Source organism: Lonchura striata, chromosome Z (assembly GCF_046129695.1).
Source record: "Lonchura striata isolate bLonStr1 chromosome Z, bLonStr1.mat, whole genome shotgun sequence".
Classification (NCBI taxonomy): Eukaryota; Metazoa; Chordata; class Aves; order Passeriformes; family Estrildidae; genus Lonchura; species Lonchura striata.
This window is the reverse complement of record NC_134642.1, coordinates 70,532,465-70,676,643: the sequence shown is the minus strand read 5'-3', so window position 1 is coordinate 70,676,643 and position 144,179 is coordinate 70,532,465. Positions and strand designations below refer to the sequence as shown.

General features: G+C 36.3%; 2 protein-coding genes across 2 annotated transcripts; one reads left to right on the top strand and one right to left on the bottom strand.

Moving 5' to 3' along the window:
• Nucleotides 1-28,256: 28,256 nt before the first annotated feature.
• Nucleotides 28,257-83,778, top strand: TMC1 (transmembrane channel like 1). The gene is made up of 20 exons (XM_077790012.1): nucleotides 28,257-28,349; nucleotides 36,533-36,595; nucleotides 36,727-37,096; nucleotides 42,641-42,781; nucleotides 55,067-55,157; nucleotides 56,316-56,397; nucleotides 59,459-59,565; nucleotides 62,382-62,480; nucleotides 65,942-66,084; nucleotides 68,528-68,672; nucleotides 70,216-70,410; nucleotides 72,276-72,455; nucleotides 72,682-72,834; nucleotides 74,029-74,157; nucleotides 77,089-77,156; nucleotides 78,079-78,318; nucleotides 80,692-80,817; nucleotides 82,361-82,439; nucleotides 82,535-82,670; nucleotides 83,510-83,778. The coding sequence occupies exons 1-20, from the start codon at nucleotides 28,316-28,318 to the stop codon at nucleotides 83,776-83,778; spliced, it is 2,850 nt and encodes a 949-aa protein (XP_077646138.1). The 5' UTR covers nucleotides 28,257-28,315.
• Nucleotides 83,779-104,082: 20,304 nt separating this feature from the next.
• Nucleotides 104,083-135,126, bottom strand: ALDH1A1 (aldehyde dehydrogenase 1 family member A1). Its single transcript, XM_021541520.2, has 13 exons — nucleotides 134,956-135,126; nucleotides 127,676-127,780; nucleotides 123,685-123,825; nucleotides 120,510-120,639; nucleotides 119,373-119,434; nucleotides 117,233-117,361; nucleotides 114,612-114,725; nucleotides 112,903-113,005; nucleotides 112,033-112,217; nucleotides 110,368-110,532; nucleotides 108,436-108,593; nucleotides 106,839-106,913; nucleotides 104,083-104,679 (listed from the first exon to the last, which is right to left on the bottom strand). The coding sequence occupies exons 1-13, from the start codon at nucleotides 135,043-135,045 to the stop codon at nucleotides 104,607-104,609; spliced, it is 1,530 nt and encodes a 509-aa protein (XP_021397195.1). The 5' UTR covers nucleotides 135,046-135,126; the 3' UTR covers nucleotides 104,083-104,606.
• Between the last annotated feature and the right edge of the window lie 9,053 nt (nucleotides 135,127-144,179).

Here is a 144,179-nt window from a genome sequence, read left to right as displayed (position 1 = left end):
AGTTATCTGGGAAGGATCCTACTAAGCCTTTGCTGGAATTCCAGGTGCATAAATTGCTTTTGTGTAAGAACTGTTCTCACAGTTTTCTAAATCCTAACCTGTTTTAAAGACTGTGGTAATCCAGATAATTAAGGAAAGGCACACTTTTTCTGTTGTTCACATCCAAAAATCAAAAAGCAATTATATTGAGAGTGTTTACTATCCCATTTACTGTAACTGCTGCTTTATCATTTGTTCCAAAATATGAGCAGATGAATTTCTTTCAATTTTTCCCTTGTAGTTGACAAGAACTAATCAGCCAAAATTTTCAGTTCTTGCTTTAAGTAAACACTGATAAAATCAAGTGAAGTTTCAGCTGCTTTCTCCATAACATAGTGAAACCCAGTATTCACAAAACAGGAACTATAACAAAGTTTCACATCTAACCTAGTTTGAATCTTAGATGCTGATAGCAGTGTTATGTCACCTTTTTGAAAAAAAGGTATCTTGCTTGATATTAATTAGGTAACATTCTATATTTGAAAGTTATGCCCCAGATATTTTAAAGTCTGTTTGATATTTTTGATATTCCTCTGATTTGAAAATTGAGTGATATGAAAGTAGTTGTTTTTGTAGTATTTTCCTTGTCAGGGAAAAAAAAATTCCTGCATCTTTGTGTGTTTCAATTGGCATTTAAAATATAATCTTTATTTAATACTTATTCCATTAAATTGCACATGTTTAACAACAACAGAAGTACATATTCTGCCATGTAATGTGCTAAATTAACACTAGTACACATGCTGCTTCAGGCCTGAATGGTACTTGATAAAGAATAAATTGTTCAGGGAGTTATTTCTCTTCTATTCTCAAACATTTATTTCAAACAAACAAACAAACATGCAACTCCCAAAAAGTCAAACCCAAATCCAAAATAGAACATCCCTCCCCCCTAAACTCATGAAAAAAATCCTAAAACAAATCTCCATTCCCAAATCAAAAACCAAACAAAAGAAAAGTTAATCAGTGACAGTGACAAGGATAAGATGTACACTGCCTGAACTCAATGTCCTCATCATTTAGAGTCCTTATCCAGCACAATCTTGCTCCATTATGACATGTTTGTGCATGGAAGGATGAAGTTTGTCTCATACAAACAGTTTCCAAATTCCATCAAATTTGAGTATGAACAGGTTGGAGTTGAAAAGAGAGTAATCTTTTGCTGAGCACTTGAGACAAAATTCACCAGTATATGTGTGAGGAGTGGGTGAACCCAGGTAGACAGGGATTTCCACTCTATCCCTTCAGTCTTTACCAATTACAGTTAAAATGTGTGAACAGCTCAGGAGGAAAAAAAAAAAAAAAAAGAAGAAGAAGAAAAAAAGGGTTATAAGTCACATGATGGGTTGATGGGATGCACTGGGGGAGCGCTCCAGAGCTGCTGGGTGCTAGGAGTCCTGCTTCACCTGCTGAGCACGTGGGGTCATTTCAGCCCAGCAGACACAAGCTGCTGAGCTGGCAGGAGCAGGGCACACAAGCAGGAAAACGACTCATGTTCTTGTCAGGAGCAGATTTCTAGGAAATTGCTCAGCTGGTAAGGAACACTTGCTGGATTTCTTATGAAGGCTGACAAGGTTTTAGAGGAATGTTAGGGTGCTGGGGCCTGCTGGGGGAAAGTGGAGAGAAACTGAAAGAGAACAGATTTACATTAGATATTAGGAAGAAATTCTTTTTTGTGAGGGTGGTGAGGGACCGGCACAGGCTGCCCAGAGAAGATGTAGATGCCTCATCTCTAGAAATGTTCAAGGCCAGGCTGAATGAGGCTTTGAGGAATCTGGACAAGCAGAAGGTGTCCCTGACCATGGCAGGAGAGTTGGAATAAGATTATCTTTAATGTCCCTTCCAATTAAAACCATTCTATGATTCTGTTGACTCTGATTTACTCAGACACATAAAAAGGCTGATCTTTTCTTTTTTAGAAGATAATTCCTGTAGAAAATGACTCACCAAGTGTGTGAATGAGGAGTTAGGATGTAACTGACTGTTATTAGCCTGGGCTGTTCATAGAAAGGATAATTCAAGTCATGGAATACAACAAAGCTTTTTGTTCAAAGTGTACTGAGGAGCCACAACACTTTCCTAAACCAAAATCAAAGTTCTTCAGTTAAGTGATGTCTGGCAGGTTGTTTCAAGTAAAGAAGCAGAGTTAGTAGCTGTTTCTTGGATCTTATTTGTAAATAAATCTGTATAAAATGAAAAAGGAAAGATTAGGGTATGTCCCTATAGAACTACTAAAGTTTCTTAGAAATTCTTCTGTTTGGATACCCTACATTTAGAAATGAAGTATTAAAGTAAACCATCTGCACTTGATACCAAGTGCAGGTAGTTGCGATACTAAGATGTTTACTTGACTGACTTGCTGCAAATGTAATTTCTCTGTTATGTGTTTCCTCTGAATTTTTGCGGGTTAAGACTGGTTAAGACTCAAGTAACCATAGAAATAATAGGCTGTAGAAATTTCAGGAATTAACATGGGATGATATTTCCTAAGCAAAAAATTAAGACATTTTTCTTACAGCAGTGGCGATGACGTACAGTGAAAGTGACATGCTAGGTACTCTCCAAACACACAGTGGAATGTGTGCAATGGAATAACATCTAGGAGGAAGACGAAGTAAAAGATAAAAGGGAAGTAGAACAATAAAAGCTAATTACTATTGAAACAGACAATATTCTCCACAAGAAAAAAACGATGAACAAAAATTGCTAAAGACACCCATAGTTTTTTTGGTGTCAGGGATTAAAAACAAAGTTTAAAGTGGAAATAGTAATGCCCTGTAGAGAAATTCATGTGTTCTGGTTGGAGAACAGCTATTAAGAAAGATATATAAATGCCTTTGTGCAAAACTGCCAGTCACAGAGGAATGAATGATTGCTTAGCAGAGTGTCATGAGAGATGATGAATGTAGAGTGACACACTGACAAAACTGTGAAAATGGAAAAATAAATGCAAACCCAAACAATCCAGTAATTTCAAGGAGAAACTGAGCCAAGAACATCAAGACACATTGGAAAGGTAAATAGCAAATAAAATATAGCAAATAGAGCCTACATGTTCATTTCTTCTGTGCCATGACACATTTTCATTTTGCAGTCCTATCCCACTAGTGCAGTAATAGTGAGAACACTAGTGCAAGTAATACACCACTAAAATTGCTACCAAACTCCTCCTTGTTATCAGAAGCAAAACACCTTTAGATATGTACACAGGCATGAGAAGGAGCATGTTGTACCCTGGGAGGATCTGGAGAGGTCTTGCACTTACAAAAGGCAGGAGGTTGTGAAGCCAGATAAACAAATCACTGACCACATCACTGTTTCTATTCTAGGTGAGTCATCTGTACCTTCCTCACTTTTACAAGTGCTTCTGTGCAGCCCTTGTCTATAGAGGAAAGATGTTCATAACAAACAACCAGGGACAAGGATCTTAATTTGTTCCAAAGGCTGTTAAAAGTACTTTCTGAAAGTCTCCAGCCTACTTTTTCCTCCTTCCATTTTGCATCCTTTCCTACTGCTCTTTGAAAAAAGTCTTGGTTATTTGGAATGACTTGGAGTCTGGATGGAATAGGAGCCACTTCAGTGTTCAGCGGCCTTGATCCTATTCCTTGGGGCCTATATAGCTGCAGGAGCAAAGTTTATTCCTGACATAGCCACTTTATTCTGCATGTGTTGGCATGACTTTCAGGGTAAGTGGGTGCTGGTCAGTGTAGTCAGAATCAGCAGCAGTACCAGGAGGTACAGCAGCACCATTTGGAGAAGTCTGTGTGAGGAAGTATTTTGTGCAGCCTGAAGGAACTATCACAGAAGACCTGGCAGAGTAGTAATCTCTTTCTACATGAAAGGAAATGAAAAAATGTCATAAAAGCAACTTGAAAAGAGAACAGAAGGTAAGGGTTGCATGTACTTGAACATAACACAGCAAAGCTCAAAGTTTCAAACAAATGTAACAGCAAGGTTATATCTGTAACCAGGGAACAAATTTTTTGGTGATGAAGAGGGTGTGGGTATATGAGAGGCTTTTGTTTTTCAGACATAACCAGAATAAAGGCAACAGTCTGCCTTCCCCCAAGAGCTCAAGACAATAGCTCAGAATACAGAAAATGTCAAAAGACTAACCACTATGGGAGAGCAGCAGAGGTGTGGAAGTGGAGATCATGTCAAAGGGTGAGAAGTGCTAACTGAAAAATATACTGGAAGCTCTTCTGTGCCTCAGTGAGAGTAGGAGAGGAAGTAGGGCCCACTGAGGAAACATTGCAGGGATTTCACTGCATCTTGCCATGGTGGCTTACTTCTACTTAATTCAAAAGGGCTGTAGAAAGGGATTCCTGGGATAACTGACTACATCTATAACTAGTTTCATGGTTTTTTTTTAATCAAAGATTCTTCTGGAAGTATTACTATGTTACAAATATCTGTTGAAAGGAATGCTTTTTAAAAAATAAAACCAATAAAGTTGGTGGTAGGAGAGGAGAAAATGAGGCAAGAAAAAAAGGCTAGCTATAATTAATTATGTTGCTGAGATTCTTAAACTTAATGTGAAAATATTTAGTGAAATTTTTGTGTACCCCATTATATTTCTAAGCTGTATATCCTGATGGCCAACTCTATTGCTTTCTGGACAAGAAAGGACTGCCAAATCAGCCATTTATTTACTCTGGTTATTAGAGTATGCATCTTTTAAGCTGTAAAGAACAACAGTGTATCACAATTTCTTTCAAGGGTAAATGAAGTTTGGTTGCAGTCTCCTCAAGGCAGGAATTTTATGGCCTGTGCAGTGCTTGCCCAAAGAAGCCTTGGTAGAGCAGCATTTACTTGTGATGCTATCAAAATGCTTGTAAACTAATACTAATATATTTTTAGTTTATTGAACCTTTTTTTCTTTAAAGAATTAAGTGTCTGAGGTACCTTAAAAACATACCCTGCCCTGGGAAGGACTTTTTCTTTTCTGTGGTGAATTTGGTGTTCAGGGTTTACAGATTTAAGGATCACAAATATTTTGTCTCCCCCAAAATAATGAAAACCAATAACTGAAAATGCTTTCCAGGTAATGAAAAACAATAACTGCTCACTCTGCCTCCTTATACTTTTATATTGTTGTATTCTATTGTAATGCTCTAACCACATTTGCTTGACAAATCTGTGACTCTCTGGAGGTGCCTGCTGTATCATGTACTATTAATTTCAAGATTCTCGTTTAGGGTCTTGTCTAGTCTATTAGGATCTGAAACAATGTGGGTTTATATTACTGGGGAGTATCTGTCTTTCTACTAGTGCTTTTTCTTGGCATTTGTGGCAGATAGTGTACTTTGGTCAGCAACTGCTGGGGTCTATTACCCCCAAAGCTCTGAATCATCCAGAAGGATGTTGCCTACTTCTGGACATTTCTCTCTCAGGTGAAGAGCCAGTTTTGCTGTCATCAGCCAATAAAAGGTTGCTCTAGTTGAAGGAATCTCACGATCTGTGAATCATCCATATGAGGAAAAGTCAGGTAGATCAACTCAAACTGGCTGGCTGGATAAACCAATTTTGAATGAACAGGAGAGTGCTCCTGTAATCCATTTTGCAGCGTTTGTAGGTGGCAGAGAATGGTAACATAGCTTGGGTTTTTTGTTTTCCCTGAGCAATCTGTGTGTCAGGAATATCAAACAAAACTCTCCTGTAAATATATTATCCCCATATGATATGAGTTTTCTGCTGTTTCCTGACAGTTTATTCATATTTAATTGCATTTTCCATATTCAGCCAAGATGAGAATGAAATCTAAGTTAGAATGCTCAAGTATACTGCAATGGATTTGGTTGCCAAAACAATGCTTAGATAAATTAAATACAGGGTAATAATCTTGAAATCTTAGAAAGATGATGGAAAGAGAAATGTAAGAGATAAAGTTCACATAGACTCAAACATGTTTTTATCAAGCAACCACTTACTGAAGGACTCTTACACTCAAGGCTGGATTTTCTTAGTGTCTATACGAGTTTAGAAACAGTAGAAAAAATAGGTGCTCTTTGCATACAGCAAGGCCCTTTATATTACCATTGCTCTTTTAGTCAGTGCTAATAAGCAGATGCATTACCCAATAGTCCTGGTAATTAGTCTATCATCAGAAGGAGCTGGTGTTGCAAGGATGAGTAAAGATGAGGAAGATAAAGATAACTCATTTAGGACAGGAAGGGCGATGTACTTGATAACTATCATCACTGCACTTCCACTCTACAGGGAGAAAAACAGGTACAAAATACAGGACATTTTTAACTGCTGCAGAAGATTTTACTGGATGCCTAAGAATAGAAAAACCAATTCATTTACATTGTTACATTTTCTAGGTTACTAGATAGAGAAGCACCCATTTTCTCTTCAACTTCACCTGTGATGTTAGGTTTAATTTCTGATCAATAGACAGAGACAGTAATTGAGATCAAACCTGCAAATTGTAGTGCCAGTTTGTGTAGGTGTTTTCTACTAATTGATTTATTGTTTTCCTACTGTGATCGTCATTGTTGCTTTTCTTTAGCAGTTCTCTTTTCTGTAGAGTAAATAAATAAATAATTGATCACTTGAAGTTTATTTTTCCCTCCCTGTCCTATGTGTGATATTTAGAAGAAGTTTAAATGTCTCAAAAGCTTACCACTGTTTTTTCAACTTAAAAAAACCCATCCAGCTGATTTTTTCTCCCCAGAGAGTAATACTGTTGAAGATCTTGAGGCTATTCAGTTTTGCCACTTGAGGAAACGTGTAGAAGACATGTAGAACATTTTTCAGCTTGTTGACTGGAGCTGATTATAACTGGGGTTTTTTTGAAGTGTGTAATTACATTACATTTCAAGTTTTGTTCTGCTTTTTTTATACCACCTGTTATGGACTCCTAGTAAACAACAGAAATATATTATGTAGTTCTTTAGCCAATTGATCATGGCTGCATTTGCATAGCATACAAATTCATAACTGGTCTTCGGAAAAGAGGAAAAAAAATTGATGAACAGTACTTTTCATAAAGAAACTTTGACTTAACAAGCATTTCTTTCAGCAGTGGTGCTGTTGTTAAAGGCTGTTACTCCTTGCCTTTATTCTCAGCCTATGCTTGAATAGCTTTAACTCCACCCTTCTTTGTCACAGATGAAATGAATTTCCAAGCCAAATTTAGTTACATACCCTCTCAGTTGTACAGTGGCTGAGATTACAGAGCCCCTCTGCGACAAAAGCTAGAAAAAAGACAGAAAAAATATTTCAGAACTAAATTATCATAATTATCTTTATTATTATTAATTATCTTAATTATTTTTTTATAAAATCACTAATAGAAGAGCTGAAACAAGGATGCCCTGGAGGCTGGGTCCAGGCTGGATATCATGTTACATAGCTATTCTCATTATGTTAATGAAGACAATTAATGGTAAACCTTAACATTCTGTAAGTGAAGAATAAAGTCATATTAATTTTCACCACTTTTCTGTGCAGGCATTTCAGTAAGTGCTATCCACCACTTCCTTCAGGCTGCAGATCAGACATGGTATTTCTGTTAGCTAAGAAAAAAGCTTGTGGTACACAACTGTTGAAATTCAGTATGCAAAGTTATGAGACAGATTTCAGCCTGGATTGAAGTGGTCACTTCTGTCCCTAGCCTGACTACATTTTGGGCAGGATTCACAACGTGGAACACTGGTGAAGGAGTGGTGGTAACCACCAGTGTTTTTGTGGACAAACACAAGTGAACCTGCTTTGGAGAGGTTTTTGATAGCTAATATCCAGCTGATAATTAATATTTAGAAGGTGCAATTTTCTATTGTAATAATTCACTTGCTCTTGTAATTTTCTTTCTGTGGTCTGTTTGGACAGTGTTTATCAAATAATCGTGTTTATTTTTCAAATGGATTTACTTGATCTCTCAGTAGATGAATGTCTTTGATGAAAATAAGATCAACAAGAAATAGGAAGTCTGGTGTTTCCAAACACAGAAATGAGATAATATTTTGTAAGACAGAAGCTTGTAAACATCCAAAAACACAAGGAATACTAGCAGTTTGAATCACAGTCTGTCTCCTCATCCAGAAAAAAACTGTGAAATGATTGCTACTCACAAAAATGTAGCAGCTCTAAAACCTGTCCTGTACTTGAAAACCAATTTTTCAAGTGAGGTGATCATGTTCTTGAGAGAAAAACTTTTTAAAGGTACTGTTATCAGAAGCTGTAGATAGAAGAATGCATTTCAGATGGCTCTTGACAATAGAAGGTAGGAAATGTGATGAGCTTCCTAATTCACAAGAATAACTTGTGGTTTTATTTGTTCTCTGCTGACTTAAAAGTACAGCTATGTGTTCCCTTATTCAGCATTGACATTCTCTAAATAATGGTTATACTCTTCTCTTTTTCCCTCTGAGTAAGTTTCATTTTTTAAATGCAGGTAAGTTATCTGTATAGTTTTAGGTCCCATTCAATGTGACTGCTTTGTCAGTGGTACTATGATAGAGAAAAGATGAGCTGCTTTGATATTAAATAGACATATTGTCAGGGTGTGAAAGGCTTCCTCCCCTGTGATGTGCTTTTGTGAACTGGAATTGTCATCCAGTACAGCTCAGGTAGGGTCACCACTGAGCACTGCTGCTCTTCCCTACCAGTGTCCTAGTGAGTCCATTGCTGCGACTTCAGTGAAATCCAATCTGGAGAAATTTGTCATGTTGTTTTTATGAACACTCTACACACTAGAGGTTTAGTTGAGATGTAGCTATATCAAGTTTTAAAACAGACTTGTGATCTGGGGATAATTTCTCCTGCATTAACTCAGACTTGGCAAAAACAAGGAAATGAAGATGCACTTTGGTTTGTGATATCTGAGTCAGTGCATAGAGCAATTATACATATTGGTCGTATTTCAACAATATGACACAAAAAAAGAAAGACAATTAAAAAAATTGCTAATAAAATGAATAATTTCCTTTAGAAGGTTGGGTGAATGAAAGGAGAGCAGAACCATAACTCTGTTGACCAGTGGAATTGTTTACTTATTTGAAGCTGCAAACAAGTATGGCTTGATAATTTCTGTATTCTCTTGCTTTTATTAATAGGACAGGAAGACATTGTGAAATGAAACTCTTTATATATTTTTCCGAGTCTCAGAAATGTCAATTACTTTTGTAAATTTTAGGTCTTCCTACCCAGCTGATGAGGGACAATGGAGAATGATGTGAAGGATAAGATTGATTCTGGACTATACACGTATCTAGGGCAAGTATCTGTGTGATCCTCATGCCTGTGCCTAGAGCACCATGTGGCATTTTACTGTCTTTTTCAATTTACATCCTTCCCTTCACAATAGTATCTCAACAATATAATAAAGGTTTCAGCTTCACCCTCCTTGTAATTTTTCTTTATCTTATTAGTCTAGTCTGTAGGTGGAGATTTCTTACAGATCACACCACAGCGTAAAATCTGAGCACTTAGTGTTCTGCCAAAGAGGTAAGGGCTTTGTCTTAGAGAAATCAGACACTATTTTAAGAACATTATTAGAAGGCTTGCTTCAGGCATATTTTTAACAGAAGTTTTCTGTGTCATAACATTTGGCACATTACAAACTACTATCCCTCATTTATTTTAGCAGAGAGTGTCTAAATCAGATAGCTGAAGATCTAGTGAATAAAATCAAATGCATATGGGCTCTTCAGGCTTCCTAAAAGTAATTTACTAAATGCTATAAGGTCTGCAAATTAAAATTGTTAGTATTAGAGACATATTGAACAGGACACAAGAAGAAAAAGGAGCATCATATGACCACAAATGTATTAGCCATATTCAGCATGAATGCTTAAAAAAGAGGGAATCTGGGCTTTACACAGAGAAGAATTTTCAAGCTCAGGTATACTGAGAACAAGAACTACTGCCTTAACCCTGGTTGTCTCTGCTGTCCTGTCCTGCAGGACCAAATTTAGTGGAATGAGTAAGAAATTACTGTGTGCACAGAGTCCTCAGCTCCTGAAAAAAAGAATTAGTTTTGCTTAGCTCAGCTACATGAACTTTTCAACTAAACTAAATCACACCAAGACTAGTGACTTCATCAGAGCCCTTTTCTTGTCCATATCATATAATAAAACATCTTCACTTTTCCTCTTCTTTTAGCTACTAATGAATAACTTGCTTTGGAGATAGCCCTGCCTTAATAATTCAGCTTTACTTTAAACTCAATCCCAATACAAAGCAGGGAAACATGACTGGTGCCTCTGCTTTGTCCTGTCCAATACTCCCAGGGAGCCTGCAGCCAGACATGGTCTAGAGAGGGAAGGAAGAATGGCAGCAATGACCACACTTTTCGCCATGCTAACACTGAGATCAGCTTTAGCAATTTAGAGCATGAGAAGACATATTTTGTTAACAAAGATATAATAGGTAATTACAGAGTGCATAGAAAGCAGATATTTTCCATATTCCCCCCACTAGGTTTATTTAATATGCAGACTAATTGAGAGCATCTTCTGATATCAGCTCCAGGGATATGTATTTCCTTTATTTAAAAATAGGTCAGTAGGAAACCTGACACGTCCTCAGCTACCTGACTGCTTTGTTTGCAAGTCCAGAATATCCTCTGGAAATGAGAAATAAAAAAGTGCTAGAATATCATCTGGAAATGAGAAATAAAAACATCCAAAGGGCCTAGAAGACCTTTTTGTGCTAAACTCATTCACTGCTCTTTTTTTTATTTTCCCAAGAAAGTTCACAGGATTTTCAGCCACAGTGTTATAAGCATCTGAATAATTTCTTGCATAGTCCAGAGCAGATAGGGGAAGTAGTTTGCTGGAGAGGATGGTTTCTTACGGATGGGGAAGATCCTGCAAGATGTGGCTCTGATGGCAGCTTCACATGTGATGAAGCAGATACTGCTATTGCATCTGAGTTGCAAAAATCATTGGAAAGCAGCTCGTTCTTCTCTTCCTGTTTTTGTTCACTTCATTTAGGTGCACCATTGAGAAGCCCTGTAATAACATGAATGAGTAATTTCTTATGTTGCTTAATATTTGTTTTGAAATTCTGACACAGATTTGAGCATCTGACTTCTCCTTCTATGATGACTTAGTTTTAAAATCAATTGTGGAACTGTTGAACATTTGATTTAAGGAGTAACAACAGGTGCCAGATCTGATCAAGCAGAGACATGCTTCTGAGCATCTGAGAGCAGAGCTAGTCTCTGGAATAGATCAAGGATTTTTTGTGTATGGTGCAGTGGTTCTCAGTCTGGAGTCTCAAAAATATTTTTGTGGTCCTGAGGCATACACAGAGACAGCATCTATGCATGCAAACAGAGAGAACTTCTTTTTGTACCTGGACACCAAGTCTCAGTCAGGGAGACCACCCAAGGTGAAGAGATGGGAACAAGAGGAAGAGAAAACTTCAGAGGCTCTGTCAAGCAGGATTTTTTCCAGAGTGCAATATATCAGGCAGGGACATCTGTTTGCTGTCTCTTCCAAAATGAATGTTGGGAGGAATCAACAATGTGGAGCCTCTGGTTCATCAGGCTGATAGGGGTCAAGGTGTGAAAGGGCACCTAAATCATGCATGGGTTGATAAATAAATTAATGAAAAAGAATTCTCTGAAGGATTGTCTAATGCACAATGACTGTGTCAGGTTTGAGAGGCCTGTGAACTGGAAAAGGTGAGAGGCTGTGAGGACTGCTCTAGATGGAAGAGTCGGAGATGCCTGTCTTCCACAGCTGGGTGTGCTGATGTGGCCATCGAGTTCATAGCCACAGGAGGGACCTTCAGTCCAGTCCAGGAGAGCTGTTCTTATTTATATTTATGCAAAAGTACAAAACCTATTTTGAAATAGCAAACCATAAGAAAAATGGAGTATTACTTTGAATAATGTCCTAGGAATAGTTTTGAAAATAGCAAAAATGACAGGGGATTTAAATTTTCCCAATGCTTTTAAAAAATACTATTTTCTGCTCACTCATCTAAAATATTTCTAACATGTTCATGCATGGTCTGGGTATTGACATTGATGGGAACAGCAGGGGTTTTCCATCTCAGATAGGTGACTTCCCCCTTTGTCATGGGAAATATTTTAACTCAAAATTCCCGTATGGACTCTTACCATTAAGTGATACATTGTGTTTTAGGAATTCTGTGAGGTAGAGGGAAATTACAAAATGTAGGTGGAATGGTTTTCAGAAGTGACCTCAGTCTTGCAAGAAGCCTTCCCTACAGATGTTTTAGTACTTGTGACTCATGTAGGAGTGTGATACTAATTGTTAGCGTCAATGTTTTCATGAGAGCCCAGTAATATGTGGCTCCATGTTTGGGTTGTCAGATGAGAATGTCATTGGAAACTTCCTCTAATTCAGTCCCACTAGCTTCAGTGGGTGTTAAGATCAGCTCTACTTAAACATGTGAGTCTCACTGGCTGTTTTACATTTTAATAAATATTTTCTTTTGAGCTCTCTGTTCTGTTCTGAAGACAAACAAAGGTGTCTAAAGAACTTTATTTTCCCTCACAGATGCCTCTGCTATGGAAACTATCTGTAGAATGTCCCCATAGCCTCAGCTCACCAAGAATTGATTGAGGTGAGGCTTCTCTCAGGGCACGGACAGTCCAGCACAATGTTTTCTTGGCTCACGAGGCAATGAGTAACTTAGATACACTTGGCACCCTCTGCCAGAGTGGCACAGCTCTCACATGACAGATCAGTGTGGTTAAAAACAGGAAGGTCAGCTTCCATTTTTAAACGATGGGGTGCTGTATAAACACTAGGATATGTGAACTTGTCATCTCTAGCAGTGATCAGTGCAGTTAAATGGTGTAAACAGCATAATGTCAGGAGCTGATAATTAATCTGAAACACATTTAACCATGGTTGTTCTCTTTACATTGACTCACAATAAACCAGCACATCTAAAGAGCGCCATGATACAAAATGCATAAATTTTTTGTTGTGATGAAACAAAACCTAAGTGCTGGACTGTTTGCTGTCTAAATCATGAGAAACCAGGGACAGAGCACAAACCATAACTCCTGGTTATGGTTTTATTCTGGTGCTTTCTGCCAATTAAGAAGGCAGCAGTTTCTTGAGTATACCCTCTATGGAAACAACCCAGGGTTGATCTCTGGCAATCTTGCACTACCAGTGTGCCCTGTGCTAGTTTGTTTGACCTGCTGACGGTAATGATTTAATTACTCTGACAGGCACAGAATCCAGGTTTCAAATTGTGTGTTTATATGAATAAGTTATTTTTTAAATGATCAATGTAAAACCAACAGAGTACAGAAACTATCATCAACTGCTGTACACGCTGATAAGGCTGCTGTTGAGGGAGGATTATATACACATACTGTATTTAACTATTATCATAAAAAAAAAAGGAATTCTGTATTATTTTTTTCTCATCTGCATTATATAATTATGCCAGTGAAATTTTGACTTTAAAAATTAACCCCAAAAAGTAGCATATTAGTACCAAAAAATACAATAATAAAATCTATTCTAGTTTAATCTCATCACAAGTCAATATTTTTGGTTGAAAATATGTGATGTGTCTAAAAACATTTCATTTTTTTAAAACTAAACTATAAAAGAAGAAAAAGGAGTGAAAATTAGCAGGAGTAAATCTCTTATAAGAGACTAAGCTGCTAATGAATTAATTCAGAAATATATATTAGGTTCATCATAAAGTCTAACCGAGAAAAATGTTAAAATAAGGAAAAAATGGCCATGAAAGAGCTGAGATTTTCTCACTACTGAATTACATAACTTGTATAGGTTCACAACTGTATTTCAAGGGGTTTAGATTCTTGTCCAAAACCAGAATAATGACATGATGAATTGCAACATGGTTCTGTCATGTGTGTGGGGATTTCCACAAACCTCCAGTGTTTGATTTGAATACTCTTTGAAGAAAATGGTTGGGGTGCTCTCTAGTCACTGGCCTTGACATGGTCTGTTTCTGATGGAGGTTTTGCCTCTGGCTTTACTGAGAAGCAAACACCTCATGCTTTTGCCATTTGGTAAGAAGAAACATGATTAGTCACTTAAGCATCTAATGGTCAATTTTGTTCATGGATGAGACTGCTGAAATGCTTCACTTGAGCATGTGCTTCAATGTTCACCTGGCCTAGGGTCTCCACTAGTCATCTGGACAACCTCTACAGCAGTCTGCTGGCTCTGGTCAAGAGTGACTCTTTGTAGTCCTTGAGAAGCTTGATATACTTTCATTTTATGGTCACAGAATCTGATAAAAAAATATTACATTACTGTATGCTTCAGTTAATTCTTAGAAAAACACTATGAAATGACAATAGAAGATGCAGAATAGAAATAAAAGAAGAAACAAATTAATTGCAAAATTTTGTTACTCACCAGTACAAGAAGACTGGAAACTTGCTGGATGAGGAATATGACTACAGTTTGAATACAGAACCTAGCTTGTACAGATGTAGTGTCCTGTCACAATATCTCAAGGTATTGATTTTCACATTTTACTAGAGTATGTTCTTTAGAGTGCAGAAAATTGGCATCAGGTCTGACACAACCCCAGAAATGACCACTCCACTTCCTATTCTTTTATAAAATATACACACATATTTCTCCCTTAGTCTATGGACCACCTCTGAAAAACATACATAAAATGTCTACCAAATATCTGTTGAATTATATTAGTTCATGACTGTGGGCTCTATCTTTTATAGTGTTCCTCAGGACAGGAGAGGTGGTGTATTTCATGGATTTACTAAGCACCAACTCTACGTGAGTTTGGGTCACTGCTGCACTGCAAATGCTTCTTGTAAGGCTTCTCCTCCATTGGTTCATGAAGTTTCTCTTTTCATAAGTTCTGAAACATGCAACTCAATTAATTACAATAATTTAAAGCTATATCCATTACATTCTCCACCCCTGTTCCTTTTAGACTGAGTTATCTGTTTTAATCCTGGAACAAACCCCTCCCCTTGTTTTCATCTTGGCTAACAATGAGGGGTTCCTTCCAGCGTCCACCAGTAGCACAGTCTACATCCTTGTCCTCTATGGGATGCAGGAGGATCTCTTCTCCATCATGGTCTCATTTACATCACTGTCCTTTCAACTCTTCACATGGAGCTCCATCCTGTCCAGTGTCCCAGCACAGAAAGCAGCAGCACCACACTGGCCACTGGCCAGTGCAGAAGTTTCACCATGGTCATAACCAAAGTGTTTCCAAGCAGAACATAAGAAGGTGATGAGCAGTACTGCAGCAGCAAAAGCAAAAGGTGGCCACTGACAAGTGCTAGACTCTAATATTCAGTCAGGAAATAGAGCCCCATGGCAAGAACAGGAGCCTGCTCATTTCTAGCTGAATAGCACCACCTGGATGTAAGTTCCATCTACTACATCCCAATCAAATCTGCCATTGTCTCAAGCCCCTCAAGCCCCACATGGGGAATCAAAAAGGATTGTGATTGGTTGACCTTGGTTGGATGCCATGCACCCACCAAGCTGCTCTATTGTTCCCCTCCCCAGATAGACAAGGTAGAGAAAATAAGAAAATTTGTCATAGGCCAAGATAAGGCAGTTGACTGAAGCAAAGTGAAAGTTCGTGCATGCACAAGAAAGAGGAAAAAGAAAAAAGGTTTATTATCTACTTCCCATCAGCAAGCAATGCTCAGCCACTTCCCAGGAAGCAGGGCTTCAGCATATGCAGCAGTTACTCCAGAAATAATGAATGCCTTCCTTCCCGTTTCCTTTGCTCTTATAGCTGAGATTATGTCATTTGGTATGGAACATCCCTTTGGTTAAATTTTGATCAGGCAGATTACTTGTGTGTTCTCCAAGCACCTTGCTCACTCCCTTGATGGGGAGAGAATGTTGGAGAGGGAGCACTCTTGCTGTGCCAGCCCTGCTCAGCAGCAGCCAAAATGCTGCTGTGTTATCAACCACCTTCCAACCAAGGCTTGGTTGGAACATATGCCCTGCCTAGCCATTCAAACCTGATATATGGTGGCTTAGACATCTCATCTGCCAGTTTCCTGGGATCTGTGGATGCATGTCATTGGGTACCACAGACTAGTGCACCTTCCTTAGATGTCTTGAACCTGATCTTCTACAGCTCTTCATTCTCCCAGTCCCTGCTTTTTCCTTCTGCAGCTCAGGTGGTGTGGCTAGTGTACTTGACAGTGAAGATTGAGGCAGAGCTTTGTTGGGTGCCTCTGTCTTCTTCATATCCCAGGTAATCAGGTCTCCAATTTCCTTCCTAAGTGGGTCCACCATTTTCTTTACTCTTCCTTTTACCACCAGGATACTTGTAGGAATTTTTCTTGTTGGTCTTGATGTCCCTGTCAAGGTTTAATTCTATCATGGCTGTAGATTTCCCAACCCTTATTTTTCCCAGGTTGTCTATCCTGGTTTCTATCCTCTGTAGGTTTCCTTTTTGTGTTTGAATTTTTCCAGGAGCTTCTTGCTCATATACACAGGCTTCCTGGAATTTTTGCCAGACTTCCATTTTGTAAGGATACATCACTCCTAAAGTCCAGGGCAGTGAGATTGCTTCTCGTCATCCTCACTGCTGCAAGGATCTTGCCATTGAGCTTCACCTTGCCATTGAGCTTCACCTTGCTTGTCAGCCTCTCCTTGTTGCTGAGAACAAAGTTCAGCACAACTCCTCTGCTTGTTGGCCTTTCTCTCTCTTGGAGAAGGCTGAAGTCATCAGTGTATGCTGGGAGCCTCCTGGGCTGCCTGTGCCCTGCTGTGCTTTCCCTACAACAGATGTCAGGGTGTTTGGAGTCCCCCATGAGGACCAGGACTTGACATTCAGAAGAATGTGAGGCTGCTCCTGTCTGTCTATGGAGGGCCTCATCCACCTGGTCTCGCTGGTCAGGCAGTCTGTAGCAGACCCACACTATGTCACCTGTCCCTGCCCTCCCTTTAATCCTGATCCATAAGATCTCAGTTGGACCCTCATCCATCCCTAAACAGAGTTTCATGTACTCCACTAGGTCACTAACATGAAAAGAGGCACCCCCTCCTCGTGTCTACTGCCTGTCCTTCCTACTCAGCCTGTGTCCATCCATTCCAACACTGGAATGAATCATAGGAGTAATCTCACTACATCTCTGTGATTTCAGTAAGATCACAGTCCTGCAGACACAAGCATATCTCTAATTCTTCTTGTTCGTTCCCCATGTTGTGTGCATTTGCATGGAGGCACTTAGGTATGACTCCCTATGAGGCTGATTTACTAACTGCAGTGGTTGGAATTCTTTTGAACTGTTTCAGCTCTCCTGCTGACCTGTGATTCCTCTGTACACTGTGCGTATCTGTTGCTGATCCTGACAAAAGACTGGTAGGAATGGGATAGATTGAGGTTCCCCTCTTCTGGCAACTTTAGTTTAAAGCAACACCACTCCACACCACTGCTCTGTTTCTCTGACTTAAATTGATAACTTGTGTTTAAATGAAGACAATGAAAAATATTCTTTACAATTAGAACAAGACAAAAATTTAAAGAGGATTTAAGCCTTCACCAGGGCCTCATTATTAAAATAAAAAAATGAAAAGGACAAGGCATGATATATTGTATTAAAGAATTTGAAAGAAACACTATACTTGACAAAAAACGTCATTCCCTCCCCAATTTTTTTAATTGATCCACTACACAAAACAAAAAAATCAAGAAATACTTGAACTTCATGAGCATTTTAATGTCAGTTTCTACATTAAAAGTATCAGAGCTCATTGGAAATGTGTAGTGAAGCCAGTGCTATCTCTCCACCTTTGGCTAGGTATGTGGCCACGCACAATAGACTGAATCTGAAGTGAATTGCTTCTGCCTATTTAACTACTTCAGTATAGCCCAACCAGTGCTGCTCCACAGGAGAAAAAAGTAATGGCCAGCATAATTTTGGACCTATCAATGCTGGTAAAAGAACACTTCTTAAGGAAACACTGCAAAATGTTGAATCCTATCAGAAGACAAGAAGGGTCTGTGGATTCACAGCACAAATATCCTCTTGCCATTTTTTTTGAAACACTTTCCTCTGTTAAGTTCTAGATTACTCTAGTTCCCGTGAACATCTTGACTAACTGATTTCTGTAGCTTGTCCAGCTAAGTGAAGAAACTTCTGTGGTTCAGTGTAGAGGCCAGAGGGTCCATGAGCACCCTGGGGACTGTGGAGACTTCCTGGAACTCTTATGCTGACTGCTAGGGAGATGCCTCTTTCCTGCATGTGTGTTTGCAACATAACTAAGAGATTCAGATTCTCCTTTGCAAACGGTAAGCAGAACATAGCATCCCGCAGGCTAGTAAAACAGCAGGTGTTAAAATGCCTTGTCAACCCCAAGGAAGTGTTAGATATACTGGAGTGCCATCTACTGGCTCTTTTTCTCTCTAATAGGTAGATAAAAGTACCAGCTTTGTGTATGTGTGTTACTTCATCCGGGACTACAATGTAGGTTGCATCCCAAGGAAGATCCTTCACTTCTCCCTCTGCATCCAGGACCCAGACCCCCAGAGACCTTCACCCAGTTCCTAGACCTTCAAAGTCTTCATGATGGTATTCAGGCCAATCCTATTCATACCTCAGCATCCTAGTTCTTCCCTTGTAGTCGTTCTTCACACTCCTTACCATTTCTGCTGCATTCAAAGGTATTTTGGGAGAGAAGCTCAAGTGCCTTCACTGAAACATTCAAACACTGTACACATAAGTAACAGCCAAACAGTTAATCATAGAATCACAGAAATGTGGAATATTTCAGATCAGAAGATAGCCATAAGTATCATTGAAGTGCATCTCCCTGCTCCTCTCAGAACTAACCATACAACTAGAGCATTATCCATAATCTTCATGACCTCTGATAGACTTGGTGCTGTGACTACTTCCCAGGAGAGCATGTTTCAGTGACTGACAATGCTTTCAGTGAAGAATCTTTCCCTAAAAACCAATCTGAACTTCCTTTTAAGCAGATTTATTCCTCTAAAGTAGCTCTGGTTCCCAGAGAGAGGAAGTCAGCATCTCCCCTTTCACTGCTACACTTCAATGGGCTCCCTCCAAGTCTTAATTTCTCCAATACGCACAAGCCAAGTGACCCCAATGCTCCTCTTAAGTTCTGCTCTTGAGTCCTTTTACCCTCAGCTTGGTCATCTTCCTCTGAATATTCTCCAGAGTTTGATGTTCATATATTGAGGTGCCCAGAATTGACACAAGATTCAAGGTGAGGCCACCCCAGTGTAGAGTGGGACAATCACATCCCTTGACCAGCCAGTGATTCTGTGCTTGATAACTTCCTGGGAATGGCTGGTCCTTTTGGCTGCCACAGGACACTGCTGACTCACATTCAATTTGCCACCAATCCAAATTGCCAAGGCTCTTTTTGTTGGGCTGCTTCCCTGACTCTTATCCCCTAGTTTGTACATACACCCAGGAATTTTCTGTCTTAGATGCAGAATCTAGCACTTGCTCTTTTTACATTTCATATGGTTTATGATTGTTCAGCTCTCTAGCCCATCCAGATCTCTCTCTTAAACTCTCTACCCGCAGAGGAGTTAACAGTTACTCCCAGTTTAATATGGTAGGCAAAATCATTAAATGAATTTCCATTTGATTCCTGTGTCCAGATATTTAAGAGCACTGTCCCTAAATGACAACCTGTTCTAACCCCAATTAATAAAATCCTTTGAGCCCAACCCATCAGACAATTGCTCATCCAAAGCATCATTGACTTGTCCAGTTGTGTGCTGGCCAATTTATCAGTAAGGATAACTGTGAGAGATTACTAATATTAAAAAACACACACATTTCCTGGCTTCCTTTAGTCAACTACTAAGGAAGTAAAAGGAAATTAATGTAGTTAAGCAGCACATTCCCTTTGTTAACCTGTGCTGGCTGTGACCAATGATTTTGTTGCTTCTCAAGTGTTTTTCAGTAGCTCAAAGATTAATCTTCTCCATAAATTCAGCAGGCACTGCGAGACTGACAGGCCTGTAATTTCTGGCCTTCCTTCTTTCCCTTCTTGAAAACTTGGGCAAGGCTAGTTTCCAGTCCACCAAGACATCTCCAGACTCCCAAGACATTGAAAATAATGGAGAGAAATCATGTGATGATATCAGCCAGCTCTCTCAGTACCCTGGAATGTACCCCCTTGGAGTGATTTATGTGAGGAAGCAAGTTTTGAACAAGTGTGGAATTGATAGAGAGTGTATTTTGCCCCCAGTCATGGCCTTCCAACGCTGGACTCTGGGGCCACCTGGGCCCACCACTGGTGCTGAAGACAAGAGCTGAAAAAGGCTTTAATCTTTCTGTTTTATCTGCATCACTATTTATGACCAAACTTGTCAAGCAATGAACCAGTGTTATGTCTGATCGGCCTTTGGCTTTTCAAATACTTGTAAAACCCTTTTTTTTGTCCTTCACAGTGCTAAGAACCTGAACTCCAATTGGTCTTTGCATGCAGGAGAAACAAAATTTCTCTGTACAACAGGGAACAAGCATTCCTATAGTTGCCCTGTGTTGCCTGTCCCTGTTTCCAATGTCTGTGCACCTTAATTTTCTGCCTAAATTCTGGAAGCAAATCACTGCTTAGCCAAGGTGGTGTTCTGCCCTGATAGCTTGACTTCTGACACTTGGAAATTGCCTGCTTCTGTGAAATTGTTGCTCATAAGAGTTGACAGAAAAGCAACCAACCTTCATGGACCCAAGTAAATTCAAAAGCAGATCATTAGAAGACCTTACTAAGTAGCTCCTGCACCCTGAAATCTGCTCTTCCTGTGTTCTCTTTGTTTTCTTTCCCTTTCGTTCTTACATAAAGGGTCTCCACAGTGTTACCTTCAGCTGCAAGAGCCATATATTCCAGACCATCCATAAAATGCTATCCTTTCACCTTACCTGCCCTTCCTATGCATCCTGAAGGGAGCTGTAACCCTCCAGCAAGGCGCCCCAGTTGCAGGATTCATCTCACCAGGTTTTGCTTTTGCTAATGACGTCCTTTTTCTAGGACTGCCCCAAAAGCCAGTCCTACCTTCTCCTGCATTTTCCTTATATATATTTATAGACTTAAAGAAAAATCTTCAAATGCAATAGTAAGGATGGGACTGATCATTAGAGGAAAACTACACTTTATTTAAAAAGAGGGGACAGCTGAATAGCAAGGTCAGTATATGTGAAAATATTTATTTACACATGTCCACCAGTCTCTGTAGATACGTCTGTCTTCTCTGTTGGTATATGTTGTTCCTGTAGTGATGAATTCACAAAATTATTTGCAGGTGTTTAAGTTTTACAGCCACATTTAGGTTTTTGATTCATGTGCCTTTGGAATATATGGAGATAGAATTAAGTTTCTACTTTTTTTCTCCTGGACAGAAGAAGAGATGGAATAAAGCATATAGATCTTTCTTTCTTCTGTAGTTTTTCTACACTTTGTGGAGTGATACAATTTGTGCATGTAAGCATCGATTTATTATTAGAAACACCAGCTAAAATGTAAGGTTTGCATGTCATACCAAAAGTGAACTCTTTCCAGAACATTTTTCTCCTATATTTATCTGCTGTCTGGGTGTCACTTTGAAGTTATTTCCATACAATCAAACAAAAGAGTGCATTGTTTATATCACTGACAGATTGACCAAGAATGGTATTTTATCTCTACCATCCAAACAGTTGATTAATTTAGATGTAACAGGTCATTGGAAGAACAGACATAACTGACATGATGCAAGATTAATGCAGTTTAATTTCATGCTCTCTCTTTTGCTTCTTTTAGGCAAAACATCTGTTGAGTGGACCACTCATTACTGCTCTCCTAAGTAAGGAGACCATGATTTTCCTTTGATGTTTGATGCTGGTTTTGCTGTAAGGGGAGCCCATGCATTAAGGTCCAGCTGGTTTGCATGTGTTGCCATCTGCTCATAGCTGAAACTGCAGAGCCACAGGAAAGGTCATAGAAAGACAGAATCACAGAATAAATTCAGCTGGAAGAAGTCCATCCAGATAATTTAGTCCAACTCCTGCACAGGACATCATAAGAATCACGTTGTGGGCCTAATATAATTTCCCAAACACTCCTTGAAGGCTTGGTGCTGTGACCACTTACCTGGGGAGCTTGTTTCAGTGCTCAGCAGCCCTCTGAGGAAAAATATTTTTCCTGACATCCAACCTAAACTTCCCCTTGACACAGTTCCATGTTGTTTTGAGTCCTCTCACAGGTCACAAGAGTGCAGAAATCAGTGCCTGCGCTTCTGCTTCCCCTCGTGAGGATGCTGAAGAACACTATGAGGTCTCCCTTCAGTCTCTTCTGCCCCAGACAAGAGACTGAGGGACCTCAGCCACTCCTTACATGGTTTCCCTTCCAGACCCTTCACCATTCTCACTGCCCTCCTTTGGATACTCTCCAGCTGCTCAATGTCTGTTTTATGCTGTGGTGCCCAAAACTGCCCTCAGCACTTGAGGTGAGGCCACCCCAGGCTGGACATGCTGTGCCTGATGCCCCCAGGACACGCTTGGCCCTCCTGGCTGCCAGAGCACTGCTGGTTCATGTCAGTGACCAGGACTCCAGGTCCCCTTCTGCAGCACTGGTCTCCAGCCTCTCACTCCCCAGTCTCTGTGTACAGCCAGCATTGCCTTTCCCAGGTGCAGAATCCAGCATTTGTTAAACTTCACATTGTTGGTGATTGCTCAGCTCTCTTATTTGTCAAGGTCTTTCTGCCCTTGAAGGAGTTGACAGTCCTTCTAATTAAGTGCCATCTGCAAATATTCCTTTCAGTCCTGCATCCAAGTTGTTAATGAAGATCTTGAAGAGCATAGGGCCAAGGATGGAGCCCTGCAGGTCCCCACTAGTGTCCCCACCAATGTTGCCCTGCTACTCCAGTGCCTTTCCATTGGAGTTTTTTCCTAGCAAACTGTAATCTAACAAACTGTAATCTAACAAACTGTCTGACTCTCTGTTGTATATATATGTATGTATGTATTTATATATGTATGTATAGCTGAAGAGTGATGGAAATAAAAAACTAATAATTTTATCCACTTCTGCATAAATGAGGACCATTAAGTCAATTAATATAATTTGACAGACATGAACATGTGTGTGTGTAAAACTTCAATTAATGAGTAAGTGTTGCATCACATGATGAAAACAAGTGTGTGCTAACAGAATTGTAAAATTTTTTCTGAGAATTTGGCTGAGGCCAGGACTGTGAAACATGGCATGTTAGCCACAGAATATGGATACTGAAACCTCTGAGACATTAAGAAACTTGAGGAAGAAAAGAAAGTTCTTTCCATGGCTTATACTTAGCTGTCTCACCTCCTCTTGGGGACAATTAGAAGGCTGAGCCAGGGCTTGGAGTACCAGGAGCACCATAGATTTAAAATGTTGATTGAAGCATTTTGCCCCTGTAGTGATGGAGATCTTTGTTCTCAGGAATATGAGGTGGTGTTTTTTCCCCAAGAATCTTGTGCTGCTAAATTATCACACAAAGTTTTTTTGTTAAGACACAAAAAGACAAGGGTATTCTGAAAAAAGTCTTGCAAAGTTGCCTTTGCCTTCTAGCAAATTCCAAAGCTTATGTGAAGAAATCTCACTAGCATATCATAATGGCGTAGTTTTCTGTAAGATTTTTAGAATATTAGCTGATGATCTGAATTTTGTCCAAATCATAGTAACTTTTAGACAGGTTTTAGTGAATTTACATTTATTGGTGTGTATTACATTTAATGGTGTTTTTTTTTCTCAAATGATCTTTTATTTTACAAATAATTCTTTCAAGAATACTTAACTTTATAGCTTTGATTTTTAGAAGAATGTAATTTTATGGTTTTAAGCATATATTTCAACCCTCAGTTTGTGTATCCCAGATTTGAGCACGGCTGTATTTTTCCAGTAATAGAAATAAATCGGGAGTTCCGCCACGTGTTGCAGCCACAACTAAGTAGTAAATGCAATTATTTGAGCAGTGCATCCATTTGTCAGCATGGCAGGTGCTACAAGCACTCACACAATCAGTCTCTGCTCTATTGTGTGCTGGTGGATATTAATAAAGGAAGCAAGTCTATTAATGACTATTCATTCAGCCATTAATTTTGGCTAGAGGAAAGACAAGAATATGATTCTGAGTAGAATTATTTAATTCTAAGTAATATTATCATTAGAGGATATATATATATATATATAGATTCACTCACCAAGACCACTAAATCATACCACCCAAATATCTTCATTCATATCAATCGATTAGAATTTTTTAAAATTGCTTCTTTGTGAGGCTTTTGATATTTTTTCTTTCAAGCCAATTCTTTTGTCTACCATGAGAATCTAATGAAGATTACATCCTACTGTACTTTTAGTTTAAATCCTCGTTTTTTAGAAAAACTTGAAATACAATATTTCAGAAATGTCAGAGAAATTACAAGTGGCTTTAGAAATAGTAATTATCAGTGTGTTGGCATTCCCTGTAGTTTTTTCTAACTTAGTTGTTAGATTTCCTTTCCACAAGGGGCGCAGAGATCTCTACACAAATAAAGCTCTTTCTACAAGTACATTTAAGCTGTAACTCTTTTCTCAGTCAATACCAGAGAGACATCAGAACAATGTTCCTTGTGTTTCTGTTTATGGCATTCCTTAATCAATGCTCAGCAGCTGAACTCCTTGACTTGGGAATTAATAGTTGAAAAGAATGCAAGTCAGATTTTGGAAGTTTATGGCATGAAATTAATCAATCTGATTTGTCTTCTGATGGTGCCTTTCCCCCTTACCAGGGTCCCCCCAGTGCCAGTGTCACCTCCCTGCTCTGATAGCACTGCAGCAGGCTGGTGCCCCTAGGGGAAGTTTTGACCCCCATCCCACCTCAGCCACTTCCTGCTGCAGTCTCCTGCTGCTCCCAGACTGATTGGCAAAATCATCCACTCAGCGGAGAAAAGATGTTGGATAATGAGGGTAGTAGGAACAGACTTACCAGTTACTGCTGTTCAGACTCATCTGAGTCATTTGAATGCAGACTTAGGGAAAGATTGATATTAACTAATACATTAGGATGAAAAAGTCTTTTCTGCCAGCATGGCGACAGTGTCATGCCTTTAGACAGTTTTTGAATCTACTTCCAGAACTCCCTGATTTTATAATACCCTTAGACAGGCAGAATACACACTTCGCATGCCTCTAAACAAAATGTCATTTTAAAATCTCATCCTGAAAAAAGTGATCTTCAGCAAAGTCTGTAAAAAAATAATCAACTGCCCTATATTTTGCATTAAGTTTAGAAACAGAGGAAATATTCACCTTGAAACAAGTAAAAATCAACATTCACTGCATTTCATGGTTGTAGAAAGGGTTTTCAGCAGCTATGTAGAAGTGTGAAGAAGGAAATTACAGTGGTTCTTTGTGCATAGATGTGGCACTGTAACGTAAAGGCTGTTTACAAGCAAAACTGACTCATGCAGATTTACTGAGGCATAAGTGTTTATACAAAACATGGTTAAGTCTTCATTATTTGGCATCATTGCTCTTTTCCCTGGCTGGATTTATCTGTTTGGCAGATGGCTATCACTTCAGCAGTGTGCAGAAAGATATGCAGACCAGTACTTTCCAGTTCTTCTTCATTATGGGTCTTCAGCAAAGATAGAGATAATCGTGTATTGCCATCCTCAGCTTTTTCCTACTATGCATGCTTCAGCTCTTGGAATATATAGCGTCTCTGATAAAGAGATGGAGATTTGAAAAATGTGACATGATTGCCAGCAATGGAAACTTTCACAGTGTTCAACAAACTCCATCAGGACTAAGGCCAGTTCTCTAAACCTGTCTGCACTGGGACAATTTGAATATATTTTTATTTATTAATAGAATTCTGTATTCTTCTGATTTCATTGCTATTGTATAGAGCTAAATTAAAGTGGTTTGGGGTTGCTTGCTTGGGTTTTAGTTTGTTTATTTGGTTTGGTTAGGTTTGGTTTGGTTTGGTTTGGTTTGGTTTGGTTGGGTTTGATTTACTTTGGTTTGGTTTGGTTTTTTGTCTTACAAGCCTTGTGTGCTGTAAAGAGAAACCTAGTGTAAATGAAAATGGTTTGCTCTTAATCTCTGATTAGTATTCAAACTCCCAGGGTAAAAGGAAATCTAGCACGTATCTCCTTGCTATGTTAGTTCTAGTGACAAGTCTCTCTTCAAAGGTTTGCAGCCTCTTCCTGTCTCCTGTCTCCTGACCCTGGCTGCCCTTTCCCACATCATGTCAAAATGTGACTGCTTCTTCTTGTGCTAATACAATTGTTTGTGGACTGTGCTGTGGATGGGGTCACTGAGCTAAGCTGACTTAAGAAACTGATTATTTGCTTTGATTAGTGATCCAGTCTGCACCACAGCCCCACAGTGACACACTGATGAGAGCAGCAAGTAGAGGAACTTAAAGTAACATTTAACTCTACAGACACAAATATAAACTACAAACTAGACTGGTAATGCTAACAAGTTGTACTGTTATACTGTACATAAAAGTACTTAATGAAATCTGGTTTCTGACTGAGTCAGGGGACCTTAAGAAACAAGCAAAATATACACAATTCATGTACATCATAGCTAATATTCACCCTCAGACAACATCAGACTGCATGTTTAAATCTTTTATTGATGTATATTTTTAAATACTGCTTTTTCATCTCTGATTTTTCTGTTTTGTGGTTTTTTTAGGGTAAGATTAATAAGTCAGCATTAATTTTTTCCCCTTTTCTTTTCATATATCCACTAAAATATTTTTCAATGCAGCTAATAGATGTAAGTGAGGTATTTAATTTTAAATTCTGAAGAAGACTTATAGGAGGAGAGCTCTGGTCCCATTTTGACTGCAGCTACAAAATACTGTGTTAGAATTTTTTTGACTACTTCTTTTTGCAAGTACTTGCAAATCCATGCTCATCATTCTTCCCAAGATATTCTTCTTTCTATTATTAAAGAAGTATAGAAATCTACCAACTGAATTTTTAGAATATGATTATTACTTCTGAATACTGGAAACATAGTCTAACTAGGGATATTCAGAGATGATTTGAATTCCTGTTTTGTATTAGAAGTCTTTCCCAAGTATATAAAAACACAGGATCTAGGATATTATGAAATGACTAATATAAGAATGCAACAAAAGGGAAAAAAACTAGTTCAGAAAAAAAGTTTTATAGCACAAGGAATCTTACAATTGTAAAGGCAGGCTTCATCTCATGGGGAATATTTCAAACACATGATGTTAAAACTCTAAGAGAAATAGCAATGTTTCAAAACAAAACAAAAAGCCCATGCAGCTCCATGCTAAAGGAAAATGAAAAGGTAAGGTAGTCAGCCTCACTGGATTAACTTCCAAATAAACTTCCTTCAGATATCTGAATGACAGCTCCAAAGAAAAAAAAATGGCTTTCATGGTCCTGTGTGTAAGAGGATCCAGACACCACTCAGGAGCATCTGAGAAGGAGGCTGTTCTGCAGATGCTTACACTCTTTTTCAGCTGGGTCAAACTGAAAGAATTTCAGATAAAGAATTATGATGGAATTATCTAGTTAAATACAAATACTTAATGCAAGAATTGTATTTTGTGTTGTTTTATTTGTAACATATTCTTTTGGATTTTTACTTCCAAACCTGACTTGTCTTGTAAACTATATTTTGGCTTTCTTTCACTGTTAATTTAGATCAAAGGCCAATCTGCATAAAAGTGGTACACTCAGGATGTAATATCTAGATATAAAGGCAAAAGCAAGAGTCCTAACAGAACTGCGAGGACTGCAAATGCAAACCACCAGATAAGTCAGAATCTATCTGATTTTGCTAAGATTTTTTAAATCAGTGTTAGGCTGTTCTATTAAAGATATGCAATTTAACTATGTCTTTGGTAAAATCTGACTTTTGTGACAGAAAAATAATCTATGTAATTTTTTCCACGTGCAGAACAGTATATCTGAATACAGCATGAGAGCATATTCATGTGGACACTGTGCAGCCTCTTTCCTCAAGGCACACCTCCTCCTTAAGGCACTTCAGCACTTAAACATTAGTGTTTGTCACAGGTAAATTCATTGCAGAAAAGTTTCTTCAGCAATAAGAATAAAGAAGGTGAATAACTTATTTGATTGTTTTTATCCTAGCATGTCAAACCTAAATAGTAAACTAAACATTCATGAAAGATTTATCACTTACGAAATTAGTATCTTCTTATATTTCAGTGACTGAAACTTCACCAGCGACACCCGTTCAATGGCAAGCAGGATGATATTGTGGTATGCTTCATCTTGAGCCACTCAGACTTCAGACACTCTCCTGCATATCCAGCACCTGCAGCAGCCCTGTGAAATATCACGATGACTAAACAGGAAAAATCAACAGAAGGAAATGGTAATTACAAATATAACTATGTAACTTCGGCACATATTAATTTTCTGCATGTAGCTCAGCAGTGTGAAAATTCTGTTTTCTTCTACTTCTTTTTTAATGTAAATTCCTGGTAGTCACAATATGTTTTGTTTGGAAGATGTTGTAGCATGGTAGTGTGGCTTTCCACTGATTAGTAAATCAAAAGATTGTGACAACAGCCCTGTTACTTGTCTTACACTTTTATGTTGTTTGTATGAAAGACTAAGAAAACAGCATTATTTTGTGTCTTCTGTAAGGTGCACAAAAAATGCCTCTTTTTCTTACTGCTTTCAATATTTATTATGAAATGTCGAATATTCTTCATAGTAAGATTAACAGTATTTCTATACTAACACTATACTGTTCTGGATCTAAGAAATGCTTTTTGTAGGATAATAATGCCTAATGGCTTATTCTGGCAATGTGCAAAGGAAGTCTAATATGGGAACTGCTCTCAGTTCTCATGAGCAGTGCTACTCTTTCTAAAGCAAAGATCTCCATTGTATCCAACAAGCATGATGCTTCTTGTCTTCAGCATGGGAGGAAATTGCCAGGGACCTTATTTTTTAGGTCTTGCTAAGTACCAGGGCTAACACTAATAACAGAGCTTCCTAGAGTTTTAATCCATAACTGTAACACTCGATATTATTAAAATATGTTCAACTTCAATAAAAGCATCAGAAGGGGCTGCTGAGCATTTTGACAGAATAAAAAAACCAGTTCATTTTAAAAGTCCATCTTATATGCTTTCCTTTTGTTGTCTGAGCGCCTCTTATTTTGCTCCACCTCAATTTTTTTTCTACAACATCCTTTACTGACCAATTTAATTTTCAAGCAGTATAGGCTAATGGAAGGAATTTTAACACAAGAGAATCACAGAAATTAATGTAGCATAGGAAAAATACTTAATAGCTACAAAAGAATTTTTATCTCCATAAGAAACATTATAAGCATGACCATGGAACATACTCATTTTTATAAGCATTTATAATGAACAAATTCTATTACTAAAAAGGTTCTAAGTTTGCCATAAATATCAGCCTTTTACTCAAAAATACCTGACTGAATTGACTTGTATTGTGATTCAGTGACTTTATCATTCATTTGAATTACGGATATCATTCCCATGGCAAGCCAATACTGCACGCTTTTTACGTGGAGAAGAAAATATTTGTGTTGCTGAATCATGATCACTCTTTGACACCTCTTTTTTTTTCCAATGAAAATTTATCTTGTATATATAATTTACAGTAAAACCTAACAATCTTAATGACAACTATGTGTGTATTTGGTGATGAGATCATATGAGTAAGCTTAGGACTACATTATTATTTCAGAAATTATGAAAAGCTGAACCTCCATTACAAGTAACTATGAGGCATTTCCAGAAATGTAGTAGTTGTCAATCCACTTTTAATTTAAAAAGTCCAGGGGCTGGAGTTATATAGCACAGAGTTCAGGAATATTGATCCAATCTATTTCCAGTTTCTTTACAGGAGGTTTTGTATCATCACTGCTGACAGTCCAGAGGAATATTCTTGTAACAGTTTCAAGTAATGCATTTTTGCTTTTTGATATCTTTATCTCTAGTGAAAGCAGAGATTTGGTGATTTGGTGGTTCTTTTTGTTTCACAGCATGGCCACTGTCAAGTATAAGATAGTAGGAGAGATATGGTTCATTATGATGAGTTCATGAATGTGAATTCATTGTTCTTGGCATCTTATACAGGAAAAGACAACCTAGGTCAAAAATCTTCAGAGTGTATTTTTAAAAGGGAGTAGCTGGAAAGTGCCTATTACTCTCTAAACGTAGTAAAAAGAATATGTGGGGACCTGGTCAGCTCTAGTTATCAACCTTAAAAGACCTTTCTTCTCATGATATAGTAAAAAATACAATTTACTTCATATCCAATAAGAACCCTTCATTTTTAACTTGAATATAAACTCTTTTCTCCATATTATCACATCTTCTTCCCATTTTAACAGCATTATTAGTGGATGACAATGAGCTAAATAAATCCCATTTCAGAACTGGAAAAGGCTAGGTTAGTATGGTTTAGTGCAGTCTCAGACTTCTCAAGGTGCACTGAACACTTACTACTCTGATCCTAATTCTTGCAGTAAAGCCTGCAACAAAAATGGAAAATTGCTCACTGCTACCCCATTGAGTGATGAAGACCAAGTGTAAGTGTTGTGCCCTGTTGTTTTATTATAGTAACCAATGTGCCCTTCAAGCTGGTCAGCTCTCTAGCCTTGGATAAGGTAGGAGAATGCAGCTGTATCCACAGGGATGGAGTAAGGTACAGAGGCCTGGAAACTTTCACCCATTTCCCTGAAGGGGGTAAAATAACAGAGGATCTTCCCATTGAACTGTCTTCCCCCTTGACCTTTTGTAAGCCTTGTAACACTAATATCAGATTTTAGAACTCTTCCACTGAAATAATTCAATAAACAACTTATTTATCCCTGAGGGGAGGATTAGCCTAGAAGTCCTGACCCTCAGACTGAGAGATATCTATCAAGCCTTGCCATGTATAAGTACAGCTCAGAAGGAAACTGCAAAGAAAGAGGAGAGAGCAATCAGATGATGTATCCCATGCTAGCCACAGTATCAACATGATCTATGTGAGCTCAGTCTCTGACCTTTCAGAGAAAGGTAGATAAAGTAGAAAACCAGTATTTTTTTCTTACCAATGGACAAAAAATTAGCTATTTATGGATGTGAATTTAATGAATTTAATTTGCTCCCTGTGGTCTCCAGCTGTACTTTTCAAATATTGATTTCAAACACTTCAAATATTAAATGGGCAAATTTTCTTTACTGCAGAGAGGGAAAACCCACTGCCCCAGAGACAGCTTCTGGAAACAATTCAGGCATATAGGTCTGCAGGCCACAGAATTGTACATTAAGACTAGTAAGTCTTCCAAGACCCTGGTGTCCTTATGACACTGAAGCATAAATATTCTATCTACTTGGGTATTTATGATATTGACAATTTAGATGGAAAAAATAAGCAATATATTATCTTATTTTTCAGTTTGTGTGTAACTGAATAATAATAATTATTATTTTACTTTATCAATTCATAGCTACTGCTGGTCAGGATACATTTTTTGAGTTGTGTGATTTTTAAGTTTGTTCATTAAAAATAAAATTTGTGATGCTTACTGGGAAAAACAGAGGAAAACTAAAGCATGGTCTGAAATACTGAGTGTTATGGTTGCTCTATACATTTTTATTTGAAGTTTCTCAAATAATTTTTACTTGAGGTTTCTGTGTTTCCAGCTCTCTTCTTTTGTGCCCAAGGTGAACCAAAGTGTTCTTCCCAAAGTCTGGAAAGAGAATAAGAGCATGGGGTCTCTAGCGTTAAGGTCACAAATCTTGCATGTTGAAGCCTTCACTAATTCACTTTTCCAATAGACTTTCTGTGATATCTTGATATATTATTTCTGGTGTATTTCACAGGTGTTACTTCCAGTTATATTTATTGTTATGGGAGTGTTGTGAGATACTTTCATATATCCATGATTAGAAAGAATAATATGAAAATGTATGTAAATATATAGAACTGTACATTATATAACACTATCCTTTTTTGACTAGTACTTTCCAGGCATTTATTGTCTAATACAATCTTGCGTTTCTGACATTTCCTCTTGTTGAACGCTTAGTTTATTATCTACCTAGGCTGATGTCTTTCCAGCACTTAAAGAACATGGTCTAGTGCAGAGGAAAACACAGTAGTTGCTTACAAGACTCTGTTGGCAGATGATCCATTTCACACTGGCTTGACAATTAATTAAGTAGACATTTATTTTCATAACACATACAAAAAATCAGACATAAATTTGATATGCAGGTTACTTTGCATCCCACTGAATATTTTTTAGTATCAAAATGCAGAATTGCTTAGCAGTGGTCAGCTTTACACAGTAGTAGTGGGAGCACAGATATACAAGAATGAGCCATGTTCTATGAGTTAGTTTCAAGAATTATTATCCCTCTCATGGTGGAAGGTCCATAAAAATATGTCAGTGTAGAATCAGTTTAAAAAAATCCAAAGCAGGAAATCTGGGTAATAGCTTCTGATACAATGTGTAAAAACAACTTGGGAAATCAAATTCAGGGTAAAATTATTCTTATCATCTGCTAAACAGGCACCTGATAGAACAAAGACTATGTTGTTATGCTTTTTTTTTTTCCTGCACTTAGTTTCCTCAGAAGCCAACATGTCAGTATTTGGAGCCCTCTCCCTGAGCTGTCTGATATACTGCCTTGTGTCTGTGACTTGCAGGTTGGTCTGAGCCCATATTCAGGACACCTTCTTTAAGTCTTGTAGTCCTATTTATGGCTATAGTCTAAATAAGACTTCGGGTAAAATGATAGCTTACTTAAATTACACTATCACTGCCCTTAATCTAGAAAGATGAGAAAGTTTCCCTTAAACTACTTGGAAAAAAAATGAGAACATGATTAGATTTCCTAGACTAAAATGAGTTATAGACTATATCTTTGAATATACTTAATGATACATATGCATTTGCATATGTATGCATATACTGTCATTAGGACAAGATGATGTATCCTGGAAGGTGTAGCAATTGAGCTTTTGCTCTGGGTCAGACTAACTCAAGTTAGCTGAGTCAGAGGCTGCTATTAGCCCTATGAATATTAACACTGTGAAGATAAGGGATTCTATCAACCCTTTTCTGGAAAAATTGGTAATTCTAGAGAATGCTTTTGTGATGCGTTGTTGTTTTTACAGGAGGATTCACTGAACATTTGATAAGTGGGATCATATGATCTGTTTAAAAATTCCCAAGACTAGTACATGAATTTCTCCTATAGTGAGGATTTTTTTTTCCTGCAATGAATACTACAATTTAGCAAACCAAAGCACAAAAAATACATTTTGGGTCTCTGTAGGATGCCAGTACAATGCCTGAGAAAGGAACTCTACTGTTTGTCTATGTTGCAGTTTACAGCAGAACATTTAAATTAAGTTCTAAACTGCATTTATATATAGTGTCATCACAAAGTGTTATCTGTGTTTGAACATTGTTGAAATGCTTCTCTGGCAATTTGTTGAGACAGGCTTTTGCACAAGCACCTGAATTGCTGCATTATGAGCTGCCTAGCCTGTTCCTTTCCTCTTTGAAAAGTATAATAGAGTTTATGACCTTAAATAGTTTGATGATGATGATGATGATGATGATGATGATGATAATAATAATAATAATAATAATAATAATAATAATAATGGTAATGATAATGTTCAGTTTTCTCTTACTCAAATACCCATCCAGCTGTTAACACTGACCTTTCAATAATAAGAGAAAAAAAATCAGACACAAAAAGTTATTAATACAGCTTGTCTGAAATACAAGTTGCCAGGGGTAGCTGCAATGTGGAATTTACATATAATGTGTAGTTTACATATATGTAATTTATAGTTCTCAGGGGTGACAAAACTCTTCCATTCCCTCTCCTCAGGGATTTTTTTCTCTTCTAAACAGCACCAACTGCTATCACCACTGTCACAATCAATAACTTTTAGTTCTACCTTGAGCTTCAGCGAAATGCTCTCTGTGTGCACCTATGACCTGGAAGAGGTCTCTTATTCTGTAGATATACCAGAGTGAGAAGGGTACACCTCTGACAGTCTTCATATTAGCACACTTTATCTCCATATGAAGTTCAGTTTGTAGATACAATTTTAAATCTTTGCAGACATAAATTTTGAAGATGCACTAGTGCTTGCTGGAGATGTCTATAATACCTATTTCTAGCTGATAGCTCCGTGTAATCACTGGACATGCTTTCTAGGTTTGTTCTATGGCAATATATATTTCTGTTTGATTTTAGGCTTTTCCCTTACTTTTTAAAAAAATGTTCTTTATCACTCATGTTCCTGATAATTCAGATGAAAAACCCCATTAATATAACTTAATATTCAGATACAGTCAGTCACCCATAGCAGTGTTTTCAATGTTGTTTTTGAGCAGTCTGAAATTTGTAAATTACCTTAGATTTTTATCTGAAATTTTCAGCGTAGTGAATATACTTTTCTTATGCTACAAGAATTAAACAGATTCCAGCAGCTATCTTCTACCTTGTATAAGTCTCTGTGTTTCACAATCCCTTGTCACTGTCATTGTTGTGTCAATATATTGTCAACTCAGTCTTGGTAGACTTCACTGATGCATGTTTCAGTATATATGATAAACTTCTATTTGTTAGCTTGTTGTATGGGCTCATAAGGCTGCACTAAGGCCAATCTCTAACCAATAAAGTGCTTTTCTGGGAATTTCTGTTTGGCCATGGGAGAACAACCACAGCATTTGGTTTGATAAGAGGCCGTGCCCTACTGCTGCATGTGAAGTATCTTTTTAGAGGTGTTTGTCTGCACCTTTGCAATCTTTCAATAGCAGCACAATGCTCTTTATCAAAGGAGATCCTGTTACTGTCAGCACCAGAAGGCATGCGTCCAGGCTGAACAAAGGAGCATTTATTGTCACATTCCGATGATGATATCGAATGACAATAATTCCACATAATCTTAAAAATTATGGTGCAGACACTGTAGAAGTGATAGAAAGTTTTAATTACAATTAGATGTTTTGTGTAGGGAAGTTAGACTCAGTTTTAATATGCCAGTTAAATTCTGGTTAATAACACTTTGGTTGTTACTGCACATAGTGAAAAAAGACCCTGGATTCCTTCTTGTTTGCAGCCTGACATGCTCTTCATTTTACTCCTTTTCTTTGATGCTAGGCAAAGTCAAGAAGTTAGCCACAGCAGTCCCTAAATAAATAAATTTGTGAATAAATTTTCAATGAATTGGTAGTGGCTTAGTAAAATTTATAAAAGAATCTGGGCAACCAGGGAATGTGTGAAGAAAGAATATAAAAAAAAAGATCAGAAATGCTAGAGATGATTGAAAAAGGAAGATACCTGCAGTTTCTTACCTGAAAAATGCAACTATAAGGATCAGCAACTATCAGCTATCCAGAGGGGAAACTGGAATATATAGGTTATATAGGAGTGGAAAGACTACTAGCTACTTCTGCTATTTCATGGTAATCTCTGTTAGTCTTCTTATTAATTTCCTAATACCATCTATTTCTATAAATACCACCATAGTGTGTAAAGTGTTTAGCCACACATGGAAGCTCAAAAATATCTTGAAAGGGCCCATTAGAACTTGGCTGCTCAGGTATTGTTTCTGAAGAAACTTTCCTAGGGAATATCAGTAGCAGTTTCAGAAGCAGTTTCAGATTACTTACAAGTTAAGTGATATGTTAATACCAATATATTCAAAGAACAAATTAATTAGATATTAATTAGATATTATAATGGATATAATACATATGAGAGTATTTTTATAATTTATTTTATTCTCTATAAATCCATGATGGCTGTTTCAAAGTACCAGGCAAATGTAGTGCATAATTTTCTGCTTATTGATAGGTAACACAGACATTGTCTCTCATTGAGCTTATTGAGAATGAAAAACTAAGCAAGTGGTTTCTAGGGAGAAATACTACAATCTTCTAAAAATAGAAGCCTTCAATGTTAAAAATATCTCATGTGGTAGAGTGGTAGACTAGAACTTGTGGTAGAACATACAACTGACCTGGATCAAGTTTTGTCCCTGTGCTTAGAGATTTGGTTGTTGGAACTGCGAGTAGGTCTGCTCTTTCTTCTGGAACTGCACTCTTCAGCTGTGCTGCAGGTCTGGAGCTTCATGCCCTACAGTCAAATCAGAAAATTATTCTTTTAGTATTTTTTTTTAATCTCAGCAAGTTATTTATCTCTCATGTTTAAGAAAATCTCAACGAATTGCCTGAGAAGCATTTTCATCCTTGTTCTCCAAATTTTAGGGATCTTTTAGCATCCTCCTTTCCTGTATATTACTTCCACAAGAAAGAGCTCTTCCAGTTTCCCTTGAAGCACATTTATTTGAATGCTGAAGGAAAGTGTAACTGTTTTTTCTGTCTTCATCTTAACTCTTGAAAACTGTTGGCCATGTTCCAAAAGGCTGCATTCATAAAATGTTGTAAAGAGGTACAGAGCAGTAATTGCCAAGAATTTCTTGAAATCCCTGAATTGTAATGATTGATCCACCCTTCACATCCACTGGCTTTTTTTTTTAACTTGACAGATGGCAGTGATGATAATGAAGAAGGCAGTGCAGTTGAGAATGAAGAAACTGCCAAAGGAACAGGTCAGTAAAGTGGATTACTTTGAAGCCAGACACAGATGCTTTCTGGTTATTGGTAAGAATGAAGGAGGAAAAATCTCCTTCTAAGATATGTCCTCTTCTCATGTGTTTTTATGTTTTTTAATCAATCACAGATAAAGGGAGGAAGAGAGCAACACCAAGAACCAGAAGAGCACATGCCAGAGGGAGAGACAAGCATGGTGATGAGGAGGATGAGGATGATGAAGATGGGACAAGGAGAGCTGGACATCGCAGGCACAGAAACCGTAGACGAGGACGAGCAGCTGGAAATGAGGCCAGTGATTCTGATATGGAGCCTGCAAAAGCCAGGAAGAATCAAGCAAATCAAAAATCCAAGGAAGATGATGAAGAAGATGAAGACGAGAAAGGGGGTAAAAGTGGGAAAGGTAAAAATGAGAAGAAAGGGGACAAAAAGTCTGACAAAAAAGGGAAAAAAGAGAAGGCCAACAAGAAGAAAAAAGACAAAAAGAAATCAGGATCAGGGTAATTGTTTGTTTGTTTGTTTTTCTTATAATAAAACCATAGTTATCTTATACAAAACCTGTTTTCACTTATAACTGTGAAATACCATGAGTCAGTATGACTCCCTTACTTGTGACAGTCGAATTAAAGCTGGACAGACATTCTTTGTCCTGCAATGAAGAAATGGTAGCTGAGTGAAATGAAAACTTTCCAGAAAATAATATAGAATTATATTTCAAGTTTATGAGCTGTTTTCTAGAGAAAGGGAGTGAAAATGACAGAGAAGAGAAAGTGGTAGAGGGAGGTGATAACATGTGAGATCTGTCTTGCTTTTTAATTTGTACAAAACAAAAATTCCCCAAACTCCAAGCAGATAACCTTCCAAGAAAGCCAAGTTTTATTTCCAGTATAGAATTAAAATTTTGATGCTTCTCAGAAGATTACATTCTTGTTTCCCAGCCAGTTTTAGCCAGCTTTTTAAGATCAGTTATAAAATTTCAAGAACCCAGAACCAAAATGTGAAATGGAATTTTACAATCTGTCTCCCACTCACTTCCTCTGAAATGTCACTTTTCAAAGTATGTAATGCAACCTGGAATCTTTATAAGACTCCAGTGACAGGGAGGCCTTCAGAAAAACATTTCTATTTCTCTGCCATTTTAGCATTCCCTTGCTCCTTGTCCCTTCTTGTGCTTTTGAAAGGAAGCAAACCCTGGGAGATGTGTATAAAGGAGCAAATGGAGCTATCTCAGTGGAGAGGGAAAGAAACTCCCATTCCTAATTTCAGCACTTGTTACAGCTGTTTTTGTTCCCAGGGTACTAGAGAACGCAGTAGGAGTAAAAGGAAAGGAAAAAAATTCAATAAGATATGTTGTTGTATTAATGTCTGTGATTCCATTTCTACACCTTTCTCCTTCATTTCCCTTCCCAATGAGAATGAGAGGCCTAAAATCTTTCTTTCTGCTGGCTTTTCATGGTGGTGGCAATTATACTCCTATGTGCAGTTTCCTGTACTCACAGAGCAACAGCCCTGACTGTGTGAAACTATATTCCTTTGCTTTTTTTTTTGTCTTAATGGTAAACATTTACTAAGTGTTAATTAGAAAAGGCCACTTAAAATAGAAAATTGAACAAGGACACAATGTTTTTAATTGTTTTTCAAAGTTCTTAATATTCAAATACATAATTTTGGGCTAAATGACTTGGAATTGCTGCCTGTACAAGACATTGATCTTAAAGTAGTAAGCCTAACAACATTTGATGACACTTTCAAAGATAACTCAAGAGTATTATATTTTTAGACTCACAGGAGTTTCTGAAAAGATTGTAGAATAATAATATTTTATAATATTTTCAAAAGAAAAAACAAAATTATGTAAGAATGAAGGATAGCAGGCTGTTGATCAGTTTGGCTGTGATTGAGATAAAGGTTTTGCAAAGCTTCAGAATGGAAAACAGGGTTGGCAGTATAGAAATACAGCCACTCTAGCAAGTCCGGGAGGACCCATCACAACAAATTCTCTCCACTGTTTAAACATAGACCTTGCCAATACAGTTTTTTAATTGCTGAGGTATTTTGGCATGAAATAGCAGGAAAAGAGTGAAATCAGAAGTTGAGAAAGAAAACACAAGGAAAATTTCCCTAAGTGAAAAGTGGAACTATTTGACAAAGAGATAATGTTGTATTTACCACTGTCATGGTGGCTAAACTCTAGCAACATGACCCATTTTGGTGAGATTACAGTACAAGCCAGTAGAATCTGCTGCATTTGCCCTCTTCCCCCTCTGTATTTTTCATTTATATCAGGAAAACCTCTTCATAAACTACTTATTCTACATAAAGGACATAAGGGAATCCTAGAACTCTGCATTGATTTTCTGGTTTAGTTGTTTTTTTTGGTTAGTTTGTGGCAGTGAGTTTTGCAGGGTAATGCCATGGTGAAAGGAATTCTTTCTTGGTGAGTTTTAAATCTTCTGTTCTTAGACTTTAATGGTTGTTGATTAGGCTCATTGTTGCCTGTTATTGAGGGTGTGAGGAGGGCCTGCTCTACACTGTTCATAATCATCAGTTCCAAAATATCAATGATGAATGCTCTTTTAATCTCCTTGTGGGGGTTGGAGGTGTTCATGGGTTAAAAACTGGTTTAGTTCTTTACTGCCTTGTTTCATTTTTTCTGACTGATTTTAGAAACTCTTTGCAGTCACATGAGAAAAAAAATAGGAATGGGATCATATTCTTCCTACTGCATAGCTCTATCTGTGGGTAAATAAACTGATTTTTATTAAGTCAGTTTATACTTTTGATCGAGAGTATAAAACTTCTGTGAAGCCTGGAGGCACATGACAGATTAAGACACTGCTTCTTTTTTCTAAGAATAGTGTTAACTGATAAACAATGCTATGTGGATAATGTGTATAAATAGAATTTACACAAAAAAAACTAGAAAGAAATATTTAAAATTTAGTCTAATTTATAAATTATCATGCTATACTCTCAAAGTCATACCAGTCTTATCCTGTAATATCCCAGCTCAAAGAAGACATTTTAATCTTAATTTTTAATGCTATTCATAGAAATCACGAAAAAAGTAGATTACATCCATAAAGAGAAGATGAAATTAAAACAAAATAGAGACGTATAATAAGGCTGTAAAACCAATGACAGATTAATAGAAGGAAGAAATTCATTGTGTGTGTAACTTGAAGAAGCATTTGATTTCAAGAGCTCTACTGATTTAGATGTGTGTTGAATTTGAGCCAAGGAGGATGGAGTCTTTATGTCAAGATATTTATTGACACTTAATGCTTTATGTTGCCCTGCTGGTCACAATGAACCCTTCTGTCCTTCAAATGTGTGAATGAAAACCTTTTATGAAAGGCTAAGACTTCTGGTTGCAGAAGACATAATTTTGATATCCTGACTTAAATAAAATGATGTTCCACCAATGCAGATGTATAAAAGATCTGCTGTTACTCCACTAAGTTTGTCTGCATATGCAAACATGCTAGAAAATACTGATTTCTTAAAGCAACTCTGAAATTTGGATTTTTTATTATTTTCTGGTTCCAAAGGAAAGTGAAGAATGGAAGATGAGACATGTTTGTAAAGACAAACAAAACAATAGCTTGCAAAGGGCACAAAGCCCATATTAGCCTGACCTTGACCTCTTGTGTTCAGCTAAGCTTCCTCTTCTCAGTAAGCTCACTGCACAAAGTCCTCATATTTCCCACCCTCTCACTGCAGCATTGTAAACCAGCAAATTCCAGCTTTGCATAACTCAGCAATCTTCAGTCAGAGGAAATGTTTAATATCAGGCACATCACTTTGCTTTGCAAAATGCAAAACAGCTGATTGCAATGGATTCTGAGCTCCCTCAAATCACACTTTTAATTCTTCTATTCTTCATGAAGACATGACACTCTTTGCATTCTCCCTCAAAATTTTATGCTCAAATCACTTAATTAACCTTTATCCATTTCATGCCATCCTCAACTTGTTCTTCACAATACTGGCATAACAACAAATAGATGTGGGTCTCAGTAGCAGTTTTTGTTTCTGTAGCTTCACGTTTTCTGTTACACTGGTTTTTGTCATGTGAAGCCCAACATGGTAAGACTGATGGGTAAAACTTTCTAAGATGACAGTCTATTCAGTATGGGCCACAATGATGCTCAGAGGGTTGGAGCATCTCTCCTACAGGACAGGCAGAGAAGAATTGGAACTGTTCAGCCCAGAGAAGAGAAGGATCTAGGGACATCTCTCTGTGGCCTTCCAGTGCCTTAAGGCTGATTATGAAAGGGAGGGAGAAGGACTTGTAATATGGCCAGACAGTGACAGAACAAGGGGCAAAGGTTTTAAACTGAAAGAGAACAAGTTTATATTAGATGTTAGGAAGAAATTATTTTCTGAGAGTGTGGTGTACAACTGGATCAAGTTGCTCAGAGAAGCTGTTGATGCCCCACAGCTGTGGAGGGTTCAAGGCCAGGCTAGATGGGATCCTGAGCAACCTGATCTCATGATACTGGCATACTTGCAGAGTGGGTTGGAGAGAGATGATTTTTGAGGTGTCTTCCAGCCCAAACCATTCTGTGATTCTATGGCTCTATGAAAATAAACAGCATTTTAACCTTTAAAGCAGGGTGACCCACAGCTCTGGAAGCTTCTTTCTTTGCTTTGTTAACTTCTGTGTGTCTGAAAGTTTTCAGCTCATCCCCTAAACTTTTGCTATAATTAAGCAAAATTTATCAAGATTATAGGCAGATTATCAATAAGAAATTAGTATTTTTTCTGTGTTTCAAAGAGTATTTTGCTTTTATTTTATTTGTTTTGAATCCTAGAAATATTCTTGCTGGGCAACTCTTGCATCATTTATACCATTTAGATATCTAAAAAGATCTGTGTTATCTAACTGTGTTTTGGAAGAAAAAAAGTTTTATAATTTTTAAATTATTCAGGAGCTAGAACTTATACATTAGCTGACAAATAATTCAGCTCTCAGATAAGATCTTGGATATCAAACTCTCAGAAAGGTGAAGTATGAGCAAAAGAGTATGAAAATTGCTTGCTTGATAAAGTCGGAATAAATTTTTCTCAAATCAAGCCATCAAGAAAACCATTAAAAAAACCCAAACGAATCTGCAATACAGTTTTAAACATTCATAAGAAAAACAAACAAGCAAGCAAATCAACAAAAGAAACGAAAGCACAACAAGGACAGGTAGAAATGCATCAAACTGCTATCACCAAGAGGTCCCTTAGTGGTAGTTGTCACTGTCAGCTTTTTAGGGCAGAAAGTAAGAGTCTATTGATTTCCACTTTATCATCTTCCTGGCATAAAAAGAAAAAATGTCTGTTGCTAATGAATTACTACATGCCATTATATGAGATGCAAGATTGCTCATAGAAAAGGGTATCTATGCAGAGTTTAGAAAAGTGAATACTGTTTAAATCAGCAATTCTTTGCAAAGATATTGTAAACTGATCTATAGATAATAAAGTCAGATCACAGACGCAACATACTTGGAGATGCCATTACAATTGCACCTCCTTTCCTTGAGCACTTCTTGCAATGTGGCTTTGAATTTTTTCCCATATATGAAATGTTATTTCCTTGGTTAGTGCACGGGCTGTCATTTGGTGTTTAAATTTGTTTTAGCTGAGGTTGTGGTGTCTCTTCTCTCTACTCAGTGACACACTGAGGTGAAGGAGTTTTCCTTTATGGCTGCAGTTATGGCATCCTAACTTGACCATAGTGAGTTTGGGTAGGAGGCTGATTACAGCTGGAGAAAAAATATATGACTGTCAGATTTTACCCCAAGAGTGCTGCTCACTGTCCCTGTGATGTTGAAAGTTTAGTGCTGGTTCATCTGCAGTTCTACACTTTTGTGAAGGCTTGCCTTTCATACTAAAATTAATAACAAGTCTAAATGAAGTGTGTACTCCCTTCTGTGCAAGTGTGAAGGCATTAATCTAGTCTCAAATTTATCAGAAATTAAAACAAAGTACGTTTTTCTATGAAAACTTCTGTCTTATCTGATGTTTTTTGTTCCTGCGTTTGTTTGAAGCTCTGATTCTGAATCTGAGGAGGAGCCAATTACAGAGGAAGAGTTGGCCAAGCTGAAAGAAGAGGTAGAAGAAAAAAAGAAACTGATTGCCACACTACGAAACAAGCCATGGAAGATGAAAAAGAAGTTGTCCGTCCTGAAGTATGGTTTGATTTCCATAATGAATATCTGCTGTTTTGCTTTGCACTGTTTTTCTAAATTTTCACTTTAGTTCTGCACCTAGTCACAAAATTAACTTCAGACCACCTCTAATCTCTCTTGCCGAGGAGGTATGTTGACAGTAAATGGAGGTAAACGGTGCTGCAGATCACGGCTTTCTTGTCCCAGTACAGCTGAAATCAAATATGGAAATCTAATATCTTATTGTTTTCAGAATTTCCATTACAACCCAGTGCAAAATCTTTTCCTTTTCTTCACTTAGGCTGATGTTCATGAATTCTTCCATTTGTGAGATAATATCTCATTAATATCTCTAAGAAAAATGATGGAATTGCAGGATTACCTCAAGATTGCTAGAGAGAAAGGCGGGTATTTTTCTCCCTAGTCTGACTTATAGAAAAGAAAAAAAATTACCTTATAAAGAAACAATCTCTTTGGAAGCAGAACTTATACTTTGATGCAGTTTCATTTATGCCACATAGAAAACTGTATTTTGCCCTAGCACACCTATCACTATATTTACTTGGAAGCCAAAAATTAAATATTTATTTACATTTAAAATTCCACCAAGCACAGGAACTGAGTAAATTGAGAGAACGTGATTCTTTTGACAAAACTGCTATGCTCCCCTGTTTTAGATAACTAATTTGCTGCAGCAATACCAAGACACCAATAAAACATATCTAGCAGAGAAAGGATGGTTTGTCCTGCAGAGAGTTTTTAATATGAACAGAAAACACAGACATGAAATATGGTGTGGAAAGTCTATAGATTTGTTCTTTTAGAAGGAAAAGTAATTTTGGAAAGAGGTAGTGAAAAGACTCAAAATAGGTAAAAGGGAACAGTATCTAGGAGACGTAGAGTAGAAGAATTGTGAAGGTAAGAGAACTTTTGCTAAATATAAAAGAGCAAATTAGGTTTTGGATAGCCTACAGCTGAAGGATCCCCATGTACATAAACTTACCATTTGTTTGTAGTCTTCCTAAGGAAAAAGTTTCTATTTTTACAGCCATTCTTCTATGTCATAATTCCTAGCAATTCCAAGGAAACTTCATGGCTTGGTATGTACCTTAGACTATTTTCCACTATTGCTTTTCCATGTGGGCAGTGATGATGCTGCAACCTGTAGCTCAAGGATGAGCTCAAGAGACACTCTGGGCCTTGGGATATCTGGTAAGGAAACTTGGCACCAAAGTTATTTTTTCTGCTATACATGGGCAGTGATATTGGAGGAAACAAAGGCACCCTGTCTATTAGTACAGTAATTCACAGAAAGAGTCCTCCTAGAAATTCTACTATGGCTCTTGGAAGATGGGGAGGTGATTTGAGACAATAAGCACCTCTTCACCAGGGAAAGAACAGCCTGGACAAACCTTCTGTGATGAAGTTACTACATTAGTGGACAGAGGAAGGGACTTCCTTTAGCTGGACTTCTCTAAGGTTTTTGACATGGTACCCCACAAAATCCTCTCCCCATACTGAAAATATATGGATTAAATGGGTGGACTGTAAGTTGCTAAGAAATTGTCTGAATGGTCACATCTAGGAAGCTGATGGTCAATGTCTGCTTGGACAGCCCTTTGGAGGACTTGGGAGTGCTGGTGGGTGGAAAGTCAAAGTAAAACCTACAATGTGGATTTGCAGCCCAGCAATCCAAATCCAAAGCAGCGTGGCCAGTAGGGTGAGGGAAGGGATTTGCTTCTCTAAACCACTCTAGTGAGACCCCACCTGGAATATCCAGATCTGGGGTCCTCAGTACAGGAAAGGCATGAACCTGCTTGGCCAGGTCCACAGGAGTGCCACAGAAATGGTCAGGAGACTGGAACAGCTTTCCCATGGTTACAGGCTATGAGAATTGGGCTGTTCAGCCTGGAGAAGAGAAGGCCGTGGAGACACCTACAGCAGCCTTTCCACACTTAAATGGGGTTTAAGTGCAATAAAACCTTAAAGAAAAATGGCAATGAAAACAAAAAGATTAGAATCAGACTATGTATAGGGAAGATATTCTCTATAGTGAGGGTAGAGAAACACTGGATGAAACTGTCCAGAGAAGTTGTGGATGCCGCATTCTGGAAATGTCCAAGGACAAGCTGGATGGATTTCTGCTCAACCTGGCCTAGTATGAGGTGTCCCTGCTCATTGCAGAGGGTCTGGAAATAAGTAGTGATCTGTAAGGTTCTTTACAGCCTAAGCCATTAAATGTTTTTCTGATCCCAGGACATACCATTATAGACTGCATTTTCTAGAGCTCTGCTTTTGTAATTGTTTCTTCAGCCTAAGTTCTACTGAGTTGCAAGACAAGACCAAGAGTTTTTATGCTACTTTAAGTAAAAATTTTGTCATATAAATGGGCACTCTATTATGATTACAGTTACAAAAGTATCAGTATATTTTAAGGCGTCTATGTTCTGTATTTTAGCAAGTTATTTAATATTTATAACAGAATCATTACTTTAATAGATTGGCATTATTAGCATTGTTGGAACATATGAAAAATGAACATACTTACATACACATGCTCTCTGTAAGTGCCTTAAACTTTTAAATCAATAATGTGACTTCTGGATAACTTTGTGTTAGTATTTCTGGCTCTTGAAACTCTTGGTGAACTATTGTTAGTAGCAAGTATTTCCTCCTATCATCTTCTTCTCTCCCTGTGAAGGATTTAGAATATCATGGGATGTGTGGGGAAAAAAACCAAGCTATCTTCTTACAGGTAGAAGAGCAAATTGCCCTGTTCTTTGTCTTCCAGCTTTCACAATTGAAACATACTTTATTGGAGGTTTCTTCTCAGCATTGTGATAAATGTTACATAATTACATAAGCCAGCTCTCACTTCCATGTTTGTTCTGTATTAGCATCTTTATTTCCAAGAATGGAAAAAAAAAGTGCTATCCAGTAAAGATCCTATGACAAAACAAGACCAAAAATACTTGTAAAATATTATTTTGAATTATTAATATTAGCATCAATTAGTACTTTTCATTTTAAATGTTGTTTTTTTTAAAAGAAGTGTTGTCAAAAGAAACAATTTTGAGGGAAAGATTTAATTTCCAATGAAATTTGTGGTTTTAAGAAAACAAGGTATTTTTAACAATTAAAAGATTTTGTTTAAGCATTTTCAAAGGAGATATTTTACATGAATTAAACTGTATAGGGTGGGAATACAGTTGATTATTTATATTTAACTCTAGTGACTATTTTGTAAAATGATAAATATTTTCCTTCATCCTTTGGAAAATGCATGAATAAACAATAATTTTAGAACACAGATGTAAAACTAGTTACTCTGCAGAAGATGCCTTCTGTCAAAAGATGGCTGAGAGCTCACTGTGGAAATGGCATTCTTAATAGAAGTACACTGGCAATTTAGATCAACTCTAACTTCTAATTTACATCCCTGTGTCTAAAAAGACACATTTCAAGCAGCCCATAATTATTCTCTGAAGAACTGTGACTTGATGAGGATACAGCTCTGATACAGTGTACCTCTGCACTTTGAAGGCGAGCTGTAGTGATACTGCCAGACTCTAAACTCAGCTTGAGACATCATGGTCAGATCTTCTCAGGTCTGGAGATGTGAAAAAAGAGAGGAAGAAGACATGGAGAAGTGTGAAAAGGTGTTACAGCAGCATCCCCACTCTTCTAGGCCCTAAGCAATAGATTTGTTAGACTTTGGGCTGGAGACACACTGGTCTGTGCTGCTGAGTATATGAGTATGCCTTAGAGTCCAGACTCTTTAGTATTTTGAAGACAAATATTCTTCTTCAGAACAGTTTTCCTGTTCTAGTAGTTTTCCTTCTACTGGTTTACATGGTTTGTGAATACCTTTTACATTTTTTGTGTACCTGTTGCTCTATTTTTTCCATGGGAGTTGAGAACTTGTGACATTTCTTCTTAACAATGCCTGCTCAGGTGAGCACAAAGTTACCTGAAGAACCCTCAGGTGAAAGTTATCATTAATTATTACTTGCAAGACTGAAATTTAGATACAGGTGTAAATTGATTGATTGTCTGATTGACATAAACCTTTGAGAATCAGTTCTGAAGGGCAAAAGAATCCAGGAACGATGGATATGCTTAAAAAGGAAATTGTTAAATATTCAGGAACAGGCTGTCCCTGTATGCAGGAAGACAAGTCATTAGGGAAAAAGACCAGCCTGGTTAATATTAGGCTATAAGGAAATAAAGAGAATCTATTTTTTCTAGAGGAAGAGAGAGGCAACTTGGGAGGTCTCTACCAGGATATTACAAATTCAGTAGGGACAATATTAGAATGGCCAAAACCCTGCTAGAACTCAATTGGCCTCTACTTTAAAAGACAATAAAGATTTTCTATAAATACATTTGCAGTAAATGGAAGGTCAAAGAGTGTCTCTATCGCTTGTTGAATGCGAAGGATAGTGTAGTGACAGGGAATGAGAGAAAGGCAGAGGTGCTTAATGTCTTTGTCTCAGTCATCAATATCAGGCCGGTTTTTTCTTATGATAGCCAGTTTTCCTTATGATCGATCTCCTTGATCAGAAAGCTGGTGACAGGGAAATGAATGAAGCCCCCACAATCCAGGAGGAGATGGTTAGTGTCCTGCTATGCCAATTAGACCTGAACAAATCTACGTGTCCTGGTGGGATCTATTCCACAGGAATAAGAAAACTGGTGAAAGAACCAAAACACATTGAATCACCTACCAGAAGTCCTGGTTAGCTGTAGAAGTTCCAGCTGACTAGAAATTAGCACATGTAAGACTCATCTAAAAGAAGGATGAGAAGGATGATCTGGGGAACTACAGGCCTGTCGGCCTAATCTCAGTTCTGGACAATTTATGGAAAATATTATCCTGAGTGCCGTTATGCAAGACAATCAGGATATCAAGCCCAGATGACATGGTTTAATGAAAGGCAGGTTGTGGTTGGCCAAACTGATTACCTACTATTAAAACATAGAAGGGAAAAATATGAATGGAAGCCTGTGGATGTCATCTATCTAGACTTCAGTAAAACATGTGATACAATCTCCCAAAGCATCCTTCCAGAAAATTTGGTTTGGATGGGTAAAAACTAGCTGTTTGTCTGGGCCCTGAGAGTGGTAGTGAATGGAGCTAAATCCTGCTGATGGCCAGTCACTAGTGGTGCTCCCCACAGCTCTGTTTTGGGGTCAGTATTCTCTAACATTTTTACTGATGGTCCGGGGAATGGGAATTGACTGTACCTGCATTAAATTTGCAGATGACACCGAGTTGGGTGGGTCTGGTTGAGGGCAGGAAGGCTCTGCAGAAGGACAGGCTCCATCAATGGGCTGAGGACAACTGCAAGAGGTTCCACAAGACCAAGTGCTGTGTCTTGCACTGGGGTTGCAGCAGCCCCTGTGCACTGCTGCAGTCTTGGGGTGAGGTGGCTCAAGAGCTGTTCTTCAGAAGGGAACTTGGGGGTTGCTGTTTGAACGTGCGTCAACATTGTGCACAGGTGGCCAAAAAGAGCAGTGGCATCCTGGCCTGTGTGTAGAACAGCGTGGCCAGCAGGACGAGGGCAGTGATCGTGCCCCTATGCTGGGCACCAGGGAGGCCTCACGCCAAGGCTGTGCTCAGTTCTGGGCCCCCACTTTAACAGGGACACCGGGGGCTGGAGCCTGGCCACCGAAGGGCAGCGAGGCTCCTGAAAGAACCAAAGAACATCTCTCCTGAGGTTGTTCAGCCTCAAGAAGAGGAGGCTCAGGGGGGACCTCACTGCTGTTTGCAGCTGCCTGTAAGGAGGTTGTGGTGAGTCAGTGCCTGCAGTGAGAGGAAGAGAGGAAATGGCCTTAAGCTGAGACAAGGGAGAGTCAGATTAGATAGTATAAAAGAATTGTCACTGTTAGGTTGAATTGGAATTGGTTGCCCAGGGAGGTGGTGGAGTTACCATACCTGGAGGTCTTCATGAGGCATCTGGAACTGGTGTTTGGAGATGTGGTTTAGTGGTTTTGGGATTACATGGTAGTGCTGGGCTGATGGTTGCACATAAGGTCTCTTAAAGGTCTCCCCCAACCTTGACCATTCTTTGATTCTATGATTTTTGGATTAGAAGAAAGTACCAAAAAAAAAACCCCAAAAAGCCAACAACCCACCTAAAAAACATTAATGGGCCAGAGCTTCAGCTACTGCAAACTAGAAAACCTTCAGGAAAAGCTGTCACAGTTTAAGTCTGAGGATTGGATTTTGGATTTTGGGAACAGCATTCTTGTTTGTGCATTTTTCTGCCTGAGTTTTTCACCAATATGAAGAAAAGGGAAGGGTTTAAATGCTGTGTTATTGTGTTTGCCTCTGGTATACTCATCTCACTTCTCTTATTAGTGCCCATAGCACTTTAGATAGACAAAATTCTGTGCTATAAAAGCACAAATTCCATTAGTAACTGAGCAGTTTGCATCCAACAGCAATGCTTATTATGGTAACATATAATTATGAGGACTGAGCAGAAGAATCCAGAGATGTGCCAACTGTGTTCTCTAAACTTACACCACAAGACAGTTAATACACTATCAAAACAAGTGAAATAACAAGTTATATGAAAAAAGATAGCAAAACATCAAATTTAGACTTTTTGAAGGACTTGCAATTAAACACACATCATAAAAAAAGATGTGAGAACTATTTTTTTTCCCCTAGAAAAATCAGAGCAGTGCAGAAACTGTTTTTCACTTAGCATCATAGAAGTGTTTGTGTTGGAAGGGCCCTTAAAATTAAATGTATTCGAATCCACCTGCCATTGGAAAGGACATTTTTCCCTAGACCAGGTTGCTCAGAGCTCCATCCAGCCTGGCCTCAAACACTTCCAGAAATAGGGCATCCACAACTTCACTAGATAACCTGTGACAGCATTTCACCACCTTCACAGTAAAGAATTTCTTTACTATCTATATCTAATACAAACTCATTCTATCTCAGTTGGAAGACGTTCTCTCAGGACCTGTCACTACATCCTCTCATGAGAAGTCTCTCCCCTTTCTTGCCTTTCTTCCAGGTCCCCTTCAGGTACTGGAAGGCTGTAATTAGGTCACCTTGAAACATTTTCTTTTCCAGGCTGAGCAAACCCAGTTCTTCCAGGCTTTCCTCATAGGAGGCTGGTGCCATCCTTCTAACCAAGTTACTCTAAGAGCAACTTGGTTGTTCTCATTTGGACTGGCTCCAACAGGTTGATGTGCTTCCCTATTCCACTGATGTGGTCACTCCATCACAGCAGGTCACATTCTAGGGACAGAATACATTATGGTGATTTTTCAGTATTTTTCTAGCATGATTCCTTTTATTACAGGACTTAGATTCCCCATCAAGACAAATGAATTGGAAATAAGAAATTTTATAAGCATACAAACCCAAATATGTATAAGGCACATATCTGAGATGGTGGAAAATTCTCATCTGTTTTTGCATTCTTTGTACTCCCATCAATCAGTATTTCATCTCTCTGACTGTGGATATACTGACAGTCCTGGAGGCCAGACAGCGTGTCTTGGAAGCCAGCTGGGTATTAAATAACAATATAATTTGCCCACTATTATTGCTGAACTTCTTTTCAAGTGATCTGTGCCTGACAATAATTGTTTCAGCCAGTATTCTAAGACTTACAAAAGTCCTGGATGGTCAACATTTCTTTTTATTGAGGTTTTAGTTCTTTCAGTCTGAAACCTTCCTGAACTGTTACTGAAAAATGTGATCAATCCACTCAAATCATATTCATTAGCAACAAGCTCTAAGAGCTGTCCTGCATCCCCTATGAAGCACAGAAGTGCCTGAGGTACCCTACACCTATCACTTTGGAAGCTGTAACTCCACACCTTGTATTAATAATTAATTCAGGCTTCTCTGGAACAATAATGCCTGGCCCTCTGAAACATTTATTAGTTCTTGCATCTGTAATTCAATTAATAAGCTTCTTCTAAAGCTTCTTTAAATTCACAGTTAGCTAGTGGTGGACACTTTGGCCTATCTTGTGATACAGATGATTTACCTCTAACACATGATACCAGTGATTACAAAGCTTGGTTTTGTTGGTCTGTGTTGTTTTTGACACATCCTCATGTTTGTGAAATTGCAGTACTTCCAAGTGGGTATGAATATGTATATATGTACTTCTGGTTTTTGTTGTGGTTTCTAAAGTATTTCTAAGACTTGTCCATTCTTTCTGTTTATAGCACAAAAGAAATGGAGGAAAGGACAAAGTTTGACAGAAATCCACAGACATATACAAATAGAGGTCTTTCATTTAGATAGTTTAGACATCAAGCTAGAAACCTTAATTAAGTAATCTGTTGAATTTACTTAACAAGAACATACGTCACAGACACGGAAAAGATATGGCAAGCCTGGCCCCTGACAGAATGGTGCCAAGTTGATGCTGAAATTTTAAGACCAGGAGTTTTAAGTAACTTACTAACCACAAAAGTCAGGAGTAAGTAGTCAGTGGAGTAATTAGGTAGTGGAATAATCTGCTGCAGAGCTGGGGGAGGAAAAGCTGAGGAGAGAATGAATGCATATTCTGTTTGATGGCTCCAGAACCGTAAGCAATACGAAAATGTTATTTAGAATGTTATTGGTAAAATTACCAAAATGTAAGATATGCCTATAGAACATCAAAGGTAACTTGATTTCTTTTATTCCAACATTGAAAGAACACTTCCACTATTCTTTCACAAAATAATTTCTTAAAAAAAAAATACAATTGCATAACAATAATACAAAACAATTTAGATTGGAAAAGAATCTTATGATCATTGAGTCCAGCAACTAACACAGCACTGTCAAGTCCATCTCTTCAAGTCCCTTATCATGTCATTTACCCATTTTTTCAAAACCTCCAGGGATGTTGATTCAACCACTTCCCTGGGCAGCCTGTTCCAATGCTTGACAACATTTTGGCAAAGAAATTTTTTGTAATATACAATCTAAACCTTCCCTAGAACAATTTGAGGCTGTTTCTTGTCCTTTCGCTTGTACCTGGAAGAAGAGACTGATTTCCTCTTCACTACAACCTCCTCTGAGGAGGCAAACTGACTGGGGGTGCCCTTGATCCCCCCCTCCAGATCACCAATAGAGCTGGACTCGCCTCTGCACTGAGCTCTGTGGAACATTGCTGCAACTGGACAACAGATGGATTTAACTCTATTCACCACCACTCTTTTGGCCGTACAGCATGTGCTACTGTTTTATTAATTATATGGTGATTATTAACTATGTGATGATTTTGGCCACTACTTCACAAGAATTGGAAACATTATTGCCACCATTTTTAAGCCATGTTTGAAACATCTTCTTGTCATGGTCAGGGTGCATTAATGGTAAATACATTAATGCCAGCAATTCTATACATAAAAGAAACAAATAAAATGTGATGTTGTTAGACCAGATTAAAATTCAGTGTAAATGAAAATAATACTGCAAGTCCACCATTGGACTTAAATTACTTCTTCCAGCACTTATACAACAGACTTTTTAGTGTGCAATAGCAATTTATTAAGAAAGTGAAAGGAGTTGCTTCATACTTCTTTGATAAAACATGAAAATAACCTCATAAATACTGTGCACATGTAGATCCAACAGATTTTTTGGTCCAGTCTTTCTTGTGCAACTCAGTTGACTGTACTTGTAACCACTCAATAAACATATTTTAGGAATTTGATAGTGGAAAATTCCTTCCTGTTTTGGCTTAACTTTTTTTTATATCAGAACAAGTTTGTGGAGAGCTTGAGTGTTTCACCTATAGATGAAAAAAGTACTCATATATCCTATCAGGTATTTTTAATGTATTTAGTGCTGTTTTCATATTATGTCCTTATGCTTCACTCTGAAAAAAACCCAACTTAAAATTTGAAAATTTCATATTCTGCACCATAATTAGTGACTGAAAACACAAGTTTGCAACTCTATAGGTTTTGATTTCAGAAAATTTTAATTAACAGGCCTGAATTACTGAGTGATAGAAGTGGTAGTATAGTATGCCAGCCTGGGAGATTGATAGGTATACAGTTTATTGTCTTCCTGCTTTTATGACGATGTTCCAGTACTGACAGTTGAATTTAGGAGGAAGCTGCCATCTGCTGTCAGGACACCCTGTTGACAGAGCAGTAAGACTTTGGATCCTGTGTCTTGGGTTTAAAGGTGACTGACCCTTGGACACAAGTTTCCTGAAACTGAACTAATCTGTTTTCTATGACTTACTTGGAAGGGCAGAAATTTAATTGTAAATTTTTCTGAGAATCAAAATGAAAAAATGATATGTGAGCAGTGTGTTGTAAAATCTCTGGAGTACTTGGAGTACAAATAATCCCCAATCAGTGTCAGTACAAGCTAAATACAGAAAGATCAGACTGAAAAATCCAGAATACAAATGTGATCTAGAAGCACAGGATTGGAAATAAAGGATATACACCCTTAAAAGGACACTGACTTGAACCTCAAGGAACATGTTCGATGTGATGAGTAGGTGGGGTCTGTGGCTGTGGGGGTGGCTGGGTATTTTTATATTTTCTAATCTGAATGTTTGCTTTACTTGTGCTATAGAGTAAAAAAAAATTACTAGATTGACATTCATAATTTCAAATGTTGGGAAAAGGCATGCAGAAGTCCTGAGATGGTCAGGTGAACTTGCACTGGCCCTGATGTTTCACCAGATGGGTTTGGGTGAAATCATTTGGAAGGGGAGAGTGCTCAGAGAACTCTCAAATAAGGAAAGCTCTCAATCACTGAAAATTAAATTCAATAACTCAATTTTGCACTTAAGTGCACTTATTTGGTTCCTTGGTACTGCAAGCAAAAGCAATTGTTGCAGTGGATGCCTAAAATTGTGAAAGGCTTTGATGGATCTTCAGACTGAAGATTACCCTAAGAATTGGCAGTTACTAAAAATACACAATTACTTTTATAGATGTTGAGATTTTTAGCCATTGAAAAAAGCTATGTCATGGATAAAGGTCATCTTCTCATGTAATTTTAATTCCCCTTTATCTCAACTACGCTGCTATACTGTCATTAGTGCTGTCAGATTTTGCAGTTTAACACTGTTTTTCCTTCCTTGTATAAAATATATGAGCAGAAAATATAAGTATGATAATTAATTTCACTTGGTAAACTTATCTGTTGGAGTTCTGGAAAGAAAGAAAAGTGCAACAACATCAATATGCATCACAATTAGTATTTTCCCAATAGTCTACCTTCTCCCAGGTGCTTTGTGCAATACAATACAATAATAACAAACATAATATAGAGTGCTTTGAAGTTATGCAGTGTGACAACAGAACAGTTTACAGCATTGTGCGTACACTGAGAGTTAAGAATCCTTAGTCCATTTTTCAGTGGTTTAGGACATTTAACCTTTACAGCACATTTTTTCAAGAGAGACATAGTGGGTAGTCATACATAGGAATTGGATTAAATGGAGAAAACATTAGAATGTACTTGATCTCATTGCTTTAATGTTTTAATCCATGGACTTTGTACATTTTAAAAAGAGTTTAAAACTCTTCCTTTCATCTTTATATTTTTTAAATTATATATCTCTATAAACAAAATTTTAGGCTTTTGGGGACCAGTGATGCTGTGTTTCAAAGAAATTACAGTGGGAATGGTACAGCTAAAGAAGATGTTTGCAAAAATTCAGAAGGGCTAATTTACATGTAGTATTGAGAAGGGTGGGCACAAGGGAACCAAAGCTCTAGTGTACACATCTCTCTCCCAACCTGGGAATGCATCCTAAGCTGAGAACACAGAGGGGAGAGGCTCAAAGGTATTCAGAGCATGACTAAGATGCAAAGAAGGTCAAATGCTGGTAATTAAAATGAAAATTCTCTTTTATTCACTATTAAAGAAGAGAGCAAGGATCACCACCAAGAACCCGCAGGTCCTATGAAGATCTCTCTTCTGTTGGAATAACTGTCAGGATAACACGAATAACTGGGCATCACATAAATGGGCAGTAGCTGAACTGCAAAAGTCAGTTTATTGACTTACTGCGATTAAGCATATTTAGTAACCTTGACTGCATATAGACAAATCTGAGAGCTCCAAATATGTTTGTATTAGATCAGGTGAATGAAGTTGCTTGATTTTTGCATTGTATATACATTACATATATAGTCTTCTGCAAAATAGAAAAACTCTGAGCTTTCCTTTCCAACATTTCTAAGGTAACAAGATTTTATAAAGCTCTATTAGGAGTAAAAAAATACATTAATATGATAGAGACAATATAAAATTTACTATAATGTAATCTATATCTCTCTTTTGCCTTAATTTCCTAGGGAAGCACAGATTTTTGTTGAGAAGTTTGAAGGTGCTCTTGGAAAAGGAAAAGGAAAAAAATTCTATGCATACAAAGTGATGATGACCAAGGTAAATGGATTGTTTCACTAACTTCCTGTAAAGCTCATGGGAAGCCTTCTGAAGATTATTACCACGGGTACTCATATTCCACAGTAGCTTTCCCTGTCTTTCCATGGATTTCCAACTTTTGTTTTCACTGCTCTTGCATGAAAATATTTCTAATGAAAGGTTATAGTTTGATTTTTGAAACTTGTCACCAAAACAAAAATCAGCTGTTTTACATGAGTTTGCAAGGGTTCAAAATCTTGTGAAAGTTAATTTGTCTTGGGGTGGATTGAGTATTTGTGTGGACTGAATCCAAAGTTCAGTTTTTTCCTTCAGACAGCCTTCTGTAAAAGATAAAGAAAAAAGAGAAAGAGAAAAAGAGAAAGAGAAAGAGAAAGAGAAAGAGAAAGAGAAAATGAGGAAGAAAAAGATGAAAAAGAGAAAAACCAAACCAAAACCAAAACCAAAACCAAAACCAAAACCAAAAACTAAAGCAAAAGCAAAAGCAAAAACAAAAACAAAAACAAAAACAAAAATAAAAATATTAAAAACTAAAAATATTAAAACTAAAACTAAAACTAAAACTAAAAAAAATAAAAATAAAAAATAAAAAATATTAAAAACTAAAACTAAAACGAAAACTAAAACTAAAAAAAATAAAAATAAAAATAAAAAATATTAAAGTCTAAAACTAAAACTAAAACTAAAACTATAAAGAATAATATGAAGAAAAATATGAAGAAAAATATGAAGAAAAAGAAAAAGAAAAAGAAAAAGAAAAAGAAAAAGAAAAAGAAAAAGAAAAAGAAAAAGAAAAAGAAAAAGAAAAAGAAAAAGAAAAAGAAAAAGAAAAAGAAAAAGAAAAAAGAGAAAAAGAAAAAAAAAGAGATAAAAAGAAAAAGAGAAAAAAAGAAAACATATTGACAAGAAAGGAAATGATTAGCTAATAATTCTTGTGGTAGAAATAGGATCCAGTAGAAGGCATATTAAAACAAATCCAGTAGAAGACATATTAAAATAAACAAAAGGAGGTGGCTCTTCACAAACAATTACTTTGTGGACTCTGCCAAAGGATTTTGTGGATGATTAAGGGGTTACAATAGCTCAAGGAATAACTGAGCACCTGGGCACTGAGATAATGGTGTGTTTTTTTTGTTTTTTCTTTTCTGTGATTCTTTCCAGAAATGGATGAAATTTCAAAGAGATTTTGAAAATTTTAAGACAGCATGCATACCCTGGGAAATGAAAATTAAGGAGATTGAAAGTAAGTAAGAATAGGATCTAGTATGATATTTCTGATGTTTGCCAAATGATACATTTTTTTAGTATATGCATCTCTATTCAATGCATAGTTTAAAAATCAATAAGTATTTATTTTTTCATTAATATTTATTGAGCTTGATAATATAATGAGTTGAAAATTTTCTTCAGAGGGTACCACTTTACAGATAAAAATTGTCACTATACAGGGAGCAGTTAAAAAAAAGTGTTGAAATGAATCCCAGAAAAGTGTAATTTAGACCTAACCATTCACTTTATTCACCTTCACTATATTTTGTATGTATTTATTTTATGCAGATTATACTATATAGGCTATACCACAATTATTTCAATTATTGCTGCCACTTTTTTCATTACCTTGAGATTCATGTAAGTTGTCTTTCTGTCATTGTCAGCCACATAAAAAACCACAGAGAGAACAGTATTGGTCTTGGATGCCCCATATATAAACGAGGCAGTGTAGTTAGTACTATGGGTATATTAGAGAGTAGGAGTCTGTCACAATTCACTTTTGTGTTGCAGTTCCAGTGACAAATTTAAACTGCAGCCCTTTATTTGAAGGAGATTTGACTTAAGTGTGTGTTTTCCTGAGTGAAGGTCTGCCACTTGCATTCTTTTTACAACAAATGCTTCCCATTACAACATAAAGAGCCTTTCTCACTTGAATTTGACTCTTCCAGTGCTCCAGCTATCTAGAAAGATCAGGTAAAACTTGAAGCACTGGGCTTCAGGTAGGCTCCCTTCTTCAAGATGTGAGTCCCTTCTAGCTCAGGGAGACTGGCTTCAGAACAAAAGGCATCATCTGCTGTGCTGTATTCTCATGTGGACAATAGGTAAATCTGATACTAGGGCTTTGATGTTTAAAAGATAAGTTGACAAATGTATGAAGTATTTATATTTAGAAAATATAAATTCTTCTTTTCCTTACAAAACAGATATTCAGTATTATCTGTGCAAAAGGACTTTATGGGGATCACACAAACCTGTGTTAGGACAGGGTGAATCCTATTCCACCGATGAAATCTACTAAAATGCATGCCTATCTCCATACCAATGCCTAGTGTAGTGAGGCTGTGGATGCAGGAAAAGATTGCTAAACTCTGTGTAAAACTATTTCATTAATACACAGAACATGTTGCACCTCAGAGTGTATTCAAAATACTGGTGAAACTTGGACTGGCTTTGTTCACAGGTAGTGCAGTCCATTTGCGACAATTCCCATGTTCTCTGTTGCAGGCCCCTGTTTGGACCTGCCTACTCTGAAAATAGAGCTGAGGGCAGTCATGACTAAATTGTCCTCATCCATAGTTAAGCTTCTTTACTTGCTGAAAGGTGTCTGCTCTTGCCTGATTGGTGAAAAAGAACAAAGCAAATGAGCGGTCTGTTCATTCACATGCAATAACTATCCTGAGGCAGGTAATTCCAATGCACTGCCTCACTGCAGATGTTCCAGATGGAAGCATAGCAGAGGTTTCATCAGTATAACTGATACAAGAACTATAACTCAGTGCATGAAAAGAAGGTATTCCAAATACAATGAGTATATTAGGATTTGAGCAAAAGAAATAATAGGACATGGAGATGTCTGTAAAAGTAACCTGAAATTGGAAATATTTATAATTTCCTGCACTATATTTTTTGAGTCTATAGTATCCCCCAAAGGCTGTAGTTGGGTTATAATTGGGTTATCTGCATCTTTTAACTAGACAGACTAACTCAAAGTCTCTTGATTTATACCTCTCCCCAGACTTCCCAGAATGCTGGTCACTGCTAAGACTGGCCACTTCACACAAAATTTCATAATGATGGTTTAATTCTGAAGAGTGAATAAAGAAGATTCAAAATACTGAAAAAATTGACAGAATGGTTCATTCGTCCCATTGCAGATCTGTGATAAATGTCTCTTAGTTGGCCTCTTTTTATACTTTGGGATTATACCTGTTTATGTATTAAATTTTCTACTGATTGAGCTGTTACAGTAAAAGATGAATATATACATTCCCAAATAATACAAGATATATTAATTTCATATTACAGACTGAAAGAATGTGTTGCATGTCTGAAAAAGGGTTTGGATATAACAATATGAATAAGTCACTCTGAACAGAGAGATTTCCTCTTCATTCGCTGAGGTGTACTCCAGTCTCACAAACTAGAATAAGTATGAAAAACCTATTCAAAGGTCATTTTTTTTCTCTGCAAATGAATGGCAATGGAAGTGAAACCTAGTACTTTTCTAATTGACAGCTCTCCTATAGTAATTTATCTGAGCTTTTATTTTTGTTTCCCCTGACTTGCAGAGCATGGGTCCAAACAGGCTCTTGGCTGTCAGTGCTTCCCCTGCAGCCTCTAGTTTGTGCACTGGTCTGGGTTAGGGTCTGGAGTGTGTGAGGTCAAATCCTTCACCTAGAGACGGGACTGCCTGCACACCTGGCTACAGATAGAGCACATAAGCAGAAGAGTAAGGGTACAAGAAGAAAGCGTACAAACACTTGCAGATAATGTTTTTCATCTCTAGTAAGAAAAATCTGGTGAGCACTATTATAACAGCATTGACAAGTGTCTTACCATCTTGGAAAGACTTTATCCACTGGCTAATTCTGCAGTGCTTCCTGTTAAAACTGGGCTGGTTCTGGTTTAGCATGTCAAGAATGCTTAAAATCCACATCAGGCAGAAAAAAATATAATTGAAACTTACTTCTAGAAATTACTTAATAAGAGCAAGTATCACAGTTTTTATATGACTCTAGAAACTCTATTTAATTAATATTTTTATATTTTTGTTCCTGTTTTTTCAGCCAGCTCAAGACATCCTAGTATGAAATATGCAAAAAAATTATTAGAATTATGGTAATAAAGAAAAAAAATTAAAATTAATTCAATTTAGAAATAATTAGAATTTAAAATTAATTTAAATTAGAATCAATCAAGTGTAAAAGCCTCCCCTGATTTTACTTCTTTTTAATAAATTTTTGCATTGTTAGATAAAATAACTTCAAAGGGTCAGCTTATCTGCTTTTTAATCGCATCTCATATTTTCACAGGTCACTTTGGCTCATCAGTAGCATCTTATTTCATATTCTTGCGTTGGATGTATGGAATAAATATGATTCTCTTTGGATTGACCTTTGGTCTTGTAATGGTGCCTGAGGTGGGAACCTTTTAAATTATCTTTGAGGACTGCAATATGGATTTTTGTCTTTACAGTGAGATTTCATAGGACTGCAGCTTTAAACAGGCTTTTAGTCTCTTTATGCTCCATTTGCAAATATTAGACTGTACTAAGCCTCTAAAAATGAGCTTCCTTTGTGGACAGTTGTCTCTACAGAGAGATGTCTTGAATTAAACAGGAAAGGAAAATGTAAAATATATTTAGGGTTATCTTCTGAAATGGTTTTTGAAGTCTGGGATGACATAGATGTAGGGGTTTTTTGGTATCTGGGGGAGTGGATTTGTTTGTGTGTTTGCTTGTTTATTTGTTTGTTTTTGGTTGTTCTGTACATAACAAAGTAGAGGAAATGAGACTAAGAAAACTCATGGGAAACTATGTCAACTAAATGTGCATTGCAATAGAAAGATGCATCCTGGTGCTCAAAGGATCCTTTCAGATGCAACACTCACATGCTGATAAGGCATAACAGGGCTGTAAAGTCATGAGAGACCTCTCATGTTTCTCACTGTGCAACATCTCTGTTAAGAGTGGTACTTAGAGTAGATATTGGACTCAGATATAAATTCTATTAAATGTAATACTTCCTGGTTTTCTTTGAGCTACCATATTGCCCTTCTAAAAGCAGGGCTTTATAGAATTAAAATTATTGTGCCATCTTCCTGATTTCAATATTTCATATTCCTCTTAGCTTTCTCATTTTGTAGAAAGCAGATAAGAAAGAGGTAGGAATTTCCAGTAACTTCCCAGCCCAGCATTTCAGTAACTTGATTCCCTCCAGCAAGATCCCTGCAAATCTATAGGGTTTGATGGGATTCATCATCTGACATAATTAAAAAACATCTCTCAATGATTTTTGAGTGGTCTTGGGAGTTAGGAGATGTCCCAGATGACTGGATGCTGTCAAGTGTTCTGATTTTCAAGAGGGGCAAGAAGGAGAATCCTGGAAACTACAGGCTTGTCAGTCTCACTTCAATGCCTGGTAAAGTTAAGGGGAAGATTTTTCTGTGAGGTATTGAAAAACATCTGAAGAACAATGCAGAGGTTCACTGCCAGCATGGCTTCATCAGAGGGAATTCCTGCTTATCAAACCTGTGATCCTTTTATGACAAAGTAGCCCAACCAGTTGGCTGAGAGAAACCAGTGCACACACTCTTTTTGGATTTCAGAGAAGCTTTCAATAGTGTCTCTCTCAGTATCCTTCTGGAGAAAATGTGCAGCTGGATAAACACATCACGGGGTGGGTGAGCAACTGGCTCACCAGTCAGGCATGAAGGGTGAAAGTGAATGGGGTGACATCAGACTGGTGACCTGTCACCAGTGGGGCTCCACAGGGCTCCATTCTTGGCCCTGTGCTCTTCAGCATCTACATTAACAACCTGAATGCAGGACTGGAAGGGGAACTAAGTTCACAAATTATATAAAACTGGGAGGAGCTGTTGAATCCCTCAAAGGCAGGGAAGATCTGCAGGGAGAGCTCAGCAAATTAGAGAAATGAGAAATCACCAGCCATATGAAGTCCAACAAGGGAAAATGCCAGATTCTGCACTGGGCTGGGACAACGCTGTATATACAGACAGACTGGGGAATGAGAGACTGGAGAACAGTGCTGTGGACCTGCAGGTCCTGGTCAGTGGCAAGCTGAACATGAGCCAGCAGTGCCCTGGCAGCCAGGAGAGCCAAGTGTCCTGGGGGGCATAAGGGAGAACATCTCCATTTGGACAAGGGAAGGGATTGTCCTGCTCTGCTCTGCAGTGGGGCAGCCTCACCTTGAGTGCTGGGGGCTGTTTTGGGTGCCACAACATAAAACAGACATTAAGCTGTTAGAGAGCATTGGAAGGATCATGAACAGCCTCCAGGGGAAGCTGTATGAGAAGCAGCTGAAGTCACTTGATCTGCTCAGCTTGAAGAAGAAGAGATTGAGGAGAGACCTCATCACAATCTACATCTTCCTCATCAGGGCAAGAGGAGGGGAAGGCACTGATCTCTCTCATGGGGAAGGCCCATGAGAATGGCCTGAAGTTGTGTCAGGTGAGGTTGAGGTTATATATCAGAAAAAAGTTCTTCACCCAGAGGATGGCTGGGCACTGGAACAGCCTCCCCAGAGAAATGGTCACAGCTCCAAGTCTCATAGCATTCAAGAAGCTTTTGGACAATACTTTCAGACAGATGATGTGACTCTTTGAGATGATCTTTCTGCAGGGCCAGGAGTTAGACTTGATAATCTTTGTGGGTCCCTTTCAACTCAGCATATTCTGTCATTCCGTGGTCTTCCTTAGAAGCCAAAACAGAATAAATGTCCAACACTTTTCAGGGTGAGCCTGGAAAGGACCCTGTGAGGAGATGTACTGTGCTTGAACAAGCATTTAGCCAGCAGCAGGAGAACTGTCAGAATCCAAAAAGCTGATTCCCTAGCATCTTCCCATTTTTTTAATTTAAAATATCCCAATAAGATCCATAATGCAAGAAAAATTAGTGTTTTGGTCTTTGCAGGATAAACACCACTCATTAGAGAAATATGGATGGACTTTTGTGCCTTTGAATGTAAGAGGCACAATTTGGCAATCCACTGATATTAGCGGAACTGTAAATTTAGACCACACCACTGAATGCATATGTTAAGCACGGTTTCAATCAGTAATGTGAGGAGCAGTGAAAGGAATTGTAGAAGTAGGTCTTTCTCATTATGGAGTTTAGGAACATAACACCAGTCTTTCAAAGAAATGACAGATCACTGTCCATTTCCTTTGCTGCTATTTTGCTTTAAAATAAAAATCACTCTCATTTTTTTGTTTCAGGCTTTGATGGGTAAACCATATGGCTCTTTGCCTAGAAAAACTGTCCCAAGAGCTGAAGAAGCAACTGCTATGAATTTTGCTACCCTCTGGGATTTTAGTGTAAGTGCATCATCTTGCAATATTGCGTATCTGCATGACTTTTATTCACCATTACTTCATTATTTAATGTTCAATTATTTAATATGAAGTATTTCAGGAGATAGTTCTCAAGATAATGAATTTACATATTTTTTCACAATCTCTCTGTATAGATGTTTCTTTCAGACAAAACCAATAATGAAGTTTCATAATCACAAGCATATCTCAGTATATGTAGCAATCCAAAAACACCTGGGGAAATATTTCAAAGCTGGTTTGCCATTCTGGGGTACTGGGTTTCCATTTCTGAAATGTGAATTTGGTAATTTTCTTCTTTCATATGATTAAGATTCTGAATTTTAAAATGCAGTATGAATTAAGAAAAAAAAAAAAAAGAGAAGAAAATAAGTGAAAAGCAACAGTGAACTCCACACATTTTATCCCTTTGTTTACATACAATGCCAGTGATGGGTTCTCCTTGGATAAAAATAGGATTGGAAGATCTTTCATGTGTATGTATCATTTTGCAGTAACTACTTCATCAAATGTCATTTCTTCTAGTGCATCAGAAGTTGTATATTTGAGTGACATTAAGAAAGAATCTAAACCTGTGGCTGGAGAGTTAGGTAGTTATACTGAAATTATAAAATGAGAAATAAAAATATCAGGGAAATATTGGAGAAAAAAGGAATTATAGCAAATTCAAGATTTTGTTAAGAGAATTGGCTAGAAGAGATTTGTACAGATCAGAACAAAGCTTGTAACATAAATGTGGTCAAGAGAAGATGGATGAAGGTGTGGTGGAAAGACATGAAAAGCTTTTAATAATTGTCAGAAACAAACTGACAGGTGTGAAGAAGAAAGTACAATAAATAACAATGGAGCAGTCAACAGAAGGAGCAAAAGCAAACATAATAAACATAGAATAAGGCATTGAAAGAGACAGATCCCCTGAAAGATTGAGGGGGGAAAAAATTTTTCTTGAGGCATGTGAGATTGTCAAATATTCCCTGAAGACAATGACACCTTTGTTTAAACAGCACAGGAAATAGTTCCTTTCATCTGCTAGCAACACTTATATGCTACCAGGTAACTTAGAAATAGATGATCACACATCAGCAATTAATATTTTAACCTAAACAAAACTTCAACAAAACCAAATAACTCCAAGTCCTTAAAAAATGCAGTAGGAAACACTGTCCCCATAAGATAAGCCAACAGTAAGAACCTGCAGTAAGCACAGATGCTGCAGTAGAGAGTTAATTCCAGGCCTAACAGGGGTGAAGACTTGGTTAGCATCTGGACAAAAATTCCCACTGTGGCAAACTGTGAGAAAGGTAGCAAGTGCTTATCCACATGCCATCCCACATCACTAGAACCTTATGGAACCTGGAACTTGGACTGTATAAAGGTGATACCACAGAAGAATGTCTTGGGACTGAGAAGACCAGGGTGAAAAAGGACTGGCAGGATGCCACATGAATCCACGTGGTGATAGTGGTATTTTTCTACTGGTGATCTCTTTCTACTTAATCTCTCTGTCTCTGTCTCTCCATCTCTTTCTCTCTCTCTGTCTCTCTCCCCCTCACATTTAACTGTTAAGTAAAATCTGTGCTGTTGAATTCAGGAAATGGTCTCTTATGGTCACCTTATTTTGGGCAGAGACATCTCTTTATAAAAGGATCATAACACCCAACCACTCTCTAAGACAAGCAAAGAAAAGATGAACTCAGAATGCCCATTCTGCTTTCTTTTGTGCTTGATTCATATTTCTGACATGTCAAAGGGAATTCAGTTTTAACATATAGTTTCCAGATTATAATCCAGTCATAAAATATTAGAGTCTCAAGTCTTATTGCAGTAACACATCAATAATATTTTGTGTTCAGCTCAGAAAGGAGTGAAAGAGATCTTCCATGCATGCCTACTTTTACAGAGTTGAAGTTATTTCCAATCTTATGGTAAAATGCTGTGAAATCAATAAACTGAGTGGTACACAGGCAAGAATTACCCCTAATTTGCAGAACACAGAGACTAAAAAGGCATTTTAATAACTTTGGGACCCAAAAGGCTCTCCAGAGCTGCATTAGGCTGTATTGAAACCTAGGCTAAGATGGATTTATAGGATGCTTTAGTGACCAAAACTATGCAATATGCATACTATTGAGTCTGAATGTATCCTAACTGGTCTAGATGTTTTACTAGCACTTAGCAAGAAATGTCATTAGAATATTTGCCTTATTAGAGATGAGTGTATTTTTATCCCTTATGCATAAGTACATATCTCAAATTGAGTCAGAGATGAAGAAAAATGAGATATGTGGATCAAGATATTTTGAAAAATATTTTTGTGTGCCATATATTAATATTTGATTTTCAGCTCAGAACTGTGAATTAGGTTTTTCAAATAAGCCTGTGACTCATTTCACATATAGCAAAAGCTTCAATAAATCAAGTGCATGTTTTGAAAAAATAAACAAGAGAAAGGTATTACTAATTTTTAAGAAAGTGGATAACTGAAAAACAAAAGGGTAGCAAATGGTTTTTTAATTCACAAACCCTTCATATTATTTTATTACTGTCAAAATTATGCATGGTCTACAATTCAATTATGTGGTGAAATATTACATATTGCACTTGGAATTTTTACATCCAGCTGGAGGTTTGCCGCTGCTGTGTCTGCACTGAGCTGTCCTGGTAAAGACTCTGGCTTTGGCCTTCTTTTAGGAGATGAGTTCTTGCATTAACCTGAGGAATACCAGGAAGTTTTAGCTATTGATCCATGTAGACACCAGCAATTTCCTACAGTTAATAAAGTACTATTGAAATTTAGAAAAATCATCTGTCTGACCAGTAGAATAGAGGGTAATTCATATTAAGATACTCAAAAAAGAATTGCAGAGAAAGATGGTGAATTTATGTTCCATTTTTTACAGCCTTGGAGTCGAGTCTAAGTATGCAAAAGATCTACATACTGAATAATCGCCTCTAAAATGCCCCTACATATTGGTTATCATACATACTGAATGACCACCAAGTGAAAAGCAGACAACTGTTATTAGACAAAGAAGGCATATGAGATTTTCATATCAAATTCATAAAAATAAATTTTAGAAAGGTGAAAATTAAGTCAAAAATTACTTGCAGATTTTATCTGCAAGTAATGTGAAAAACAAATTCTGTAAGATAATGTGTTTCTTTCTTTACAAGAAGAATGTTGATGAAGAAGTTTTGACTCATTAAATTGTAGAGGGATTGTTAATGACCAATTTTAAAAGATTTTGAAGTTGCCATGAAATATTCTATGTTTTTTTTAAAATAAAAGGACACATTTTCTATCCTGTGACCTTTCTTATAGTGGTATCTGCAACTGATTTGAATTCACTGAAATGAATGTTTTAATATATTGCTATTGATATATTTACTGATTATGTGAATTAATAAGAAAAGTAACAGTATAATTTTTTTTCTTAATTTTTCAGGGCTTTGCACAGTATTCTGTGCTCTTTTATGGTTATTACAATAACCAGAGGACAATCGGGTGGCTCAAGTTCAGGATGCCTCTTTCATATTTCCTTGTTGGAGTTGGGTCAATTGGCTATAGCTTTATGATTGTCACTCGAACGTAAGTTCTCCTTGGCTCTGGAAAAAAGTACATTCAAAAAGGCAGGTAATTCCACTGTTGACCCTGGAGACTGTCTTTTTTAAAAATGCACTAATTCTAGGTACAGGACAGTGCAAGATCAAATGCAAGGTCAAACTTATGTAAGATTCCTTCAACCTCTGTTTACTTATCTGTTCTTCTGCACTAGAAGTTGAGTTACAGTGTTGTGAAAGTGGGAATACATCTTTACTGTAGTAACAGAACACTTCTCTCCTGAATTTCAAAATTAAAAATGAATGCTTAAAGTGAGGAAGAGAACTATCAGTCCATCTTTTCATAATTCTTAGCATCCAGTAGATTTTCATCTAAAATCAGTGAATTCAATAATTCTACCTTCAGTGAATTCTGAATTCAATCTACCTTCTACTTTATGTGAGTTAGACTCTTTTATGCTGGAAGAACACAAGAAAGAACCATATGGCAAATAATTCTGCATGTAGTTCACAGTCCACAGTAATTGCTGCCAGTTAATATAATCTGTAATACCTTTAGTTCATGCAAGATTACCACCTAACACAGTAGTACACCTCTAGTAGTGGAAAAGCCTATAGCAAAAAAATTAAGAATCTTGCAGTTCAATATTCAATGACACATTTAAATATAGGGAAAATGCAGTTTGTGTATTTCTGTTGTTTTGTTCTGAAGCCAGTATTTTTCACTTGCATGAGGACCATATTAATTAATATTCTGTTTTCAAATTGGCTTCCTACATAAGGTAAGAATCATTTGAGAAAAAAAAAGTCTTCAGTCACATATATATATTTTTGGAGAGAAAACAAACTAGTACAATAAAAGAGCAATTTATTTAGTTCAAAAATAGATTTTTAAATATTTTTGATAAAAGAACTACAAAGATTAGAAAAGTTTTAGTCTCAGACAGTTTTATTTCAATAACTCTCAATCAGACAAAGAAATATTCCTGATACCAGGAAAACCTTGTAGCCAAAAAACAAAGGAATATCCTTGAGGAAAAAAAAATATATTGTATATGCGAACTTTCCATTTAGCTATATGACCCTAATGATGACCAATATTTAGATAATCATATGAGAGTTCTTACAGTCTTCTGCTCTTTTCTATTTCTCCAGAAAGAAGCACACTGAGCACAGAAACTAACAGGAGGTGCTATCATTTTTCTGCTGCTGACTGAGAAAAGAAAAAGATCTATGTGAACAGATAGTGAGGATTATTTTATTTAGGGGAAATATTTAGATGTAGGGTTCCTCTCTTCAGCTCTTGCAGTGTATAACATAAAATAAAAACATTTCTGATTGCAAAGAAATTATATTCTAACCATAATGCCCATTATTTCATTAGACACTCTTGAGAAAGAAATATCTTCATCTATATATCAGAAGCAGGTCAAGAATCACTAAGAACCTTTCATGATGTCTGACTCTGCTGGGTAAAACCAACCCTGGCATTGATTTTTGGCATCTCAAAAAGATTTTCTGTATTATTTACTTACTATTCTCATCCTGAATTTCAGAGCATGTGTTTTATTGGAGTTTTAAAAACTTGGTACATAAAATGCAATTATATTGATAATATAGCTTTGCTGCATTATTGAGATTTAAAGTAAGCATTACCTTTTCCTGACCAGAAATACTGAACATTAAGTTACTTGTGCCTTATCAGCACACTCTTTCCTTGTATTTAATGACTTGAATTAGACAACAAAGTATGCAAAGCAATACCATGGTTATTTCATAAATGAAACCTATTTAAAACAGAGAACTTTGGAGACAAGATTAAGTTTAATCTGAATAAATACTTCTCTGAATGAATTATCTGATGTTTCTGGACTCTGTAATAAATCTTTTTGTATCTGCAGAGGAGATGATAGGAAAGATTGTTGTATGAGTGCTGTTTTATATGTTACAACTACATTTTCTTCTATCTTGTTATTTTAGAATATTTCTTATATTCTTTTTACATGTATTTTGCTTTATTTATGTATTTATTTTGTTTATTGTTATTTTAGAATATTTTGCTTAATGGATTTTTTCTTCTTTTTCTATTTGTAAACTTTCTAATAAAGTCTATTGCAATTCAGGATGCTTTGCACCTTTCTATTTAAGAGATGTTCTCAATATTGTTTTTCTATTAAGCTTCTTATCCAGAAATTTGTCTGAGAGATTAATGAAATACATTTATTCTTTCTCATCAAAATATGTGTGGTGAGCTCATAAAGTTTCTAAATGTGAAAAATCTCCATCTTGCACACTTGTTTCAGAAGTAAAGATTTAGCATAACTGTAAAGCATAAATAAAGATTAAGTAAAGCAAGAATGATGTAGATTTTTTCAGGGAAAAAAATAGAAATTAGAAACCATTTAAAAGTCATGCCTACAAAGCAGAACTAGTGCTAACAGATTCTTCTTGTGTCTTTGTGTTTTTTGTAGAATGGCAAAGAATGCAAATGATGACGGTGGTGGGGATGACACTAGTTTTAATTTTAGCTGGAAAATGTTCACAAGTTGGGACTATCTTATTGGCAATCCTGAGACAGCAGATAATAAGTTTGCCTCCATCACAACAAGTTTTAAGGTAAAACAGAGTTTACTAAGGAGTGACAATATGATTTGGCTTTCACACTGGTGTGAATCAGGCAGAATTAAGGTCAAGAGTTAGGTGTGCTGAGGCTCAGAAATGTGTACTCAGACTGGCATCTGTATGTACACCCTTCTGGATCTCTGTGTCTTGCCATCAGATTTTTTTTTCTTTTTAATTGTGAAAGAAATAACATTAGCATTTTTTGTGTCTTCTGTGCTGACAGTACCAGTTTTAGAAAACTGATTCTATTGTAAAAATAATATTTTTCTTTTTCTTATCTCTGTGCCTTCCAGTTTCTATGGTGTTTGTCTGAAAAACTGTTTTTAAAATATTACTTCCTTTTTGGCAGCCTCACATTGTCAACTTCTCTTGCTACAGAGAAAAAATATCATAAGACACAATAATAAAATAATCTGTATAGAGCTGGAGCACCGAGCACCGAGCTGCTCTGCTCAGCCACACCTTTCCTGTCCACAGCAGTGGCACAGCCACCACAGCCCCTCACCCTGCCCACCTCCTCAGCTGCAGGCATAACAGAAAACTGCCCTCAAGAGTAAGTCATCAAGAGAAGATTCCAAGAAACCAAATACTGGAGAAATACTGATTGAAAGAGTTGAATCTGTCTGTTTGGGAAAGTATACAAATCTGTCAAGAAAAAGGCTTAATTTTGAGAAATAAACTCGCAAAGCTTTACTGTAATCGTTACAAACAAGCAAGAAAGGGTGAAGTCTTGGCTTGGGTGAGGCCATGGGAGTTTTGTTTGAAAGCTGCTGCAGTCTTCTGTCATTTATGTGACAAACACATACTGTAAAAGGAGCAGAGCCATTAAAGGCAAGTATTACAATGCCATTCAGCTTCCCCTCTAGGCAACAGATCTCTAAACAAAGTCAGAAGCTGTAACAAAACTTCCTTTCATGAGAACACTACAGACCAAAAGCTCTTTCACCTGGCAAAAGTAAAAGCTGTGGATTATACTTGCCTCAGAATCTTAATTTTTATCAGTTATGATCAGGGATAAATGTGGAGCAAACATTTTGTTCTGCAGTCTGAAGCTCTGCACTGTCCATTTTTTTTTAAGTATCCTACATCTCAACTAACTTTTCATTCTTTCTGAATTGCTGACTTTCAGAGTAAAACATTTTCCTCTTTTCTGACAAATGCACATTTTTAAAACATGATATTTCCTTTTCTGACAGACAATCACACATTTATCCTGCTGTATCACTCAACCTTGTATCACCTTGCAAGCTGAAAGAATGTGCTGTTTTTTTTTATATACATGAGTAGAAGTGCAACAAGACTCATTGTGGGCACACTCAACAGGGGCAAAGAAAACCTTGCGGGGCCAAAATCCCAGAATCTTCCAGGACCTGACCAAGACTTTATGAGATAATACACATTAATCTCAAAACTTGAAACCCGGATATCCATTTGCATCTTTGTAATTTATTTAACTGACTCCTAACAATTGAGGAAACAATGTGGGGCCTTAACCATTAAAGTATTCATAATATTCTTTTCTTTCTAACAAGTGCAGGAAGCAATTGTGGAGGAGCAGGAGAGCCGAAAAGAAGAAAATATTCATTTGACTCGATTCCTAAGGGTTCTTGCTAACTTCTTAGCCCTATGCACACTGGCTGGAAGTGGTTACCTCATCTTTTTTGTTGTCAGAAGATCCCAGCAATTTGCCTTGGAAGGTCTGGAGAACTACGGGTGGTGGGAAAGAAATGAAGTTCGTGCTATTTCTATAATAGATGTGGCTTGAAACTGTGTTCCTGTGCTTTGCATGTTGCCTTCCCACCCCACCCCACCCCACCCTCTGCACCCCCCCCCCCCCCCCCACTCCCCAGTAACTTAAATACTCTGTGTAAGTGGGAAATATCTAAGAAAATAATTACTTATATCTCTCTGCTTGCTTTTCCTCCTGAGACTGGCGCAAGCAGACTGATTGATCTGTGGGCACAGAGAAAGTAATTTGGGACCTCAAGAACACAACTCTGCAGTGTAGCAACAGGTTGAAACTGATGCCTTCCAGTTCCACTTGCCCTGTCCATGAGTCCCATGTGAAGTTTTTTTGTGCCTAGTCTGTGCCTAATGCTTTCCTCAAACACAGATTCATCCTGCCTGATAGAGGTGTATAGTGAAGATGGTGATTTTGTTTGTGACAACAGAGTGTGAATTCACTTGAAGTCACTGTGCTGTATGAAAACCTCTGAAGGTTTTACATTCTTAGCAAAAATGCTACTGTGCATGTTGTAAAACTAGTTTGTTACTTCAAGCTTATCTTCTGAGCTGGAGTGTAAAGTGCATATCTGACTTAAAGTAAGGCAAAAAGGTGTTAGCCTCACAAAGCTGATGAGATGGGAGATGATGGAACAAGGAAAGTCAATCAAGAATTTTCAGCACCAAAGCCTGACTGAGAAAGTAACAGTAAAATATCAAATAATCCACTTCTGGAATCCAGAGAAATAGGGCTGTTGAGAGTGGATTCAGTTACTTGTTATCACATTTAATTTGATGGAAAAATTGTGTACAAACTTCTTGATTTAAGGCAGCACAAGCTCTGAGACAACAGAGCTTGGAGGAATTAAACTTTCTCTCAGTTTAAAGGTGTGGTAACAGATTTGAACTAACAAGAACTAGGCTACCAAAGGATGTTATATTAGGTTATGATGTAATCCGGAAAGTAGGCAACATTTGTCTTTATATTCATAGTTTTGCTTTTTTTCTGTAATAAAAATATACTTCTAAGGTGAAAGAACTAAGATCTGAAGCAGGTGTGTCTCTAAAGCAGAGTGGGTAAAGCAATACTGACATTATTTGGCTACAAAATGTTCCTATGGACAGGTAATTAACATATTTGTGAGTACAGAACATTCTCTTTGATTGGATATTAATGATTAATTGCATAAATATATTTGGCTTCTGAGTGAAACTTACACATTTTTCTTATTCTATAGATCAAATTTTCTTATGTTTGCATCATTAATATAAAAATTGAGAATTTGATCAGAAAAAGTCCCAGCATCTAATGTAAAACTGAGTAAACAAAAGTGCAACTCCAACATGCAAGGCAAGGAGCAATATCTGTAAATTGACATTCTTCATGAAAATATTAAGCTGCTTTTGTAGAAAATTTCTTTATACTAGATTCATTAAGGGATTGAACATGGTTTATATGTGACAGAGAAATCCAGGGTAAATATATTTTTGTCATGTGTTCCTTAAGTTCACAGCATAATAAAGGGATGCTGATGACTTTGTGGAAAAGACCCTTTTCTCTCTGACTCCCTTTCTCTCTCTTTAATGCTGTAAACCCTTTATCTCCCTCTCCATATCAGCAGTTCCTGATTCTGTCAGAACACAATTCAGATACATTTGTCTAGTGTGTCATGGAAGGGGGAAATTAATAGCACTAGGCAGGCTAGGATGGTGTGTGGATTTCATCAGCTTGTGATACTCAGAGTGTATTTTGGTTTTTATTAAATCAAATACCAAATAAAAAGTAGCAATAGAAATACAGTTCTCACCCAAATCAGAATTAATAGAAGAATGTATCTCTGACATCTCACTGTAACAGTTTTTCCCCCTCCGCAGGTGAACACGGTTATGTCACTTTTAGGAATGTTCTGTCCAACTTTATTTGATGTAATCAGTTCTCTGGAAAATTATCACCCTCGAATTGCTCTAAGATGGCAGCTGGGAAGAATCTTTGCTCTTTTTCTTGGCAATCTCTACACTTTCATTATTGCCCTAATGGATGAAATCAACCTCAAGGCAAGATATTTACTTCCCTTCACTATGTTTGATATGTTGCAGGGCAACATTGAGGCATTCCAGTCAGTCCCAGACCTATCAGTGAAAGACATTCTTTTATTTCTGTTCTGCAAATTACATTTACCTAAGCTAGTAATGGGAATTTTTGAATAGACAAACTTGCGGGTTAGTAACAAGCTCATGTTGATTTCCCCCTCCCCCCACCCCGATTTATTTCTTTATTTAGTTGGAAGAAGAAAAGATAGTGAAATATAACATGACAATATGGGAAGCCAGTCTGTACAATGGTACTATTCCAGAGAATTCAACTGCTCCTCCAATACAGGTGGATCCTGCTGATGTCCCCAGAGGGCCATGCTGGGAAACAATGGTAGGACAGGTAATGTAGCTGCTTGGAGCTCAGATCTGAAAATAAGTCATAAAATCTCTTACAAGATACTATATCTAAATCCTCTTTATTTTGGCTAACAAGTGTCATTTACATGAGAAAATATGAGAAGAAACAGATGTGGGAATTTCTCTTGAACTAAAAGTTTTTTAGAAATGATTTTATTTTCTTTGAATCCTGTCTAACAGGAAATTCTTTCTTCTGTTAGTTGACAGAATTGAAAGCATTTATTTTTTCCCTCTCCTTTCCTCTATCCTTCTAATTTATTTTTCTCTTCCTGATGCTGTCTTTGCCTTGCTTGTCTACTAATTAAAAAAAAATAAAGGAGCAGCTCAAAAGGGACATATATGTAAGGTAGCTCTTACAACAGTATGCTTTTGAGAAGGCATTTCTGTCTTTAGCCAAGCAAAATAATGCCAAAGAACAATAAAAGTTTAGTAGAAAATCTGCTCAAATATTTGATTTGGTTCAGTTGAATATTCATTCTTATCGACCCACTAGCATAAAATTTGGTTTCCAAACAATTTTCTAACATGCCTTTTCCCTCTATTTGATCCTACTTCATTGTTGTTGATTTGTCCATGACTTCAAATTTACTATTGAATCAATTTTGTTGTTTCTCCATCACTCTGACAATCTGTCCTCCCAAATGAATAAATCATCAGCAGGGACCATATAGGCAGAAAAATCAGCCCCTCACTTTTCACTGATGTTGAATAAGAAGCAAAGAACACCAAAAGCTCATAAATGAAACAATTTTACCCTTAGTTTCATATCTGGGAGAGTAATAGTTTTCTGGACTGTTGGGGTAAGGCCTGTTACAGCAGGTTTTAGTGAAACAAAGAAAGCCTAAAATAAAAGTAGAGGCATGAGGATTTGCATTAAGAGCTTCTTCCTTCCTCTCCATATCCACTGGACATTGAAACTCCTTGAGAAAGAAGCCATTAGCTTTTCTTTTTTTTTAATCTTCTCAAAGTCAAAGGGGTCAAAAGCAGTTTAAGAACTCTAAAAAAATTAGGGGCAGTAGTTCTGGCACATTACAGAATCAGTGGAAAGAGAAAAGTTAAGACTTTTGTCCATGTTGAAGCAGGATAAGAACAATTATGGATATACTACAGTACTTAATTATTATAGTAACTATCAATTTCTTAAATGTATTTTTAAAAAAGAATATTGCTCTAACAGGAATTTGTGCGGCTGACAGTCTCCGACATGATGACAACATACATCACAATTCTAATCGGCGATTTCTTGAGAGCTGTCTTTGTTAGGTTTTTCAATTATTGCTGGTGCTGGGATTTGGAATATGGATTTGTAAGTATCTGATTTTAAATATCTTTGCTCTCCATCACTTCACAATTTAGTAATGAAGTTCATTTTCCTTTCAATGCTACAGAGTTAACTTTTAGTTAGATACACCAACTTAAAAATTCCTGCACTACATGGTGTTAGTTTTTCTTGCATTTGACGTTCTTAATATTTTTCTTCTTTAGACCTTGGTAACTTAAGACTTCTTTAATTTATTTTATTTTGTAAGAGGAAATTTATATTGTTTTAAGAACACACATTTTTCACACATTCACTATTTGGACATTTCACAGAATACAGTCTCATTGATTGGATAGGGTCTTCAAGCACATAGTTCTTGTGGAGAAAAATATGAAAGATCCTGTTCTAGAAGTATTACTCTCTCTATATATATTTTTTATCTCCTTAGAATTAGTTTAGCTGATGTAAAGTTAGTAAGGCCCATAACATAAGCAGACGTAGAATTCTTCACTTGGGAATTGAGATTTGCAGTCTCACACTGACCTGATCCAAGTTAAATTTGCCAGCTACTTATTCTTTCAGGGGTCTGAAAAGCTGTTTTTCATCTTTTAAGTAGTAGTCATATATTGTAAAAGCTTGTGAAGCTCCTGAAACCTCTTTTGTACTTACTGAGAAGTACAGAAAAGAGCTATGTGATTTAAGACTATCAAGGGTACCTCTGCATAAGCAGTCATCATAGCTGCAAATTTCACCTTCTTTCATCAAAATTTTATCTTCATACACATTAAAAATGTCTTGCATTGCTAAGAAATGCATCTTGGGAAATCCCGTTTTTCAGAGGAAGTGAAAATGTTCATGTTTTCTGTTAAAAAACTCTTGTCTCTGGTGCAGCAATATCATTCTTACTTGCTGACTCCCATGAAATTTCAGAATTATTTCTAGGTTTTACCTTCTAACTGGACTAGTGTAGGGATGGAGATAAAGTCTACCAGCTAGTCAGGTTGTGATCAAACAGGTAATAGCTGTTGCAATATCAAAATCAAATGGAAGAGTTTGAATATAGCATGAGTAGAAAAATGGACAACAATATATCTGCTTGTAGGGGATCCTGAAACCGTTTTATAATTGACATTTTTATTTGGCATTATATAGGAATGTCTGTAATGGTCTGGTCCATTGTGGTCCCCAGGTCCAGTAAGCTGCCTGAAACAACAGCTGGAAGTGGAAGTTGAAACTGGAAATCACTGAATTTCTGGAAATAGCTCCTTTGAAAACCTTCCTTAGGAAGTAGCTATACTTATCTCTCTGTGGTTAGTGGCCATGGATATATATCCATTAATTTTCAGCCTTTTGCTACAAGAAAAATATTTTTGATGATCAAGATGTCCACTGGTGAAGAATTCCAGAGATTAACTTGCATGTTTTTTGGGAAGACCTTCTTTTTATTTGTTTAAAAATTTGGTTTAAAATTATTTAATATATTATTGCTAGCACCTATGTTACAAAAAGCAGTGGTACATTATTTCATTCTGTATGATTTTATTAATATCTCCAAGTTTCTTTTTATATTCTTTCTAGCCTATACAGATTTCTTTAATCAACTGCTTTTCAAATGTAATATTAGTCATCAATTTAATTTTCCCCCTTATTTTAGCAACCTCATAAATACATGTGACATAAGTATATCAATTCACTGAAAACATAAATATATGTGTATAGGCACAAAATTACACAGAAAGTGCAGGAGCTTCAAGTATCCTAATAGCACAGCACAGTACAAGTCAAAATTGTGGCTTTAATTGAAGACTTCAGTAGAATCTTTTTGTCTTGTTTCAGCCATAAGGGAATCATTATTTTTGTATCTCATAACCCTCTTACCCTCTATCAGTTATCAATATAATTATTAACTGGAATATATGCATTACTCATGGTCTTTTTGTCCGTCATTATGGTAAATCATGCAAGACACCTGCTATGGTGGATAATTATATAAAAACATTTATAAATGTGTAAGTAATATCTTTGAAACTGACATTCAGGTATAAAAATTTTAAAGCCACCAATTTCTTAGCAGAAAGTTTTGATCTGGTCCATATGAACACAAATTAACATGTGTTTCCTTTCAATTGTTGCTTAAATTCAGTATTCAATGGATATAACAACTGGATATATTAATAAATAAAAAAATCAATAATTAAGGTAAAAGAAGAGATGGGCAAGTGATTAAAGATTTGAAAAACCAGAATGAAGGGTCAAAGTATTAGTTCAGAAATCAAAGGCTAAGTGATTTTTGTGAGATTTTTTCTTTCACACTGGAGATAAAATATATAATACAGGGCTTTCTGCAGCAAAGAAAGAGATAATGAGTCCCCATGAAGTTCTTAAAGTTCTGAATCTTAAACAAAAATTAGAATCAAGCATTCAAGTTATAAATAAGATATTCATGTTAAAAAAAGGAAAATGATTGACAACCTCTATCAATGTTAAAAGGAAAACTTCAAGAAAACTACAATAGCTGAAATATGACAAAAAAAAAAAAAAAGAAAAATAGTGCAAGAATTCAATTAGGTATTAAATCAATTAAATCACATTCCTCACATTAAATTTCACTGCTGGTGCTATACTGGAGGATAAAATAATTTGACAACCAGTGGCGACTCCAATGGAAATTTTCTGAATTGTTGTTTTAAGATTTACCCAGTACCCAATATGATTATAAATTTTCAATTAGCACCTGCCTCTGAACAAATGTTAGAAAGATTTTCAGTAAAGTGCTGCAAACTATATTAAAGACTACCTTGTAGCCTTGAATTATATAATTTATTTCATCTTTCACTGATAGGTTTCAGCAAGAGACTTTTTAACATGATGCCAATGTGCTGCTACTCTTCAAAGTGAGAGTTTTCATCTACTCTAACTCAATTTGAAACCCTTTGTGTTGAAACCTAATGAAAACATCTGTATAATTTCTTTCAGCCATCATATTCTGAGTTTGATATTAGTGGAAATGTGCTGGGACTGATTTTTAACCAAGGCATGATCTGGTAGGTGTGGCAAAACATGTTGTATCTGCAGGATGGTGGGATTTATCTGAATCTGGGAAGGCTTTTTCTAAAATCCTGATCATATCCAATTTCTTTAATTTGATAGAATTTGATCCTATTTCTTTAATTTGATGCATGTACCAAAGTCTGGTACACGGCAATTAGTTGGAGCAATTCAAAACTAGTTACGGACTGAGATTATTAGACCATGTATATCAGGATTTTGCACTGAGTTGATAAGATTAAGGAAGAAGCAGGTTCCCAATCTCTTGTATTCTGTACCATCTGGCCAAGAAAATGAACTTAGCTGCTCTTCAGTCAGCATGACACAAGAAACAAGGTGTGATAAAAATAAAAATGTGCTAACTTTTCAGTGTTATAACCGTGCAACCATATATAATAAGGAAAAAAACATATTTAACAGAGTCAATAAACAGATTGTTGGCATGAAGCCTAAATAACCCTGGCAACAGTATTTAAAATAAATGTCAATTAAGAAAAAATATCCTTCCAAAAAAAGTGCTAGTATATCAATAAAAATACTAAATTATGAATGCAATTATTTTGTTTATACACAGATGTAGAAATTGGTAATACCTAGTTTTATGGCTATCTATTCTTTACATGACACAAGCAAAATGCTACCTGGAAAACTTAAGAGCGCATAACATTTCATGAAATCCTCATTTGATTTGCAGAGAAAAAGGACTTAGGAACAAAAAGTTCATACAGATAATTGTCTACATACACCTTAAACCCTTTTTAAAAAAGAGCAAAGACCAGTTAAAAAAACCCCATAAAGTGGCTATATGAATTTCTGAGTGCACAATGTGGAAAACACAGTGACAGAATGTGTGGCACACCTGGAAATATGGAAATCCTATAATATACTGGTTATTTTATGTGTTTGCTTCTCTTCTAGGATGGGATCTTTTTATGCTCCATGTCTCCCAGCAATCAATGTGTTCCGCCTCCACACATCGATGTATCTGCAGTGCTGGGCAGTGATGTGCTGCAATGTCCCCCAAGAACGGGTCTTCAAGGCTTCCAGATCCAATAACTTCTACATGGCCATGCTGCTTTTCATCCTCTTTCTCTCCACACTGCCTGCTGTGTACACCATTGTCTCCATTCCACCATCTTTTGACTGTGGTCCTTTCAGGTTCTTTGCATTTTACTTCCATCTTTTGCAACTGTTGTAATGAACTGCTTCCATACATCACAGTGAATGATGCAGTAATGAAAAAGTGCCTCTATAATAAGCATCAGCACTTGATATGCTGAGTGTTTAATTGTGATGTATTTCTCATTGTGGATAATTCCTGAAGTGGGAATCCTTGAAAACTGACTAATTCTTTAAAAAGTTTTATATGAGTTCTAGAACAGAAAAACTTTTTGTCAATTTCAATGAAAAAAAATATTATAACTGCTGCACTGAAGAAAAATTATTCTGATGGAGTAGAGCAGTGGCCTGTTGTGTTTAAAAGAGATGGCTGTTAGGAAATATATGCCCTGTACAAAGGGCAGATCAGAATTCGTGAGGGTGATAAATGTACTGTGATTCAGTCTTTGGATGCCTCAGTTCTTTCCAGCTCACAGCTTTTCATGTGTCTGTACTACCATTGTGAAGCTGAATTTGTTTTTAAATTCTTCAAAGCCTCCATAATCATGGACTTTTTCTAAACACCTAAGCCTACCCTGCAAACACATCTTGTATTCAAGATTAGACTTTGCTACACTTTCTCCTGTACAGAGTACCTGGAAAGACTAGTATAATTTTAATCATTACCTGCCACATAACATGGGATACAATATAATGTGTTGTATCACATGACAACAGAAAAGATAAGAAATAAAAAATTTAAAAGTCTTTAGCCTTTGTTTTTCAGCAAAATATTAACAAAGCAAGAGTGGAAGGACCATAAAAGAGGCACTCTGGTTGCAATTAAAGACTTAAATAATATATTACTGTTGTGACTAAAATGACATCTATATGATCCCCATGGAACTTTGTAATGGAGCAGAAGTCTCACCATATTAAATTGGCAAAAGGCAAAATGACAGATTGCCATTGCCATAGTCACAGGTACCTAAATGGGAGAATCACATGACATGACAAAAATTCTGATGACACAGAAAACTGTTTGAATTTAAAGAAGAAATTACAACAAAACAAGAGATACAAATTAAGATTTCTTTGTTTTGAGTCTTAGCAAAAAAATATTGAGGGAAATATTAGAGGTCAGATCTGAGTAGCAGCAGTTATTGAATTGGGTATTAACTAAATGGTAAGATTACTCTTCAAAATGAGAAGGATAATGCTTACCACTTTTTCTCTGTCACATGCAGAGATATGTTGTTCTTCCTCAAAAAGTGAAACCTTCAATGTAACTTTTGATGGCAGCACTTGAAACTGATGAAGGTTCATTCAGACTCGGTATAGGTAATGCTACAGTAGAATAACTAGTAAATAAATATATATTATTTATAAATAAATAAATAAAGCAACACAATTCAACAGAGACCTTCCAAGAGTAGGGAAGACAGAACAGAGTTAGCAATAGTGCAGTAGAAAAAGCTTTGTGCATGCTGAAAGAGCATGAGGAGAGCAGAGGATGGAATTTCTCATCTACTGTGAGTGGGTAGGGCATATAGAGAGAAAGGACAGGTCTGAAGAATTCTACCTTGAAAATTTTTATATGACTTGAAAGGGAGTGTAAACATTGAGACTGAATTAAGAAAAAGAAGTTCTTTACCTGAACTGAAAAGCAGTAACAGAAATCTTCAATGACTGGACAATCACACAGCATTTTGGTGACAATTCCTACAATTAAGTAAAACTACTAATTAGAATTGATACACAGAGACCCATTTTTCCAGTCTTGTCCAGGTTAAAAATGACAAACTTCTGTGTCACGAGGCACAGAAAAAGGCAAAATAGGCAGAAAGGGATTTTCAGAACATCTATTGATACACTTTAGAAGGAAAATAGTCTAGGGAGAAAATACATTTATAAATAAGCTGACACAATTTTCTATGAAAGTAACTATATTGCTGCAACAACAATGAAAATATCCTGAAACACAACCCTGACTTGTGTAGCATTGGTACACATCAAAGAGAAAGGAGAATTAGGCGGAACAAAAAACAATTGCAAGCAGACAACTATTTGCTTGTCAAATGTAAAAAAGAGGATTTGAAATTTTTTCCCCCAGGTCTTCATAGAGAAAAATAATTATTTGTTTGTTGGTTGGTGATAAGGAGTTTATAACTCATACATTGATTTACTGAGGAATACTTTGTAGTAGTAACCTGGCAAAATCTTTTAGCATACAATAAGAATTTTGGTGTCCTTTTTCTCTCTTATAATACATAAATACTACTTTAGACAATATTCCCTTCAGAGTGTAAAGTTTTACATAATGTTAACATACCATATTATTTTTTTTCCAGGTTTGATATGATGTGATTAACTTATATATTCATAGTTGCTGTAATATTTGTGCATGATATTGTCAACTTTTCTGTTTAATAGTGGGAAGACTAGAATGTTTGAAGTCATATCAGAAACTCTGGAGCACGACTTTCCTTCCTGGTTTGGGAAGGTATTTGGTTATGCCTCTAACCCTGGACTTATCCTACCCTTTATATTGCTGATGGTGTACGTACAGAATATTAACTCAATGCTTGCTCTATCTAAGGTCTGATAAGTTTATTTCATTCTGAATCATCACTGCCTGAATATCTAAGAAATGCAGTGCTAATTGGACAGTGATGAGAGACTTGAACAATTCATGAGTCTTTGCACATACTTGATGCACACTTGCAGAAAAATTGATATCTCTTTCTGTTCAATGGCTTTCTTTTTGCTCTAGTTATACTTTTAAAAAATGTTGGTCCTGCCACAAAAGATAGAAAACTATTAAAATGCATAAAAGGCCATAGGGAATTTTTAATGTCTTGACATCAATCAGCTTGTCCAGTTTGCAGAACAGCACGAGTCCTTAGCAAGTTCAACAGAAACATGAACATCATGTAGCAGAGTTATACTCAATAACTTTCAGTGAATATGATCTTCATTGCCTTTAACTGATAAAGACTCTATATTATTGAGACAGGAGTGTGAGATAGGGTTTTGGAGGTTTTGTGAAATAAGGCTAGTAGAGATTTTTGTGAGTAACTCAGTAATTGGTAAAGAAAAATAGCCCTGGAATATTTGCTCTTAGAGATTGTATTGGGTCCTATTTTATCAAGGTATTGTAACCTGCTTGATTGGGTTATTATATTGGGTATTAGTATACTGCTGAACTAAAATTTAATTTAATACAAAGATACACTGGGATTTAATTTTGCATTGCAGAACTGCAAGTAAATGTATACATTATGGAAAACAACAGAAATTACAAAAGATTTTATATGAGCAATATGAAAGATTGAGATGAAATTTTGCCATGGTTCTCTTAAGTCCAGATTCTATTTTAACCCTCAGCTACAAAGGTTAAGGACAGGTATTTAAAAATAAAGAGAAGAAAAAAAGAGGAAAGATACAAGGCAAAATCAGGCAATGCAGAGGAAACAGCTTATGCTGATTAATTATTTACTGCTTATGTCAATTAAAGACTTCATAGCAGATTTTTTTATTAAATCAGGATAGTGAAAACTATTAATTTCATAAAGTTGTCAGAATAGTAATTCCATACCCTAGAAAATGAAAATGTTCTTATGTTTTTTCTTAGCAGAAGAAGGAAGTAATAACTGGGGGAAAAAAGGGACTATTATTTTGGTTGTTTTCTTGACAGTATTTCAGATTGCTTACAATATTTTTCAGAAGTTTTCATAAATATGATTTACTCATTTTTATGGTATGTCATGAGAATTAACTTTTATAAGTTATTTTATAGATGTAATTTCATAGTTAAGCACTATTTAATGGAACATCTTTCTTAAATACTATAGGATTCAACGTAGAATATTAATGGATAGAATAATTTCTTTCATTTTCCCCCCAGAAATGACAGTGCCTTCTTCATAATGTAAGGAAGCACATTATTCATTGTCAAAATATTAGTACAATATTAAGCACAATAAATGAGAAAAAGATACAAACCTTATATTTTCACAACTGTAATGATTGCTAAAGGAATGTTCTGAGTCTTTACATTTAAATCCTTGTCTAACAAGAAACTATTGTTTTTAAAATTTAGCCTGAGCATTTATTATCTCAACGCAACATCCAAATCCTACAAGGAAGCTAACTTGGAACTTAAAAAGAAGTTACAAAGTGTAAGAATAGAGAATTAACAATTTTTTGTGTTTTACTAAATATTAGAGAGACTGTTTGGGTCTAAGAAATGCCATCTCTCTCTCCCTGTCATTAGCAAGCAGAAGAAAATAAAAGAAGAAATAAACAAAAGGCACAAAAATCAAATGAACAAGAGGAAAATCCATTTGAGACAGAACCTCCACCAGCAAAACCTAAAGGAGACAAGCAAGATGAATCCACTCCAAACAAAGGTAAGAATTGGTTTGAATGTCTCATGATGGGTGACTCATGTATGTGTGATCCTAGACTTCCTTACTGCCTTGATTGCTTCCTCTGCTCTAATCTCCTTCACAATGCTGAATCACAAGTATTAGCCTATTTCCTTCTTTGGCTTATTTAAGAAATATTGCAACATTATTCCATTCCTGGCAACACTAAAGTAAAGCTGAACTATAATGAACTGAAAGTCACAGCTCTGTTGAAAAAAGGCAATTAAAGCCTAGTCTAAGTGTCAGTGATCCTTCTTATCTATCATACACCAGTCAAAATCTACATCTTCTACCCTTCTGTTGCATTTTATTGACCCAGAACTACGCAGGAAGGCATTTGCCACCTGTGCCAGGTTCACCTGGAGAAGGCGTAGTAAGAACACAGTAAGCAACTCTTATCAGAATGCCTGGCTGGTGCAGGTGGGTGTCAGTCTGTCCTAAGGGATTTTGCTGTCTGTCTCTTTTCCCTTATCATGCACATATGCCCTACAGCCACTAAACTGCCTCAAGCCTAGGAGGAAAACCCAGGTGAAACATGAATATCTTTGGAAGAGCCATGTCTTCATCACTGCCTTCATCACCATTGATAGACAATACCTAAGTGCATCTTGAAAAATTTCTTGCATACCCCCATGGGAACCTTGCAGAAGAAAATAGGTGGAAAATAGAGCACGAAGGTCATGAAGGTGTATTACCCTAGGTTTGGGCAGGGGAGACCCAGGCTTTCAACTGCACTCTAGGATAGTCAGGCAGCTCTGGATTTCAGGGTGCTTCAGACTTGCATGATCATTTGTTAATTCTGTCCTCCAAACACATTTCAGATAGCAAGAAAGGACAGGATGGCAATGGATCAAAGACGACAGGCCAGACACAAGAAGCCAGCTCCTCTCAGACACTCCAGCATCCTGGCCCTGTCCTGAATGGCCACTACCCTCCACAGAGCCGAGGAGGAAACCTTCCTCCACCATCCATAGCTGTGACAAGGCCACCAGGGCCCAGAAAGCCTGGAGTGCCAGGCTATCTACCTGGAAATCCATACCGCCCAGGGATACAGCCAGGAATGCCCAGGGGTCCTCCCATGTACAGATGAGAAGTCTTAAAAATAGTGTAGTAAGATACTGAAGGCTAGAACATGGTCTGAAACCCAAACACAGAAGAGCAGAACCTGCTATGTTGTAAATCTTCACGTGCTTAGAAGTAACCCATGTGCTTCAGTTTTCTGCAGCATGGGAGCTTCAGAAGAAAACATGGCATATGTCTTGCATTTGAAGGCATTGTGAAAATATGTTGCCTGTATCAATAAATTGCTAAAATTACAGATTTTACTTGGGGATACTTGTTAGAATTAAAAAACAATTTGTATTCACCTGACTTTTCTTAAAAGCTTGAAATATTATCCCTAATGTATTTTCCTTTTTCTTAGAAGAACATTTCACCGAAAACACAGCTTTGTATAGTTTATGAGAATCGATTAAACCCTGCATATATCTTGTCCTCTGAAGTTCAAATATGTTTAGCCAAATATTTCAGATTGTATATGGGGAAACTAGGACTAAAACTAGGGAAATCTGCATGATTCCATCTAAAGTCTCTGTAAAAGTGTTAAAAAGGAAAAGGAAACCTGTAACTATGAAGAAAATTTAACTTCTATAACACTACCACTTTCACTTGCCAGTTTTCTTACTGAAGCTAAGCAGGGTACCTAGTACGGCAATGTTTTCATGCTTTTAAGAAAAACTTTTTCCTATAAGCTGGGCTTTATCTATCCTGAAATATTGATTTACACAGAGATTTTATTTCATTGTTTATTGGCATTTCGTAATAAGAAATCTCTGGGTATTCATCAGAAAATAAATGATTATTTATAGAACAGGTGAAGAAAGTTTAAAGATATGTTATAATTTGGGGAGTTTTTCAAGAAGTGTTGGAGTAAATTAGAGTTTAAAGTACTTTTAATGCAGTCTGGTTCCCAAAAATATAGAGGGATGTTTAGATCACATATACAGACCTTAATAAGGATTCCTTTTTCTGTAAAGAGTGAAAATTTTCTGGGGATGTTAAAGGCTTTCTCATTGTTAGTGGTTTTAGTATTTCATTCTGTGTGATTGCTTCATGTTGTGAACAAAAGTGAGATACAGCAAGGAATTCACCAGCTGAAGTTGTTCTGAGAAGCTTTCTGTATGCTGTACTGATTTTCAATGGTCAAAGTGTTCTCATAAAATACATGTATATGGAGAGATGAGCATGTAATAGCCAATATGAATAACAATAGCAAAGCTAGATGTTGTTCTGTGATTGAAAATGAGATATTTATTTTTATTCTTTGGTACTTAAAAGTAAACTTATTTCATCACTCTATTTTGTGACGCTTTTATTTCAGTACAACATGGAAGTGCTGCTAATTTTAGGATGCAAAACACTACCAGTATCATATTTGGGTGTAAACATTCTCTGTTTTTGCTTGTACTTACATTATATTGAAGGTTTTATAATAGTGTAAAAAGCTGGAAGATATTTGGCATTAAGGATAATTCAAGGTAAGAATAAATATAATGTTCCCTGTCTGGGGAACAGCTGACTGTACTGATCTGCACTTCAAAGGTCTTATTATTTTATTCTGCTTAGCATGAAAATTAAAATAAAGAAGTTAATATATGACATCAGAGTATGTTGCTTACTTTTGAGATGTAATATCACAGTTACAATGAATAGTCATCGGAAGTTATGAATCACATCTGTTGGAATGTTAGCAATATAATAATGAAGAATAGTATTGCACACTTTGAGGCTTGGTTTGGTCATTGACTTTTTGTTGAAATGTTTGATGCATTTTCATATAATACTCTCTGCTCTTAATACACAGGTATGTAAATTTTAAAAACTATCGGTGATTTAGTTTGGAAATTGCAAAAGCAAAGAGAATTACCAATACTTGTAGATTTTCCACTTTGATCCATTCTTATATGTGTACATTGATGTCATACACAACTAATATGTTCAGTAAATAATGCTCATTACTTGACTCCTTTTTCTGTGTCCTTACCAGCTCCCCAAATCTGTTAATATTTCCACAACTTTTATATTTCACATTCTTAATCCATTGTGAAGAACTTAATAAAAAAAAATAGATCAAGAACATTTTTTCTGTCTCTTTCTTGGAAATAGATAAGAAAAAAATCCATTTTGTAATTTGCTGTCAATAATAGTTATAACCAGTTGTTTCAAAATATTGCATCAGTTATATTATAACAGTTTTAGTGGAAATATTTAATTTCCATAATTCTCAGAGTCAATAGTTTTAAATCAATAACAATTTTACCCATCAAAATTATAATTTTAAAGTATTGAACATTCTGACTATAAAATGTTACATGTAGTTATCTCAAGTGATTGATTCACAAGGTAAAAATTATTTTCATGCAATGAGCTAGCTAAAAGAGAGAGAAGTAGCTAATATAAGATTGGGACAATTAGGTTGCATCGCTGATAGGGAATAACTCTTGGATTTTTAAACATAAATAAATAAAAATAATTTTTAAGATCTGGAAAAATTAGTAGAAGAAAGATAAAAAATGATATGCAATAATAATTAAAGGAAACAAAATATTCTAAAATAATTTCATAAGCTCTCAGTGTATGAAGGCCAGTTCTTGCACAAAGCACAAATAATCTCTACAAAGAAGATATCAATCTAAGCCATCACTTATGTAAAGTAAAGTAACAATCTGATCCTTAAAGTAAGAAAATATGTTGCAATATTTCCTTGAAATTAACATGGGATTAATTTCATGCTAACTGAAAGTAAATGTGATATTTCAAAACCTTTTTCAATTAAATCACCTAAGAACTGCTCTGCAGATAGAGCCACAGGTCCAGATATTTTGGATAAAAGATAATTTTATAAAGTCTGCAAGGACCCATATTTAATACACTAAATATATTTCCTCCAAAAGCTGTTAAGTCTGATGAGCTGATTGTTATGGTCTGATTAGTGAGAAATGCCTCTGCCTGAATTAAAGTGCAAACAAGACTGTATGTTAAAATAAATAATATCACAGAATCACAGAATAAACTGAGGATATGAATTTTAGCTAACTCTAAATGTGAGGTAGAAACATAAAAATTTATAGAAGAGAGGTGGTGGGGATGGAAGTGGGGAGAGAGAGAGAAAGACAGAGAGATCAAGCTAAAGATAGTCAGCACCCACAGATCCAGGGGCATCCCACTGGTTCTTCTTAACCCTGGGCTTCTCAGTGGTGGGATCAAAGAACTGTTCTACTGGGGATTTTTCACCTTTTACATTCCAAGTTTCGAGTATCCATGTGGCAGTAGCAGATGCTGTTCTCATAACTTGGTGTGGTATGAGCAGTTGCTTCCTTTCCCACAGTTTGCCACACTGGGAATTTTTGTCCAGATATGTCAGCCATAATGTGATAAGCAGATCTCACCTCCCTGGGCCTGGAATTAGTACTTGTCATATATTTTTGTCTCAGGTTCCTGTTGCGGTGGTCTATCTTATGGCATATTCCTTCAGTGGCCTTGACAGTGTTTTGAGGCATGCAACTGTGTTTTTAAAGTCCTTAATGTGTAAATACCTACCTAGGACTGAGAGACTCTAGAATCTCTTATACAATTTTAAAGGTGTGTTCTGGTTGCCAGTGTATTGCCACATTCTGGCACCTTCCAGTATCTCTGATGACCACATGGAACAATGATGCTGAAGGTCCACAAATAAACTGTGTTCCAGCTGTGACTAGATTAAAAATAGAGAAGTGTCTGTTTTGATTATTTTTTAAAAAGCAGTTTCTTACTGTCAATACCAACCTAAGTACTACCATGTAAAAACAGACTGACAGTTCTCCTGTGCCACTGCTGCTCTTGTGTGCTTCATGCAGATGGGAATTCTTAGTTTGTAAACTATGCTCTCTAATATTATCTACCAGAATAAGCTTCTTGGCACTTGGTGCTTCCTATCCTCAAATGAACTTTGCTGCACAGTGGAAAGCAAATATTCTGTTTCCAGAAACAGAGGAAAGTGGCACAATATGTATTGGAAGTGAGACACTCCAGGGCAGGCTGACAATTTACTATAAATAACAGCTTTCAGAGAATTTTGGTGCCCACCATCTGGCTGTATAACATGATGCTGCTTTCATCACCAAACAAGACTAGGTGTAAATCTATCTATCTCTCGATCTCTCGATCTATCTATCTATCTATCTATCTATCTATCTATCTATCTATCTATCATCTATCATCCATCTATCTAGAGCTAATGTCCTAAGTCCCAAAGCATGTTATGTGTTAAAATCTGGTCTCCTATTCTACTTCAGTATTGCCTCCTAGGGCCAATCAAAAACCTGTGATTAAGGCATATTGTCCAGGCAGCTTCCTGTTGCCTGGAATCAAAAGAAAAGCTTTCCAAACAATATTGAAGTAGTATAATGAGCAGTTCTTTAATGAAAGCTTTCATGTGCACAAAACATAGCTGTATGTCCATGCACAGTATTGGATTTACACTCTTTTAATGAGTTCAATTAATTAGTATATCTAGCAGGTACATCCAATAGAAGACTGGTTGTCCTGGCAACCTACACTTGGACGTGCCCTATTGGAAAGACTCCAAGGGGTAGTAACATAAGGCCATATTTTGTTATGTCTCCTAAGTGCTGGTGCAAAACTGGGTGTGCTTGTTAGAAATTCTTTTCTTGAAAATAAGACTAAACAGATTTTCAAGACGGCAAAATATGTGAGAAAGAGGAACCTCTAAAGTGCACAAAAGTGTTAAAAATTATACAGCTGTATATAAAGAAAAAATCAACAAAGGTACAAATAGATGAAACATTTATAGAAAGCAAAAATCTTCAGGCGTCTTCCTCTCTACCCCAGCCATTCCCTCCCATCCATCAGGATGCTGAAGACACTGGGAATCCTGGTCATCAAGCTGTGGGCCCTTGTGGGATTCCTTAAAATCAGAGGGTTTTGGGCACATAGCAAAAGGCAGGCCTCAGAGACAGCAGGATGGTGATTAGAGCTAAACAACAGCTATAAAATTTGTCAGCAGAAAAATTATACAAGAAGTAGAAAGAAAGGATAAATACAACAATGGTCTGTGTATTAATGCTTGGGTAGAATAATTCCCTAAGTTGCAGAAAAATATATCTGGTGAGATATTAGGAAGTTCTAAGCTTAATGATGGAGCTCTGTGTATTGTATCTTAAGGCTTACAAACAGGTATTGTATTTGAAATAAACAAGCATTATTTTAACCAAAGGTACTTGTGCTTATAGTGATTGGATAGAACTACTGTCAATATGCTTTTGCTTTGTGTGATTGGTCAAAAAGTTGTAACATTAAGTAAGTTGTAACATTAAGTTCTTGGTCTGCTACCTGGGATGTGAGCTGCTGGCATCTTCCTGTTGTCATAACCATGTAATGAGACTGATGCTACAAAATAAACAGCTTGAGATGTGTTCCACAGCAGTCCCGTCCTGTTCGTGACTTGTACATAGCCCCCGGCCGGCGGTAGGCCCTCATCTTCTAAATGTCTCCTCAAATCAAGGAGGACTTAAATCTCTGGCTGTCTCCTGCATGTTCTTTCAGCAGAGAGACAAACATACCATTGTCAGTAAGGAGCTGCCTCTAACCTTGGCTTGATCTCCGGCTTGTGAGCCAGGCTTTTAGTAATCCTTCCGTGGAAGGCTGCAGCAGGATCACTGAAGAGCAGACAGAAACTGATGAGAGAGGAAAGTGATTTTCCCTTTTCTGCGCAGCACTGTGGTGGTGGCTGTAGCTTCACTTCCCTGGTGACAAGCCCGTCCAGCTATGTTCCATTACTCAATCTGACATAGCAGAAGCAGGTTCTTTTTTATTTTTTTTTAATTGCCACACTATCTGCTTGCTTGAGAGGCTTGTCACCCTTTTCCAGACCTGCAGCTGCTGTTCCTTTATGCCCCATATCTGTGACAGAAAAGGCACAGCACGTCTGCATATCCTCTCAGTTCATGAAACATATGCATGCTCTTTCTGTGAAACTGGCAATCCCTGTGTGCTAGGCATGTGTATTACACTAGAGGTAATATGCTGGGATGTGCTGGTCATGCCATGCCTGAGGCAGGAGGAGAGGTTCTGTGTTTAACCAGTGCTGTTGAAAGTGCAGACCAGCCAGGCAGTCTTTTTCTGACTGTAGGACTTCTTTTACACATGGGCTCCATCATTTCATTCCTGTTCTGACGTACAGATGAGAGAAGTCACAGTATTTTTGCTTTTAATCAAGTCAGAGGCTAAAATGATAATTGCTTACTTAATATATGGGTTTATGTCATTATTTTGTACTCAGTTCCATATGAAATTTTGCTGAATGTTACTAGTTGTATGTATGGTTTTTTAGGCCTTTATTGAGTGGACCTAAGCTGGCTATATTTACTTTTAAAGTTTATATTGTATCCCTGACAGGACTCTACTCCTTTCTAAAAGGCACTCATTAACTCTTTGAATCCCACTTTTACCTTGTCACTTTATTTGAAGGTGCCTCTCACCCTAATTAAATTTGGCTGGTAAAATGCTTTATGTACTTTTCTATTCCAGAGTGCTTGAACTAGGAAATAGTTTGTCTCAGTAGTTACCCAGTTTTAACTGAATAAAGAAAAATATGACAAATAAGACATTTTTTCTTCTCAGTATATGAATTTGATGAAACTGTCCCTCAATTCTTGTCTTTCTCTCTCTCCTGAAATCTTACTCTTTGCCTTTCTTCCTTGATAACTGTGGACTTTTAGTTTAGCTTCTACCCTATCCACTCTATCACTTAAAAATAAAGATAAAGAGATCATAATCCATCATTCACATTCATTCACTGCAGAAAATCACCTGGTGTTCTCAATTTATTAATTTCTGAATTTAAGTTGAATGTAACTTTTTTAAAAAAAGTCATCTGCCTAGCCACTTCTTTATTTCAAACATTTTATGTTGTGAAATTTACTGGCTCCATCATGTTCTGAACTACATGTGAACATTTTGATGTTGCTTAGAATTTTTATGCATTTGTGAGGCTCCCACTGCACAGCTGCTCTAAATTGAACTAGGAGCTACTAATAAGTGAGCATCTAAGCATATGAGTACCTAAACATTAGCTTCACACTGTTATGGGCCATCAGATATGTATTAATCTATTAACTGTATGCATAATAAGAAGTTGTTTTAAAGCTTACACTGATGTAAAAAGTGCTTTTTTCTCTTTCTCTTCTACTTGCCTTATAAAAAAACACCCATAAAATTGCATGTGACTTTGTTATTCTCTCCAGTAGGGGTCAGAACAACATAAGATAATTCCCACCATCTGTGTGAGTAATTGCCTTAGGAAAGAATAAATCCTTCCTACTCGATCCCATAAAAGTTGACAGAATTAAGGTTGGTAATAGTTTCAGTTCAACTGGGAATTTGTGGTACTGCCACAAGTCTGCTGTCATGATGTTTCAACTGATGCCAGTGGTACATGTTTGCTGTTCTGTGGCTATCTAAAAGAAATTTTAAAAAATAGTAGACCATCTGAAATAGTGAATGGGAAAATTCAGGGGAAAATTTGTGTCCAACACGAATGTGTTTTTTAGAGATAATAACTGCTACTGTAACTGCTTGAGAATCAGTCTTTTGATTTCTGCTTTTAAATCAGCATTGCTGAATCATATTATTTGACCTATAGGTACTTTTCACACCAAAATAGTCCATATATTCTCTCACTCCAAACATGACAAAATGTAGTGCTTGTTCAAAAAGCTAGATTTAAACATATATTTATACAAAAAAAGCAAACTCCAAACTCATCAAAGGAAATTTACAATTCCATGTCTTCTATTTCATCAAAAAAACAGTGCTCTCTGTCTTACATGTCTTATTTAAAATAACTAAGTATAGATTAAGTACTGATTTTCATTTTCCTGGATAAATGCATAGATGTGTAGTAATATTCAGATAGATAAATCTAATGGAGTATAATTTGGGAAACATTTTTGCAGAGCAAAGATGTTCAGATAAACTGCAAACTGTAGCTCATTCAATAGAGGTAGCAAACAGCTCTGCAAAGAATTCATATCATGGTAAATCTGTAGTGGATGAAACACTACAGAAATTACAGGTTACATGCAAATATTTGATCAAAGAAAAATCTGCAGTCCTTACAAGCTGTGACAGAATAGGGCAGAAGGATTGTCCTGCCTCACATGAACTGTCCATGGAGGTAATTACATACAACACTGTTTTAAAAAGCTGAGACATCTCTTTCAGGAGGTATATGAAGGCACATATCCCTTCATTTTCCATTAAATGAATAAACAAGTTCAAGAATACTTATGACTTTATATTTCCATTCAGTAATACAGAACAAATACAGAAGTGCAGAAAGGATTCTATTCTAAGGCAGAACAGTCAATTGCACAACAATGGTACATCCAGTTCCCATGTTGTTTTGCAGCGGATACATTTACATCAGGAAACAATACTTCCTCCAGGCAATTTCTGCACTGAACAAATGCAAGTAACATAGGCTATACCTGCCATTATGTAGTGTGGAGAAAGTTTGTTTTGTCTTTTGTAAGTCACAAGAAAACTGGTATGGGAATCTTGCAGCAAAAAATCAGGAAAACAAATTCTAGGATGGTGTGAATATAAAACTCAGCATCATCACAGAATCACGGGATGAGAGAATCACATGAACAGTTCAGGTTAAAAGTGACCATTGTGGGTCATCTGGTCCAATATCCCTTCTCAGGCTGGGTGTCGTGGTTTGACACGGAAAGAGAACTTTTTCCGGAAGGAAGAGGTCAATTTAGATATTGACCAATTGAAGGTGGACACGCCTCTGAGAACACAGAGGGGTTAAAATCAGAATTCCCAGGAGAACTGGCTCTCTTTGGTTCCGGTCAGCGTGCAGTGCAGGACTCTCCCCTGCCCGGCCGTGGCTGGGTGGGGAGGGGGAGGCCCATGGCCTGACTGAGGTGGGCCCAGGGGTGGAGGGACTGGAACCGGGCTGGCCCCTGTAGATGGAAGGGTGGAGAAATCTGGGATGTCTCCATTCCCCCTGCCCTCCCCCCCCCCCCCCCCAGAGTTTCTCTCCCGAGAGAGAGAGAGAAAGAGACATCGGCAGTTCTGTCAGCAATTCCACCACGAGGAAGGAGGAGCGGGGTGGGGGGGAGCTGCAAGATGCCCAGTTGCGTGGGAGTTGCTGGATGTCCGGGCATCGAGCCATCCTGGGAGTTCGGACTTTTAACCCTTCCTTGAGAAATGAAAGTTTTGTGAATTTTCCTTTCCCCTCCTCGGTTTGAAAGAGAGGAAGAGGGACACCTTGGACCCTGGGATGTTAGAAGGAGGAATTCTAGATGGGAGGGGGACAAGGAGTGGCTTTTGGCTGGACTTTTCCGCGTTAGCCACAACCTGAACCAATCTTCTCCTTCAAGAGGGACTGTGTTTTGGGAGGATGCCAGTGAGTCAAGAGATCTGCTTCAGCTGGGAAGAGACAGAAGTGGAGTGAACACAGAAAAGGTTAGAGGGTTTGTGGTGGCACCCCCCTGTCCTGGAAAGGAAAGAGAAGAAGATCTCTGTTCTTGAGCCCTCGGCCCCAGGGGAAAATGGGGGGGACTGTGGTCCCAAACAATGAAAAACTGAACTGTTGTTTTCTCCCCTCTTGGCAGGGCATCCTTGAAAGGAAAATCTTAAAATCAGTCTGTCCATCCATGCATTGGTGGTGAGAGCACTGTGCATGGAAAGGAGAAGGGTCACCATGGCAAACTTTTCTCCGGGCAGTGCCATGTGTGACATGGAAACACAGGATGTGGAGCTGTGTTTCTTGGGGGGGTCTGTGGCACAGGAGAGACTCTGTTCCCTCAATGGACTGAGTATCGATTGTCTGGAGGGTGGAAACCTGATTGGGGTCCAGATTGTGTCTCACTGTGGTTTGTTGGAGTTGGGTGGTGGGGGGAGGAATGTTTTGCAAGGTTTTCATTTGATCTTTGTGTGGTTTTTTTTTCCCTTCTTTAGTTTTCTCTTTTCTTTTGTAGTAGTAGCTTAATAAAGTTTTTTTCTGTTATTAAGCTTGGGCCTGCTTTGCTCTGTTCTAGATTCCACTTCACAGCATTCAAGGGAGGGATCACATTTTCATGGGGGCACTGGCATTGTGCCAGTGTCAAACCATGACACTGGGTCATCCCAAAGCACACAGCACAGGATTGTGTCCAGACAGTTCTTAGTCTTCCTCCAGTGACGGAGATTCCACAGTGTCTCCGGGCAATCTATTCCAGTGCATGTAAATAAGTTTTTCCTATGCAGGTGGAACTTCCTGTGCATCAGTTTCTGCCCATTTCCCCTTGTCCTACTGCTCAGCACCCCAAAGAAGAGCCTGGCTCCATCCTCTTGGCATCCTCCCTGCAGATACTTGCACTGATGAGATCCCCTCTCAGTTCTCTCTTCTTGAGGCTGAACAGGCCCAACTCCCTCAGCCTTTCCTCAGAAGAGAGATATTGCAGTCCTTTAACCATTTTTGTACCACTGCCCTGGCCTCATTCCTGGAGTTCCATGTCCTTGTTGTGCTGAGGAGCCCAGAACTGGACACAGCACTCACAGGGCTGAGCAGAAGGGCAGGATCACCTCCCTTGAGCTGCTGGCAGTGCTCTTCCTGATGCACCCCAGGACACCACTGGCCTTCTTGGCCACACAGACACGCTGCAGGTTCATGGACAACTTGTCCACCAGGATCCCCAGGTCCTTATCCACAGAGCAGCTCTCCAGCAGGTCAGCCCAGTCTGTGCTGGTGCATGGAGTGGTGCAGGATCAAGCGTTTGCCCTTGCTGAACGTCAGAATTTTCCTCTCTGCCCATCTCTCCTGCCTGTTGAGGACCCTCTGAAGGGCTGCACAGCACTTGGGTGTCAGCCACTCCTCCCAGCTCAGAGTAATCAGATGCTGAGGAGGCATCTGCCCCTTCATTGAAGACAGTGATACTGGGCCCAATATTGGACTTTGACTGATGCCTACAATGATAGGCCTCCAACTCTTCCCTGTGCCACTGATTACCAGCTTTCGACATCTACCATTCAGCCATTTTCATCATCAAGATCACTTGTTTTCACAGCATCCTTGTTATAAATATTTTACTACTTATGTAGCATTATCTGGCTGTGTATCTTTATGGTGTGTCAAAGATACATAGCAGAATCACACATTTTACTTTTCAAGTGATGTATAATCTCTGCTCCTGTGATGAGCTTTGGATAAATACCAGCAAGGCCACTTGAATTGGTTCTTTTCATTTGGCTTCTTTTGCTAGGGTTAGTCTACAAATACATGGCCGTCCAGAGCAACTCAGCTGAGACGTCTCTGTTAGATGGTCAAGGAATTGGTGGATAACTTTTCTGTCAGCTCCACCTAGCAGAGAGATACAACTGACGGTCAGTACCCAATTCCACAAAACAGGCATATAATTTCCACTTTCATGGCTTCCATTCAGAGTAACAGAGTAAAATTTTTCCTCTTCCAGCTACCTTGTCTGAAATTGATGAAGGTTTCAGTGAACATATCTTTCCACTAGAAAAATTGTTCTGGTACCCATATGTCTGCTAGAGTATTCATAGATATACTTAAAACTTGATTGTTTCAAGTGCCGAAAGCTAGGCTATTTAATGCATGCCTAAACTGCACAAGAAGTAATGAACTCAGTCTCAGGCTGAAATCCAGTGAGCTGCAAGCTTTGCAGATCACAGTATGAACAGTCAGATTAAGACTCCCATTTTTCTGTCCTAGGATCCTGCTGGCAAATAGATTTTTTTGTGCAGGACTCCAGTGTCCAGTCTCTGACCTTAGATTTTTCCCATTGTCTTTTGCCTCTCCAGAAAATGTCACTAAAGCAACCTGCTCTGTAGATGGCACTTTCTGCTTTTCTCCTGTTTCTCTAAAAGCAAAGCATCTGTACCAGAGACAGACGCCAGAGCCCAGTGGGGACAGGCTGTTCCCTGAATATGCAGGAAACTTACTACTTAACCTGTGTGCTATGTTTAGTTGCCTATTGGATAAATTCCAGCAATCAGTTTTGCAATTGTTATCTTGGTGCTTAGCACACAAGATTTTTCAGCTTTCGTTTCAACATTCTTAAAATGCTTACTTGGATATTGAAAGCTCAGTATACCCCCTGGAAATATTTGCAGACAGCAAGGATATGTTACAGGTAACATTCATGCTATTTTGTCGGTCTTCTAGGTGTGTTCTAGGAGAGATTGCCATGAAGAAAAAAAAATAAATTAAAGAAAAAACCAATTTTTACTGTAGTTCTGCATATAATTTATATGGGATTCTGGCATAAAATGTGTTATTTTCTTTCAGGGAGAAATGAAATTTAGGATATTTCAATTCTAGGTTAAAATGGAATCCTTTCTTGTTCTGCAGAACTTAATTCAAGTGTTTCTTATTGTACTGACAGACAAGGCAAGTTACAGTATTTCCGTGAGGCAAGGATTATTTCCTTTTTATAAATCCTTCTGCAGGTACTCTTTTGACAGAATATTTTTCTTCACCTATTTTTTTTTGTTGCTGTTGTTGTTGAGGAAGTTTTTGCATTACATTATGGCAAAGGACAAATGTATTTACCACAAAGTTGAAAAAGACCCATCTGTCACAAGTGTCATAGGAGCAGAAATAGATGTTCAAAAAATTCTTGAAATCCACATTAATAACTGCATCAAGGATTGAGCTGAACACCATCCTACATATTAGTAGATTATCTGTGGATGATTCTGCTCTTTTTTGCATCTCTTTGATTAGTATTGGCAAGAAAGGAGAAAGTATAATAAAATAACACATCAGTTAAACAAACTATTTGCTCTACCTTTCTGCATAGGTTCACAAACAGCTTCTTTTCCTTTGCTTGCTGTGGAGTGTCACTGTCAATATTACTGATGTCTGCAGGCATTTAAGCCTTTTGGACTTGCTTTTCTTTTAACTTTAATATTAGCTATCAATTCTCTGAATCTATTCATTATGGCTAGTGTGATTTTTTTTCTCAAGTCTAAATTTTTCGTATGGATATGCTGACCTCAAGTCTTCCTGGAACTGTACTTCTTAAGGGAATACAAAAGGAAAACCCATAAATCTTAGGACCTGGACTTTTTAGGTGATGGTTTAAAAATATCATGGGGATGTTTCATTTACATTTGCTTTCAAATTTTATAACTAAAAATGCATTCTTACAAATGCTAGAACTTCATAATTGACCATATTTTCTGCCTGTTAAATAATACAAGATATTTTATTTCTACCTCAGTGAAAGGTAGTTTTCTGTATCAAATCCATACTGGCAGTACACCTTTTCTCTTGAAATAAAAATATATCCTCCCTCCTCAGTAGGATTCTTGTTTTATTTTATGTCTTTTTTTTTTTTTTTTTTTCTGATTTCTTTTTCAAGCTTTGTTGTTTTAAGTTTGTAAAGCTTTTAGGAGACAAAATCTTGTCCACCTTCTTCCCTGGAGTACCTCTGCCTTCATCTGATTATTGTGAATGAGATTTGACCTTGCAATTGTGGATTCTACCAGGTGATTGTAGTTAATTGTCACACACATTCTGTGCATCAATACTTTAAGGAAGCGAGATTTCTTGTAGAGAAACAAAAAAGTAAACAGATTATTTTTGTTTAATTATGTAATGTCTTATTTATACATAGTTCTTATATTTTAAGAATTTTTGATTTAAATATTTAACTTATTTCTGGATTCTTTAAAGTGATATACTCTTTTTTCTGTCCTCACATTTCTTTTACGTTTTCCTGGATAAATACCACTGTTACTAGTCTCAACTTCAAAAGAATTTATTCCACAAATAAATTCTATTCAACACAAAGATCAGTTTTAAAGATATGCATTTTCTTTCAGTATAAAAGAGTTAAAAGTGTGTCATTCAGACTATGTTTTTGGAAGTTAAAGTAGTAATGTCATGCAAACAGTTCTGAGGGAGTAAAGCACTAGATTCCAATGAAGAACTTCTGCACAGAGCATATCAATGTTCACAGGAGATATTTCTCTGAATGACAAGGTTATCTGAAGCCATCAAAATTAATGCTAGTGACAGCTGACATTCTTCAAAAATACTCTGTTTAAAAAATATTAGTAGATGGGACTGAAAATTTTGTGAAGGCTAAAGAGTGTTCAGAAGTGGTCTCTGCTATTGACAAAGCAGTGCCAGCTTGGATAATTCTGAATGCTAAGTTTAACAGTGAAAAAGATCAGACTTTGCTAGATTTGGTAGTGATGGAAAGTTTTGGACTTGAGGAGTAAATAATTTTAATACACAACTGGCTTCTCCCATACAGGTCTTCAAATTACATTAAGGAACTCCTAATGAGCTGTGAATCTCTTCTTTCCAGATACTTTCCAGCTGCATTAGTGCCATAAACCCCCCAAAAAATCTGCATCAGACTGACTTACCCCACTCTTCTCACAGGCAGTTGCTTGTTTACCAGGGAAGTATGCAAAGGAAGAGGCAATGATATCATTGTGACCTTGACCTGGGCAGGCGTGTTTGGTGAGACAGAGAAGGCATATGTCTTTTTCTTCCTGTATGTCTGATCTGTCAAATTTTTTTATTTTTATAATCTCCTTCTATGAAATAAAATTTTGCCATGGTCTGGAAAATATACTCCATAATAAAATGACTTACATAGGAACTCATATTTGTGTTGCACACGATTAGTACTTAAATTTAGGTTTTTCTTTCAGTAAAGTATAAACAGGAAAAACAGGAAATAAATAGCATGTGCAACAAACAAGTCTCATAAAAATTTATTCATTTGGATAAAAAGTTTAAAAGGTGGTCTTCTGGTGTCCATAAAGTTATGCATTTAAACAGCCCAATTTCTAGCATTAAAAAAGACAGTGGAGGTTAGCTATAAAGACTATATATTCTCAGAGGCAGGGAAAATAAAAGCATAAAACATTGAAGGTTTTAGAAAGGCTGTCTTAGTGATGGCTAGTGCATCACATATAGAAAAGGACTCAGTCTAGGTGATTTTTGAGATAATGACATATTGTCAGACATGGTCTATTTTGTATCTATTTTGTATAAGATAATGTAGACCTCTCTGAAGAGGAGTGCAGTTACAAAGTGAAGACTGAAGAAGCCTATTGTGAGGAAAACACATATCCTCCCTTACTGAGTGTAAGGTTTATACTCCTAGGATAATTTCTCAAAGAGCTGTACCTCTCTTTAGGGTTAATGGCATTTTTCTTTTTCTTTTTATAAGTAGAATAAAATAATTAATATTGGAAAATACCTCTAAGATCATTGAATTCAATTTTCTTCTGTTTTTTTGCTGAGGTCTAGGACAAACAAAAGAAAGCCTTACTCTTCCCTCAGAACATCAGCAAAAACATAAGACATGAAACAGGCTGTTTATCAGACTGCAAGGTATCTTTAGCTCAATAGAGGGGACTCCTTCCATAATGGCTAATTTGCATGTAAATAACTCCAAAATGTTATTTCTCAATCATATTAAAGGGACATTAGCAAAAAAAGCTGTGTTTAGCCTTTTTTTTCCTTACATGGAATTTCTTTTTGCTAGCTGCAAATACTCCTCTCCTCTACCTCCTTACTCTTAGTTAGACCATGATTGTTCATTCACAGGAACTTTTGTCTTTAAAAGATTGCCATCAACACAGTAGGCTAAGATTCTTTATGTAAGAGTCAGCTCTTTAGCACACACAGTGCTTACACACACCATGCCTGTCCATGGTATGAGTTCTAAAGTAGGTGCTAACATGTCTGTGCATAGGACATATTTATGCTCCAAATAGAAGGTTCACATGACACTTTCATTCTTTTGTTCCACACTCCCAAAAAGGCTTTGTTGTTCTTGAATATAGGTAATTGTGGACAGTGTTGTTTGTTCTCACTTGGTTCACTTATTTTCCTGTCAGACATTTTTCTCTTACAAGGGCAATACATCTGAAATATTGTTCAAATTTTGCCAGTATCATTCTTGCTGTCACTGTAGCGAATTCCTTAGCCATAAGCATAGGGCACTACATACTATAAGGAGGTGTATTCAGAATGAATGTAGAATCCAAAATAACAGGTCACCAACATGCAAGACCATAGGTAAGGCCTCAATAGTTTGTAACATTTGGCAAGGTTTGAAGACACTGTTTTGTTTGCTGCAGCAGGGGTTGTGCTGTATGGGCCATGTTGTATTATCAAAGTAGTATGTGAAATGGCACTCATAAAGAATGTGAGAAAGTAAGGTATTTTTCTGTGCTGATAGTGAGAGGAAGGTAGTCAGGTCCCACTATGTTAAATGACTTGAAAGCTTGTCAGAGTGTGTCAAATTGCTCTTCATGGCGAGAGCCATCTTGGATTGGGGTGTTTTGATAATTTGTAAATGTGAAGCAATTATTTAGTCATAATCTTATGCCCCACATATAGCTATAAGCAATATGAGAATATAAACTAAAATAAGAAAAAAAACCCTATCATTGCTGCTATCTGTTCCAGCTTTCTTCCTTTAAAAAAATCCTCAGTACTGATAATTTTTCTTGTGAGAGCTGGCTACTTCTATTGAGCTTCTGTCAAGGACAGCCTTATGGTATTTTGGCTAATACTTCTGCCAAATCTCTTTGCTTTGTCTGCTAGTGATGTGCAAAACCAGCTATCATCTCTTCCTCCTGCACAGCCAGTTTATAGTACTATGTTGTTGAAGCACATGTCCAACTGCTGCTGATTTCTCTAACCTCCTATTTATTGTATTAAACAAAAAAAAAAAGGCATAAACAAAGGCGTAAAACAAAACATAAAGAGGCTCCTTCAAAAGACCCCAAAGTGGTGCTGACACACATATATACAGTCTCTCACAGAATGTTCTAGAAGCCTTCTGGCCAATCACAAAGTGTTGATCTGCATGGCCAATTCCCAGTTGGTCCCAGAACCGTTTGTAAGACCTTTGCTCCTCACCATAAGCTTCCTGGTTATCATGAGTTGTGGCTTCTTATTTCTTGAGGCCAAATGTTTCTTTGTTGTGGCTGTGTGGCCACTCTCCAGTCCATTCCCTCCAGGACAAACTTACACTGTATAGGTATCATTGTTGCTGCTCTTTGGGGATTGTTTCATAAGCTGGACTTTCAACAGTCAAATCACCTTCTACACAGTTCTATTTATTTATTAGATCATTTTCCTGCCCTATGCAATATTAAACTGACTGACTTGGTTTATGTCATGCTTAACAAGTTCATGTTAAATCTTTCAAAATTATAATGAGATCTTACAGTGAGATCTTTAATAATCTCATGGTGATCCTTTGCTTTTGTTCCTCATTGGACTTATACTTCTGTTACTGCTCCCTTCCTTTTCTCCTCTTTTTCTTGTACTTGTCTTTTCTGCACTTATCCTTTGTGTCCCAGATGGCCTACTCTTCTCCCCAAAAACCCTTTTGGCTGCCAAGTTCACATCTTTCAAATTCTTCCCTAAAACCTATTTCATCAGGGAATTTTCACTTTTTATCCAAACCAGATGCCTTTTTTGCTCTGAATATTTTTTCTATATCTTTTCTTGTCTGTCTTAAGGCCAGCATATCTGGTAGTCCAGGATTATCAGTAATTTTCTTTCGTGAAACAGAATGATAATTCCTTAAAAATTCACTGTTTTGACTGAAATAGCCTAAGGCAGCCTCTATCCTTCTGTTGCCATTCAAAAGCTTCCTCTCTCTTAAAAAAAATTATTCTGTTGGAGGCAGGGAAAGGGGCAGGGATCACCTCAGTGTTGGCAAGAAAATAGCCCTAAGGAGTCCATGTTTCTAGAGTTTGCTTTTCTATGTGGTATAAAATTCCTTGAAACAAAAAACTTTCCAGTAAAACTACAAAATCATGTCCTTGGTCATACTTCCATGAATGTTAAAGTTATGCTTTTATTAGTGTTAAGGGATTAGAAAAAGAGTTTACTAGGAAAAGAAATAATCCCACTTAAATCTGCTGGAATGTTGCTCTACATTATTTACCTAGATAGCCATTGCCTTCAAGAACTATTGGAAAAATATAATGATCTCAAAAATGAAATAAAAATTTAATAACTGCTGCTGACATTAGCAGTCAGTTTTCAGGGGCCTTGAAAGGACATGCGGATTTCTCTTGTTAAATTTCATCCTTTGTGAAATACTCACTACAGCTTCACTAACATTATAAGAATATTTACATAGAGATCAACTAGTGCTCTTATGTTTCATTCCAGTAAATTTCAATGGTGCTGCTTTGGCACATAATGGGAGTAACATGATAACGATTCAATCCCAGAATGAAAGGGTTTCCTTAATCTCCTGTGTAATATTTGCAGAGTTTAAGTCCTCATTTATTCCTGTTCAGATCAGAAATCATCATACCCATGCATAGATGTAATTCAAAGACATAGCAAAGATATTTCACCATCAGATGGAGACTCGAATACTAGGAACATAATTACAAACACTTTGAAAGGACATTTCTTTTATTACAGAGTGATTAGTACTAGCAGTACTACAGTTCTGAGAGAAATCCACCTCTAAGACAGTAAACTGGCAGTTGAGGAACAAATAGGACCTTTTTTTTTTTTTTTTTTTTTTTTTTTTGGCTTGGGCATCATTCTACACTGTGAACAAATGTACTTATGTAAGTTAGACTGAACTATGAAATTTATTGGACCCTTGTTTGCCTTCTTCAAACACATTTCAGCTCTTTAAGGGAAGGACACACATATTGAATTCCTAAAGCTTACAGCCAAAGAGTGTATCTCTTTACATAGCCATCTCTTGGGAACAACTTCAGTGTGTCATCACATCAATCCAAATCTCTATTTGACTCTGATGAAAACTTTGGGTGTTAAACCTCAGCTGAATATCTTTGCCTCTCTCCCTTTCTACCACTCTCTTTCTCTTCCCCTGCCCCCACCATACACCATATACACATGAAAACACTTCTCTGACTCAAAGCATTTGAAATATGGCAATTTCAAGTTGCTACTAGATGTCACATTTTGATTACATTGAAAAAATAAAATTGACAGAACAATTGACAGAACACGACCATTGCCAGCTTTCTTTTATCTATCAAGACTGTCAGACAGGAACTAAAATACTTATTTACAATATTGTTGGGAACACCATTAAAATATTTTAGACATTCTAAGGAGAAAATATATATGTATATATGCTACAAGGGTCCAGTTGGTCCTTCTCCTATAGCCCTGTATTATGCTGTGTTTTCCCTTTCCTTGTGTTATATTCCAAAGTCACTCTTTGCTTGGGCTTGCAGTCACAGGCACCATGGGTAGGACTGGATTTGCATGCCTGTGCTGCCAAAGGACACTCTGACCAGCCCTAGTCTGCTTCTAAGACTTGAATGGTTACAGTGGTTGGACCATACCAGAAACCATGTGTGAGCCTGCTGGCTTAATGTCACCAAAAGCAAATCTCATTCTGCTCCCTTGTATCCTTCTTCCAGGGAAAGAGGTTAAGTTGGGAAGATCAGGAATATAGTTTCAGAATTGTCTTCCTGATCCATGAGAAAATTAAGAGGTAAGCTAAATGTAATTTGACTTATTTATCCTTTGAAATTTCTATTTTTGAATGCAAATGCAGAATTTGAATGGTAAAGATTTTTGAGGACCCACCAACTCTACAAATGGTTTTTCATTTATTTTAAAATATGAAGTCCTTGTTTTCAAATCTGTTTTCACTAATACTGTGTTCATTGCCACTTTTGAAGACTTTCAGATAATTTTGCTATTCTTTTCTTATCAGCAACTTATTTTTAAAGATTTTTGGGTTTTTTTTTACTTTGCCATTTGTTTTTATTTCTGTTCTTTCTTCTGTCTACTATCCTCTGCAGAAAAATCTTTGCTAATTATTTCATAGTACACTATTACTTTCGATTTACTCTTCCTTCTTTTCCTTTATTAGTCTTTTACTTGTTTCTTATATGGGACCAGAATTCAATTTGTTTGAAAACTATGTCTTATGAAGTTACTTCATAAGTTACTTCATAAGAGGAGGAAAGAAGAGGGAAGACAGGCAAGTTACATGAAAGTATGTGGGTACAGGAGAAATATAGCAGGTATAAATCACAAAGGAGATTGCCTTCCCTCCCCTTCCCTCCTCTTTCTCTTCACTGTTTCTTGCTCATATGTCTATTAAGATTTGTTATGTACTTACCACTGCAAAGCCAAGTGCTGGTTCTTTGCAAATTATCTACTTTCCAGTTATAATACTGGCAAAATACTGAGGTCTTTAGCCTCCACATAGCAGATGTAGTTTATTTCTGATAACCTGAACACACCACTGATGCCTCTGTGATACATTTTACATTGTTAAACTGATGTAATAGAAAAGACCAATGAAGGGAGAAGTACTAGGTTTTGTAGGTGAATTTTAATATTTTTTTAACATTATACAGGTTACATTCACATAGAATGGTGAAAAACTTTAATAGTCTGAGACATTTATCTATAGAAACATAGAAACATCTGCTAACTACTCTTTAGTGTTTTTGTTAAGGCCACAAAGCAAATGCAAAGAGAACTTGACATCTAACATGTACAAAACCACATAAATTTAAACTGTACTTGTAAAATATACTGAAAAAGGAAAATTTTCATAACACTACAGAGAACTACAACTGCAAACAAGAGTAGATCTTTCTGTATTTTAATTTTAAAATGAGTTAGCTGTGAACCAGACATTAAAGATATCTTTTCATAATTAATCACATTATCTTTTTCTATGCTATTCCTTATATTGTTAATGTAACAAGATACCTCTTATACAGTCAGAAAGCAGAAAAGTTAATGCATCGCTTGGACAACAAAACAGTTAAGAATTCAGATAGCCTTTTCATATTCATTTGAAGATGTTAATTCCTGCACCTCAAACAACATTACGAGTTCTTTTGAGGGATTTTGATGGTGACAGTCTTAACTTCTGTGTATTCATGAAGTCCATATTCTCCCCTAGATAAAAGAGAACCAAGAGCAGCATTTTTACTAATGCTTTTTATATGAGTTTTCTTCTGGATAGGATTTTCAGTGGTAGTGCACAATTGGCTGGATATATAGCGAGTACACTGGACATATTTGGAAGACAGCTGTGCAGCTAGACTGCAGCTGGAAACCTTTTGAAAAGCTACAGCAACAGTCTCCTGAGAAAAATGGCAGGGAGAGTAGTTTTATTTCTGTGGGTGATGTTTAATTTAGAGTGTTTCTAAACTGGATTTCTGTACAGCAAATCAAGAGCATGTTAGATCTTCACAAGTATGTTCATCAAGTTATTTGTAAAGCTCTTCCTCTGATGTCAAGAGCTTTCTCCAAAGTCAAAGAATAGGAACTTCATCTCAAATAAATGGGGGACAAAATTATTCCATGATGAAAACTGAGACAGTGAAAGAGAGTTCAAATCTTTGGCATGTTATGAGCATGTTTCCAGCATGTTTCACCTTTGTGTTTTCAGTGATGAGAAGAAGCTTGTTTGTACTCCTAACTATGTGACATCTGATGTACTCAAACTATTTAGATACAATTGATTGCTGTGTGGAACAAGGGTTTTGCTACACTATAATATTACACAGTTCTCACTGCTGTCTTATTAAATAAATATATAAGCAAAAAAGGAATCTGTGCTCAGGACACCTGTTCTGGGTGAAAATGTTTACAGATTCCTTTCATTTCTGGAGAGGAGTTTTGTTAGTATATGACATTCGGTAGTTTAATTCATAATGGCATTATCACTCCAAGAATTATATGGATAATTTTATTCTAGGATAAAGGAAGTCAGTGGTTTAACCCAACTGCTTCCTAATTTTTTCAGTGTAGGTTTTGCACACATATTTCCACTTCTCTGAAATGGTTGTCCCATATTTACAAATTTTCTCATTACAGACATCTATCTGGTGATGATTTTTTCCTTGTCCTATAATGGGAATATTTTTATTGATCTCTTAGCTGGGAATTTGAACCTGAAAACTTTGTTAGCATGAAATATTCATTTCTTCAACATTCACTGTTTTAGAGAAAATTTTTGATAGTCTATAATTTCCAGCAAATAAATCCAAAAAGTATTTCTGAAAAAGACTGTAATTCAGAATTTATTATCTCCCAATTATTGGCACACACACCCAACAAAGGAAAAGCTGTAGTTGATAAAAATGGCCTAAATTATTTAAGGGTTTCAATTTCCAGGTTTCTAGAGCTCTCAACAATGACTTGACTGTTTCCTTTGAAGTCAGTGGGAGCTTTGCCATCAGAAGCAGATTGTGCCCAGTGATGAGCAAGTCTGAAAAAACTACCCTTTATCTATGAAGAAACTACATAAAGAGAAGCTCTGAATTGCCTCACCTATATATATATATATATATATTTAATCACTTCTATGGTTCATTAAAAGTGTTACGTATTTATCTTAATAAAAAAAGAAGGCTTATGTATACTGATTTTACTCATTGCTTTATGTCTAGTTTTTTCTTGTACATATGGCACTTTTAACAAAAAATGCAAGTAAGACTGGATATGATTCAAGTTGAAACTGGATTAAAATTCAGGGGTTTGAAAAAATTTGATTAGTTTATAATATATGTGTGCTACTCTGCTTCTATTCTGGGGAAAAAAAAGGTCCAAAGACTACAGAGGATTATTGTCATCAAAACATTTGCCCTGGCTGGCACATACTGTAAAAATATTAGTTTCACAAATTTTAACTGAAAAATCTTGCTTAAATCAAGGATTTTGGAAAGTCATGTGTTTTCAAAACCTAGCATTTAAAGAGGATTTCACAAACTACCCACAGATTAATCTAAAAGAAAATGAGACTTTCTCTATATATGCAAAAACTGTAAACCATAAACACAATGGTCAGTTTTGCTTACCAGTATATTGCAACCATGATAGACTGCAAATTAGTCATATTAAAAAATGTGCCTCTAAGAAATTTACTTATTTATTTTGTAAAGGAATTGCTGGTTGACATTGCCTCTGACAACATGATGCTTCTAAGCACTCTAGACACTTATTTGCCAAAATCTCAAACTGGACATCCTAGTTGTGCATATTTTAAGTCAGGGTTTGGAATTTCATTTTGAATTTCCTGTGAATCCACAGCTTTAAAAGTATTTACTTACATTTCTCGTCCATTTCCTGACATCTTAAAACCTCCAAAGGGACACTGAGCAGAGAGTGCACTATAGCAATTAACCCTGGAAGAACATGAAAATTGCTTTTGACAGTGCGAAACAATTTTTTTTCACTTCTGAAAAATCATAGGTTTTCTATTACCACCAAAAAGCCTATGGTCATAGTCACAAACAACATCTAAGTATATTTGCAAAAATAAATGTAGTTTGAAGTTGAGATAAATGAAGCATCAAAAGCAACTACAGTTATTATTAGAGTACTAAAACTGAGCAAGGGTCTTCAAGCCGAGAGATAGTCATATCTTTCTCTGATCATTGCAATAAAATTTCTGATTTGTACATAAGCTCTCTCCCAAAAGGTTACCCACAGATAAGTGTTCTGCAGAAGAGTTTATCTACTCTTCCAATAGGTAAACTCAGGACAACTTCACTATATATTTAGGAAAATCTGTCTGGTTCTCAGTTAAACCTTATTTTGCATTGTGGTTGAGAAAACAAAGACAAAATAATGACTAAGAAAGGAATTTCACAGGCAAATTTTTAGGTATGAAGAATTTTGGCAAAATATGCATCCCATTTCCCTGCTGAGAAGCTCTTTATGTCTTACAACCTTGTCAAATCAAATATTCTCTGTTTGCATATCTTATATTCTATCCTCCTTGCCACTCTACTGGTTTCAACAAAAGAGATTCTGTTCATAGCTAAGGATTCCTAGACCACCAATCATGTAAGAGCAAATCCCAAATATTCCACTTCTATTCTAAACTTTCTTCCATATAAGGAATACAAACTCTGAAGGTGAGACTGTTAACTTATTTTTGGAAAGCTTATGTTCTTAGATCACAGGACTTGGGCAGGAATTTGTGCTAGTTACAAGTGCTTTCAGATAAAATGTAAATTGGACACAGGTTTTGCATTCAAGAAAAATTGGTTGTTCTCCTTCTGATGCATTGAAATAACTGTAGGGAAATGCAGGTCTTTGTCAATGATTGTCATTAGACCCTCTATGCCTCCAAGCTTTCATTTTCCCATTTCTTAGCTTTTTATTTCCCAGCTCCATATAGGATCCCTCTTCTTTTCTATTGCTGGAAATAGCTGTCCTTGTAGTAATTCTCCTAGCTTCTGTATCTTTCTTTGTTCAATCACATTTTGTCAATCTTTCCCATTACAGAATGGGAAAGGCTTTGCCCAGGCAAATGGCCACTGAACTTCAGATAATTAACTTTTTACACAATACCAAAACTGATCTCATTAATTATCTATTGAATGGTCCCCAGATCCTGAAGTAATGGGTACTCTGATAGCATTTTCTTTTGTTCTCTTTTTAGCAAGTAAATTTCCTTTTTTTTTTTTTTTTTTGACTAAGTTTATCAGAAAATGGTATGATGACTAGCAAGAAGTAATTGTTTAGCAACACATTAAATAGGGAAACGTGGGAAAGATAAACAGAACAATGATCTACATCTAACAATGATGACAAGGAATAAATATTAAAAAAACACCCAAAATACTGTGAATTTGTCTTACAATTTGTGCCACTGACACCTGAAGATCTAAAGTAAGAATTTAAAAAAGCTTTACTTACCATACTGTTCCAGCCTGAAGGGCAGCTGCAAATGTCAATGCTTTGTCAATGTCTTTGGTAAAAACTGCTGCTGCTAAGCCATAGGTGGTATTATTTGCCCTCCTGATAACTTCATCTATGGTTTTAAACTTCATGATTTGTTGAACAGGTCCAAATATCTGTATCAAACACATGTAAACATATGAAGTGAACTAGAAAACTTACTATTTGAAGTAATTTTTGGTTTTATGTTTACTTCTGTTAGATGGCCTTATTCCTGAATTCATTCAGTCAAGAGTGAATAAAGTTCTAAAAAAGACTATAAATATGCATAAAGAGTTTTGCAATATGAAGGGAGTCAAGATTACCTATTATAAATAGTTCATAAAACAATAAATGAACAATGGAAACAAATAAACAATGATCAAAAAGCACCCATCATAAACGTAGTTAATATGGTGTTGTTACAGTGTGCTACTCGTTACCTACAAACTTGTGTTTTCTGGACAAACTCCATTTTTAAAGTCAAGAAAGACATTCAATATTTCATTCACCTAAATCTACTATTAGAATTCTATACCTGCAAGTAGCTGCACAACTGAGAATGCTAACAAGTTAAACTACTGATTCTACTTTCCATGTGGGTGTCAAGTAAGAGAATAGTCCTTCAGGTTCAGCGTTCCTGTTACCATTGTTCAGAGCTCTCAGCCAGAGGTACCCATGCCTATCACAGAACACTAAGAACATTATATGTAGGCTGACGGGGGCATTACAACATTTAACTAATTATATTTCCATAGTCTGTGAGCTTTCTACTTGACTGAATTTTAGTGCTGGCTTCTAGCTAGAGTTCAAAGGATTGATTTGCACAGATCAGAAAACCACTGGACATTAGTCCAGTGTTCAAATTGTGAGCTTCAAAACTCATATATTCTTTAAATATTATTTTATTTGGTACTGCTGACTATATTATTTATTTATTATTTATTTGGTACTGCTGACCAAAGGGTAACAGAACTGTGAAAAAATTGTAACTGTGCTGTTTTCTACTTGACTCATAGTATGGTGGAAACAATCCAAATTCTGTCTCATACAGGCCTATCATGTTTTACAACACTTTTCCTGTCACAATTCATTCTAAATGCTGTGGTGTTAATTTTAACTCAGGCTGTCGGCTCTTGCTGGATGTAGCAGGTGTGTTTAGGAGACTGCATCAGCTTTCTAATATGAAGTAGTATAATGGACACCAATTGCAGCCCAATTGCAGAAGTTATTAATAAAAGTAAATGTAAAAAAAAGAACAGCAAAGAGGTCATGACTTGACTTTGGGTCTTTGTGTACAGAACTAGCTCAGATGGCAGCTGAGCATTCCCAAATGTCTCTGGTTCCTTCCAGACAGTCACTGGTGCTCTAGAGTTGTCATCTTAGTTGGGACAGTAGCAGATTCTTTAATGAAGTGTAGACACATCTGCAAACTGATCTAAGTAATCCCACAGGGGCAAAATGAAATGCCACAAACAAAATGCCTCTGGAAGCACAATCCTATTAGTTTTTCACGTTGCAAAGTTACCACCTGGCACATATGAAAACCAAGTAGCTCCTTAGGCAGTGTAGAACATTCATAAGCTGTGCCTCCAAGGTTTACAGGTCACTGTGACATTGATATGTGAGACATGGGCAGTATGGAGTAATGCAAATAATCCAAACCCCAGCATTTATCTATTGTGGGAGCCCTTGCTGGCAGGGCAGCCTCATACTCTTCTCCCTCCTTGAGCAATCTGGTGAAATGGGCGCCAGAAAACAACAAAAGCACTTTAAACAGCACCAGGATGGAACAGCAGGTTTAATGGGAGAATTTTCATGTAGTCACTTGACCTTCTAAATGAATATTTTCTATAGATATTTAAATAGACAACTTCCAGTGAGAGAAGAAACTACTGAAAATTTATTTACCTCTTCTTTGGCGATGCGCATATCATCTGTAACATTAGAAAAAACTGTGGGCTGGATGAAGTAACCCTTGTCTCCCCATGGACCTCCTCCACATTCCAATTTGGCTCCTTCTTTTTTCCCACTCTCAATTAGCTCCAGGATTTTTTTATACTGCTCCTTATCAATCTAAATGAAAATATATTTCAGGAATGAAAACAACACACACTGATAACAGTTGGTCTTCTAGCTTATTAATCAAGAATAATGTCCCTATGAGCTGGAGAAAAATATAGCTTTTTCTCTGTGACAATACACCACAGAGAATAGATCTGCCACAGGTTATAATTTTTTGTTTCTAGAAAAAGTTACTCTAGAAAGCACAACAAGGATCTGATGACAAAGAGGGATATTTGACATAACTACCATAAAAGAAATGTAGCTATACCCATAATTACAATTTTCTATTAAATGGGATCATACCCATTTAATGGAAAATTTTACCTAGTTCTAAAGGGAGTACATTTTCTAAACTGTAAAATAGTTAAGCTTCAGCTAAAGGTTGCTAAGAATAAAAATAAGTCAAAAAAGGGAAATTATGAGGCTGGACAAGAAAAGAGTCTTTATGCTCATTCAAATATTTTTATTATTGCTTTTTTCACATGTTCAACTCCCTTAATTTTTTAGTAAGAGTGTATTTACATCTCTCATTTAAATTGTTAGCATGAAATTCAAACTCAAAGCCACAATAATATGAGAGAGCATTTCTGTTAATTTTATATTAGCTGTACACTAGACAAAGAGAGTTTACTTTTTTGAATCTTCCTGCCTTTTGCCTTTTAAATTTATTCTGCTGAATTTATTTTCTTGTATCAAAACATATTCCAGGATACCAAAATAATATTTTTAAATTTCTCAAATCTTTTGTGGCTTGGAGTACATTTTTTTCCAATTTACTGGTTGTCTTTTATTATTCAAAATGACTGTGATAACCAATAAAGAATATGTTACTCCATCAAATGCATGGGAGTGGTTTTATCTCCTAATTTTTCTTTGTCTCTACTATAGCACTTTTCCCCATGCTTTTATTCCATGTCCTGCAGTATAAACTGATGTGGGAATAAGACTAGATGAGAATTAGTGTAATAGTGTTGAGTTCAAAGCATTTTGGTAGCAATAGTTTTTAATGTTGCATTTTAACATTCATTTGATGGGAAAGCTGTTGGTATGATCTTTTAACAAAAGGAGAAAAAAAAACCCTTGCATTTTAATTGTGTAATATTCTATAACTGAGGGCATCATAATGAAAGTCTAGGGCCTTGAAAAAGGAAAAGATATTGAAAGTCATTTCTTCAAGCTAGTCACTTACAGTGGCACTATCTGAATGAAAAGTTAGCAAGCTCTAACATGACATAGGTGATTGTACTTGCTCTTTTACAAATCTTGCATTGGAGCTTTCTCAAAGCAGTTCAATGTTTTATAATTGTTACTCTTCAATAATAAAAAGAGAAAGAGACCTTAGGCCTATGATATTTGTACAAACAACAATCCATCTAATTTCTTCCTCTTTGTACTCCAGACTAACCTCTACAAAACTGTACTTAACCTTGAAAATACTTCAACAGTAGGTTTAGAAAGACATAGTGGTGTCATGACAGAATTAGGCTGAAAACATCTAGTATTACTCACTTGAGGGCCTTGCTGTACACCAGGCTTCAAAGGATCCCCAAGAGTATACTTCTTTGCTCTTTCAATGCTTCGGCGAACAAACTCATCATAAATAGGCTCTTCCACAAAAATCCTAGATCCTGCTATACAACACTGTCCCTGATGATAGAACAGACCAATATGGGCAAATTCCACAGCAGAGTCCACTGCAAAGAAACACAAAATTCATAAGATCATAAACCTGAATTGTCACGTCATAAATTCTTTACTAACCTTTGTCATCCATCTAATTTCCCTTTCTAGCACTTTTTATATTTATGGCTCTTTAAAACACAGATATACAACCATTTACTTTTGTCTAAACTACCCTTCTCAAGAGCATCATGACCCCTAGCTGAAAATACATTCAGATATTCTGTGGGAAATGTAGATTTATATATATTATATATATATATATATATATATTATATATATATTTATATATATTATATATATTAAATATTTGCCCTGTCAGGAGTATCAAGAAGAGTATTCAGACATAAGGGTAATAAACCTGTTTAAGATTCTTCTATCTTCTTTTCATTCTGCATTCATGCTTCATTAGGATGATCATTAATTACATTAGGAGTGAACAGTCTTTCAGAGCTCTACATCTATTCAGGAGCAATCGATTTTGGTGGCAATCTAACTTAAAATTATAGCATAACCAGAAAACATTAAAAATTAGTTCTTTTTTGAAAAGGTTAAAATAATTTAATAATAATAATTTATTTTAAAATAATTTAATAATAATTTAATTTAAAATAATTTACTGACAAGAAATGAAGGGAAAAAGAAAAAGCACATTGGATTTGTAATAGTACTAGTTCATATAATAAAGTTGCTACTAACAATCTGCATCTGCAAATATAATGTTAGGACTTTTTCCTCCAAGTTCCAAGGTAACTCTCTTCAGATTGCTCTTCCCTGCTGCTTCTTTAATCAGTTTGCCAACCTAAAAAGTAGGAAGAGGACAGCTTCATGTCAAAAAGTTCATAATGACCTCTATAATACTTTTCTGATTTCCTCAAAAGTGAAAATCAGTTAAGAGATTTTTATTATCCCAGTAATAAAATGAAAAATAAGTTAAAATAAAACAACTGAAAAGAGTCAGGGTACAGGGGACTTGTACCCTATGAACTAGAAATGTTTTCTAGAAGAGTTTCCTCCTGTGATGTTAACTGCCAAAGATACATGGTGGTTTTTTTGGTTACTACCACTCTACATGCACGTATCTCTAATCTAAAGCAGGCACAGGTTGCTGCTTCACCTGTTACTCCCATTAGGTTAAAAATCTTATGTTTTATGCATGAAAGGCTCTTTAATGTACAAAGTTTATGAGAAAATCTACATTGGCTGCACTCTTCCTCTTTTCAATTTCTCTCTTGGATGGATGAAGAGGAGAAAATGAACACTGACAGGCTAGAACCCCTACCCTGCTTTTTTCTACTGATTGAAGGAACTTCTTACTGTGAATTGCCCTGGAAAAACTGTGAAGGAAAAATCTGCTTCTAGTTCTCGTGTCTTTGGTATCTGCCTGTGTGTAGCAGCCATCAGGCAACCTTCCTCCGTCAGCCTTCCTGCCATCATTTCTCATTGCTAAATTGTACTCCTGGAAGAGAACAGTCACCAAACTAGAACAGACCCTCTGGTCCATGTGCCTTTGGAGGTTCACTGGGCACTGGGAACTATAGTTGTCACTGCCTGTTGGGATATTTCTCAGATGTAAGAGTTTTGCGTTGTTTTTATTTCCCATTACTGTAGAGCTGAAGGTTTCTAAAAGTAAACATAGCTATTGCACTCATTGCGTACTGATCTCTGACATGAAGCAATGATATTTGTCTTTGGAGTCTATATCCAAGAAGCTGAGACCAGATGGCAGCTTTTCCATTTAGCATGCATTTAGACAGACAATATAATGAGCTGTATCAAAGAAATAGCTAATCCTTAATCCTATCTATATCAAAGAAATAGCTAATACTTAATCCTAGTTATAGCCTGTAATGAGAAATATTCAATTATAGCACTCACAGTTCTTCAGAATGAAGGTTAGGGAAAATTAACAGTGAGCTTCCATTTAAACAGCTACATATGCAAACACTATTCTAAGACCACCCAGATGGTACTAAGTATCACTGAAATACCAAAAATCTGTCACCTCACCTAATGTGTGCAGACCGTAGAATGAGATTTCCTAGGTACCTTCCTGTCATCCCATTGTTATTAAACTCAAAGATAACAGAACTTCTTAAAAAAATAATGTTATGAAAAAGTTTTGGTTTAAAGGAGTAAGACTTAAAATATGCTTGGTATACTAGGACCTACTGTATCTCATGAACTGCCTTTGTTTAAAAGGCTTTCCAGCGATACAAACATTGTTGATATATGTTTAAAGTTAATAATAACCAACAAATCATTAAACAGACTTTGTTTAACAAACCAGCAGCCTTAAGAAAGAAGAGAGTTAAAATAATTATACAGAATAAGTTAGGCATTAAATCATTGCTGGGAATCAGAGGGGCACATTTCCTGCTTATATTTTCTTGCATTTGTTATAGTACCTCTGTAGAGCCTGTGAAAGCTACTTTATCTATATCCATGTGGTGAGAAATTGCTGCTCCAGCGGTAGGTCCAAAGCCTGGCACAATATTCACTACTCCAGGTGGAAATCCTGCCTGAATTGGAAGAAAGAATCTTGTAACTCTGGGGAAGGATAATAACAATAAGAACATGTGTTACCTGGTCTTCCATTTTCAGTTCTCCAGCCATGTTTTCTTAGCCCTTAATTTCTTAGAATAAATATATTTTTTGTCAACCCCAGAGCCCCATAAGGTTTCATTTTCACATTATTTACATCGTCTTTCACCTGTCTTTTATGTTATTGAACTATCTCTTTATTTTTTCTCCAAAGAACAAATTACTTTAGATCTTTTTCAGTGCCATTTTTGAATAAATATTTTTTAAAATTTTTTTCACATCTATAAATAAATATTTCTTACTTTCACATCTGCTTCATTAAAGCTGTTTTTTATCAATATATGTGCTTGCTGACTTCTGCACATTGATCTCCATGCTAGATGGAATTTAATTAATGATCTGCTACTGAAATTCTGTTAAGAAAAATGATGGAACTCTGGATGCAGGTTGAAAGTACAGTGGGCAACATAAGAGTTTACAGCAAAAAAGAGCCAGATCATCAGCTACCAAGCATGAACAAGTTGCTTGATAGTTTCAATATTTATTGAAAGTTGATCTACTGATAGTTTCAATAAGTATTGATAGTTTCAAATCTTGCACATTTTTTATGCAAATAAGCTTTTCCTATGGTTCAAAACAAATGCATTGTTTCCCATAAATCCTGGTTTAGATATGTTCAATTCACAGTAAAATAAGTTATTTTCTTCCAGCATCTTGTCGGGTAAACTCCAAGGATATTCGAAGAGTAGATGGAATTTTTTGGTTCATGAAGCAGCTGCACAATCTCAATGACACTTGTGAAACCCAGAATTAAAATATCAAATAGATTAATATCCTGCATTATCACTTCAAAAAATCTCTTTATAGCCCTAAACAGGACTTTATAGTTACATACAGAAGCTCCATATTTTTTGGAAAATGGTGAATTTCAGGTGGTGAGTTGGAGCTCTTAAAACTCATGTCCTGAATTTTGGATACCAGGTTGTTACTCTTGTTCAAGCAACTTTTATTCTTTACAGTTTCATGCTCAGATACAGTCTGCCAATGCTTGCTATGCTAATTTAATTTCCCAGATAAATATTTACCCTGAAATTGATGAGACAATGTTCTTTCCATTTCCTTAGCATTGTCTTTCTTACTTAATTTGTGTTGAGAAATCTCCCTTTAAGCATTTAATTTCCATGTTTGTTTTAGGAGCTCTTCTCTATATATTAGTAAGGAAGCCTTGTGAGTGCTATTAAGGAAGATAATGAAAGTTATCAGAAGAGACTATATATATATATATATATATTTTTTTTTTATAAATGGGAATTTGGGAATTAGAATGTTAAATTATATATTCAGGAATTTTCACAAGTCTAAAGCAGATATTGAAGTGATCACTTGCAGGGATTTGGCCTCCAATGTATTTTTGATATTCTGGATACTTAGCATATTCTGAGTTTTCCTTTCAATAAATCAGAATATCACAATAGATACTTAATTAGATCATATCAGAATTTAATTACTTTCCCTGTAAAGTTACTTTTTTCAGAGAAATACACTTTCAGATACTTATTATTAAAAATTAATAGAGAAGGTTTCTCTGATATTTTTAAAAGGTATTCCTCCTCCCCATTATTATCTAATAGCATTTACCATGTGGTGCAATAGTAGGACATGGCTCTAGTTAGATAATAATTTAGTTTCTGTGTAATATTAACACACAACCAGTCAGTATGCTCTGCTGAATCATTGTTTTAAAGCAGAATTATAAAATGTGCCAAGTAATTTCCACTAAAACTCTGCAAGGTTACTGCACTGGTAATTATTGACATCTATGCCAACCTTTGAACATCTTAGATTGTATTTGTTAATTTTATTGGGAAGAAAGCTAACCTGTTCTACTGTTCTCTTTGAGTGTTTGCTGGACTGGGCACAATAGCTAGTTTTGGAGACACTAGGTTACTGAAGAAACTGGCCCACCCCTTGTTCAGGGGCACAAATTGTCTTCTCACAGTTTCTATGTGAAGAGAATTTACAGGTTTGGCAGCAGTCACCAGCTTGATTTTACAGCTTCCTGTTAATAATAAACTTCAGTGGATGAAAACTTTGTTCAGTTAAAAAAAAAAAAAGTTGTACAAACAGGTTCTTTTCTGTGACGACTGTGCTAATAAAGTCATTGCTACCTATGTCCAAATATTCTGCACTTGCAGAATGCTTGCTTTTGACTCTGAAAGGTACTGTGCTTTTGTAATACAAAAATATTTGCTAAAGAATGGAGTTTACTAAACTGCTGTTGTGGGATTTTTTTGTGTGTGTACTAGGATTTAAGATGTTTATTCTTTTGCCCTGGTTTGGCTCCACTGGTTTACAGCTAGGTAAGTTCCACAGCGCAAGGCTAGGCATGTAATGAACCTGTCTTGTATTACATTTGTGGCATTTCAGCTGCAGTATACTCTTACATTTCTGAGAGGGGCAAATAACTCTGTTGTTTGTGACTTACCTCTTTAATTAAGGATCCCATGTAAAGGGCACTGAGTGGAGTTTGTTCTGCTGGTTTGACAACCACCGTGTTTCCACAACAAAGGGCAGGGGCAATCTTCCAGATAAACATAACCAATGGGAAGTTCCACTGAAAGACAGATGAGAAAGTGTATCCTATTTCTAATACATCACCAAAATACCCAAGCCTTTTCTATTATAATTGTGCAAATTTTCAGCTGGGTGGTTGAACTTTTTGTTGAACTCCTTTCAGAAAGAAGATGTTTAGAAAAAAAAAAAACAATTGGCAAGCCATGTAGTACAAAGACTGGGGATATTATTTTATGTATAGGTCCAGAGGATCTAAGGTTTTAGTTACAAGCTAAAGAAACAAGTGTACTCCTTTAACAAAGTATTACAGGTGGTTGGATTAGTGGTGCAATTGGGAGTTTTCCTGTCTTGAATGGTCACATCCATCATCAGTTCAGTTTTCCAAGGGGGAGAAGGTAATAACACATAATGCTGGCACTGCCCTCTCCCCTGGAGGTTTCACTGGCATCTGTCTGTTGTAGGAAGTTCAGGCAGACTGAAGAGCAGCTGAATGCTTTGGATCCCATATTCTGCAGTATGAGGGACAAAATGACCAGGGAAAGCAGGTTTGCCCCTTTGAGAATATTTGCTATAGTTTGGATGGCATTGAGACCATGAGCCTCAGCTCAACAGATAACTTTTTGAAATGGGGATAAAGGCAGTTAAGAGTTACCTACTCTATCAGAAAGGCTAGGAGAAATATACATGCAACAATTTTTTTTCCTCTCCTTGTCTCCTTCCAGACTCAAACCAGCCCCAAAAATAATGGTAGCATAAATAATATAAAGTGAGAGGTCATAGGGTTCTCTGCATATTCATTGTTAAAGTGGAACTGCATAAGTGAAAGCAAGTGGAAATGGTGACCTATCAAAAGTGATTTGCAACATACACATAGTCTTCACAGTTTTGGTTTATATAAAAAACTCCAGTTTGTTGATTCATATTTTGATAGAGGGAAAATTAAGATATACTCAGAAATACTTAACATTATATAAGGGAAGTCAGTATTTGTACTAACTGCTGCTTGTACTTCCAGGAGATAATTATATTTCAAATGGCTATATCTAATGTTTCTAGCTCTTTTGCATAGCTTGACTGAGGGTTTATTTGAAATATCTTGTGACTGACCTACAAGAGGATCTAAACTAGCAATTTCCCAACTCTTGTAGGGACTGGATACAAACATATTCAAGCAATGTTCTCTGAATCAATGTGGGCGTCTAAAGATACAGCAAATTTTCAAGATCAACTTAATGATGTCAGGAACACGAGCAGGACCCACATGTCTGAGCAGAACTTATAGACAAGATGACTTTTTCAGAATCTGTTGAGTTGTCAAACAGGTCAGGTGAGGCTGCTCATAACTAACATGTGAAAAATGGTGGGTGGACTAGGAGAGCTGACTGCATACAGCTATTTTCACAGACACCCATCAAAAGTACATAGACTTTACAAATAAATTTAGAAATCGAGCTCCTCAGCTGTTTTGAATGATCAGACTGAGGTAGGCCTTTTGAAACTTCAGTTGAAAAGAGGGAATTCAAAACTGGGAATTCAGCTGTGCCAAACAGGAACTTTATTGGACACATTCTTTGTTCTACAACTTGTATCACCATCATGGTAAATGAGTCTTAGCCATAAACAAAGATCCAGATGCCTGAGTGCTGTACAGGAGCATAACACATATTCCAGGTCTTAAAGGACTTATTGTTTATAGGCTTATCGGCTTAAACATAATAGACTGTAAATATTACACTCTCCTACATGTTTATTTCTAATTCTTTGAGTTTCAACAAAACACAATTTCATCTTTCAAATTATTTTATAAACCAAACTTTTGAGATTTATTTTCTCTCCATGTACATGGAGGAGAAGGACAAGGTGGGACCAAAATGATTGATCACACATGATGATGAATTAGAATTACAGAATTCAGGATAGCCTCTATCTTTCAGGACCTGAAAATTTCTGGTTAGTAATGTTTCTCAAATGCACTTGCATAGGCAAAATTTCAAATGCATTTCCATTTGTAATGAGGAACATTTGTGTTTACATAAATGGTTCCAACTTACAGGAATAATTTGGCCACACACCCCAATAGGCTCATGTCTAGTAAATGTAAAAAAGTTTCCATCTATGGGAAAAAGAAATAAATTAGGCATTCAGACAAAGCATTTGTGAGAAATAGTTATATCACAAAGATGATAAAGTAGGGTACCAAACTTAGCTGGATACAATTTTACTTATAAATGATATTTTCAAAATCTTAACTATGCAAAAAGCCATAAAGTACATCTGGATTCAATGTCTACTTTCTTCATAGCTCCAAGGTTTGATTCTTCCAGTCTGTCTTTTTGCAGTGACAACCCTGCTTCTCAAAATGGTATGCACAGCACACCAATAAGCATTCCTCATTTCTTTTTTCTTTTATCACCTTTTTTTTTCTATCAAAAACTTCTCCTTTAAATCCTAGGTACATATCAGACATTTCTTAATATTAGATCTTAGCTTAAATCAAATCCATTAAATATAAAATTCTCTTTGATTCACACAAATATGTGTTCCATTAAACCTAGTATAGAGGCCTACAGGAGGTAAAAAAGTTGAAAGTATTTATCACTATAGTTTTACTTAATTCCTTCTTTATTACGTTTTTCTTAATTCCTTCTTTATTACCATTCTTTTCTTTGTCTTGCTGAGAGAAGGTAGCTAGAGAGACAATGTTTTCATAGAGCTGCTTAATGGGAAAGGGAATGGAATGAAATTTTCATAAATGCTGTTTCCTCATTCCTATCTTGTAGTACTGTGCCTAATACATTATCCAATCACTGAAGTAAATATTACTGCTTTGTGCTAATCTTTGCTTAAATATGTAGACACCCAGGTCTCACGACTGTAGCCTTATATAAACTATACACTGCCATGCAAAAGTGGCCTACCACATTTCTTATATGTACACACAGGTTAAATTTTTTGGTTCATAAACAATACTTGTTAGTAGTGTAGAGAATAAGAAAGAAATGTGAAGACCTACACTAAATGTTTAAACTGAGAACTATGATAACTCTTTAATAATCTATCCTAAAAACTTTTGAAAATATTTTTCATTTGAGATATTTTCTGTGTTGCACAACCTTTAGATAAAAGTCAGTTATTTACAGCTTGTGTTGGCTTCAGTTCTGTAGTTTTGTTATCTTGGAGCTACTCACCCATTGGAACAGTACGCCCATGGATTTTATCAGCCCAGCCTGCACAGTAGCGTAAAGTTTTGATGCAGGCACCTAAATCCATTAGATAGGCCGTGGAAAAGAGCTTCCCACCATCAATGGTTTCCATTGTCTGCAGAGAACAGCAATTAAACAGTTAATATCAAATATTGATAATGGCTCTTTTGCTTGTGCTTTGTAATCTAGCTTTTGGAAGTTCACTTTGAGGATTTCAGCTTTAAATAAACATTTAGATTAACTCCCCTCTGAAGAACACATTTGGAAAAAACTGAATATAGCAATTTCAAAGTGAGAAACTTTCATGATGGTTTATTTGTATTAAGCTATGCAGATATCATGATCATAATGCATTTGTAGTGGTAAGATTTACTCAAAAAACATCTCTCCTATATGAATCAGATGCACAGTTCTACTTTATGTTAAATATTATGCAAGCACAGATCAAGAGATTAGGAAGTATTATTAGTGCAAATAACTGATGAAAATAAAATATCAGCAAGATTCAAGTCTTGTAAAATCATCCTAAATACACCTTGATTGTTCGATGTGCAAAGGAAAGAACTGAGCCATCTAGAACTCTTAAGTGAGAAAAATTTGTTATGCAAAATAAATAGTTGTATGGAAGAGAGTCTCCAAAGAGGATTGTTTTCCAGACAAATCTAAAGAATGTGGTTTGGATTAATTTCCATGCCCCTAATTATTGGGACGTAAAGATCACGAGCAGTTCTTAAATAGTGTCAACATATTTTTGACACTTCAAGACTATTTTTCTCAAGCTTTCCATTGAAGACCTTTAACTCTATGAAAAATCTTGCCACAACATTCAGCAGGAAGAGCCTAAAGTATAGTTATAAAATCGAAACTATAGTTTCAAGATGTAATCAGATTGGCATTCTTTAGCATTTTCAGATGGATCAACAGACTGATCCTCCAATAATAGTTTTTCACCAACAACTCGCCTGTGAAGTCCATATTTTTAGTTAACTGGACCTGTTTCAGATACCATACTTGGGAGGAGAACAGAGCAATGCTTGATGGCTCTCAGCAACAAGGTACTCATTATATGAGATATGTCCGTGCCATTCTAGGCAATGTATGTGGCACTGTTTTCCTTCTCTTTGGACATGGGAGAAAATTCTTCCCTGGCCTTAAATTTATATAATCTCTAGATTTCAACATCACAAGAGATTGAATTCTAAATAACACAATTCTCAGTGGCTCTTTCAATACTTTGCTTTGACTTACTCTTTTTGGCTATCTACAGGTCTGCTGAGCCGTTGAAGCATCTTATCAACAAATAAAGCAGTGAAATGGAATAATTTTAATCCTAGTCAAATGTATGAACACAGAAACATGACTTTGCTATAAGCTTCGGTCATCTATTTTGATCTGTAATCTGCAGGAGCATGTGTTACTCTATTGTACTAGTTTAGCAGGTAGGATAAACTGTGAGTGGAAAAAAAATCTCTCTTCATCAAAATCAGGAAAGCACTTTACTCATACATACCTTTTCTAAAAAGGGAAATAATTTATAAGATTATTAGGTTGTAGGAAATATAAATAAAGTCAGTAAAACAGAGACTTGATAGAGGCCACAGAGAAAAGCAATTCTTTTATATTATGAAAATGGCAAATGTAAACAAAAAATAATTCAATGTTCCACCTTTCCTGTAGGAAAAAAGATTGTATTTTCATCCTCTTTACATTTGTAGTGCCTTAGACTGTACAATGAAGAAAGAAATGCCAGCTCATCCAATTATTTAATGCACGAGAGGGCATACTGGTCATTTAGAATATAGCTCAAATCTAGCATTTTAAAGGACATAAGATCCAGCCACACAAGGTTTCTCCTAGAAAGCTCTACTATATAATGGGCAACAGATGCCTAGCAGATTTTGCATAGCTGAAGATTTAAATTTTATGAGCTTATCTACAGTGTGTTTTGTGGCTAATGGCTAAATACTTCAAGCTGTAACTGGATCAGTCTGAGTGATGGTCCTGAATGTGGATGCTCCTCCTTCTCTAAGTTTTTATACTGTTTGCAGAAAACCAGGATTTATCTTCAGCACAAGCAATTATCCCACCTAAATTTTAATTCCAGAATGTGCTTGAAATAGCAGAGAAGTCACCTTAATAATAGTATCATAAGTGGAGTTGAAAACGTGGAGGAGGATACTAGGCATTATCAAATTGGTGGTGTATTTCTATTTTATATGTCATTTCTTGCCTTAGTGCACAATCTGTAGGTGAGAGCATTACAAGTTATGTGTCTTCTGTTAAGAGTAGTAAAATAGCCAATACACAGTTGTTTCTAGAGAGAGGGCATGTGGATGTCAGCCTGGCCAGGGAGAGAGAAACAGCAATCATTTCTCACAGTGGCTTGTGAGAATTTTTATGGAGTTGTAGGAATGGGATAACTTATAAGTAGAAATAATCTGCAGGTGGTGTTTTCCCCTTTTGTTTTTCTGTTCTTCTCAATGATGGCGTGTGAGAAAGATGTTTTTATTAACTAGACAATAAAGTAGAATGTATTGTATCAGTCTTTATAAGCTGGAGAATCCTTTTTGTTAAAGCTTCTTTTTTATCTTCTTGCAATTTGGTCTCTCGTCTGTTCTTGTGTCATACTTGGAGCAAGGGTGACAAGGGTATCATTCCCCAGCACTCATGTTATTGTTCTTTTTAAAATAAACATTGCTGCCTTTGGTTTTGGTTAAGCTTTATAATTTGTTACAAGTTGCAAGCTTGAGTTAATGAAGGACCGGTGATAAGAAAATATAGAGTCATGAAATTCAAAATTTCTTCCAGTTCTGACTTTTATCATCTATAAAAATGGGGCTAGGCTTTGAGTTTAGGCCTTGATTCAGACTTTGGTTTAGACAAGCATTAACCATGGGATCAATTTAGTGTGCCCTTAAGAATCAGTGATTCAAATTGAGGTGGTTGTAGGAAGTTTAAGTATCACTTTAAAGCTAATAAAAGTCTTTTGTGGATATAGGGTGTTAATAGACCAGAGTGCAAGCAAGCTTAGAGAAGTCCATTTGCTACAGAGAAGAAAACCAAGTATTGAGACAGCCTAGGCTTCCAAGGAGTAGTCATGTTAAACACTCTTGTAGCTTTCTGTAAAAATCAGGACTTTTCTCCTTGTCCTTTTACTCACAGCTAAAATCAGACGATCCCTTTCGACTAAGTCAGCTAGTTTGCTCAAGAGCCTTCCTCGCTCTGAAGCATCCATTGTACGCCATGTTGACCCGAGCTCAAAAGCCTTTCTTGCTGCTTTAACTGCCTTGTCTACATCTGCCTGTGGAGAAAACAAAAACACTTACATGATCGATAATTGGTTCTGTCATAAGCCTTTTTCCTTTTTTTGCTGTTCAATGTGTAAATCTTAGCGTAAGTTTGACATATAGTTGAAATAAGAGAAAAAAACCCAATCTAATCAAAATTAGTACCAGTAATGTTAAATACATGGACTATTTTCTTTCAAACACTTCTGTTGTAATATCAGGAATGTAAAATTCTATGAGAAACAGATGGGTTCTCAAAGTTTCCAAAATAAAAATATATAAAATAAATCTATTTGTAAAATTTTTGATTTTTAAGCCCTTCCTACACACCAAACAATTGCAATAAAGATATAATTTATTATCTTTTATTTAGAAAGAGATGCCTGAGTGTGTTAGGTAAAAGCTTAATTACTCATAATCTGAAAGTATCTTAGAGGGCAATGAAGACCAAGTTAGAAAAGCCTGTTCCTTAGGATATTTCATAAAAGGAACACAAATTTATTATTAAGGAAGACAGATTAAGAAATGGTTTTTTGAAACTTATATAAATATTTCTGTATAAAATTACTTTAAAAATTAAAAATAAGCTATGTTTAAAAAGCTAAGCCAAGCTTCTTTGAAGTCTAAGCACTATCATGAAGTTAGACAGCTAATTGGTCTGTTGATGTTTTTTATCGCATATTTTGTTATTTATAATTTGTTTTTCACTATAGAAGAAAAATCTACAATGAAACAATTCTGTGTGAAGGGTATTCCAGGATTCTAGAAAAAAAATTGCAATTTCTTGAAAAAAGTCTTTTAGTACTTGGAATTCTTCTGTATTTCAAAATTCTTGTAAAATTTACCAATTACAACAATGGCATAGAAAAGAGGTTTATTCTAGTTTTTTGATCAGAACCAAAAAATTTCAAGGAAAAAAAGAGTTAAAAAGAGTTTCTTTATAGGCCACATTTCCCAGAGAAATTTGCATGCAATATTTGAAGGATATCTTTCAAACATTTTTTGTTTGCTAATATCTCCTCCAGGGAAATCATTATCAAGGTTGACTACGTCAACAAATTCAACTAAGTCAACACTATAGTCAATTGTTTTAAACATGAACTAGATCTTGAATATTTAAGTGGTATTGGTTGTCATCAACAAATTTTAAGAAGGTCTGAGTGGGGTGTGTTGGCATGTGACTTGGAAAACCCAGCACAGACCTGTGAGGCAGAAGGCCACAGAACTTCCAAATGTTTTTCCAGGAAATTTTGGAAAAGAAGGAAGGAACTATATGAATAGCATAGCCATTACTGTAGAATAATACTGACCAGTCACCTACACCAGGTAGCTGAAATCTACCAAATTAAGAATTGATTTTGTTCAGAATCTGTCAGCATGTTGTCAAACACATCATCACTATCTGTGAACCCTATCATAAATTTTCTACATCTTTGTAATAGGACTCAAGGACTGTGGCTTGGCCTTAACTGGAAAAGGAGAAGGAGAAAAAATGTCATACAAATATGAAGGACATAAATATATATATAAATATATAAAAAAATATATATAAATATCTGATGTTCTTTCTACTAGAAGTGCAGAAATAATTAAAACTGAGAAAAATAATATAAGAGTAATATAGGGCTGTGAATGAAAAGGAAAAAAAAAATTGTCCTTGAACTGTATGAAATATAATTTCATTACATAAATCTACACTATGAGTATAAAAATTCCTTTCTGAGCCAGTTTAGTTTTCTTACAGAAGTACATTTAGTTTCCATATGCTGACCATTTGGTGAGCTGCTTTATTATTACTAGGGGCCTTTAGAATTAGGAATGGAGCTTGAAAGAGCCATCAAACTGGAAGAAAACAGTTCCCAACCACATATATGTAAGTTCTTTGTAATCTCTTATTTTTTAAAATACCACTGCAAGGCAGTGGACAGCCCTTTGTCAACCCTATTGAATGCACAAATTAAATTCCTAAAATCTCTTGGCTCATTATCTGAAGTCTAGCCTCTTGCATATTAGGTTCATAATGACTGTGTAATTTACTAGATCTGCACAATTCACTAGGCAATTTAGTTAACAACAGTTGTCATTACACATTAGTTTGCAAAATTATTGAAGAGAAAGCAAACCTGTGATTTGAATAATATTATCTCTTCACTTAATGAATTGGTAGAGAGCTTGTTAAGAAAGAAAGCTGCAAAAATTTTGAATGGTAAGTGAACAGTTGCAGGTTATAAGTAATTTAATTTAGGGATGATAAATTATCCGTGTCTCAGAATTACTTATAGATAGCTGGTATTAAAGAAAAGAAAAACCTTTGAAAAACTTCAGGTGTTTAGATTTTTAAAACAATTTCATTCCAGGAGAAATAATTAAAAGTCAGACTCTCTCAGCCATATTTCTCTAAGAAAATGTTCAAAATGTGACATCATTAAGACCTTCTTGGCATTTTGTAGTCACTATTGCTCAAGTACTAGACAACATTAGAAACAAAGGTTATTAGATGAGATTACAGACCAGAACAAAAAAGATTTAATGAGAAGATGATTCAGAATGTATTTCTCAAAAGAGAATTTTATTCTGTGAATAAAATTTATGTGAATTTTTGTGTGAATTTTTGTACAGTAAATTAAAATATTCTGAAAAAGTATGTCATTATTATATTGCCAATATTTTTTGGTGAACTTATAACACAGACAAACTTACAAGTTTTACATTAGGTCTACTGGATAAAAAGGTGTTTAACATTTTGATGCTAAGCTCAAAAAACTCTTGTTATACAAAACATTCTAGAGATGCATATTTCTTGCCTAAAATGAATATATCATTTTATGAGAAATGTGAAATAAAAATCACTTTTGGATGCAAGATTAACTTTGAAGTGGAAATATAGAAAATTAAATACATATGTGCAAGAACCAAACCAGTAATTATAAAACCAGCTTTATTTCCAGTAACAGTCAACTTGTGAACTGGAAATTAAAACTTTGTTTCTTGTATTTACTTTCTCAGAATATTTTAAGAAACACTTTCTTAGGTCTGCACTTTTAATGCTGTTAAGCACATTGTCTATCCTATTAAGAAAACCCAAAACTACCACTTTTCTTACATTTAAGCTATGTAGTAGCACTAGGCAAGTCCTGTTTGCAAAAAAACCTCAAACATAACAAAAATATAGAGGTTAGGGCTCAGGTTTTCATCATGTTTTTGATTACATGGTATCTGAAACTTTTCACTAAAGAATCTCATAAAAATTAAAAAAAAATCTTTACAGTTTTGAACAATATTTTTAATCAACTGCTTTATTGATTCAACACACTTTAAGGTAAATTTTGGTGAATTAGTGATTATCTGATAGGCTACCTTCAGCTTGAAAGCAATTTTTAGTACTATGTTCCGATATGATTTTCACAAAACAAAATTTTTGTAGGAGGCAGTACTGAGACTACAAATAGCTAAAAATATTCTTGGTAGTGATCATCTTCACAAAATTTGTGGGAAGTGATAAGTATTTGCCTTTTTTATATTTTCTATAAGAAAAAGCCTTATATAAATTTGTAATGAAGAAAATGTAACAGAATAATAAAATAAAATCCAACTAAATTTTTAGATGTCAATGATCATTGATAATAAAAAGAATCAATAATATTAGTAAAACAAATCAGCAAAAAATATTTCTTCAGAACTTTTCTCATATAAGCCTAAGGGAAAGCAGTTATTCAGCTTACAAAAAAATATTATGCCTTATTAAAAAAGGGTTTGTGAAAGAAGGTATACAGGATGAAGCTTGTCCATCTGAGGGTGTGCCTTCCTACTTTTAAGATGCACTGAAATTAAAGTTATAGTTAAGGGCAAGAAAGAAGACCCTACCTTGTCGCCTTCTTCAACCTCACAGATTTTCTCTTCAGTTGCGGGGTTAAAGACTGCAAATTTTTTGCCGCTGACTGAATCATGCCATTCATTGTTTATAAATATCTCCAGGGGAAGAAGAAGTGCAATAATGTTAGTAACACATATATAGCTGTTGTTTGTTCTATGTTTTGGTGCATAAACCTACCTTTCATAGCTGAGACCTGCCAGATTGACAGAAGTCTGAACTATAGCTGTTATTACATTATTCTGAAGACATGAGCAATCACATATACACTTAACCAGGATCAGTTTTTTTAAAAATTTACTTCCTTTGGAGAGGAAAACTTTATCTACATTGCATTTTTACTTTGTTTCATGTCATAAAAATATGCTGTTGTAAAGTGGTTCTTCCTCTCTATGAAGTAGAAGGGAGCTTCAGCCCTAAATGACCTAAGGAAACCTACCTAAGTTTCCCATACTCACAGGGTGGTAACAATTCAGACCCTTTCTGTTACATGGCTTGGCAGAAATAAACCTAGTCCTTGGATTTAGTAAATATAGTATATTGAAATAAGAATATCTTGGAGATAACTGTTTTAATTAGCTTTGCTTTGATCTTCATTCTCTCCTGCCAAAAAAGAAAATCCCAACCAAAACTAAACCAAATCAAACCATAACCACAAACAAACAAAAGCAATAGCAAGGTTTTTTGAAATTGAAGCTGAGAATCAAAACAAACCCTATCACAGTCAATTGAATGAGTTAAAGAATTATGGAATGGATAAGGCTGGAAGGAATCACAGTGGGGTCATATGGTCTGATCTCCCTGCTCAAGTAGGGTTATATTAGAGCACATTGTGCATAATTTCACCCAGATGGTTCTGTGTGCTTAGGACATACAAAAGGACCTCTGGCTGAAATTTGAAGTACTTATCTCTGTTCACAAATGCAAAACAGAGCCTGGGCCTTACCTGTGTGTGCACAAGATCTGTACTACTCTAGAGCTTGCCATCTCTGGGGCACTGTTGGTAAAGTGATCAAAGTGCTTTAATTTCTTTTTAACTGTAGGTTAACCTTGAAGCAGAAAGGAAATGTGCCTTGAAAAGACCTGATAAATGCACAGCTGTTGAAAAGAGGAGGATAAGTTGCTAATAAGTGTTTTGTACACCTCTTGGAGTGGGCATGATAAAGTATACAGTCCAAAGTTACCAGTACCTCTCCTTCTCTGCTTGACCCTCTGTGATCTCTAGGTTCAGGTCAGTGCTGAAGTGGGTCTGCCATGCTAATCTGTACTACCAGTATCTCGAGCCCACCCTCCTGATGCTGGTGGGCTGGTGCTGCCCTTCAAAGTGGCTTCCAGTACCATTGCATTCTAGGAATGTGTATGAGATCTCAATTGTGCTCACCTGCAGGGACATGTCAGACTCTAACTCACTCTACCAGGTATTTTGAGCTCAAATTGTGCTTCTTTCTAGAGGGAACATGTCTTGCCCCACAGTTAGTTACTGGAATCCAGCAGTGAGGTCAGCTAGCACTCTCCATTAGGACAAAGTACCTAGTGTTGCTGCTCAGAGAAACAGGAACTTTGAAATAGAAAACCAGAAAATACTTTGGTGTAGGCAAAGTAGATGATGGCTGACTCAAGACATGGCAAGATAATATCAAGATTCTAGAACTGCATGATAAATGCTTTTTGTCACAGAAACTTGAGGAATAAATCATTCCAGCACAACTACATATGCTCTTAAAATGTGACAGATTTCAGGGAATAAATATTCTGCATAGTATTATAACTGGTTGAGTAGTTGTTAATTATTGGTGAATAGTTTATTAATAACCATTAACAGTGATATAATTAATATCTCTAAATGGATATGCCAACAATCTGTTAATATATTAATATCTTCCTGTATTCCACTAATACAGTTCTGTATTTTTCTTCTTGTCATTATGTGGGCAAGTCAGACAGTGTCATTGCCACCTCTGACCATCAGGACTGACAAGCAGACTGATCAAACTGATCAAACTCCTAATCTAACAAAAGTTGTCTGTGAAATAAATATCTAAATCCATGGAAATTTTTGAAAGGTGATGAAGTCAGTTATAAGAATATCCACACAAAATTCCAGTTGTGGTGAAATCGTTACTATGACAAAAGCCATTGTCAAGAAAAGAGACAAAGTAAAAGGTAAATATTAACACAACACTGCTATGATGTTACAGTATGCCAAATTCATATCTGTCTGTGAAAGGAATAATAGAAAAACATACCATTTTTGGAAATATTTAAAGTGCTTGTTTAAATACTACATTTAACACACCAATCAATATCACCCATAATATTAATTTAGAATATGTATTTTATTAATGTCTCTAATACCATTCCTGTTTAAAACATAACTTCATTATATATATATATATATACAATATTGTATCAGAGTTGTATAAATCAAACTACCCATATGTCTTTCATAAGCTAGATAGTGGCCTTGCAAAATGGGGGCAAGAAAAATGGGAAGAGAGAAAAAAAATCAAAACTCTCATATAAGCTGTATTAGCACATGTCAGGCAGTTGTACTCATTAATGTGCATACAGCCATGCTCATAAAATGCTGTGGAGTATTTTCTACAAACAGGATGTGGATCTCTAAATTCAGCCAACACTGAAGTACCAACTAATAGCTGCCTCTATGAACGGCCTTGACCTGCTGAGGAAAACAATGCTTGGGATCATCTTACAACAGGTTAGAGTGTTTTGTCAGTGAGTCAGAACTCCACTGACTGCTCTTCAGACATAAATGCAAAGGACCTACCCTTCTGGGGCAAGTGCTGTGCACTGGGTTGTCTGTGGTGACTGTCTGCAGCTCACCAGGTTTAGGGCTATAAATTTATTTTGCAAAGATTTAGAAATATTGTTACAGATGTTTGTAACTGTTACTTCGCTGGAATTTTAGGAGAGATGATTTTTTTTTATCGTTTCAACAACCCAAAGAATAAATGACTATGCAGATTTCTTTGCAGTAAAATTGGAAATACAGATTTCCAGTAGATGAGACTGTACACTGTTGGAGCTTAGTATTTTAAATAAAGCACAGGCAATATCAGTCAAAAACCCTCTGATGTCTTTATTCCTCAGTGTCATAGAGCAATAAAATCTTGTATTTCTGAAATTATTTATTATGATCTAATACCATCCATTTGGTGTTGAAGTTACCTGCAAGGCTACAGTCAGTATTTCTGTCCTTGTTTACGCAGTTGATTTCATCACTCAGATGAAATCATTCACTGAGCAGAGAAAGGAGACACAAGACCTGAACTTTGCCTTTTTTTTTTTTTTTTTTTTTTTTTTTTTTTTTTTTTTTTTTAAACCATCTCTATAGTTTCTTTTCCTTCAGTTCTGGAGTATTTTAAAAGAATTGTGAATTCATTCTGAAGTATCTGCTGATGGGAAGTGCCATATTTGTGTCTGAGCTGCACAAGAGAAGAACGCATTTTACTCTGTAGAGCTTTGCCACTGACAAACAGCACCACAGCTCTGCTGAAAGAAATGTTAGGGTCTTTACATTAGGTGTCATCATCTTTACATTAGGGTCTTTACATTAGGTGTCATCATAACTTTTTGCTATGCAGTCTGTACAGGGTTGCAGGCTTCAGTGCCTCTGCAAAATAACTTAAAAGTACAGTTTAAAAAGAAAAATTCTGCTGTTGCACTGATCCCATATTCAGCATCTTTCTATAAACTCACTGCTTGTTCAGGAGGAATTTATATATAATTCACTAATATTGATTTACATTATGATTCATACAGAGATCTTGCCAAGAAAGGTAAGGTAGACATTCCCTAACTTAGCTATTAAGGATAGATTTTTAAACATGGAAATAAAGGTCTAAACTATCTTCTGTTTAGATATAAGAAACTCTTCCAAACTTAGTGTATGAAAAAGCAAAGTGTCTTCCCACCTTAAATCTGTCCCTGACTATAACAAAACTTTTATTGACGATCCTCTTCAAATGAGCCCAGTTTCCTGTTTTACAAATATAAATGTGATCACCAGATTTGAGCCCTTGCTTATCTGACTGGTCTCAAGCTTTCTTGTGTGGACTCTAAAGCAGGGAATTTCACAAAGAGCACGTTTTTACAGGCCAGGAACAATGAGGAGGCACCAGGGCTGAGGCTGGACATGGGCTGGAGGCAGTTCAGCATCACTTGTGTGAGGTGGTGCACAGTGCTGAATAACTGTTGTATGTGTTTGGTCCTGCTTATATAGATCATGATAGCCACTCAGGTATTCTTGAGTACAATAATTCACTGCAAATTTACTTGGCTGTAAATTGTAGAGATACAGCTAAGCCTTAAAGTTATGTAGCTCAAGACATGGCTCATTTCAAGTGCTACTTTACTAGTCTCAAAATATGTTATGGAATCTCACTGTATTATTTGAGCAATAAAATTAAAATATGTGGTATTTCTTAAAGTACTACCAAAGAGTGAAAATTTAAGCTTTAAATAAATATGTCAATATAGATGAAATCTCTCTTTTTTCTTCCCACTTAGGTTTTTCCTTACAAGAAGTTTATATCTGGATAATATTCCATGTAGCTTTCTTTCTCTCCCTTGCAATATACTTATTGATGCAGGAATTACATTTTATTGCTACAATGGACTAATATTCAGAGAATATACTCTTTCTATTAAATATTATGTAATTTTTTTGATTTTCCACTTAGTGACTCTGTGTATACAAAGTGAGCTGATCTTAGAAAGAATAAGTTTCTATTGTACCTTTCTAGCTCATTACCTTTCCCCAGATATTCCAATTATGTTCTTGAGCTTTTATGTCTGACCTTTGTTTTTGAAGCTAGTGGCTCCAGCATTTTAATGTTCAACTATAATTTTTCTTTTCTCAGAGTGTCTTACCCTTCCACACTTCCTGATATTCCACATGTGGCTGAGCAAGAGAATGTTCAGCCCTTTTCTTCCCCTCGTGCAATTTGACAACCTAATAATTAACTAATCTGAGTTTCTCTGACTAAAGGAGTACTACAGGGTTTAGTGCATGTGAAAGCATAATGACAGAAAGCATTTATCAAGCTATCATTGTCTAATTCCTCCATGTTGACTAATTAAAATATTTACTAACACATTTTTAGCTAGTTACCAAAACTTATTGGGTTAATGGAAATATCTTTAAAGGAGGTTCATATATGAAACCAATTCAAGATTACTTTATGGTTCAAAATCCAAGCCAATTTCAGTGTTTAAAATACATTTGATTTAATGCCTGAAAGTCAAATTTCTTGAAGCGTGTTAAGTGTTATACCATGTGTAAAAGGCTTACTCTGAAATATAGCTATACCAATCTATAGATGATATTGTTAAGTGAATAATGTGAAAAGCCACAGATGATCCCAAACATAGAAAATAAAATAGACTGTTAAATAGAGTCCTTGGACCATCTCCTGCAGATCTCTCTTCAGATCCTTTTGTGATAACTGTCGGTATTATGCAATGGTAGAAAAAGATAAATTGGAGGTTGCAAAGATGAAGGATCTGGTTTTAGCTGATTTGAACAGAAAGGTTAATACATCAGCACTAATCAGTGCTTCCCTCCTCTTGATCCTTCCAGTGTTACTAGTCACTCACATCCCATATTCCAGCTTGTATGTGAGAATGAATGGGATAGGTACACAAGAGTGCAGAGGCCTTATTAAATTGTGGAATAAGTGTTGCATATGCGGTGACATTTCTATTTTCCCAACTCCCTATCCCTTAGTACACTACTGGGGCTGTCAGACAATCCTATGTGATATTTGAAGAGAGGAGGAAAGCATTGCAAAAATCAAGTCCCCACAGATATGTGCTAGATTTTATAAACAAGTGCATTGCTTTTCTACACAGTTAGAATTTATGTGCAGCTTTTAAGGAAATTGTACCTATTGTCAAGGCAAAATAAATATTTATTATGTGACACTCTCCTTGATTGCACACTACAAACTAGACTTTTCAACAATGCTGTCTGTCTTTTGGTTGCTTTTTTGTACTAACAGAATATATAGTTAATAATGAAATATTTTAAAAGGATGGAAGTATTTTCAGGAATTTGTGTATTGCATATTCGGTTGCTTCACTTTGTGTTTTTCCCATATTAATTGTTTTCCTTTAAAAAGCTAAAAAAATCAAATAATAAAATAATTTTTTTGAGACAGGAAGAGCAGTAGCAGACTACTACATGGCAGAACTACATATCTTTCCTGTTAAATATTTACAAAGTAAGATCCTGTGTTATTTATTCAAGAAAGACATGTAGTGGAACATGGTAAAGTTTTTTTTCCATTAGAAAAAAAGGATAGAATGGAAAAGGATGGATAGGATGGAATTTAAAAGAACTAATTTAGATGAATACACACTTTAGGAGAAGAAACTAAACAGTGTTTCTAGAAAATAAAATTATTTTCCTTGCAATGGTATCAAGAAAAATAAAAGAATATTAATCAAGAATCTCCAGTATTAAGTCCTTTCTGATCAATTCAAACCTGAATGTTTCAGAGGGCAAAGTTTCTGTCAGCACTTTTTCAAAGTTCTAGAAGACATCTGTTTGCTACGATACAATATTATGATATTAAACCAGCAAAGGTCATTAGAGCTGGATCCAGACCTTCTTTATCTGTATATTTCTAACTATGTGAAAAGAATTTTCTATTTCAAGGAGTTTATGGTAATATTGCATAGTGAGATTGGTAGACTATATCTAGTTCATTAGCTACTTGTTTACCTGAAAAACAAATGCAAAACCAGGTTCATTTTCTCTAATGTAAATATGTGGCCAGAATTAATTTGGTTTTAGTTTTGTTTTCACACATCCCTTTCCATGTAAGCTTATCTGGTATAATTATTTAAATCTTATTATAACACAATACAATATGCAAACATTTTAATTTGCTGTTTTAATTCACTGTTTTGAAAAATAATATAGTCAAAACATTTCCTTCTTTGGTCCATTTATACTTTCTGGTAAACTTGTCACTGATGAAAATTTGTTTCAGGAGAAAAACAACACCCACACCAAGTGAAATATGGAATGATTCTATCATGCATGCATGTATAGGTGCTTTAAATTAGGTTAAAATGATCACTGAAAATCACTTGCTAATATGTGTAAAATCAGAATTCAGCCAGAATAAACATTTAAGGCACTGATTTACAGTGTCTTCCATAGTTCATATAAGGTTAAAATTTGCATATCTTACTGTCTGAAGTGAATACATAAGAAAGATGAGGAAAAGCAAGTGCTACTAACCTTGGTATACTTAATTTTCAGATCTTTTAATGGTTCTGGCAGCACTGGCATAACTGGAGCAGGATTGCCATCTGAGCCTTGTTTATCCATGATTTCAGTTGAAAAGTTTGAGGATGTTCCTGGAACACAGGTGAAATAAGGTATAAAGGGAATAGAGTGGTTTTTACCCCGACTGAGCTCTTAGCTTTATTTGTGCTTTTTATCTGAACCAGCCATGGTATATTTGCATACAGGAATATGATTGGATGAAAGAATTCATTGCAAAGAGAAAATGACACTACTTATTTTTATGACCAAAAGCCTTTTCAGGGAGCTGAGACCTTGGTAAAGCACATGCTGCTGAAACAATCTGCCTAGGCAGACACTACTTTACTGGAGAACAGAGCTTGAGACCTCCTCATCTTACCTGTAAAATTGCTTTCTCTCAGCAGGCAGGTATCCAGATTCTAAGGGAGCTCCTTCACGTGAAGGCAGGTCTGAAGGTAAAGACAGACTTGCTAGCTCTGAAAACAAAACAAGCCCTTCTAACTAGAAGGTTGAGAATAATCACCAGAGCTAGAAAGCATTCATTAAAAATAAGCCACCTTAGGTTACATTTTAATATGTTCAGAGTACATTAGAAGTAATGTAATTAATGCTTGTTTTGTAGATCACAGAGATAAGGGAAGACTAGGGTGATAAAAAAATCCTTCATGTGTTTTTCAAAAATGTGAAGATGGAAAAAATGATCAATCCAGAAAAAAATTATATCTGGTTAGAATTAAACAGAAACTTGTTGTCATTTTCTTCTGGAAAACATCACACATTTAAGGACAAAGTTTTTAACACAGTGCTCTTTGGAATATCTGAGTAAACAAATTGTTCAATAACCTAGACTTTTCTACTCTGGATGGAGCACACTTTTCTATTCTGATTATTCAAAGAAAAACATATACCTTTCACAGTCAAATCATTTCATAAGGTACAAGAAACTCCTTTTTAATCATGTCCTGCCTTTTCAGATTAGTTTTCTCACAGAACCTGTTTTTGTATTTGTATTCCAGGCTTCTGATTAATGCACAGTGGATCCACACCATAGAAATAGAATTAAATTATCTTATTGCTTTCATTGAGATTACATAAATGCTTGGAGAATTCAAAGCTCACAGTAATTTAATGTTGTTCATATTTTTGAGCAGCATTTTCAGACTTTAACACTTTGGGTTACAGTGTTTGCCTGCCTGAGAGAATGTCTCTGAGTCTCATGTCTCATGCAGAAAACAGAATGTCTAAATAGGGTTTGTTTATTTTTATTTGGAATATAACTTGGCAGTCTTATTCTTGTGTAGAATTTTTTTTCCAGACTTACACACTTAAGTCTACTCTAGCAGTCTTCCCGCCACTAATTTCTCTATTAGTCACAAACAGCTTGTCTCTAGTTAATACCCCTGCAAATTGCTCAGATTTGCCTAACTGGAGAAGCAAAACAGATCAGTGTGTTTCTTTGGTTTCAGGTCTTTCTTACAGATGAGAGTGTTTTAAATGCATTCTCATTTAGGTACCATTGTATTCCAAATTTTTAAAGTAAAACATTTAAACTAGAAGTTAATTATTATAACTCTTTACAAAAATGATAACAATTATCTTCTTTCAATATCTATAAAGGACAGCCTGAAATCCCTGTCGGCAGGCTTTAAAGATGCTGGATGAAGAGTTTCAATTTTTTCCAAAAATGCTAGTAATCATGGTTTTGTTTTCCACACCATTTATTCATTTAAGACATTAACCCTAAGACATATTCTAACCCTAAAACTAACGCTAACCCTAACCCTAACCCTTTTCTCTCTCTTTTTCCCTCTTTAACCCTTAGATTTCATGAATCATCTTCACTTTTCTATTTATTTTTAGTCTAGGAATAATTTTAGACTAGTGCATAAAGTATTTTATTTTCCTTATATACTATCTTCCTGTTTATTCCAGCTTTCTGCTATTTTCATTCTAGGACTTTTTCCACATTCTGAGTCACAATTCTTTCACATTTCACCTAAATAATGATATGCAATTCAAGAATTATAACTATTTATAGGACTGTACTATTATTTCAAGTAGTGAATTATACAGCAATTGGATAATACAGCTATTGAAGCTTACATAGTTTTATTGTAATGTTTTCTTGGAAATGTTATATTCTACCTAATTGTTTCCTTTTTTTGGTCCATAATTTGCTTGTTACTTGTTATCTTTTCACTGCCAAATGAAGGAATCCTTAAGACTACACACCCTGGAGAAGTATGTAATGTGTTTTCTGATTTTGTGATAGTGCTTTCTATATTCCAAGGCATAACATTTATTCCAGTTCAAAACTACTGAGTTCACATATTTATAGTAGAAGTTCAGAGAGGAACAAGAGTAGAACAAGGTTCACTGTGCAGTTGTGATTAAGCTGTGATGTGCCTTACTGAATGACAGTAGCTGTGGTAAAATACATACCAATGCCCAATTGTCCATTGCCCAATGACCAATGGCTGCATGAACTTTAGGTCTGACCTGTGTCACTCTATGTCAAGAAGTCAAAATTTTATGCTAGAAGAAAGCTGTAAATCATTTTTCTATGTGTCACCTCAAAGACTGGACAAAAAAAATTAATAACCAAGCACAGCATAGCAAATTTCAAGACCTCCTTATATGTGACCATACAGTGGGACTTAACAGTGTTGTAACATTTTCACTGAGTTCATTTTAGTCTAGGTGTGCAAACTATTTGGCCTATATTAAGGCCATATTCATTATATAATATTTAATTTAATAACCATAACTGCACACGTGACCTGTGACTGGATTCTTGTCCCTAACATGCTGCTAGTTCCATCTGTAATGCCCTGGCCTTTCCTACCTGCCCTGAGATATCAGTCCAGGAGCAATTTTTGATTTTACTTGCAATTTTTATGTCATTGTATGCTGACCTAATACTGTCTGAAGGCCATGATTTTGTTCTATGCCCTTCTAGCATTTAATAAAGAAATATTTATATTTTAGATGAAGATTATTCTGGGAATTTTGTTTATCCAGAAATTACTTTAATTTCTCTAAAGGCCATAAACTCTTGGGATTTTACACCCCATAGGTAGGCACAAGATTGTATTTTTTCTAAAGTGTTTATTTTCCTTTTTTTTTTTTTTTTTTTTTTTTTTTTTTTTTTTTTTCTTCTTTTATAGCTGCTATATTGTCTTCCAAGTTTCCACAGTCCAGGTACCTCCATTTTCCAGCAACAGGGGACAATTGACTAAATCTTTGTAAAAAGCTGAAATTGCAATCAGAGCAGTAAGAAATTCTGGTCCATAGTTTTCTACAGAAAAAAAAAAACAAACTTGCCCTTCATATATTTGACCATTAAAGAAATCTAATTCCTATTTTGTTCTAGATATGCTCAAAGTTGCATAGATCAGATAAGATTGCATGTATTTATCTTTAACCACCTCTAATGTCAGAGCACATTAGAGTTCAAGGATTATTGCAAGTAAACAGAGAGTAGATGTTCTCTTCCTTTGGGTTTTGTGGAACCCAAAGATGTGGAAACTTTTCAAACTAAATAGCTCTCTCATCCAATGATCAATCAGAATTACTACCTGAATTACACAATGCCTTCTATAAGGGGACATAAAAATCTAAGTAACCTCTACAAAGTTTCTTTAATTTAAAACACTGGAGATAAAGTATCTTCCATGGTGACTTATACAGTACTGTCCAAAGTTCTCTGGAGTAGGGGTTGCACAGGATGTGCTGCTGCACTCAGTAGTTTTATGGCAACTTCTGTACTGAATTCAGACCGAGTCTTGAATGCTGAAGTACATGCCTAGGCATTATAAAACCTCACAATTAAAAAAAAAAAAGAAAAATCTCTGATGAGACAATATCACTGCTACTAAAAATCCTAATTATCTGAATAAATCTGAAATAAATGAAATCTTAATTATCTGAAATACTTTTTCTAAATTCAGAATATACATGGAGCTCAGAAAGGGACTTATTCAGGGATTTGAGCAGATCCCCAGTTGATACTGACAGAAATGAGCATTAAATTAGAAGTGGAAGATCTAAGGATCAAAAGCACCAATATATGTTTTGAAAGTGAAAATCTCCAAGATTTGCAAAATCACTGGATTCTTGTTCTGAAATTCTCTTATGCTCTTTGGTAAGCTTTCTTATGGCATTGCATTAATAGCAGTAGAACAGAAACAGTGCTTAGTGTGATGCGGAAAGGTAGACATATCAGAAATGAGGCAGAACTGGTGTGAAATTCATGCTCTTTTTGTCCATCCAAACTGAGAGTCCAAATCTTGGTAGAATGTGCAAGTTCTCATAAGTGCAAAGCACTGAAGTAAAAATGACAAGATTTTCAAGGCTATAGAGCAAATTCCTTTGCCTTTTTGCAAAACACTGATTATCCTGCAGTTCCAAAACCCCAGATGTAATTTAATGTAATGTAAAATTTAATGTAATTACCAGTATCTCTGAGCACAATTAGCAGTTCTTCAGTTATTATAAAATTTTGGTAATATATATATGTAATGAGGCAGTAGACATATGCGTATCTATCAATTTGAGTTTGAAATTTGAACTCTTAATGAAAAATCTTTCCTTTTGCAACAATGGACAATAACAGAGTATGAAGAAATGTCTTGGAATATGTTCCTCCATCTCTTCATTCTTGTGACAAGTGACAGGATTCAAGGAAATTGAAGCTGAGTCAGGGGAAGTTTAGGTTGGATATCAGAAAAAGATTTATCATCCAGAGGGTGATTGGGCAGTGGAACAGGTTCCCCAGGGAAGTGCTCAAAGCACCAAGTCTTCCTGAGATCAAGAATCATTTGGAACATGCTCTCAGGCTCATGGTGTTGCTCCTGGGTTATCCTGTGCAGAGCCAGGTACTATACTCCATGATCTTTGTGTGTCCCTTTCCATCTCCATCTCCTTCTGTGATTCTGTGACTTTCATCTCACAATGACATTTCAAAAGTACAAGAATAAATTATGACAGTGAGTAGGTTTAGGATGCTGGATTTCATTGTGAAAGTTGGAGGGAAGGGATGCCATCCAGAGGGACTTGAACAGGCTTAGGAGGGGGCCCTGTGAGAGACTCATAATCTTCGGCAGTCCTGCATCTGGGTTAGGGCAAGCCAAAGCACAAAAACCGTGTTGGCAAAGAACCCTAAGGAGAAGGACTTTGGGGGGTTGATGGGTGAGAGTATCAATAGTTTTGACAATTTGCACTGGCACCGCAGAAGTTTAACTGCATCCTGGGCTGCACAAATAGAAATGAGGCCATCAGGTCGAGGGAGGTGTTTCTCCCCTCTACTCTGCGCTAATGACACCCCACCTGCAGTGCTGCATCCAGCTCTGGTGTTCCCAGGAGAAGAAGGATGTGGACCTGCTGGAACAAGTCCATGGAGATGCTCAGGGGGCTGGAACACCTCCTGCAGGAAAACACACTGAGAGGGTTGGGCTGCTCAGTTTGGAGAAAAGATGGCTCTAGGGAGATCTCACGGCAGCCATCAGTAAAGGAGGCCTGGCACAAGGAAGCTGGAAAAGTGAAGTTTCATGAGGACATGTAGCGACAAGAGGTCATGGCTCTAACTGAAAAAGGACAGGTTTAGATTCGGTATCAGTAGATTAGGTATCAGGAAAAATTTTTTACTGTGAGGGTGGTAAGCCACTGGCACAGGTTGCCCAGAGAAGCTGTGGATGCCCAAACTCTATCATTGTTCAAAGTCAGGTTGGATGAGGCTGTGAGAATCCTGATCTAGGGGAAAGTGGCCCTGACCATGGCATGGGTCCATCACATAAATGGTACTTAAGGTCCCTTCCAATCCAAATAATTTTATCATTCTATGATGCCAAAAACATTTTTAGAATTATTTATTTCTCTTTCTGCTAATTGGATATCTGGTCATTTTAGTCTATATTTTTTTGTAGCATGAATTATACTGTATATTGATTTTTGGAAACAGATGCTTTTTTTTTTTTTGTATATAGGACAATTTGCACATAGAATAATGACTAAAATGTAATCATAAAAGCATCAAACTAACATAAAAGGAACTGGATATATTATGGGACAATGAGAGAGTGAGTAGTGATGCAGGAATTATTACACCATTTTAAAAAACATTTATCTGTAGAACCCATTTAAGATACAGGAAGTAATATTCTTCATAATATAAATGTAAAGACTATCTATTTCATTATAACAGTATTTCTTAAAAGCAGTAGGAATATTTTGTAGAATATAGTATATTTTGCATCCTTAAATTGAAATAACTTGCAATTGTATGTGTTTTTTTCAGTTTATCATAAAAAAAAATTACAAAAAAGTAAAAGGTATGAGGTTCTGTGGAGAAGGCAATCAAGCAGAAACAAATAAAAAGAATGCAGCCTAGTCAGATGTTTCTTCTAGAGAAAGAAGAAAATTCTCACAAAACTGGGATAAGACCTGTAAAAAAACCCATAACTGTCTTGTAAAATCTATCTCTGCCCTAAAATATGAAATATAAGCAACTCTATTTTACTCATATCAATAGAATTTTCCATGCTCTCCTATTTCTTACTTATTATTCAATCCAGAGAATATTTGCCATTGAAGTCATAGAAAGAGTCAATTAATGCGTCCTCATATGACAAAAGTATGTTTTTTTTCCAATTAGAATAAATGAGTTTTCACATCAACAGGACAATGTTAATTAATACATGTCAATTGCTTTTCTAACTTTATGATCACAGTCAACATTTATGTCCTTTTTGCAATACTGGATGGACTATCTGGTCTGAGAAAATGAGAACAGTATTATTACAACAATGCATTAGTTCATAAATGTGTATAGTTTTATTGTAAGCTATAAGGCCAATCTTGGCAGCATAGAATGACTTATATTTAGAGTATCTTTTTGTGAACAAACCCAAATATATTCCTGTTTTTCCTGCTAAAAATCAAACTAATTTTTAAAGTATTTTTTGCTACACAGTTCAAATGAGGGAGCTAGTAATAAGTGATGCAATAATTTGAATGTTTCTCAGGTAATCGATTACTTGAGAAGGATTTTATGACACAGGTCACAATAAAAGCTCTTATCAGTGAAATTCATGAATAATTTGATGAAAATCAGTTGAAAAAAACTGGTCAGGGTTAGATCAGAATCAGACCCAACACTAGTTATTAACCTACATTGTTAAGAACAATTACTGCCAAGTAATTTTCAGCATTTCCTCCATGAACCTTTGTTTCAAAGCCAAGTTTTAGACAGCCTCAACTGATTTTACATAATTGCTATGTGTGCTTTTTAAGCCTCTGTGTAGTAATTGTGTTCTTCAGCTATGAAAGACTTACAATTGAAAACAACCCTCCTTTTTTCTAATTTTAATCTTCTGAAGAGAATCTAAAAGAAGTCTCTGTGCAGCTAAAATGAAAAATAGTTAGAGGTATATCTAACATCTTCCTCCTTTGATATTTAGAAACAATTCTCTGAATGAATACTCCTAAATTTCTTTACATCAGTTTTTATTATATTCATGTTACTATCTTATATTAATTGCCAACATCATCATTACTACCGTAGTTTTGAAAGTCTTATTTTTGTGTGTTTTGATATCAGATGTATTAGGTTCTGAGTTCTCTGTAGTGAAAAAAATCCAAATCTTTTTACTTAAGATGAGTACCTTTTCCCTACATCATGGTAGTTAACTGCTAGAATAGAATTTGAAACTTGCAATTAGTAGAAGGCATCGAGACAATGTCTATTGAAATTGCAACAGAACTGATGTAAAACTAATAAAAAGTCCACAATTATTCACTTTTGTCATCCTTCCTTCCACTCCCCACTCTAACTTGCTATTATTTATACTATTATTTCCAGGAAGTTCCTACAGAGCTGCTAGAAAACATGCATCAGATAAATAATCTTGAGGTCAAAATTCCCCTTTGTAATACTCAAAATGTAATTGGGTCTGCTAAGAAAGGACCATATTTGCAGGAGGAAAGTGACTTATTAAGTATTAAAAGCTTGGCACAATGACTAATCACAAAGCATTTCCAAATTGACTGTGACACTCAAGTACTTTCCTTGGATTGTAATGTCAGTGGGGGATTTTGATGGATTTCCAGCTCCTCTGTTTCCCAATTTTTTAGTTTAACTTAAACAAACAAACAAATACTATGAAGCAAGACCTGCCTTTGTTTGCAAATTTCAGGGAGATTTCTGTGGATGCCATCAGAGCCTGCTCTTTCTAATGAAAAGTGAACTTTAACCTGGTTGTAAATCTGAGTATCTCTGGTCCGGCGAACTGGGACCCAGAATTCAAAATTCAATATAGAATAAAACTTTTGCAGCACATTATGAAGTCTCTGTTTTCCAGATGATCGAGTCTACTCTCCTTTTAAGGTAATTAGCAAGATTTACATTATCTCCTATTCTGTAGTTAAAACCTTATTTTCAAGTTTAGGTGTAGTGTGTTGGATACATTACCTTGTTATTTGTTATTCACATTTCTCTCTACTTTGTCATAATTACAGAATCACAGAACCACAGAACCACAGAATCAGCTATTTTGCAAACGACCTTTGGGGTAGTAAAGCCCAACCTATGACCCAACACCACCTTGTCAACTAGACCATGTCACTGAGTACCACATCCAGGTTTTTCTTAAACGTCTCCAAAAACAGTGACTCCGCCACCTTCCTGGGCAGCCCATTCCAATGCCCAATTACTCTTTCTGTGAAAACCTTTCCAATGTTCAAATGGTTATAATCCAATTCTCATGTGTTTGTTGGTAGAAATAGAATTATTGTGTGTATGCTACTCATTAGTGTCACTGGTGAATGAGAATTAACAGCTAAAGCAGTTGACATGGGTTTTTGAAAAGATGATGGGATCAGTCCAGCATCCACTGAATCCTGTCAAGAGCTTTCCTATTGTCTTGTGAATCTTCTGAAGGTGCAGTTTTAAGTCCTGGTGGCCATCTAATTAAATAATTGAATTTAAAAAGGAATATGAGTTGTGAGAAATTTGAAGTGTACTAGTAGTTTCAGTAAGATGCTTTGAATGCATTTCAGGATGGAAAATAAATGATAACAATGTACTACAGGAAATCAGGTAAATAATGCTCACTTTGGGATCTACTCTTTTATCTCTTCTACAGAAATGTGCTAGCCAGCAGAATTACAAATGCAAACCCAGAAACAGTAAATCTCAGAAG

Coding starts and splice junctions, on each gene's coding strand:
- TMC1 (XM_077790012.1), top strand. CDS start 28,316: ATGACTAAACAGGAAAAATCAACAGAAGGAAATG. Junction 62,481..65,941: donor CTACCCTCTGGGATTTTAGT/GTAAGTGCATCA, acceptor TTAATTTTTCAG/GGCTTTGCACAGTATTCTGT. Junction 77,157..78,078: donor TTTAACCAAGGCATGATCTG/GTAGGTGTGGCA, acceptor CTTCTCTTCTAG/GATGGGATCTTTTTATGCTC.
- ALDH1A1 (XM_021541520.2), bottom strand. CDS start 135,045: ATGGATAAACAAGGCTCAGATGGCAATCCTGCTCCAGTTATGCCAGTG. Junction 119,435..120,509: donor TGGGCGTACTGTTCCAATGG/GTGAGTAGCTCC, acceptor TTTTTCCCATAG/ATGGAAACTTTTTTACATTT. Junction 108,594..110,367: donor TGCGCATCGCCAAAGAAGAG/GTAAATAAATTT, acceptor TGTTTGATACAG/ATATTTGGACCTGTTCAACA.